Consider the following 139071-nt stretch of genomic DNA (forward strand, 5'->3'; position numbering starts at 1 on the left):
CAGCTGGAAGCTATGGGTTTTGGACCAACTTACAGTTTGCAGAAGGTACAAAATTATAGACAATAACCATTATGGATACCCATGCAGGAAAATTGGCCTTAAAACATATTCAGAGAAGACGCAAAAGTGTTTGCTTGGCATCTGCGGCACTCAGTTCTCTGTTCTCTGAAGAGAAAATGTGTATCTGAAAGGCAGGTGTCCAAGAGGGTGGTTGTTTTCTTTCCTCACTACATAAAATTGCTATATATCTCTTTGGTAAAAATGAGATTTTGAGAGCAGACTTCCATTCATGTGTTGGCCCAAACGTAGCAATCCAGCCTCTCTGTAAGAGTCCAGAGAAAGAGCTCTCTGTTTCTCCTACTGCTATTATCTTCGTGTAGTCAGTTGCCAAAAGCATGAGTGACATATAAAACTGTATGAAATCCAAACATCACCATCTTACATATAAGAAAACAGAGGAAAATGGAGAATCAGACTTCACCTTTCCTTCTCCCCCTCCTAACAAGCCCACAGAAACATCCACACAAACACACACATAGATATATGACACTGAGATACCTGCACACTCATTTGTAATTATATTGCCACCAAGTTTGCGATAAGATTACCAAACAGTAATAAAAATACAAATTAATAATTACAGTAAAACAAGTGCCTCAGTCTAAACCTCTTACAGTAGAGTTCAATGCCAGCTTCATTACCAGGAGAGGTTCAGACTCCCTAGTTACATTAAACTCAATAAAGTACTGTAAAAAGGCTTGGAAAGGCAAAACAGGCTGCTTTGATCATTCTTGTTCCTAAAATAACTGAAAGCAAATACTTCTTTCACTAAACAAAAATTGATCATTTGTTTTCAACCAAGGATCCTGAACACGATCCCTGTAGCGTGGGCCTCGTGGTGTGACAATTAAATGAGTTCATAGTGGGGGCAGAGACACAACTTGTGTTCTGTAAGTAGATAACATTCTCCGATTAGAAAAGGGGAAATCTTGAATCAATGTTTAATGTTTAAGAAGATGCAATTTCTCTTCTTTCTCCTCACAGAAATTCTGGCTAGTCACAAGCATTTTATCAGAGAAATGAAAAACATCATGAATAAAAGGGAATGGGAATTAAATGTATATATATACACACACATATATCAAAATACATGTATATATCACATATATATGAAGATTAGGAAGCATTTTATAGCAGTGTAGACATTTGTACAATGAAGGAGCTCACAGATCTCTGCCACAATCCCACCTTGACCAGTTCTCCAAGAGGAACTCCTTCTTTCTGTGAAAGCTGCCCCTGGGGCAGGCAGGATTAGGCAATTGCTTTCACGGTAGCACACTTAAGACCTACTCACAACCTACAGAGAGAGATCAGCTCTTTTAAAGTCCAGGTCACAACACCAGGGCTGGGATCCCACCACGGATCACCCAAATCAAGAGCACAACCTCAAAAGAAAGCTCTGGGTCCAAGTGGGATATGGTTTGGATATTCCCAACAATGGTTGGGAATACAGAACTAATTCTACACATGAGCTCAGCTTCTTTTGCCTTGCAAACCCCAATCACATCATATCTTTTACTGTCCTCATAAGTGTGTCTGACTCGTCTGTGACGCCTGTGCTTCCGTCTTATATACTGAGACTTCTGGCTTCCCTCTACAAAATAATTAGTTAATAGCTTAAAGCATGGGTTGGAATCAGGCATTCACCTCCCCTCCAACACAGACAGGCACACTCAGTGAACATGTGATTATTTATAATCATATGAAGCAGCGAGTGGTAGAAAACCACTGCAAAGTATCCATTATTGAGGACACTTTTCAGAAGTGGACTATCTGAGAAATCAGGAAAATGGGATTTGAATGCCTGCCTCCCTTTGGGCTCCATACAAGAGACATCCTATCACTCCTTTCTTACTCACTTGGTGAAGCACGCTGACATCCTCTCCTTCATTCATTATTCCTTCCCTAAAGTGTATATGGCTCTTCTTTTAAAAAAAAGTTATCAAAAAGCAGCATCCGTTGGGGGTATGAGCAGAGTTTTATTTTTACTTAAATTATTATTTTTTAATTCATCAAGATGAAAAAAACTACTCTTGGTTGACCCCAAACCAAGTCCTGAAATCTACAAACTGAACAACCAGCAACCGAGCACAGCTCTGGTGTTAACAGTAAATCCTGTCTAAATCCCAGATCAAGTAATTATCTTCCTGCCTAATTTTCCTCTCTAGTTTTAATGGGATACATTAATTTTTACTCCCTCCCTAAGCTCCTGCATGGAGTTGCAGGTTTCTCCTGCACAATCGTGCTCGGTAGCAATACATCTAGTTTTCCAGATAACCTGTGATGTGCTGGATGGGCTGGAAGATCCAGTCACCCCTGGCTGCCCTGCTTTTGCTGAAAGCCACAACTGATGTTCTGGTATCAACTGGAAGACATATCTTGACCAAGAGTATTTTAGCATGTCAGAGAGGGTGTGTGTAACCACTGCTACTGGAGTTTGTGAGGGCTGTTTGAATCTCTAGTCATTTTGGCACCAGGCTAGGCTTTTAAAATAGCAACTTTCAGCCTTTTTGTCAAACTTTACTGGTTATAAATCACTTGGGACCAGATCTTCATATTAGTTTGTACAGTACTTAGCACGATGGGGCACAATCCTGTTCAGCACCTGGGTGCAACGTCCATACCTCTGCAAAGCAATCAAATAGAAATATGAAATAATATAATATGATGTGTCTGAAGAATACTAAGTACTTCCTCCAAGATAATAACCATCTCCAACTCCCAGTTGTACCCAAAGAAGATGAGGACATACAGTACTTTGCCTGTTCGGGCTGCCTGACAGCTACAAAGTTTAAATAATATTAGGCTGCAAGAATTGTTTGCCTGAACTGCAGCACAATGGTCCAGTAGGAACCATATTCCCTGCCACCCAAATTAAACCAAAGTTTCAGAAGCTGAATTCCCCTACATTCTTCTCATCAATAAGAATGGCAGACTGGTGGTTTTCATGAAGGACTGGACCACTGTATGTATGGGATTACAATATCCAATGGAGAACACAGTTAATTTTTAGCAGCCAAAATAAGTCCTGGAGTATATCATAAATACAACCAAAAAATCTTTGTTCTATGGTACCCCTATTCCTCAGTGCTGATACCAAAACCAAATTCAAGGAAAACACAAATCCACTGAACACACAATTTAATATCCGAAGTTGTCGGCCTCCGTGTTGATCCTGTGTAGGTCCTTTGCTAACAAAAGACCAACGAAAAGTCAGTATCAGCTGTGTCTCATGAGGTCTACTGGACATGGTTCTAGTTTTTCTTATTGTTTCTTTGCATATTATGACACTATATTTGAATTGATCCTATTGGCTTTGAAGGACGACTTTGACATGAACCATTCAGAAGATGCAGTCCTTCAAAAACTCACATATATTCTAGATAGTACATGCATTATTGTTTTGTTTAAATAAATCACACTCAAAATGTCTTAATATAATAGTAAGAAGAATTTCTTTAAGGATAAAACAGCTTTTTATGGTCCTACATTATCTTTTCTAAGAGGTTATCAGTTAACCCAAATTCACTAACAATTCTGGAAAATTTATTGCTTTATCGCTTCATAATTTTTTAATTGGTTCATAGATTTTTGTGATTTATGTTACTGATCAGGGAATGGGCAATAGCTACAATACAACAAATCAGAGATATGTAACCCAAGTTACATTTTAACAAAATATATCTTCAGTATAACTTACAGAGAAAAAGTTTTCCGTGGATATTGTCAACAAGAAATGAAGCCATACATATAACCAGGTACAGAGTAACGTGTATCATATATCATGAGAAATTAAATTCTCACCAATAAAATATTATTTCCTAAAGCATTGCTCTTAAAATGTAAGCTACACGACTAAATGTCATAATTACACATATTTAGAAGCAAGAAAGGAAATTCTGCATCTAATTTATCATCTACTTCAATAAAATGATGTCAAAATCAATTCTGCCTTAGCTACTTCTCAGGGTCCATATCCAAGATCTGGATGCCACTTGCAATACTAACCAGTACCTTAAAGCAGAAGGACTCCTTTCCTCTTCTAGTTCATTTCTGGGTCTTTGCCATAGTCTCATTTTTTGCAAGCACATTTTAGAATCACTGAAATTCCATATAGGCAAGGAGACACAGAAAAAAATGAGCTTCAGTTATTTCAGTAAGAGTGTAACAGGTGGGCACTCTGCTTTTGCTTACATGAATGTGTTTAGGTGACTGGAAATGTTATGGGAGTTCTGTACCCAAAAACCGAGTTACGTGCTTACGCAGTGCAGACGCACGGTGCTTGTGAGGACACCCACACAACTGCCCAGTAAACAAAGACAAGCACGTAAACGCTGTGAAATGAAAATGTCAGTATTTTAAGTATACTTTATTCTGGTCTAAACAACTACACAGCTGCAGCACTACGGAGGAACAAGCTCCACGGTGGACTTGGAAATACCTGTACATCAGTTTGACGTGTAGACCCAATGCTCAACTATTCACTTAGGCAAAATATAAACAGTCCTGGGAATTGCGCTTTCTTGAAGGCAGCAGGATAGGACTCTGCTTACTCACACCCCATTTGAGTTCATCTAACTTTACTTACTGCAGCATTTCAAGCATTGTGCTGGTAGAGTTGGAGCACTGCAGCTCTGCTGGTGTGGAGACAGCCGTGTTAATTACAAGTCTTTGATACGTCCTGTGCCGTCATACGGGACGCAGGATGACACAGCCGTGCCCGCACACGGCAGTTCACACAACACGACGTCTATGGGAACAGCTATAGGGTACAAGAAAGAGTTTTCCTAAATATCTCCCAGATGTTATTCAAACCATTTATCCTTTAGATGAACTAAATATATTAGACCTGAAGATAATTCAGTAGTATTTACGAATTTCAACTATTAAATTGAAAAAATGTGACTAACAGGATTAATTGAAACTATACGAGAAAGATAAAACTGATGCAAAACCAGGCTCCAAGAAGCTCCAAACAAACCAGGGTATGTTGAATGATGTTGACTCAAGACAAAGAAACAGACGATGGAAGCACCACATAATTCAGGTAGATGCTGTTACAAATCTATTTTCAAGCCCTTAGAGGTCCTCTGGCCACGATAAAGCCATACAGGCCGAACTCTATATGGACCTGTATCCCACACTGGCCAGGACTGATTTTGCAGACAAATTTCTACGCTGTGAACACCCGAAATTCTGCTGAGAGCTGCTGCTGCCTTCCATAGGGGTATGATCCTGTCATCCAACTCCTGCTATGAAGCAAGGTAGCTCAGAAGACGGAGAGAAAAAAAGCAAATACAATTCCAAACTCAGCAAGAACTGGAAAATTCTGCCTTGCACATGCAAGAAATCACACTCAGCTGGTTGACAGTGCCCTGCACCAAGACAAGGTAGTATCAGGCAGCCACTGCCTCTCAGGGAACACCAAATTTGCTCAGAAGCCTACAACACCCTGTTGGTAAGTTTAAGATCATACTTGCATTTCTTTCCTCCTATTGGCATCAGAGTTTGTGAACAAAAAGACTTTTGGGGTACAACAGTATGGACAAATGTTGACATAAATGAAAAATATTATTGTTTCATCAGGGAGAGATGTTTAACATTAGTTGAGATCTAACCCTACCTGAGTTGATAAGATGAAGGAGGGCTTTTATTTCAATTTTTTTTTTTCCCTAATTGTATCTGCTCCCTTTCCTAAGTGGGATTTTTATTATTTTCTGACCTGCAAAGTCTGTGGCATAGGTAATTTTTTAAAGAAAAACACACCAACACATTTCAGGAGATCCTTTCCAGCTTTTGGACAACCAGAATTGGGAAAATGTAGGGCACCGAAGCTGGAAAAAATGGGGGAGGAAAAACACAGCAGCCAAAATAGAAGTGAGAAATGCAACCAGAACACTGGAAAAGAGAGCAAGGAAGTTTTCTCAGTGAACTTTGATAACTTTAGAAGAAAAAGATCTCAAAAACCACTTTTACTTTCAGAGAGTTCACACCTTCATTTAGATGACCACTGACAAAAGAGCCAGAAGCCTGAGCAAACACCGTTCCCTGCCTCAACTATTTTAAGATCTCTTGACTCAATCCTCTGCTCTAGAAAGCTCAAAAAATTAAAATGAGTTGTTATAGATCAACAGGACAGGATGCAATATTTTATAAGAAATTTCCAGGCAACCTGCCTTGGATCTGATCCAAGCTGAAGCTGTCAGTAACTCATTTTCCTTTCTTAATCTGCACACGCAATAGCAAACACAAAGAAATACATCCTGTTAGTACGCAATGCTCTGTACACACACCCGGACTTTAAAACTCACATATGAGACTGTATTTTAAAATCTGAACTTTCTGGAGGTGTAAATCAGTTAAATTTCAGAAAGAAACACAGGAAACAGTATACTGAGATGGCTGAGAATAACACAGGCTGTAGGCTCCAATGATTCAAAAGGCTCAAGAACTATTAGACAAATGATAATCATAAAATAGAAACACAAATATGAGATGTAAATTAATTTAGCAGATTGCACAGAGGGAGCGCAGACAAGGAACATGTGGACCTGTACAAACCAGAAACCTCTCAGCATCTCTGGTCCTTCAGGCCCACAACAGGACTTTAATGAACTATCAGGAAAAGGCAACATATGGGTTATACAACCTTGAGGCAACATAAGGCATTACGTACGTGACAAACGCCATCACCCGGTGTGATGAGCACTCACAACAAACAAGCAAAAGGGTTAAAAATAACAGCTCCTGAGAGCACACCTGACACGTACACCCATCTTCTGTCCTGCTAGGGAAAACATGCAGACCGAAAAAGGGGGTGTAATCATTTAAGGGGTTAACAGACAGGCTTACATGTGGGGTTTGAGCTTTTAGGAACCAGATCAGCAAACAGAGGACACTGACACATGGTCTGTGAAGATTAATCTTGGGCCAGTGGAGAGTCTCTTCCAAGGGATGATATTTAAAGATAAGGTCGCACTCTGAGCTGCCCTCGCTCTCCGTTAACTGTAAAATCAAGTGCAACATCCCTAAATTAACCACACCCTTGGTGAATTCTCTGCACAGACTGTTTTCCCATAAATTTAGGAACAGTTTAGCTGTGAAGTGATGTTATTCTAGACCTCGATGCCGTTAGCAGACAAGAAATGGGCCAGATATTCTGTGTGAACAACCACTACCCAAGTACCGCAGCAAACTTCACGGAACAACGCGACGTTACGTGCTCAAGTATATGAAGGGGAAACCAGGTATCCAATGCCAAGGGAAACTGGATGAGGGTAAGGAGGACGAGAAGCTCCGTGTGGATGGTGTCACCAGGCAGTTGCACAAATAGCCGGTGCAAAAGGCTGCGATCACACCGCAGTTGTGCGGCCGTCTCTCGTTACAGAATATTGATTTGTGCAGGCGACGCAGCGCACAGGGCTGAACGTTCCGCAGGTCAGATCGCTCTGAAGGGCAGGAGTTCTGCCACGATGTGTCAGCTGAATTCTTGGAGGAACAGAAATCACAGACACACAGAGCCTAGGAGAGCCCTGCCAGGTTTTCAGTTTACCTCCCTGCTGTGCAGAAGGACCCAGACTTACATCCACCCCACAGACGCCTTCTAACGGCACCGGTACCTCCTACAAAGTCCACAAGCTCCTTCACCACCTAATTTCAGTGTTTAAAGGTTCTAGTGCTTTTTTCTACTATATAATTTCTATCTTTTTTTGGTATAAATCAGGACAACTACTTCTGGTCCTCCAGACGTCAATGTGGAAAGCAAACCACCATCATTCCCTTTACAGCCTCATACATTGTGGGGTTTGTCATGTCTCTCCCCTTCTCAGCCTCCTTTTTCCCAGGCTAAACAGTTCCAGCCCCTGCAATTCTTGTACATGGTTTACATTTCCAAAGTCTCTGATTCTCTTTCCTGGAATTAAATTTACCTTAAATCACAATCTCTAGACTCCAGCTGAAGACCCAGTAATGCCACAGAACACTGACTGGTGGGTGAAGCTGGACAGAAGTAGTGGCAGTTTTATGAAACGACACGCACACACAAATGACCAGGGAAAGGATGATAGTAAAAGACTGCTTGGGTTCTTTTTTGCTTGTTTGTTAAGAATCAGACTTTTTGTCTAATTTACTATAAGGGAAAGTGGTTCCTTAAGAAAAATTTCAGTTACCAGTGATGATTAGCTGCAATGTAAGGTTGTTGTCCAAGTATCCTCACGCTTGATTTTACAACGTGTAACCATATACCTGTTCTGTTAAGCTGCTACCTTTACATATTTTTCAGTTTTAAATTTATCCCTTTAAACACGACCAACTGCACGTACCCAAGGAATACGGGAACTATATAAAGATCAGTGACTGGCTTAGCATAAAACCACAAACTTTTCTCCAGCATTTCTGCTTATTAGAGACGGCAGCTTGAAAACCAAGTTGCATTCCTGCTTTAGTGCCCCAGATGGGAATATCTGACCCCTGCAGTCCCACAGATATCCCTCCTCTACTCACCCCTTCCCATCAACTACATTTAAACCTTCAAAAAATACTTAGTATTTAGTGTATAATCTGTTTACCTTCTGTGTCACGCTTTGCCATAATACGGAAGAGTCCACTTATTTCTTCATTACCAGTGGCTCACCCTGGCACCTGGATTCTTCCTACCACATCACTTCTTTTCAGGGACCACAGAAGGGCTTTAAAAGCAACTGCTGATACCAGCTGCTCACCCCACCAGGGTCATTCCCTTTTTTCAGTGAGCTCTTTTCTCCCAGCCACATCAAAGCTAACGTTGGGCCTGCTTGTTACTGATCTTTTCTCAAATTTCTTGACCTGGCTAGAAAGACTGTTTGTGTCTCAGACACTGGAGTGAGCAGATTCCAGGCTCTGAGACTCCTAAAAGCACAGAAACCCTGCAAATACACGTAGCTTCACCTGAACTTCTTGCTTCTGCCTTTCAAGCGTCACGATGTTAAAATCCAGGTGTACAAACACTAATATTAAATCAACAATGCAAATACGCAGACAGAATGAAAACTGAAGCCACAAACTTCCAAAATGATGTAGCACCAAATGAAAACCTCTTGTTTATGCAGCAGAATAAACGTAAATTGACACCTTAACAGTGTAAAATTATTAAAGAGCCCTGCTTTGGCGAGCTTACAACCTAATTGTATATAATACACAAAACTACTGATGGATACTTACAAGAGTACAAGTCAGAAGTTATACACTTACTACAGCTGCTGTGTTTTTGGGGTTTTTTTTTTGCTTTAGGAGAATGTTCAACATCTAAATTACCCTCAATGTGAAAATTGGAATGAGACAGAAAGCTAACAAAAAAAAGTCTGTTCTGGAATAAATAACTTCCAAACTCACACAAAAGAAGTATTATTTCACATGAAAGAAAAAAATGTGAAATTAAGAAAATGTGGATCTAATTCAGGAACACTGACATTTTCCTAGAGATGCAAAAAAAAAAATAAAACAGAATTATGTTAAATCGCCTTTATTTATTACCAAAATACGCATTATGGTCTTACATTTTCTCACATTTGCTTTGGAACTTTTAATTTAAGAACCTCTGCATTAGATCACAGTCGCTGAGTCGATAAACAAAACACATGCCTCTAGGCAGCAACAGAAAATGAAATCTTCGTTTTGGATGTTAAACAATTGAACTTGCAGATCTGCAAAGTTTGGTTTGGGAGTTGTTTGTGGTGGTTTTGGGTTGTGTTTTTTTTTGTTGTTTAAAGCACAGCTCAGCAGGCTTTCACCTGCAAGGCAGTAATAGTACAGTGTCCAACACCTAGGGCTGAATTGGAAGGTGACTTGAATTATTCCGCTGCAGCAGATATATGCCACACAGCCAGGGGAGAGAAGAGCATTGCAAAACATAAAACATTGGATTCTGTTTGTAAAACCATACATTGTCCAGATTCCCTCTTTCCAGGAAACTCTACATGATTCAACACCCTGATAAATGTGTTTTGAAGGAAGCATTGACTCTTCATCCCAAAAGTGAAGGCAGACTTCAGGACATTCACACTGACTTGTCCTGGCAAAGAGAGTTTAATGCCACCAAAAGCTCCTCTGGACCACAGCCATCGCAAAGCATATGGTTCCTTCACAGATTTTGTATATTGGTCTACTGCCGTCATCACCCACCAGATCAAGGCAGCTTTGCTGGCTATTTCTGGGTCGAATACGGCAAGACAAAACATGATCTCTACTTTTATGAAGATGTTGTGTGGCACTGGTTTAATCGACAGGGAATACAAGAAAACACCATGGTAAAACAGACCTTAAGTACTCATAAGAAGCAACCTACTATGACCTGATCAAAATAAGCAAATCTGAGTAAGGCAGATTTTTCTCATTTTGCTGAAGCAAGGACTGCAAAATCACCTTTTATCACATTTGGCCACTAGTTACAAATTCAGCTTTTTCACCCTCTGACATCTAACTTGGCCATCTGGAACAAATTCAGAAGGAAAGAAGAGAGGATGAGAAGGCAAAAAATATGCTTATAATGCAAGTCACCATTGCTTCTACTGAGTGCAATATGCATTTAACAGGAATGGAGGAGAGGATGCACAGCTGCCTCTTGTGTCTGCATCAACACTACGGTTGCCTCCAGTTCTAGTGACTAACAGTACAATCATTTACAACACTTTTTCCCTCACAAAAATAATGAATAGTGTTAATTTATAGCACTCATAGAACACACAACGTCAGCTCTCATAAATATCTCGGATAAGGAGATGTTTTTGCCAGTAAAATTTATATGAGAGGCTGAGATATTGCCTGAGCCAAGTGAGATAGTGGTTTAGCCCATGTTCCCTCCACAGTCTACAGGGAGAGAGAAGATGACAATTGTCAAGAAGACAACTCAGATCCCAGGTGGGTTAAAATGTCCTTGGAAGGTGGATCTCTCTCTGCTGACCAACGCAGCCCTCCAGGACAACAAACTGGGCACCCTACACAAGTGAGGCAACTGAAATGGGATGGATCTGCATTAAACATCTGACACACACCAGAACAACGGTAGAGCTGGAAAAAGAATATAAATTTCACTATTCCCAGCCCAGAGCCCACTTAGCTTTGCAGCCTGCATGTATATAACAAAGTCTTGTTCTGTATGATGCCAGCTCCTATAGTCCTTTTGTGTGCAAAGCATCTCACTGTTCCTCACAGAGGAAACAACGTCTGGCTGGGAAAAGATCACTGCCATAAAAGCAGCCACATTTTTAAATCAAAGCTTGATGATGAAAGTCAGCAAAGTTTAGATAGCAATTTTCTGGCACTTGTTTAACTCTTGGAAAACTCAAAATGTTCTTTCAGTCTGTAGACATAACCCACAACTTTGCACTGCTCCCAGTCAAGTTGCTGTAAAAACTGAGAGGTAGCTGAATGGAACTTGGAGTGAAAAATGTGGCTTTTAGCCCTGTGTTTATTTGAGAATACTTATTCAGCAACTGGAAGGACAAAAATCCTGTAATACCAATGACTTATCAGAAATAAAAGGGAAACACAAATCTCCAATACGTGCTGGATTTCCTGCTGTAAGCTGTAAGGAGCCTACGACTACATGCACTAAGATTTCTGAGCACAGAAAGTTATGATCCTAAATTTAAATGTTGTTATCTAACAAGAAGTTGTCAATTTAAAGAGATTTAGGGCATGAAGAACTCCACTGCATTAATGGGAACTAGCTTTGTCTGGTCCTTCATGAACTCTGTTCTAAAAGTTCCTGCTGAGTTGTTTTTATACTCCCTCCTTTCAACAGACCAGCCCCACAAAGTTAGCATTACCACCACAAAATCCAGCATTTCATACAGCATTTCTGTCAGATTCTTCTCAATGGCACAGAAGTAGTCCACATGCGATCAGACTGAGACTTTTTAATTCTTGACGTTGACGTGCTTAATAAAACATGTCCTTGAAAGTATTTCTTTCTATAAGAAGGATGATGAAAAAAATTATTCCACGACAAATGGAATCATCATGCCTTTATGAACTGGCTACAAGGTGGAGTGAATCAAGATGATATTAATAACAGCCCACAGGTTTAATCTGGCTAAGGATACAATTGCTCTCACTCCCAGAGAAGGAAAGCGGGATGAGGGCAGTATAAATCCCAACACTCAAGTATCTTGCTGCCCAGATATAGCCAGATGTGTGAAGATGACGACAGGGTTAGTCTAGAAGCAAATGTGCAGCCAGGCATCTAGATGGGGGGGTTCCTGCCATTTCCATGTGAATCACAAGCAGGGCTCCCAAACTGGAATCTGGCCTCCATCACAGAGGAGTACGGATCTAACTAGTTCTTTCCATCACTGTGAAAAACATGAATGAATTACAGTAACATTTTATGCTCTTAACTATTCCGTAGATGAATCCAAAATGTATGCAATTACAGATCAAAATATAGTCCCTTATAGCTAACAGAAATCAACTCTGCTAAAATTCAGGGAGGGAGGGACAGAAGACAACCAAAATCACACAAAAACCTGACTTCATTTCTTCTGCACGGTAGTACTATTTTACTTTGAAGTGAAGCTTTCCTCAAGAAGTTCCAGAAACTTGTTATGAGCAGTTGTATTCGAACATATCCTAGTTTGTGAAACTAAAGTATAAATTAAGCAAAACCAACAAATTTACTTGCTTCTCAGATTCGTTCATCCTGTATCGTCTCTAAATGGCATTGTCTGACCAATAATTCTGTAGCTAAAATCCAACATCTGGTTTGATTGAAAATTTTCAGTGTATTTAAATGAAAGATGAGCAGCCAAAAGCCAAAGAGAACAGCCGTTTGTTTGGCGACGCAGCAGCAGCACAATGATCCACACAATGTCTCGCCCCTTATCTACACGGAGCACGTTCAACATCTGCAGGGCACTCCGTTCTCCTTTTCCAGTCTTGCTTTTTCTTTTTTATTTTTTTTTTTTGCTGAGACTGACAGCAAGCATGCCAACTCTGTGAATATTCTTGGGAATGTGGAGCCTTATTTCCCTCCAGAATGAAGTGCAGAAACCAAATCCTTTCACTCCAGGACATCGGGAAAGGGCAATCGCACACTGACACACACACGATCAGAAACAGCAGCAAGCCACATCCGTAAGAAATCAACACTTTCCCTAAGTTGTGGGGGTTTTACTCTCAAGTAAGCTATTTTTTTCCTGACTGAACAGGCCAAGACTTTTAAAAGCAAGATGGCAGATGTTGTATCAAGTAGTAAAGTATAAATTAGGTCCAAAGCTATGTGAAATTTGAAGGCCAGTGCTGGATGTGAGGACTCTTTCAAAGGCAAATTCCCAAAATGCCCTCACTGTTCTTTAGAAAGACCCAAACCCGGTCAATGCCAAAGAAAGGAGTGTTTGGAAACAACTTCAGTGCTAAATATCAAGATATTTTACAACTTGTCTTTACAGGCTGCTGTGTCTCGAGATAGATTTGAGGAGAATATTTTGATCAAATCCAAAATAGCAACACGTAGAGAAGTGCTGAAAGGGAGGGGGATAATCCTGTTCTTAATGCTGCTATTGAAATACATACTTTGCACAGCCCAGGAGAGAGCATCCCACTGAGGTTTCTACGGATGGCATGGGTGGGAAAGACAGTAGATATGAACTGAACTCCCAAATACGTAAGACCAGAAAGGAAAAATAAATCAACGGAAATATGAAACTAGTTAGACACAAAGTGCTGTCAAAAGCATAAAGCAAATAAATGGGAAAAAAAAAAAACAAGGGAAAAATCCCCTCAATCACCCTAATATTCATAGGAGTATTAGGGATTACTTGTAACAACAGCAGATTTTTTTTAAAAACGATAGCGTGTTTCTAGTTACCAGTATGATTTTAATTACATTGAGAAAGTTAAAGTCCATTGCACGGACTAGACAAATTAAATCATTCAAAATAATAATATAGTTGCTGATTGGCTAGCATTTTTAATCCTTCAATTTACATGCTTAAATAAACTTTTAGAAATATCTTTTTAATACTCAAATACATTCGCACTGGCAAATTCAGCACACTGACTGACGTGACAGTTTGAAGGATTTCAAAGAGGGCATTTGGGTCTCTTGAGTTCGTATTTTTGAATTGTCAAAATATGTATCCTCATAAGGCATAGGAAGAAATTAAAGCCTCGATGTACATTAAGACTGAGCCAGGCTGTCTCGAAACAAACAGGAAATCCACCAATTTTTAAGGCCAGAAGGGACCGCTATGATTTCCAGTCTAACTTCCTGCACAAAGGAGCCCGTAAGAGTTCACCCAAAAATTCCTGCAGCAAGTATTTTGAAAATGAATTACAGCTAGACACCCTTAGTGTGAATGGTGCTATGATAAATCACCTGCTTCAGGATTAAACCTAAAAATACAAAAAGGCAGCCTTAATTTTCCGTCTGGGAACAGGTAGAGTATGCAAGCCCCACCAGTATAGCAGGGTGACGTGTTTACAGCACAGCAGGATGAATTACTAAGGGATAGCACTGCTCCATACACATTTCCATCTTTACTACACATAATTGTAAGTAATTACATGAATGAAAATACGATTCATTAAAATATTTCGGTTTTGAAAATTCATTCCTACACTGTCATCTGTTAAAATACAATCTCAAAATCCCATTTATTGTGGGTTTTTTTGTATGAAAATAATTCTGGCAATATGCGTGTGTTTATCATTATTTACACAGTAAATGTTAATTCATAACTAAGACTGAAGGGTTACTCCTACGAGGAAAATAATCCATAGTCACACTGACTATATCCCCATTTCTGTTGTGTAACGTTCACTTTTTGCTCTTTCCCCCATGTTTTGGCATCATCAGACCCATGGATGTATCAGATCCAGGGACACCTGGATAGATGAGCCAAATAAAAACAGGTTCACATGCCATTTATCTATTAGCACATTCTGAAATTTTAAATAGGTGTCATCTTTACAAGGAACTAGAAATAACCTGAGGTCTACAAGTGTTTTCAGAGTTAAGAATTTGCCCTCATATCTTCCTCGATTCTTGTCTGAACACAAATCAAAGCTGCTTCTATACTTGCTGTAAGCACAAACTTTAGGAGAGAAAGGGAAAAAGGTAAGGCTGGTCCATCCTTTCTTAAATCAGCCATAAATACAGTACTTTCATATTGTATTGAAGCATGGAAATCAGTTGGTTAAAATCACATTTAAAAAAAACATGTTCAAATTGCCTTTGAAACACAACTCGTAATTTTTATTTCAAATGAGCCTTGAAACTTTGTTATTTATTTAGGCTGTTACTGATGCCTGATGTTTAACCACCAAACACGTAAAGAACAGACAACAGACTAACCCCAGGATTTTAAAATTCATTAGTGTTTGGAAGAGAGGCTTCTCACAATATCAAATGCCAAGCTTTCCTCTCCGTGTCTGTTCAAGACCTCTGACGGCCGATCTTTACAAAATAAATATTCGAAGCCAAATTTGACAACTTGTCCTAGAACATGGCTTAAAAATACTTTCAAAAATTATTATTGTAAGTGCACAGATTTTTCTAACATTTCCACCACAAAAGAAAAACAATTTCAATCCCCCATTAAAACACTTTTAATTTGAAATTGTCAGCACGAGAAATCAACAACAATCTAACAAAAGGAAGGCGCAAAATGAGATACGAAGCTTCATAGCCCACCTTTCTTCTTGACTGGCATTCTTCTTCCTACTTCTGAATCTGGTGGCAAGCACTTATTTACGGGTATTAACGATGCAAGACTGGAACGCTGCGAGGTCAGGAACTGGCTATCTACTGCAAAACACTTCTACAGTTCAGCTGGGAAACGCAGCTTCGATCCTCACTTCTATCAACACTTGCTGGTTTCTTGTATTGGACTTCCGATGCTTCCCACGAGTAAGAAAAAAAAGGGGAAAAAAAAGAAGCTTTTTGATTTTTTTTAAGAGATGTTTTCAATTTCTTTAAAATATATTTGAATCTATAAAAATACAAGAGAAAATGTTCCTCGGCAATACAAAACCTTATTATAACTCCTCTTCTGGCAGCAAAGGTTGAAAATTAAAAGATTTTATGTCATACAATTAAGGCACGGTCCATCTCTAGGCAGCTGTCTTAATACTCCACCTGTACATGCTCAAAAACATATTATTGGCAGGACAAAAACTCCCAAGTTATCCAAATAAGGAGGAAGACAAAAACAATCCAAAGTGGCTCTTTAAACTTCTTTCACTTCTTGAACGAATTTTGCTAGCTATATATTAGGTGACTACACAGCGGTCTGGAAAGGTCCCTTTTTCCTCACCAGACTCCAAATATCACCCTCCTACCCACAGAAGTCACTGGCCAGTCACTTTCATTTTTATTATCTGCCAGCCACCCAGTCTTACGGTCTTTAATGTCCCTCTGATCCTCCCATGTATTAAAAGAGAGGATTGAAAATGAGGAAAGCAATCCCTTGACCTGGAATTATTAAAGTGACAGTGCTGCTCACTGGGCACTTTGGCAAAGCAGGTTGCTTTCTACTGGAGTCAGTTACTTCATGCCATTTCTTCCCTCGTGAGAGAGGAACAAGGAGAGTTGGGAGAAGAGCTTCACAAAAGGTTCATTTTCAGAGATAATGAAGTATTAACGAAATAAAAAGCAAGCCATGAGATCAGTCCAGAGTTTCCCACTCAGAAGCGCAGCTGGTTGGCTTCAATACGAGCCTCTCTCTCTCCCTTTTTTCTGGAAAAACAAAAAGACAGAAACAGAAACGGGATAGATTTTCCTCATCTAGCTCGTTCAGAAAAAAAGTATGGAAAAGCCGGACAAGCTCCAACCGCTTCCCTTCCCCGCACGAGGACCCGTGATGCACAGGACAGGGCTCTGCTTTGCATCGTCTTCTTTAGGAGACGGAAACTGTTATTTGTGAAGGGGGCGGCTCTGCTTCGCTCTTTAACGTTCACAACTGGCATGTGCCTGTCCCCGCTCCCCCCGGGCGGGGACTCCCCGCTCCCTCCTCGCTTCTCCCGGTCCAAAAGGGACTGTCTGTGGCTTCCTGAGGCGGGACGAGGAAGAGGGGGCGGCTCAGCCAGGGGAGCACCGGGACGGGGTGCAGAGCTGGAGGAGCCGGGCTGGGTGTGAGGAAGAGGAGGATTTCCCGCGGGTTCTGAGGGATGGACACGAGGCAGGAACTGAGGGGGTGAGAGAGGGGATGGAGGTGCGGCGAAGCGAGACGCCGCCGGGGCAGGGGGGAGCTCGATGGGACAGGACGGGGAGCACGAAGGAGAGGGAAGGAGGCGGTGAGGCGGGGGGGAGCGGGTGAGGGGGGTTCGAGCGGGAAGGGGGCGCGGGGCTGAGGGGAGGGGCCGCGCGCAGCGCCCGGTGCGCGGTGCTGCGGCCCGGTAAGGGGGGGGGGGGGGGTCAGCGGGTTACCCCGAGGACTGCGCCTCCCCCCACCGAAGGCTCCTCGCTCCGCCAGGGGGAGTCCCCGCGTCCCGGCCGCCGGCTGCAGGGTCCCCGCTCAGCCCCGTCTCCATGGAGGAGCCGCCGCCGCCGCCGCCATCCGCCGCCCCTTAGCAACGGGCGCCGGGCCGCGCGCTGACCCCCGCCCGCCGGCTGGCGGCCAATCGGGAGGCGCCGTGCTGGGCAGGAGGGGAACGCCCAATCAAAGGTGGCCTCTGAAGCGGCGGGTCATGTGAGCGGGTAAGATGGCGGCGCTCGCGAGGGGAGCGTGAGGCGGGGGGAGCCATGTTGTAGGCCGCGGGGCGTTCTCGGCGGGAGCGGCTCGGTGAGGGCGGGAGCGGGGAGGGGAGGGACGGGGACGGGAGGGACGGCGGGAGCGGGTCAAGGGCGCGCAGGTCGGGGCCGGGCGCTGGCGGGACGGCCGTGAGGGTGAGCGCGGCGCGGGGGCGGCGCCGAGGGGGTTAACGGCGGTGGGTAACGGCTGCTCGCGGCTTTCGGCGGGGTTGAAACCCGGAGCGGTGTGATGGTTTCCGCTCGGAGCAGCCTAGGGGCCCCCAGCGCCTCACAGCAGCGCGCAGGGGGACGGGGAGGGCCGCGTTCGTGTCATGGCCCCTCAGGGCTCCGTGACAGCGTGTCTGCGGTTTACCTGAGGAACAGGTCTGGAGACCCTCTCCCGGACAGGGCAGCGGTAAGAGGTCCCAAGGCCGGCACGAGCCCCGCGGATCCCAGGTGGAGCCCTCCGTGCTTGTCCCTGCTTCCTCCGCTCCTGCATCCCACCACGCCGGAATCGAAGCAAGTGCGATCCTACGGATAGGCCTTAGGACACAGCCTTAAACTATAAACGGAACGTAAGGTAAGTATGACCAGCAAAGTAAGCCTGGGAAACTTTGCTCTGAGGAAAAGCATCTAGAAAAAGCACTGGAATTGCTCAGTACTGGGTTCGATCAAAAGCTGTGGTGGTGGGCTGACCTCAGCTGGCTGCCAGGGGCCCACCAGAGCTGTGCTCTTGCTCCCTGTCCATCAGCAGGACGGGGGGAGAAGATGTGATGAAAAGCTCGTGGGTTGAGATAAGGACAGGGAGATCACTCACCAGTTACTGTTATGGACAAACAGACAAGGCTTTGGGGAAATTAATTTAATTTATTGCCAATTAAACAGACTAAGATAATGATAAATAAGAACAAATCTAAAACCACCTTCCCACTACCTCTCCCTTCTTCCCAGGTTCAACTTCACTCCTGTATTCTCTACCTTCACCCCACCAGTGGCACGGGGAGATGGGGAAGGAGGGTTATGGTCAGTTTATTACGCAGTATCTCTGCTGCTCCTTCCTCCTCATGCTCTTCCCTGCTCCAGCGTGGGGTCTCTCCCACGGGAGACAGTCCTCCACAAACTTCTCCAACATGAGTCTTTCCCATGGGCTGCAGTTCTTCATGAACTGTTCCAGCGTGGGTGCCCCACAGCATCACAAGTCCTGCCAGCAAACCTGCTCCAGCATGGTCTCCTCTCTCCATGGAGTCACAGGTCCTGCCAGGAGCCTGTTCCAGTGTGGGCTTCCCATGGGGTCACAGCCTCTGTTGTGCATATCCACCTGCTCCATCATGGGGTCCTCCTCAGGCTGCAGGTGGATATCTGCTCCACTGTTAACCTTCATGGGCTGCAGAGAGGCAACTTGTATCACCATGGTCTTCTCCACAGGCTGCAGGGGAATCTCTGCTCCAGCACCTGGAGCACCTCCTCCCTTTCCTTTCTTCACTGACCTTGATGTCTGCAGAGCTGTTTCTCTCACATACTGTCTGTTCTGTCAGCTGCTGTTGTGCAGTGTTTTTCCCTGCATTTTAAAATGTTGTCCCAGAGGTGCAACCGGTGTTGCTGATGGGCTCAGCTTTGGGCAGCGGTGCGTCCATCTTGGAGCTGGCTGGAGCTGGCACGGTCGGGCATGGGGGAGGCTTCTGGCATCTTCTTACAGAAGCCACCATGCAGCCCTCCGCTACCAAAACCCTGCCACACAAACCCAGTACAACTGTACGCTGTCTGACTTGATGTATGTTTCTGGCTAAGAGTCCCAATTAAAAAAAAAGTTGTGGAATATAAAAGCAGAGTAGATATCTTTGTGATTGCTTAAAATCTTTACAAAGTGTGAATTTATTTGTTTGGGTTTTTTTTAAGGTTCTGTTTGACAGTTAAGTCAATTTAAACCTGGAGTACTGCCAAAAACCTGTTAGTGACCTCCCTTGTGCTGCACGCATTAGGGATCACTGTGTTAGGTGATCTAGCGGGAAAAAACAAGTACGCTGCCTGTCATTCCTCTGAACAGTTTTCATCTGTGTGTTTCCTGATCCAGGCTGCTGTACGGCCTCAGGGTTGGAAGTGCTCGGGCAGGAGTGTCTGGAGGGTGAGACGGCCCGTTTTCATCGCAGCAAGTAATGAAGTTGGCTTAGAGCGATTGTCAAAGCACAGCTGCGACATCACTAAGGGAAGCAGCAGTTCAGTAGGGTTCATGTAGCCATAAATATCATGGGCTTCTGTGGCTGGATTGTGCCCTTTGCATCTGAAAACTCTGCTGCGACAAACAGGAAATGCGTTTGTGATTGCATAGTGCCAAAAGAGTCTAAATGTTTATGTGATACGTACTGGGGCTGTGTAACTTTGATTACATTTGTTTGTTTGTTCCTTGTGATCCAGGACTTCAAGATGACAGGAAGAGAGTTTCTTGAACTAGATTCTCCACAGCAAAGACTATATTTGGAAAGATTTAAGCAGATGGAAGTCGTAGAAAAGATACTCAATGAGCTTCCTAAAGCAGATCAGTAAGTGCTGGTAAAATAAATGAAAATAAGGACATCAAACATTTCAAGTCTTTTGGAGGCTTTTCTTTTCCCTTACTCTTGTATTGCAAATCTTTCTTGCAGTTCTAAAAGTATTTAATTGTGAAGATGCTTATTACTGTCCAGAACAGAAAACTTATTTTGTGTTTTATAAATATGGTTAGTTCACTGTTATCTCTGGCCCTGCTCACCTGGTTCCTGGCACGCACTTCCCTGTGCTTAAGGTTCTGGGATGGCTCCTCAGCCCTGGCTGGCTCTGGGCATTCATACCATCCTGTGCTAGAGCTAATAAATTTTCTAGGAAACTGAAATGTTGGAGAGCATAAGGCAGGTACTTTTTTGGTTCTGCAGGAGGCATCTTGTGTCCTGCAGGGCTGGCCCGGGGCCAGAACTGAGTGAGCATCCACCTGCTAGTTTCTGCATTTCATTCTGCACTGCTCCCTGTTTCAGGAAGGCGAGACTGAGGTATCCAGGTGGCGGTGGTGGACGAGTCAGCAGGGTTCTGTGCAGCACAAAAACAGCTAAATGCCTTCTGGGCCTCACAAACAACCTTTTTGTGTTTTGTGATACTGCGTTTCCCTGCAAAACCTTACTGAAGCTGAGCTGGTTCTGCAAGGAGCTGTTTGGACGTGTGTATCATCTTGGATAAATTCTGTATAAATAAGAGTAAGCAGAAGCTTCTATTTTATTAGACAAAATTGCTGCCTAAACAAACTGCTGGTGGTAAGACAGGGCCTCCCCACACAGGTGAGAAAGAAAACCAGAAGAGCTGGGGAGCTAAGCGGGAGGCAGATACCTCAGTGGTGAGGTGGTAACGTCTCGATAGAAACTGTGGAACTCAGAGACTGCTGGGCCTGGGAAAGAAACAGCTGCCGGGGGTGTGAGCCTTTATTTGAAACTGCCCTGGCAGGACTTAAAGTTTGTATATCCAGAGGGGAGATCAGTAATGGCTGGAAGGGAAGAGGAAGCTGGTTTGCAGAATCCGTACTCAGGACGTTCTGTGAGTGACATCGGGTATTGGGAGAACAGTGATTTGAAAAGCAAATAGGTCTCTTCCTTTTTAAAATCCCCTAAAAAGAAGCATGGCTCCTAAATAAGGGCAAGAGAGATCTGACCAGTCAAGATCTTGTGCTATATAGCATCAGAGTCGAATTATTAGTAGCTCATTTTCATGTTTGAATAGCTGGTATGTGCCAAGAATGAAAGTATTTTCCTATCCAAAATGAGAAATAGCTGGTGTCATTGATGTCAGATGTTTGAATGTTTTAGGTTTCGCAGAATGAGCACCGACGTCTCTGAAGCCTTTTTTGTATGGTTTGTCAGTGCTTAATGTTACTCTAAGAATTAAAATCTGGAAGAGTTTTAAATAGGTGGATTTCTTAAAATCATGTGTTTTAATTGCTAATTGGCTTGGAGATTGTCACATCTGATAATTTTGCAAATAAACGTGACGTTTGGCCTAGCATAGATTTCGTGACCGGTTAAGCATTTTATGTCCTTGGGGGCTTTAGGGGCAAATCCAACTTATGACACGCTTTAAAAATGCACTTTTAACATAATAATGTCGGTACAGCCTCAGAATCAGAGTCCCTGCCAGTTAATTGCATCGCCTGGCAATAGTTGTCATTTCAGGCGTTTTAGATTTGTGGGAACTTAAAGCAAAGAGTTGTTTCCATTATCCAGCTGTCCGTGCCAGGTGTAACACTGAAGATGATGCACAGCTTCCTCCTGCGGGTCAAACGAAACAGCTCACGAACTGCTCGTCGGGCTGTAAAACTGGCGGGCTCTCCTGTTCCTTCTCTTGCCTCGCCTGCTGTGGTGGAACGCACGGAAACGGGAACGGTTTGTCTAGACAGTAAATGCTGACTGTCTCTGACCAGACTTTGTTCCGTTCTGCCTTCACCATCTTACAGATTGCAACAGGAGCAGCTGCCCTGAACCCTACGCTAAAAACATGCTCCATACCAGAATCCAATCCCTCTGTTATCAGGGAAAAATAGAAGCTCTAGTTCTGTAAACCAGTATGTGACCTTTAACTAGCGTAACCTCCCAGCAAGGTAGGACCTTAAATTTGTGTGTTCCATGCACACAAGGAGGGCTTGGAGCCCTTCAGCCTGCAGAGTCACTACAAACCGTCTGCCAGCAGCTGCTGAGATCCTTACTGCGAGATCCCAGTTGCCATAGTTGTCCCACTTGATCTGTTCTGTGAGCTCTTATGTTGAAACTAAATCTGTGCTTTTGAGTAAGCAGGATAGAAACAAGGCTGATTACAGGACCTAGCTGTGATTTTATATATATTTATATTTTTATATATTTATTTATTTATAGGAAATGTTCTCCTTGGAAACATGCTGATTAGGAGAGCAAATTTCATGAAGTTTCTATTAACCATAAAAAAACCCACAAACAAACAAAAAACACACACACACACAAAAAAAAAACACACACCAATTTGTAGAAAAGGCTTCTCAGCCTTTCTGTCACTTCATTCTGGAGGTGTGTGTAAAAATTTGGGAATAGAGGGATGCTGTTCTGGTTGCTTTTGGAAGTAGTTACTCTCCATTTTGCACCAGTGACATTTACACAACTTACCTCTTATTGCAGGATATTCAGAAGAGAATTGCAGCACTGAATAAATCAAACTTTTTTACAGTTCTCAATTGCTGAAGCGACTTTTGTCTTTCACAGGAACCTTTGTAATCATGGACCGTACTTCCTCGCGGCAAACTCCAGCTTATGCGGCTTAGCAGCAAATAACTTCTTCAGGAACATCCTCCATGTCAGAAGAGCTTTCCTCGTGTCTGCTTTGCCAATGGCTGTTATTCCGTTTATTTCAACAGCAGCAGTTTATGAAGTTTTTGTGCGTGAGCCTTTATTTTCAGGTAAAAAACCTCATTATTCCTTGTTTTCAAAAGGGCTTTGTTTCCTGTCCGCAATGTAACACTAGAGGAGCTTTTCCTCCCTGCACAATAGTGGTGTTGAACGGTTGTGGTCTTGAAACACCTCCGTTTGTAAAGCAGGGTTTGAAAACCAGATTATCTAATGCGTTGAGCAGCTGTGAGTTCTTGAAGTTGAGTGGGAAAGGAGATACGGATGCGTATTTCTGTGTGTTTATTAAAAGAATTCCGTTACGCATCACTGATTTTTAGCATTCTTCACTCAAAGTCATGTCAAAGTGACTGCAACGAAGCAGTTCAGTTTCCCCCATCTGTGGGATTTCATTTGAAGGTCAACTTCAGAGTGATAAATTCTTCATGGGTTGGAGTGCGAGTAGTTTGGTTTGGTTTGTGGGGTTTTGTGGGTTTTTTTGTTTGCAAAATGAAGAGTCCGTCTTCCAAAATTTCTTGCCTCCCTGTAGAACTTGGCCATTTCTGCTGTGCACCTGCGGCCGTGTTGTTGTGCGCTGCTTGTGTTGGAGCTGTGTGAATATTGGCAGAGAAATGTCGTTTGTGTGAATATTGGCAGAGAAATGTCGCTTGTCGTGCAGGTGATCTAAGCTGTGAGCTCTGCGCTGTGGTCAGAGGAGGAATAACGGGGGCTGTGGTGGGTGCTCTCTATCCCATTTTCCTGGCTCTCCCTCTGAACGCAAGCCTCACAGCCAGGTACGTCTTCGTAACCTGCAATGAGTGAAATGTATTTGTTGGTCAAATCTTCAGTTCTCAGTTTAAATTCTGTGGATTTTTACACACCTGTCGTCTCGTAGGCTTCTAGTAAAGGGAAGGGGATTTACATTAAGGTCGTCTAATTACAAGGCAGAGTTCAGAAGTGCTACACTGAGCCTTCACAGCGTAACAGGATCTGTGAAGTGAGACACTGTAAAGCACCTGTGTTTAGCTGCAACCTTACAAGCCACCTGCGATGTGCCTGGGTGTGTGGAATTGTGGCTGCCATCCCACCAAGCAGCAAAGGTGGCTGCCATCCCACCAAGCAGCAAAGGTGGCTGCCATCCCACCAAGCAGCAAAGGTGGCTGCCATCCCACCAAGCAGCAAAGGTGGCTGCCATCCCACCAAGCAGCAAAGGTGGCTGCCATCCCACCAAGCAGCAAAGGTGGCTGCCATCCCACCAAGCAGCAAAGGTGGCTGCCATCCCACCAAGCAGCAAAGGTGGCTGCCATCCCACCAAGCAGCAAAGGTGGCTGCCATCCCACCAAGCAGCAAAGGTGGCTGCCATCCCACCAAGCAGCAAAGGTGGCTGCCATCCCACCAAGCAGCAAAGGTGGCTGCCATCCCACCAAGCAGCAAAGGTGGCTGCTTGGTGCTGTTTGGCCAAGAGACCTCACTGATCCTGGGTTGTGCCTGGCAGCCAAAGTCCCTGGCAGGTGGAATTCTGTGGATTGGGTCAGAGCACAGTGAGGGGATGGTGGGACTTGGTGAGATGCCAGTACGTGGTCAGGATGGTTTATAGCATTTATCCAGAGCTCAGCACCACCAGGTGAATTTGACTTAGGAGAGGAAGGAGAGAATGAATTGCTACCTAAATACTTTTAATGACTTTAACACTGTTTATGTTGTTTAGGTATTCTTCATCTCCCTTGCCAGGGAAAGAAAATCTGTTACGCTACTGGCTCACAACTGCTCAGCCTGTTTTCAGAAAGATGAGTCTGGGTGTACTTATACAGCTTATAACTGGATTATATCTTGCCACTAAACATCACGGAATATATGTCAAAATACTGCAGCAGATGAGCGCTAGCAGAGATCCTGAAGAGTTACAAGGATGAAGTTAAGCAACTTTTCAATTGCCTTGGATAAGTAGCCATAATAAAGAGGGAAAGAAGTTGTTGCTTGCTGTCGTCTTTAACAGAAAAACAAAGTTAAGACTGCATGGGCATTCTTTTCAGTTCAGAACTTAAATGCAAGTTAAGTTTTTCATTATGTCCAGCTTAGTGTACACACCTGAATAACAGCTTTATAGTGACAGGGTTTTTTTCTTTGGAAATGGAGGAAAAAAGAAAGGCATTTCTATTGCCTGCTTAGTGTTTGGCTCTAAGGTGATGCTACATCTTTTAGAAGCTGCATAAATGAGTATTATTGAAAAAGGGGTTTTCTTCATAATACAAATCACAGTGATTTAAAAAAAAAAAAAGAAAAAAGGGGAGTGGTGGAAAACAAGGCAAGTTTTTTTCTAGAGGTTCCTCCAAATCTGAGTATTTTTCTCCCTGAACTTTCCTCCATCCTGCTAGCACAGAATTTCTGTCACAAGATTACCCCATCCAGGCGGTTACAAGGGTCGCTCTATACACTGCAGAGAACACTCAGCACAGAGCAATTGAGCGATGGCTCTGTCAGACTTTCTAGCACAGACACCAAGGGACAAAAAAAAAAAGCCTAGTCCAAACAAACTTTATTTGAACAAACCAGTTTGCCTTGAAACTAGACTTTTCCTAGAGCAAGGAACTGTGTTGAGAGGCCTCAGATGGCTGGTCCTGTTACTGTGGTGCCTCGGTTACCTCTAGTTTTAAGATGAATGGTCCAGAGTAATTAATTTACAGGTCAGGTTTGTCTGCACATTGACAACCGTATGTTCTAGAGCAATGCAAACTGCTCATTTTCCTACTGCATGAGCTAAATTCAGTGTATTCTGCAGTTTGAGAACTAAATAAGGAGTTTTCGTACAGGAGCGATCGTCTCAATCTGATGTATGGTCTGAACTGCAAAACCTGTGCGATACCAATCAGCAATCAGGGACACTTCAATAAAATTCTAGTATCCCCTGAGATGCACAAGGAAATATCTATTAATGAGAATTAAGAATTCAGCATCAAGCCCCTTAATTGGCTTGGTTTAAAACTTATGGTCTCACACTGCTGAAAAATGTATTGGAGGAGTTTCATTGTGTTTATCTACTATTTCCTTACAAATCTGTTGTTACAGCAGGAAAATCATGCACTCTGTTTCTCTCTAACCGGGAGCAGTGGCCTGATTTGTACAGGGAAGCAGCAAAGCCAGAATACCTCCTCAGCAGTTGTGAGGTAAAGTTAGTTTAGTTTTCCTTAATTCCAAGTATTGTACCGTGAGGTGTTCCAATACTGGCTGCATCTGAACAGACATCTGGGCCTTACCTTTGTCACCCCAACTCGAGAGATTCTCACGGAGCAAGTATTTTACAAGAGAGTGAATTACAGTATCTCCAGAAGTCATCAGACTTTAAGAAACAGAACCACTTACCTGTGATGATAAAAACACAAAATAAAGCTATGACTTTGCAATAGTGCCTTCAAGAATGAAAATGAATGGTGCAGTGATTATCGGGAGCATTTAACAAGATATATTATAAGTAGATCCTAGTAGAATCATAGAATGGTTTGGGTTGGGAGGGACCTCAAAGATCATCTAGTTGCAACCCCCCTGCCCTGGGCAGGGAAACCCTCCACTATACCAGGTTGCCCAAAGCCTCATCCAACCTGGCCTTGAACACTTCCAGGGATGGGGCATCTACAACTTCTCTGAGCAACCTGTTCCAGTGCCTCACCACCCTCTGAGTGAAAAATTTCTTCCTTATATATAATCTAAATCTCCCCTCTTTCAGTTTGAATCCATTGCCCCTTGTCCTATCACTACACGGCCTTGCAAAAAGTCCCTCTCCAGCTTTCCTGTAGGCCCCCTTTAAGTACTGGAAGGCTGCTAGATCACCCTAGAGCCTTCTCTTCTCCAGGCTGAACAGCCCCAACTCTCTCAGCCTGTCTTCATAGCAGAGGTGCTCCAGCCCTCGGATCATCTTCGTGGCCTCCTCTAGACCCGCTCCAGCAGCTCCATGTCCTTGTGCTGGGGACTCCAGAGCTGAACACAGTATTTCAGGTGGGAGTACTTTTTAAAGTGTGAGATTCAAAACCATCTTCCATTTCATGTACTATTATAATTTTGGTACCAATTCAAGTGGTAATTATTCTCCGAGTAATCAAAATGCACATTCTGATACTTATGATCTGACTCGGACAAACCGTATTTTTTTAGGTATTAATTTCTTGGGGTGAAAGGTGAGGATTGTATGTAACAAGGAAACAAAAAAAATCACATTCCTTGATGGTTTTTAGTAAGTTGCAAAGACTGATATTTGTTTCCAGCATAACTGATGAATACACAGACTGCAAATGTGCATTTTAAGTGTTCAGCGTTGGTCACGTCAGAGGTCAGCTCTACGCTCCTTAGGCCAAGAGGTTTATAAAAACGGAAACTTTCCAAGTGGACACTGCGTACTTCTCCTAAAACAACTAGGGGAAAGAAAAGAAAAGTTCTCGTAAGCAAGTTAAAGAATAAAGACTGAAACTACTTCAAAATTCAGGACACCAAGATGCCGTCAGTTCTAGCATGTGTGCGTGTGAAGGAAAATTTCCTCATGGAAATCTGGAAGCACTCCTTCCATTCTCCGTTTCACAGGCAGGATATAATGTACTGTGTACAACTCTCCAGGAAGTCAAAGGATGAGCTTTTACTCGTTCGTGGCCTCCTACCAACTGCAACAAACTCCTTGCAAACAAACACTGCCTCCCTGTCCGAAAATCCGAGTCGGAACAGGTTTTGGTCATGCCCGTTCTTCTGCCGTTGCAATAGGAACAGGCCAGTCGCAGACTGCGTCACACAACGGCTTTTACTGCAATCTTGGAAGAACGTGTCTAATACACAACCTGTATCGAGGGACTTCCGGCAACTCCCAGTCTGAAGTAGAATCATAGAATGGTGAGGGTTGGAAGGGACCTCAAAGATCATCTAGTTCCAACCCCCCTGCCATGGGCAGGGAAACCCTCCACCACACCAGGTTGCCCAAAGCCTCATCCAGCCTGGCCTTGAACACTGCCAGGGATGGGGCATCTACTGCCAAAAGAACGCCGGGAGACCGGCTATAGATAAAATCAACAGAAACACTGGAAAAGCACTAATTTAATCTTCTCTATGTACCATTTGTGATGCTGAATCTCAACATTACAAGCTGTTCTGGAGCCCCCTGCAAACGATACCCTCATCTCCCCTGTGCCTGCCCTAGCCCAGCTCCTGGCATCCTCTGGCCAAGGAGCAAAGGCAGAATTCTTTCTCCAGATCTCCATATGCCACTTAAACTGGTTGAAAAACCGTAGAACAAGCTACTGTCCATGTGCAATTTTACACACGGTGTTCTTTAAACGCAGAACCCATTTGAACCTCTCCCATATCCAACATATCCTGCAGACATTTGCAGCCTAATAGCAAATACAACCCTACAAAGAGTATTGTTGGTTCTAGTAGAAAACCTCTTTGACTACAAGCTCTAGAGAACATTAAGTTTTCAAAATCAGTAAATTTACCAAAATCTTTGTGTTTTGCAACAGATCTGAGTTTCACAGGGAAAACTGATTACCGTTTTGACAAGTGGGATGAGAAATCCAATAACCTGGAAGTACCAAGGGATGCCAAGTGTTGAAATATGGTTCCCTACATTTACTTGGCTATTATCTCTCCAGGCAGCTCAAGATTGCAGAAACACCAATTTGTTTTTTTCCTCTCAGATGCTGCTAAGCTCTTCAGAGGAAAGAGGGAAGTTAATTTAGAATGCTGCTAAGAGTCACAGCACCGGAATCAAACTGTAAAGGACTAACAGACAACTGAGCATGAAATTGTTTCTTATTTAAATGCTAAATCGTCTTCAAGTGGCTGTGAGGTGGAGAAATACTAGAAGATGAAGGTAGCGTATCAGTTTCACACTGATGGCACTCGGGCCTGTGGTACGTACAGTTTAACATTCAATGCTCAACAACATATTTTCTACAACTGGAGGCCAAAAAAGGCAGAGCGGGCCAGTGCACTTTTAAATTTTTAAAGCAAAGTTTTTTGTGAAATGTTGCTTTTTATCAAGCTGCAGACTACTTTGACTAGAACACCTGGATGCCAGGGAAGCCAGCACGCTATTTTAAACGGCTCTCTACGAATAAAGCATTTAAGATTAACTGAAATCAGACTACAGCATGTGGCTCACTCTGGAGCTTTAAAACTGTTCTGTCCATCAGCACCTTCAAACCTGTTATGCTCAGTCCAGCATATAGCATGGAAGTAAGAATCTGATGAAAGATCATGGTTTTTACGACGTATTATTAACCACTGGTCAAACTTCAGAACCTAAAAATGGGACAGAAAGGAGGAAGATGCCAATAGACCAGGGAAGCCTTTGTGCAAGTATTCTACTCCTCCATGGTTCGTTGATCAAACATATCCACATTAATAAAATACTAAGAAAGGAAAACAGCTGTAAAATACAAGGAGTGGCGAGTCTCAGAAGTACAGCTGTCTTCGGTTCAAGGAATAAAGCCTTTGGTTTGTCCTCACCATGGAATTACGTGAAAGACAGATGAGTAAGAACATTTCTCCTGCATATCCTGATCCATTCTATCTTGTTCTCCAGCAGATGACCTACACTGACAGCAATAGCATTTCCCCCTGTCTGGTTTCCCATTTTGTGTAACAAAGCACTCAACTAAAGCAAGGCATTAATGAGAAGATACAAAACATTTGAGCCCGTAAACTGAAAGATCGACAAGTCTGATTTTATTATGATATTGTATTCTTTATCTGGATGGCACATATTACAACGAAACATTTACAATATCTTTTCAAGTATTAAGTTATTTCATTTCAAGGCTTCCACTTCAAAAAGCTACATGAATAATACACCATACAGATAGTACAGTCGGTCAGAGTTTCAGGCAACTTCCTCCCCTCTATTTGGTTTAAATATGTTCAGTAGGCACTAGAAATGCCTGCAGCCACTTACGTTCTTGGGACTTGACCTTGTTCTCGTACCGGTATACATCGTTTTGCATGTCAGAAAATCAGCTACTCTCGGACACAGCTCACAGGTAGTTTCGTGACTACAGTGATGTGCAGGTTCACGACAGAGACCAGAACTGAGCCCCTGACCCCTACCATTCAGCAGTGATGCAAAAAGAAAGAATGCATATTCAAGTTAACTTACAAACAACTTCTGCCATTGTAACATCTCGTACTTGCTACATTAGTGTTTCTCTTTTATCAAGCACCTGAAACTTCAAAACAAAGCACGTTCATGAAGTCTGAGCTAGGCAGATAGAGCCTAGGTTGGATCTACTAACTCAATTATTTCCATTTTGCGTATCAGTCAGTACAGGCCTTGATGGTTAACTCTGATTCCTGTGGCACTGGTATAACCCACCAACTACAGCAGGTGACACAATTTAAGACTGAAACTCTTGAGTAGTCCTGTTGATGCCACCCCAGAGGTGTAAGGTAACACATATCCCACTAAGTCTCCTTTGTGCTGGCAGTATACCCTGAACAGATGGAATTCTGCATACAGTGGAGTAAAACCTGTTTGATAGGCTATTGTCTTTTAAAACAAAACATCTTGGATGACAGTAAATGATCCCAGCATTCAACTTTTTTTTTTTTTTTAAACCAAAGACAGCAAAAGCCCTGTTACCTCTTTATTCTCATTTCTTATACTACCTTTTAAAATAAAGCAGGAAATGTGGCCAGCAGCTGGTCCCGTCTCTTCTGCCCCAACACAGCTGAATCCACTTTAGCATAAAGAAAAACAAGGATGCTAAATACACATATACTTTATCACACAGTGATGTTTCACAAAGAAAAATCAAACTCCTTTTATACTGACGAACACTTGATGGGGTCTATCACCAACAAAGCAAGAGACTGGGAGAAAATGCTTTCACCTTCTACTCAGCCTTAAAAACAAAATTTAAGGCTTTTAAGAAACAAGACTTCAGAAGCACTAAATAGAATTTTTAAAAAAGAAGTTTATAAATGAAACCGGTTTAGAAAAGTCTGTTCTTTGTGAAACCTCACTTTACATATTATCATTTTCACAATCCTTCTTCCCCCAACTGACATACGTATTAACAACCTAAACATCATAATACAACTGAAGAAACAACCCACTCATCTTTTGTGATGGGGAGAAACACTGACTAGTACAGAAAAACACACGCTATTGTCTGTCAAACTATTTTTCTTCCTATCTCAGTTAATTATGGAGCATTTTTCAAATCATTAGCCTCAAGATACCTATTTGCTCACCTCCAGACTGTGCTTAATTATATAAAAGTTACAGATTTCTCGATACTGTAAGAGGCTAAATGAAGAACTCTACAGTAAAATTAAGCACATGCATGTAACATGCAATATCTTGAAAATTTAAAGCTACTTTGAAGTAACATAGGAATTTCAGTGTGCATGGGCACAGAGATTTACTTATGGGAAGCTAAAGTAACGAGTTACTTCGATGCACTGCATTCTTCAAACCGCAATTCTCGTTAGAGGTCCATGCAAAAAAAGTGACTCCTCTACACTAGGATTCCACTGTACAGGTATAACCAGTGTTCGGGTTCTGTTTAATCGAGCAAAACTCCACATCACGAATCAGAGCAAGCTAGAGAAGGGCTCTGTAAAGGCACCGTGCATCCCTAACACTAAACTGTATTTTAAACCAACAGGCCACAAATTCTTTTTTTTTTTCTCCATTTAAAAAGCAATTTACTCAGTTTTGGGACAGTCCCCTATGATAAAAGGCTGTAAATGTCACATCCCCCTTATTAGCATATCTTCCCTTTTCAGCTCATCGGATGCTCAGTTTAATGGAAAATTTCTATTTCAAATAGCACAAGCATTTACTTTTTAATTCAAAATGTAGCTCGTGTATCAGCTACTACGTGCATATTCATTTAAAACAGGAAAAGAGGAAAACAGCTAATTAGAATGACGTGACTGTAATTTTAATTATTAGTTATCATCTGGAGCTAGAAACATTTTGGCAGAGTAGGCCAAGGACCAGAGAAATCATTTCCTGAACCAGTCATTACAAGAGACTGGCATAAGCAAAGCAAGCTGTCTGATACCGCATTATGGGAATATATGGATCCTTACCAGGTTGCGAGGTGGAAAACGACTGTTCTTTAACCCCTACACAACGGAGCCTGGCAGGGCAAGCACCTAAAAGAGAAACTGTCAGAGAAGTTTTAATAGTAATGTATAACTGAGATGCAGTACAATTTCATATGCATGCTTTCTTTTGCCGATCGTTACTATTTTCTTAAGTCTGTCCAGTCACGATGTCTTAATGAAGTTTTTGGTTTGTTTTTTCTAAGCAAGCATTTTCGGCTCCTCAGGATAAGCAGGCGAGACATTATCTGACTCAAGCCCGGGTAGTCAGCGTTATCTCTACTGGCAACTGCGAAGTGGAGCCGAGCACACCTTCACGCGTCAGGTCGGCATCATCTTTTCCCCCGAGTGCTGCGAACGGGCTCTGGCGGCACCTCCGCGTGTACGCGCGTGTCAGTTTGCACGACAATCACCGCACGCCAAACAGGCTCAGACCACTGCCGTCCGCACGCCAGATTTACATCACCTTTAACCGAGGCCAACAATCTGGCTCCCAATGTGCCGTTCGAGAGATTTTTTTATTCTTTTTTTTTCCTGTTACCCTGGCCACTTAAGTGCCAGGCTTCCCTCTCTGCATCTCCCCCAACACCACCCCATCGCCACTGTACTTTTTTTTTTTTTTGCCGCCGCCGCACCATCGCCTGCTTCCTCCGCCACGACGCGAGGCCCCTAAGGGCGAGAACCCCACGAGTACTTGCAGCAGGTACTTGACCCTACATTTTGAAGGAGGCCGCCGCCCGCCGAGCACAGATGGAGCAGAACTCCACCGACACCTGATCCCGGTCCACGTGGAGGCAGATCCCGCCGGGGGCCGCCCACTCCTCCTCCGTCTCAGTCCCCACCGCCGCCGCCTCCCGCAGGCCGGGGGGCCGGGAGCTGGGCAGGGCGTAGTCGTGGTCGCTGCTCTCGCCGGTGGGCTGGAGGTGCTGGTGCTGATGGCGGCGGGGGCTGCCCGTGTCCCTGAAGAGGCTGGTGCTGAGCTGCAGCCCGCCGGCGCGGATCCCGGCTAAGCGGCTCAGGAGCTGCCCTAAGGCGCTCTGGTTCGCCAGCACGGCCCGCAGGTAGCTGCTCTCCCGCTCCAGCTCTCGCAGGCGGCGGCTCAGGCCGCGGTTGCGGTCCCGCAGCTGCCGGTTCTCGGCAGCCAGGCCCTGGAGGCGGCTCTCCAGCCCCAGCACGTACTGCTTCTTCTTCAAACGGTTCAGCCGCGCCGCCGCCGCCGCCTTCAGCCGGCTCCCTGCCCCGCCGCTCCTCCGCCCGGGCGCCGCCGGCCTCTGGCCCTGGCCCGGCGGGGGAAGAGGCTCCGGCTCCCGCAGAAGCAGCCGCTCAACTCCGCGTCCAGGTCCCAGTCCGGCCGGGCCGCCTCCAGCAGGTCTCCCAACTCCAGCCCCGGGAACCAGTCCTCTTGCTCCCACACCTCCAGCGGGCCACCGGGCGCCTCCGCTTCCTTCTCCTGCCGCCGCGGCTCCAGGGCGCCCGCCTCCCGCCGCGGCGGCTGCTGTTGTTTGGGCCGCGCGGGGCCCGGATCCCCTTCCCCGCCGCCATCCCGCCCTCTCGGGGCCTGCCCCGCGCCGGAGAGCGGCCAGACGGCGTCCGAGGGGCTCGCTCCGCCGGAGGAGGCCGCCAGCAGCTGGGTGAGGCTGTGGCGCATGGCGGCGGAGCGGGGGGCCCGGCGGGGCGGGACGGAGCCGGAGGGGAGCGGAGCGGAGCGGGGCGAGACGGCAGCGCGGCGCTCCCGCCGCGGGGCCTGTCGGGAAGCGGCGCGCGAGGCGGGAGGGGAGGGGAGGGGGCGCCTCGCGACTGCGCCCGCGCGCGGGAAAGCGGCGGCGGCTGTTGGGCGGGTGACGGGGGATGTGTGTGAGGGGGGGGGGGGGGGGGGGGGGGTGTCTGCGTGAGGGGGGGGTCTGTATGAGGGGGAGGGTCTGTGTGAGGGGGGGGTCTGTATGAGGGGGAGGGTCTGTGTGAGGGGGAAGGGGTTCTGTCACCCTCAGACACTGCCCCGGGGGAGGGAGGCACGATGTCCCCCGGCGGCCACAGTGTTTTGGGGAGGTTTCCTGCCGGAGGGGTGTGGGGCAGTTCTGTCACACATCAAGTGGGTGTCCCCTGCCCGGATTTGGATGATTTACGCACCTGTTTTTAGGCTCTCTTGCAGACTGTCGTGGGTTAGGCCGCTCCGGCAACCAAACCCTACGCAGTCACTCACTCACCCTCCCCCACCCCAGGGATGAGGGAGAGAATTAAAGGAGAAAACGGGAAACCCGTGGGTTGAGATAAGAACAATTTAATACAGATAAGTAATACACAGTGTAGATGCTCACCACCCCCTCTTATCCAAAGCTCATCTCGTCCCAAAGCTGCAATCCTGGATGAATGCGAGGCCCCAAAATAGAGAGAGAGAGAGAAAGCACTCTGAGAGTCCGAAAGTGAGAGTCCCGGAAGGGGACCGGCTGACCCTCACTTTTATACTGGGCATGACACTGCATGATATGGAATACTAATTGGCCAGTTTGGCCCTCAATCCTAAGTCCAAGTACAAATCGTAAGGAGAGTCGCGGACCCCCTGTCCTGGCTGTGCTTCCCCCTTATCCTGTTGTGCTCCTGCCTTATCCTGTTGTGCTCCAGCACACTGAAAAGTCCTTGGCCAACTACAAACATCAGCTTGCTATCAACATTCTTCTCAGAGCGAGCCTCTGAGTAAAACCAAAACACGGAGCTCTTGTAGCTGCTAAAAAGAAGAGCTAAGTCTGTCCCAGCTAAAGCCAGGACACAGTCACCGGAGGGAAACGGGCACTTCTCTCTGCTTATTGACTAATTAGAACAGAGCAGCCACTCAAGGCCTGCTGTGTGCCTTCCTCTCAGACCTGAGAGGCCTGGGTCGGTCATCATTGACACTGCAGGTGCATGTAGGGTGGGCACGTCAGGGGGAAAACGGTGGTTGAAAAGTAAGAGGATGTAGTCCATAAAAGTGGTGTAGAATGACACTGGTAGGAGCCAGGGTTTGTGCAGCAGCTAGTGGGGTGATGTTTGTCACCTGGCTTTGCATGCGTTCAAGGATAGTCCAGAGAAGTTAGAGTCATAGAACCATAGAATGGTTTGGGTTGGAATGAACCTCAAAGATCACCTAGTTCCAACCCCCCTGCCATGGGCAGGGACACCCTCCACTACACCAGGTTGCCCAAAGCCTCATCCAGCCTGGCCTTGAACACTTCCAGGGATGGGGAAGTTCAGAAGACAAGTCTGTTGACCGCTACTACTTACTTAGAAGCCACATCTGAGATTAACTAGTCACAAGCTGGAGGATCTCCAGGCCTTCTGCTTCTGGCCACTTCTGTACACTTCTGAACACTGAGCTCAGTAGATACCAGGTTTGATGTGGTGCTGCTGCTTTGTAGATGCTCAGGACCAAGAGCTACCCGCTAAACTCGCTAAAACATTGAGTTACCCCAAGGTATACCTATGAGGGAAAGAACTTGGAGAGCTGTCTAGGCAGCTGCCTACAGCCCAGGTGAGGGACGCCACTTGGCCCACCATGGGGTTTTTTTGTTGGAGAGTTAAAGAGCAGGAGCTGGAACTCAGCAGCCGAAAACCTACTCCTTGGCTGGGAGAGGGGCATAGAGAGTGGGATACCTCTGTGTCCCACAGTGCTGACAGGAAAGGGAAGGATTTTTGTCAAAAATTGCCAGCATACGCCCTTCCATTTAGTGCATTGCTACTATTTCCTCTGCAGAAAACACCTAAAAAACAGAAAACACTTAAACTGGCAGCACACTTAGAACCTCTGCCTGTTTCAAAGACTATTGAGATCACCCAATAGACCTGACAATTTATTTCGAGCTGAACGGGGATATGAATAATGCCATGACGTTAAACAAGACTAGAATAACTGTAGAAACCCGGAAGACTACTAGACAGCTCTACATAATCATCTGCTTGAGCATCAGGTATTGTATGACATTATTGTTAAGTTGCCAAATCATCACTGTTTATGATGTAGACATTGCAAGGTGGCATTTCTTTCTTGGAGCCTCAGTGTTACCTCTTACGTGCTCAACCTCTGTAAAACTTCAAGGGAAAATCAAACAAAAATGCTAAGGGTTTGAGCTTTGGTCCAGCTTGGAAAACAATGTGCTTTTAGCTGTAAAAAATGAAAATCTGTGATACAGCAGAGGTTAGGACCGGATAAATCAAACTCACATTTTATGTTTTCCACCCTAATCTTTCATGTCACAGGTTTGACTTGTTCAACAGTCCCCGTTCAGATTTAACAGGGAAGAGCTCTTAACTTATGTGAAAGTGTAACGAAACAAAAAGGCTGCAGAACAGTCCTTGGAGGAGGATTTAAGCGGGTAAGTACATTACAGAGAAATCAGAAGATGGTCCCATGGAAAGGAAGGAAACACAGTGATGTGTTACAGTAGAGGCACCTGCTGAGACGAGAACAGAGGAGAAAGCTGCAGTTACACAATGAAATGACGGAGTTTGACGTTCAGCGCTTTTCTTTAGTCTGCAAATCTGCGCTGTGCTTTCTGTAAGCATCAAACTGCAGCAAGAGTTTGTTGTATGCCTGCTTGCTGCTTTCGAGCTGTCGTTGGAGCTCATGGTCCTTCGGATCATTGGCTGCTGCTGCTGCCTCTTCCACGAGGCACTTTTCTGCTCTCTGCCGGGCTTTTTCCACCATCTCCAGCTTCTCCACGAGCTGCTGAATTTCCCGTTGCTTGTCTTGCAGAGCTTTGCCCCTCTCCATGGCCAGGTTCAGTAGCTGCTCTTTCTCCTAGTTCGCCTTCTCCAGCTTGGCCTGCAGCTCCCTGCCCTGAGCCTTCTGCTGACTTTCTGCATGCTCTACCTGAGCAGCCGTGTGTTGGTGCTGCTTCTGTAGGCGTTGCAGCTGTTTTTTCAGTGAATCGACTTCCCGGGCGTCAGCACTTGCTTGCTGGCTCTGAGCTTCTGGCAGCTGCTTTTCTCGCTCCTGGGCTCTGCGGCTGTCATAAGTACGTTTCTCCTGGAAGGAGTCTAACTGCTGCCAGAGCTTCCTGGCCTGGGCAGCGAGCCGGAGCACTTGGGCTTCCTTCTCTCTGCATTCTGGCTGAAGAGCGCTTCGTTCTGCTGCCGCAGGCGCTTATTCTCCTACCACAGCTGCATATGCCATTACCTGTGTTTGTTCTTGAACTGGATCGTTTTTTCATGGTTGTTGGCCAGATCCATGAAGCGCCTCTCCAAGTGCTGAATCCCTTGGGTCTGGGCTGTCACTTTCACAGCATCCTCTGTCCTCAGTTTCTCCAGCTCCATGTTGAGCTGCTCCAGGCTTTGGCAGCGTTTGTGTGCATCGTCTGATTTTTTTCTTCAGTATACAGTAAGGTGATGCTGCTGTTCTAGGCGTGACTGTAGCAGAGCCTTCTCACTCTTCTCTTCAGGGCTCTTGCAGAGTTCCTCCAGGCCTTTTGTCAGATCTTCCATGTCTTTTCCCGGCTCTGGGTCACTTGTGGGGTTGGCCATCCCTGCCTCTCTCTCATCCTGAGCCACGGAGCCCCTGTCTCACACAAAGACGAGACAAAATTCTATAGTGACCACTTCTCTTGGTGACATTCAGCACAATTAAATATTCCCCAACGGTTGTGTTGACTGTGCTAGGCTGGTGGAGTATCTATGGAAGTCCAGAGACACCGGTGTGGTGGGACAGGACCTCCCGAAACCAACGGCAGCCTGCAACTGTGTGGTCCTGCAGCCCTCCTTGCAGCTTCGAGTGATGAGAAGGGTGCCAGGCTCGATGATGCAAAAGCATCATCAAAAGAATGTAGGCCTAGTATTTATGCAAGCCTATTCGTTTGCTGATTAGTAGCTTTGCTAATTATTCCTTCTCAAAGCGCTGTTGTTGCAGCTACAAGAAGTACTATTATATTTAGGGAAAAAGCTTGTAAGTGATAAAGCTGTAAATAATTCCCTGAGCAATCCTTTTCCTCTGCCTTTATTTTCTCCTACAAATTTGGAACTATAAATGCAAGTAAAACGTGGAGGGTTACATCAAACTTCTAATTGATTTCTAACATTTTAATAGTATATTGCTCATTAAAAATAGCTGAGTAGCCTCATCCTGTGCTTAGAGATTTATGAGTAAAATAAAAGATCTAAACAACGCTAATAATTACTGAATGCCCTGTGATACAAAGACTTGGTGCCTGGAGAAGTGGTTCATGATGTGAGTTTTGACACCGATTTGCTGGATTATTTTCAGCGTGTAGTTGTAAAAGCCTGGTTCCTCGTGTGGAAATAAGGGAAATGTTTGTATTACAGTGGCACCAAGTTCACTACTGGTGCCTCCTCATGTGGGATGCTACCCAGACGCGCGAAGGGTCAGCCTAAAACTGATCTGTGAGTTTTCCATTCAGGCGCAGACCTGAAACTACACAGCTCATGAAACAGCGTGCCGAGAATCGGGTGTGATGAATCCCTGGGCTTTGATGGGAGGTGAAGGTAGGACATGGGAAGGAGACAGCTTACAGGAAGGACGAAAAATAACGTACAGCCAAAAGGAATTAACACCGGTGAAGCATGGACAGTTTCAGAGCTGTGACCGTTGGTAGGGACGCTACGGCTGTCTCCACCGTCCTGTGCTCCCCCACCACTGCTGCTACCTTGGATCCTGCCAAAATGTTTGGAAATAATGGAGGAGACGGGGAACGACTGAAAGGTTTAGGCTGTCCAGTGGAAACACAATGAAGAGCAGCGTTGAAGAGGAGAAAAATGTTTTCTTACCAGGTGTTTTCTTTCCTTGACTGTTCGTTACCACTCCTGCTATGGGGTTTCTGCTTCCGAGGAGGTAAGAGGCTGAATCCAGTCACGCCAGAGCTCATGCCTTCAGCTGGGCTGGGTGGAACTGGGCCAGCCCCACGAGAGCTGCCAAAAGAGCTGAGAGTGCTTCTTAGCAAACAAATGCTGCCGACAGTCTCAAAAGCACCCAGATTTGGGAAAAGGAAGAGGATTTCCACAAGTCTGAAGAACTCCTGTCTCTCAGCTCACGCCTTGCACGTGCCAGAGGAGATCACAAGGGTGGACTCCGACCTTCTCAGAACATGCTGAACATCCACGGTAAGTAGAGACACAGCCCTTGCCCTGAACAGCTTGCAACTTTATTCAGCAGTTAATGAAAAATCTGGCAGATATGATAGGGAAGGGAAAAACCAATGTAGCAGGAAGGAAAAAGTCAGGTGCAGGTTGTGCTGACTCCCCTGGAAAAGGACAGGAAGCAAAGAGGAGTGAGTGATGTGGGGAAAGGATATGAAGCAAACAAGGTGAGGATGCAGCACCAGCACCAGGTGAAATCAGATGTGGGTTCTCGGTTTTGCAGGGTGACTTGCAGAAAGGGGAGGGAGGAAAAGGAGCGGGAGGTTTCTGAACACAGACCATAAAAGGGGAGCTGGGACTGTGAAGCACCTGGTTTATAGGAGGTGAAGATGGTGTCATTTAGAACACACACGCACAATCCGAAAATAAACCCATTCCGGGCTAATGCAAAGATGAGCTTGTAAAGTGACGGAGGGGAAGGGAAAAACGTGTTGTTTCCCCTGTGTAGGCAAGGATGGATACACACAGGTATTCCTGGTGTGAGGCTGCTTAGTCGTAACTTGAACTGAAATTAAGAGTGAATTTCTTGAACTGCCCTTGAGTGAGTGACCAACTATGCACCTTTAAAGTCTGGGTCATGGATGACTAAACCTTTTCCTTTTGACTGTAGAGCAGAGAAACTAGTTCCTTGAAACTTTTTGTCCTGATCAACCGCATAAACTTACATTTCTCCGTCAATGTGTTATTGATCTGGAACATACTACTGTAGTTAGGAATGACTATAAATTTGGGGGAAAGCTGTATCTATTGTGTGAACCACATTCAGAGGAATATCAAAAAATACGAATAATTTTTTTTTTAAAAGCACATTTTGCATTCCTGGAGTCCTGCTGGTTTACATGATTAGATGCAGCTATTACCTTCAAGCACCTTTAATAAACCAACACAATATCCTTTAGCAGGAGGCAAGATGTGATGTTTCTACTCTAAAATGAAATCCTACAACATGCATAGCGCAATCAAAGTAGGGTTTTTTTGGTTTGTAATCTTCCCTTCCACTAAAGCTTATCCCACCAGGACAGCTTTGACTTTTCATGTGTATGACAAAAAGTAAACCAGCACAAAGATAAGCGCAGCTGCCAAAGCTCTGTTGAAGATCTTTAACAGAAAGATCTATAGATCTTTATGCAGACTCTATTGCAGACTAACGGCAACAACGATAAATTTAAAACATCCAGCGTTGTTAAGCGCTACTGCACTTTTCAAAGGCGCTGCTGTGACTGCCTCTGCTGACCGTCTGCACTTTTGGAAGCATGAGGAAGACTCACTTTTGTGCATGGTGACACCCATCCTTACCTGTGATCTCCATTTTCTGCACATGCTGACACAAGATATTAAAAACTGGGGAGAAGCACTGAATTTTTGTACTAAAGTGCCTGTTTCTGTAACTTGGCTCAGTTACTTGGTTAATCTAGATGAGTACATAATGCTGCTGTGTCATTAGTTAATCACACTAATTAATTACAGGTGCAGGACATAAGTAAATCTTATGTTCGTGTTCGGGTAGCTTTTCAAAATTTAGACTAAGTTTTGATCTATTTAGTATAGTGGCAAGTGGTGTCTTTTGAGATAATGACAAAATTCCGTGTCTGTCTCCAGGACGGTTCAAGACTCGTGAGACAGAAGATGTTCCACTTGACCAAAAGACAAGGAGATTGACACTGTCACAAACCAAACATTTTATTTTGATGTTGCTCAAGTTTAACTATCGCAATTTTGTACAGTGTAGGACACAGCAGATTACACGACGTTTGCTGCCAATCTCGAGCCTCAATACGCGGTCCCTACAAGCCGAAGTCCTAAAGCTGTTCTGACAGAGCTTCACAGGCAACACAACAACAACAAAACCCTTCATCCTGTGAAATTGTAGGTCGTGTTCGCAGCAACCTATGTTTTCAGGTGAAAAGGAATTCGTGTAGGTGGAGAATTCAAATAAACTAGGTGCCTCTCTGCTTTTCCAGAATCACCACCTTTTTAGGAGTGGCTATTTAAGAATCCAGAAGCAAAGTGGCTGCTGTACTGTTGAAGTACAGACAGGTTATTCCGAGGTGTCACACGCACGCTGTTCCCCAGTCATACAAGAACAATGTTTTGTATGTATTTGGCAAAGCGGAATTGCAGCAGCTACCAACCTCATCCAAAACTGCCGAAGCAGTGAGGTATCCAGAATGACAACTCCATTTGGCATTTGTAAACTCCAGACTGCCTGGTTGATGAGAGAAGTGGGTTCCCCAACAGCTTGAGTAAGACCTTTCCTTTTTTCTGTTCATAGTGTGTAATAAATACCAAGTAGCATTTAAATTTCTATGATTAAATTAAGCAACTGAGTTGGAGCTGAGAAGAGCCCCCTTCTCCTCTCGACTCCGAGGTGCTTTTAGACCTACGCAGTTGGAGCAAATAGATTTGTATTTGTTCTCAAAAATGTGTTCTGTCTGCGTTCTGTTACCTTGTATGCTGAATCGCTAACATGAGACACTGGGTTTTAATGAACATCAAATTCCTATTTAGCTTTAATAGGCTGCTTTTATTAAAAAAAAACAAACAATACAATTTGTATTTTATGCATTTATCTTTCTTTAGTAGCATGCATTTCTAAAAGTTACGAGTTCCAGACCTATTTCTTATGCTGCAAAGCTGTCGACACCAAGACGGCCACAATCCCAGCATTCTCCTAACGGTGGCACTGAAGGACAGATGAATTACTTTTTGCAAAAAAAAAACAAGCTACTGGATACAGGTACAGATGAATGCACTTTACAGAATAAATACCCAACGTGTTTGTCGTCACTAAAATTGGCAGGTTTAGATCCTTTAGAGTAGCAACGGAGTTAAAAAAGTTTGACCTCTACGCCTTCAGCCTTTAAGAGTATAAGGTTTGGATACTAGCGAGACTATTAACACATACATAAGCCAACTTTTTATAATCCTGATTTTTTTATAGTACATTGGAATGAACAGTCCCCTGCACCTTGCAGAATAGGACATCAACAGTACCATGTCATGTAATGCCTCTTTCCTTATAGAAGTGACTTTCATATCCTAGAAATGTACAATTACAGATAAAGGAACTTTCAAAAAAACCAAAAGGAACTTAAAAAAAAAATTAATCCTTCTCATATTCCGTGCTGGAGAGATCTTACATGGCATAATGAAGACACAGACACATGCTAACAAGCATGAACAAAATGCAACCTGTTGCTGTCTTATTAATAACACTTCATGAACAATCCTAGAAGTGTACAGAAAGAGTTGACTCGCTTTTACTTTTTTTTTCTAGTAATTTAGGTTATTTAAGAGATCAGCAACACAAGCATCCAGGTATCACAGCTGCCTCTACCACTGAATTCCATTAAGTGCCTTCTCGAAATTTCCAGTGAGTAGGAAATAAAAGAATCCCTTAAATTTTCATAACAATTTGCAGGCAGAAGTTTAATTTGAAATAGGAAGTGACATTTGGCAGCACAAAACCAGAACAGCAACGGAGCAGAGACTGTCAAAAGACTGACTGTTCCTCTTCCCAGTTTCACCCCTACACCTTTAATGTCATTCCCAAGGTTTCTTTTTGACACTGGCAATTAAAAAGCCACCTCATTTTGTCAGTTTTGCAACCATTAGCATCCTGAGGGGCAGCGTATCTTCTATCCATGTGTTTGGCGAGTTCATCATCTTCTCCCAAAGGGCAGTTTCATCCGAAGTAGAATCCATCCAGTCTACTGTAGTTCCATAGCTTTTGCCTAGAAAAACGTCAGTTTTAAGAGAGATGTCACTTAATACGCTGCGGAGTTGAGAGGCGATCGGATTTGCCTGTCTTCTGAAGCAGTTTCACCTCCTCAGGCAGCCGACCTACTGCTTTGAAGATCCAGTTCTACATTTTCACACTCAAACAATTCTGTCAAATACAACTAACGGCAGCTTCACACGGAAACTGTGTCATCTTTCTCCAGGCTTTTTTCCGTGTTATCCCTAGTCTTTTTGTCACAGTTATAAGAAGAAAGATGTGTGGGTGATTAACATGCAAGATGGGTTACAATAAAACAGGAAACTGATTTTGTACTGAAGTACAACCTTGGGTGCTTTAAAATTCAAATTGAGATTTACTATCCTAATTTGTATTTTAGACTATTCTGGTGAACCATGCCACAATTTGAGAAAAGTAATTTTTTTCTTCTATTTGCTTAAAAAGACTCCAAACATCCTTCCCTCAGAGCGGAGAAGACAATAAACGGAACAAATGTAACGACAGGGAAAACATGCAGTTATTTTATCTGCACATCTTATGTTGCTCTTATGCTAAGAACTTGTTGGCATTTAGAAGTTTTCCTGTCCGATGTCTTCAAACCTTATCATGCATTCCTGACCTGTCCTTTCATCTCCACTCAATACTGTCTTTACACCACATACAAACTTCCCTCCTTTTGGCATGTGTAAGACGTTACCAAGATTTTGGGTGCAGGAATAGAATGTTCTTGTACTTCAAAGAGTAGCAGATAGAACATATGGGCAGACAGGGGTGTATTTCTAAAATTCCTCCTCACTTGTCAGTCATTCTAACCCTCACACCACCACTATTGTTTACATTTCAGGATCCGAAATGTAAATGAGGAATAGGGAAGTTACTCAATGAAACTTGACAGTAAGTAAAGAACTGAAAGGCTGGTCCATGATCTTTGCAAAAAGAGAAGATATGAAAAGGAAGAGGGAAAAAAAGGAAAGCCAGTATTTTGTAAATGAAGGATTAATGTGCTAATTGTCCAGTACCTGTTCCAAGGCCTATCCTGAGACCTCCCAGGAAGTGGTTGGCCAGTTTGTTGTGGTCCCAGACTGTGAGTTCTATGCAGGCTTCTTTCAAATCTTCTGGCCTGAAGCCATCATAAACCATGGTGTGGTTGAATACCGGATTTGTAGTTTTTGCCACTGTTCTTGTTTTCTGGCGGCTTTTCCTGCTGGTATCTGGAAGAACGGTGCTTCAGAAAGAGGAAGCATTGTCAGTTGGCCCTTGCGCAGCACAGCCTGCAAACACTCTGATCAGACAGAACCTACTGATTAACACAGTCCTTTGCGTGTTAGAACGTGACTGAAGATACTTTGGCATCACGGAGATGAAATCAAAGGTCATATTCTCAGCCCCTTCCAAGAAATACTGACAGCATGTATCCACACTTGTGCTTCAGAGGATGGAAGGGATGGATGGGGAAGTCAGATGCGCAAGAGGCACAGGTGTATTTGCTGTATCGTCACTAATGATGCTGAAACCTTTTTGTTGCTGCCAGAGACTTCTCAACCATCTTGTTATTCTTGTCTCTTTAAATTTTTAGTTTGTTTGTGGAAAGGAGGGAGGAAGAAATATAACTGCTTCTCGCTTCTATCTCCTCCCACAATTTGCTAAGTTAAACCATACTCTGGCACAAACTTGCTTTGTTTAAATGCAAATAAAAGCAGGCACAATTTTGACTATCCCTTCCACCAGGCAGCAGAGCAGACAACAATGAAAGAGTAGCGATTACACAGGAAGTTCTCCCAGTATGTTTTACTTGCTGGTATATACTTAGCATCTTGGAGTTGTAAGCCCTGCAGGACAATTTCCATTACAATAAAGGAGAATCAGAAAGTAATTAGGTGGTTTTTAATTTGAATGTATGTAGAAAAAGTGAAGATAAGGTTAGAAAGCACAACAGTAGCATTGTTAGACCGTGAGGTTTGACAACTTCAACCATGGTTCTTACCACTTAATAAAGGAGTTGAGCCTGTTGCCTCTCAGAAGAGGAAGGTCATGACATTCCTTCACCCAGATGTGGACCTCACCAGTAGATAGAGTCTTCTTTCCTGTAAAAATAAAACAAAACATCTGATTAAGCCTTGTAGAGCCATTTTAAAGGTAATTTCTACGATGCAGCAGTTTCTGCCCATTTGCAGAGGTGATATTCGGCCTAGACTCTCATTATCTCACATCTTAATTCAGCATTCCCCTCTGTACCCTTGAAGCTGCAATCTTGATCCCATTGAAGTACTGCAAGATCATGTCACGTCTGTATCCCCACAATGGCTTCTCCTCTGGTACAACTAAACAAACATGTGCTACTTGTCTTCTGTCTCCAAGCCCCCTAGATAAAGAGATCAGCTTGTCTCCAGTCTGTGTGATGGTAGCATTCATTGCTGCTTGAACTTTCAAACAAGCTCCCTGGTGCTCTGAATACATTTGATTCTTGTTGACTGACTCAAGTCAGTCAATTGAAGTTGTGGCTGCCCCATCCCTGGAAGTGTTCAAGGCCAGGTTGGATGAGGCTTTGAGCAACCTGGTGTAGTGGAAGGTGTCCCTGCCATGGCAGGGGGGTTGGAACTAGATGATCTTTGAGGTCCCTTCCAACCCAAACTGTTCCGTGATTCTATGACTGGCTGGATTAAACACCCGACCTGGCTCCACTTTCTGATCAGCTGGTTATCGGTTGCCAGACAAGGTTAAACCAAACAGATCGTACTGCTACAAACTGCTGCATTCTAAATACTTATTGCTGTTTTCTGCTTCTAACATTGCTTGCATTTAGTGTGTTGTCATTGTTTATTTAGTAAATCACAGAACCTGCCTGATACTTTCTAAAATTATTAGTGAGAAAACAGAATTTTGTTACACATACAGACTGCATTACACATCTAAGGTTATAATAATGAGTTAATTTCTTCCGTAGTAACATTAAAACCAAAAGATCCTAAAGTGATCTTTGGATCCTAAACTGAATTCATGGCCAGGGTGACATAATCCTCTAGAAAAAGAAATAAATTCTTTTGCATTAAAACAAGACGTCTGAATTGCTTGAAAAACATTACACAGGGTTATTTTTTTTTTAAAAAAAGGAGAACAAAAATCCCAAAGGCCTGACGAGCCCAAAGAAAGCTGCAGTGCCTACCTCCAACAGGGCGCGGGACATACTGGAGGGCTAGTTTCATCTCCCCTCTGTTTTCTAATTCGAGAGCCATAGCCGAAGTCTGAAATTTAAGGAAAAAAGTGCCACAAATCGCAAACCTTGCAGTTCACACACAGAGTTTACCATGCAAAGTTTTCCGCTGGAACAAGCTTGACTTCTACATGAGGCAAGTTTTTTTTTTTTTTTTCCTTGTTTCCTTGTGCTTCAGTCTTCCCTCAGTTTACAGGCCATGAGAGAGTTTAGGGCAAGTTTGACCACTTGGCAACACCTCAGATATGCAGCTCTTCCACTGAAGTGGAAAACAAGACCCAGGAGAGGCCAAAAGGCTTTGAGGGCGCATCTTTTCCACTGCTGTGCATTTATTTAAAACTAGAACATATGTTCTTTCAATCGCAAACTTTGTGCAACAGAAAGTGCACTGTTAAAAACTCATTTCTGTAGGAATGTCTTCATCTAAAAATTAGCCTCAACAAGAGTTATCTTGCAAAAAGGCACAAGAATACGTCACTTCTTCAGAGAGAGCCACGGACCATCTGTAGGTGGAACGTGGCACCTGTTAACATTTGGTTACATTTATCTACCAAGAGCAGTTTTAAAATCAGTCAAATTAAACTAGTGCTGAAGACTACCATGATATTTCTGTTTTGTTCTACAAATTATAAAACTTTGGATTGAGCTAATTTTGGAATGAACTTATGAAGGAAGTTCAAAAAAAAAAAAAAAAAGATGGGGGGGAAAAAAAAAAAAAAAACAACAACTGAAGAAACCAGAACCTCTGACAGTAGCTTAGCTAAAAGTTTAGATTCTGGCTGAAAACCATTAAGAAACAAGAATAACACAGGCATGGAAGTCATCATTACATCTGATATTCAAACGTAGCTGCACTTTCTCCATATTCTCAGTAGGTTTACTTCACATTTGAGGAACAAGTGTCCTCAGGTATCTGTTGCAGCAACATGATGTAAGTGAAAAATACCTTGAAATTCCTGCTCCTTAGACTATGAGGAAGTTTTTCTTACTCTACTAGCTAGCTACTTACTAGACTAATAGAGACCTCAGAACTGTATGTTCCACTTACCAGTAAAAAGGTATTTATAATCGATACAAAAACCACAGAACACACAAGACTAGGCCTAAATAAATAATGACTTGCCTTTGCACTTACACACAGTGGAAAACACAAAACAGCTAACCCAGCCTTAGTAACCTACCCTTGGCTTGAGTGGAAACCAGTTGATCTGCCTGTTGGATTTATCATTCCAGTCCCAGGTTCCCAAATCCAGCTCCACTTCGCCAAGGAAGCTATTCCTCCCAAAGGTGTCATTGTGCCAGACAGAGATATTAAGGCTTTGGGTTTTTAGGAGACCTTTTTCAATTTTATACTGCCAGAAGGAAGAAATGAGAGAAAAGTTAAACCAAGATGGATTTTCATCAATGCTATGTTTGAAAGTGATAAGGTTGGAGAAAAACATGTCTGGGTTTATACATCTGTAACTGCTCACTTCTTCATTCCAGAACAAAACTCTCCATGTTTTACTTTTTATTTCAAGCATCTTAAGTTCATACTTCTGTTTGTTTGCAAGAGGTATACAGCAATCAGTGTTCTCACTGCTGTCTCTAGAGTACACGGCAGAGTTAACCTATCAATGGAAGGACACAGGTTCTTCAGAGCAATCCATCTCATCCCAACACAGATGTCTCTCCTGATAGCACGTGGACCTGTGCCTCAAAGTGAAGGTTCCTTATACTTCCTGCGTGCTGTATTTCATATCTAGCAATAGTTTGATAAATACCCGCAATATTTCATTATAGACTGGATTCAAAGTTTTCTTTTTCACAGAGGTCTTCCGTTTGCCCAGCTTGTATTTCTCTGGAAGCAGGTAGGTCTTTACATACCTGAAATGTAAACAGGCTGGTAAGAAGAGAAAGGAAACACTCATTCCAACTTCCCCTTTCAAAATACACAAATATTTGTTAATAAAGTAAAAGAAATCCACTGAACTAGCCATTACATTGTTCAGCTTGTTACATTTAAGAAACGGAACAAAAGTAGTGAAGTATAATAATAGGTCCCAAAGTGGGACATTAACCTCCTTCTGCCAGGGGGAAATCTGTTGAAATGTCTCCTCAACACATACAAATACAGAATATTTGACTATAGTAAGCCTAGATATAATTTGTAGGCTTTAATCCCATTGAAAACTTATCACAGCAGGAATTACCATCTGGAAAGTTGAATTTTGAAAGTTGAATTTTGAAAGAGAGTTCCATATTCTTAAAAGTTTGAGCTTCCTGTGTTAATGTACATACCAGTTTATAGTGGTAGTGCCACATTCAGTTCAGAATGGAAAACCATGTAAAGCATGTTCTACCCTCTTCGTTTATTTATTGGGCTGTTTACTCCAACAAGTTATAGAGGTTGGGAAAAAAAGGGTCATTTTTCATTTTCACGTTTGTGATAGTTTGATGTGTGGGGGGGTGTTCTGGTGGCAGGGGAGGGGATTTGCTCCCTGTGCCACCAGATCTGAGTCCCATCCCCCCCGGGGGAGGTTGAGCCAAGGCGGCGCCTCTGCGAATTGCCCTATTTAAGTTGGGACAAAGGGGCGGGAAAGGGGCTTTTGGCTCAGGAGCGAGGAGAGAGCAGGAGGGCGCTGCCCTCGCTCCCGGCTCCCGGCCGGGCGGCTGCCCGGGCCCGGGCCGGCGCCATGTGCTCAAGATGGCACCGGGGGAGCCGCATGGGGGACTCGGTAAGCGCCCCACTCCCGGGGTGCCTGCCGGGCCGAGCTTCCCCAGAGAGGATTAATATCTAAGAGAAGACAACCACAATGACCGGGTCAGCAAAGATGGAGCAGGAGGAGGTGTACTGGAGCTGAGGCTTCCCTTGCAAATCGGTGTGAGATGGCAGGCGGCCCCCCTGCAGCCAGGGTGTACTCGGCGGAGCAGCGACCCACTCGTGGCCTGTGGAGAAACCCACGTCGGGAAGGAGATGCCTGAGCCCAGGAGAGGTCGTGGAGCAGGGGATGCACGACCAGGTACTGTTGATAATGGGGCATGGAATGCACGACGAGGTCGTGGAGGCATCTGGAGACCGTGGGACGACCCACGCCGACGCGAGTGGCAGCAGCTCCCTAAGAGGCCGAGACTGGTAAAGCCCGAACTGGTGCGATCCATGGGGAAGGATTGCAATCCTGCGGGCAGGACTTACTTTGGAAAAGTTTGGGGACTTTTTCTTTGTGAGTAGGGGATCCACCGAAGCAAGGGAAAAAATGGTGTAAAGACTCCTCCTCCTTTAAGAAAGGAGCGGCAGTTAACAACATGGATGAACTGACCTGCACTCCCCCATTCCCTGTCCCCCTGCGCCGCTGGGGGAGAGGTAGAGCCAGGAACGAAAGGAAATAGGGGGTGGGGGGGGGGGTGTTGTTTTAAGATCGGGCCTTGTTTTCTCTTTCTCCTCTCAAGTAACCGGTTTTCTTGTTCCCTTGTGTCTCTTGTAACTGTTAATAAATTATTTCGTTTTAAGAAGTAAGCCTGAGTCATGTTTTGCCCGAGACCATGTTTGGTGGGTGCTCCCTCTCGGTTCTTGTCTCGACCCTCAGTCCAAAAAAAAAAAAAACCACGACAACGTTAAAAGAAATTTTTTTTTCCATTAGGAAATAAATATATTCTCTGTACTTACGGGTCTGAACGCTGCCTCTTAACATCTGCCACTGCCAGGTCTTTGCATTGGCAAATAAAAACGTGGAGCTCATTCAGCTGTTCCACATAATCAATAGCAAACTGAATGTTCCCCTTCACGTCGACGTTGCCAAAGTCTGCGCTGTAGATGCTCATTAGACTTCCGCTCACCTGCGTCACACAAGAAAAGAAAGATTTTCCAGACGTTGCATTTCACCAGATACTTCAAGATTAGGGTAGAAGTTATGCTCAGAATTCACAGGAAAGAAATCAGCTTTATCCTTTCAGATGTCATAACAAAGCGCCACGGACACTATTATTCAAGCTTCTTAGCAAACAGAGAAAGTTATCTGAAAATCAAAGGTGCCAGGGTGAGTTTTCTACAAAAAGATTTGAATGTGTTTATTGCATTGGGATAGAAGAAATAAAATGATAGCATGCTGTAGATCCGGAGATTGCCTGTGATCTGATCCTTGAAATATTACTTATACAGCTCTTCAGCTGATCTTCCTTGCAGGAAGCAGACGCTAAGAGTTAAGGACAACAGGCCGTCCGAAAACACTGACGAGATTAGTGATAAAGTCTATGCTTGAGTTGGATGCCTAAACAAAACATACTGGAAAATTAAACCCTACCCAGGTAGAAAAAGAAGGATTTACAATTTTTTTTTTAAATGTCAGTACCCTTCCTCCAAATTCTCCTTTTTCCAATAAAGCCCGCATAAATTAATGACTTTTGGTCAGCTTGTTCACAGACATAATTACACACCCCACATACCAATACTGCTTCCTTCTTTCACTTATTTCTCCCCCACCTCCCCTTCCCCTTTTTTAAATGTGCTGTGTAAATCAATCCCTTCTTTCAGCTACACATGTAAGCTTCTAGGGTGCAAGCCACCTCTGCGTTCAGTGTTTACAGAGTGTGCTGCAGAACGGAGTCCTGAACAGGCTCCAACATATCACTAGAAAACAAGAAAAGTAAAACATTTATTCTTTTTTTTTTTTTAGGCAATTCCATGCAAGGGTTCACATAACAGAGAGGGAAGGAAGGAGACAGAGATGCCAAGGGAGGAAAGATAAGAGGAATAAGGAGGGAGCTGCAACAACACTGAGGAGATCAGCAAAAGCAAAGTGCCATCAAGACAAGGCTTTGGTTTACATACAGAGGAGAGGGAGGCCATGCCAGAAGAGCCGCTAAGATTGGTTAAAGAGCTGGGACTCTTCTTGATTCTGCCGGGGCAATAACTGCTTTCTGACGCTGTGTCTGTCTCTCTGTCATCACTCTATGGAAACATCACAGAAAGAAAGTCTGGGTAGGTTCTTCATAGTCACAAGGAACATTAAAAACAACAAACAGAATTTTAATGCAGGTTGGGACTCAGAAAAAACCCAAATTTACATCTCTTTTTAGTGCAACATGAGTAATTAATATTTCTTAAATTAGGTCAGGCACTTAAAAAAAAAAAAACATTGAAAGAGAATTTTTCTGATGGAAAGCCTACACTGAAAGTTTTTTAAAGCAGGAATGCAACCAGGATTTTTGTTTAGTTTTAAATCACAAATAGCAACGAAAAAGTACAAAGTTAACTTTATTCGGACAACTGAACTCAACTTCTCTCCTTCCCTCTTTCCTGCACAAACTCATGCAAGCGACAATGCTCAGGTCTCTTCCCCATCCCTTTCTGTTGTATAGCGAAAGCCACCAACTCCGCAGCCTCCATCTTTAAGGCAGTTTGCTGGAAGGTGACACGCATGGTAGAACAGCGCAGGATATTGTGAACAGCTTTTGCAAAAAGCCTTTCCTGCAAGAGGGCGAGCAGGCCCCTGCATCAGGGCACTGCTGTTTTGGTTTGCTTGGTCATTATCAGGTTCAGTGCTTCCAGCCCCATTCTGTCTCCGTGCTACCACCGTGCCAAAGAATCAATCCCGTGCGTGCTTGGGCACCTTCCTAGGCCAGCTGTTACAGAAAGCATCATCCCCCTGCTGTATTCCACCGTGAACAGTTTACAAGGCTTCCCCCCTCCTATATCCAGTTTTGAACCGCTGTCATAGATCTACTGACAGATGCAAGACTAGCAAATAACAATTTCCACACGCATTGAGAAAATGAACATTTATAGAAGTAAATATCTAGCACATTTTGAATTTTCTAAAGTTCCGCTGATCGCAGCTTCTCTGGCTATGTCCACACAGCTAAGTAGAAGCAGGCCAGGGCTGTTCCCCAGTTCAGAGGCCAAAGGCAAGGACTGACTATTGTCCATCCTACCCAGGGCAAGGCTCCTTGAGAGAAAAATTGTTTCAGAGAGCACTACTTGGGACTCTCCAAAACAATTAAGCAGTGTGAATAATCAGTCCTGTTACACGGACTCTTTGAAAAACAGGGAAATCCTAAGCTTGCTGAGGAAGGATATATGGTTTGCCTAAGACCATTTTAGCTGCTGGCCATACAGCAGGCCAGCAGAAGAGATAGAAGACTGAACCCAGTTCTGCTTCCTTTCACCCCTGTCCTTAATTTACTCAGCAGAGCCTTTTCTTTGGATAAGAACAGTCAAAGCTCTTCTTGTGGAGGTTTGTGGAATATCTGGAAGTTCAGAGACAAGGAATTACTAAGCACTGGGCTGACTGCATGCCTCCAGAATGCACTACACGTGTGTTGTGTGTTTGTTTGGGTTTTTTTAAACTTTATTCCAAATGTTAAATAAGGATGTTAGTCTTCACAAGTACAGAATCCTTAGGTTTTTAGGCTGTTGTATCTTCTAAGCAGAAGGAAAAGACACTGGTACTCTACGAGATCGATTTATTTGTATTTCTTCTTTAATTGGAAAGTATGTTATCAGAATTCATTGTTTTTAAAACAATTCCAGAACTGAACTAGCACATAGAATCATAGAATGGCATAAGCTGGAAGGGACCTTAGAGATCATCTAATCCAACCTGCCTGTCATGGGCAGGGATGCCTCTCAACTAGACCAGGCTACTCAAGGCTCCGTCCAACCTGGCCTTGAACATCTCCAGGGAGGGGGCATCCACAACTTCTCTGGGCAATTTATTCCAAAGTCTTACCACCCTCGTACTGAAGAATTTCTTCAGTACGAAGAAATGTAGTGTTAGAAATGAGTAGAAATGAGTGTTAATACCACAATGACTACATTGTGTCTACAATGCTTATTTCTAACCTGTTATTTCTACCAGGCTTATGTTATCCATTAATTAGTTTCGTGCTTTCTATTGGCCAGGTGGTACTTCAGTGATGACAAACTTCAAGGCAGAACCAGCACATACATGCTATCTGTGAGTTTGATAACTCAAGACAGTATTGAGACTAATCACAATTTTAAAGATAAATTTGGGCAGCAGAATAAACAGATTTGGGTGCTGACAATTTCTTAGAATATAAATATGAACCATCCCCAAACCCTTTCTACTGTGACCAGATTGATTACATATAGTCCTCTGGCTTTCAAGTATTTGTCAGATTGTTTCATTCAAAGCCCACATGAGTAAGTTTTTTAATTGGCTGAAGATAAAAAATAATTTAATTGTTCTTAAGATAAGAACAGCCTTCCAGTACTTAAAGGGGGCCTACAGGAAAGCTGGAGAGGGACTTTTTACAAGGGCGTGTAGTGATAGGACAAGGGGCAATGGATTCAAACTGAAAGAGGGGAGATTTCAATTAGGTCTAAGGAAGAAATTTTTCACTCAGAGGGTGGTGAGGCAGTGGAACAGGTTGCCCAGAGAAGTTGTAGATGCCCCGTCCCTGGAAGTGTTCAAGACCAGGTTGGATGAGGCTTTGGGCAACCTGGTGTAGTGAAGGGTGTCCTTGCCCACGGCAGGGGGGCTGGAACTAGATGATCTCTGAGGTCCCTTCCAACCCAAACCATTCCATGATTCTATGATTCTATAAAACAGACGTGTTAGTTTAAGGATAGAGTTTGCCTTTGGGAATAACAACAAGCATTCACTATGCTTCAATTTCCCAGATAAAACATGCTCTGTATATTTAGCTGTACAATAAGAATAAACCTCTAGTTATTGGACTAAAACTTTTGAAAGGTTAATTAGCCACAGGTTGGTTGAGATCATCTCCTGATTGCTACACCACAAGCTCAACTCCATGCCAACGTAAACTCCAGTCCAATAGTAAACTGACTTCGCAGACCCTGGAAAGCACTATTTGACAAACGCGTAATGTCACAGTAATCAGAAGCTTTAGTTAACAATATTCCAGAGATGGAACTTGCCTCTTCCTGTAGGAACGATGGTACTGACTTGCTCATTCCTTTGAGTTTTTCAGGATTGGAAAACAGCTTATCAGGTTGTGAAGGCACTGTGGAAACTGAAGAGCAGCAATTCAAAAGGTTTAAAAAAATAAGTTTCTACATCAAAACAGTGACGTTCCATAACAGGACATGGTGAGAAACAAACAACTTGGGGTGAAGCACATGCACAGGCACAAACAGTTTACAACTTGTACGAGGAGTGTTGGGGGGAATCTTGCATCTGGCTCAGAGCAGCTATCATTGGGAAGGATGATCTACTTTGATATCTCCTATAACACTGACCAAAGGACTTTGTCTGGCAGAAACAGAAACGTTTACATTGCTTGACATGACGTGTAAGCCTGGGTGCTGCAAGCAAATGCTGATCAGAAGTGATGACGAAAACATTTTCAGTTTACCTTCTAGATTTCCTTCCTAGAACAAGGACAAGTGCACTCATGCACTAACCATACCATCAGTGACACTAGAGTCGTCATAAGGTTCTTGGTTAAGAAGTCACCGTAGAAGCCAAACTCTGCTCTTTTATTTACTCAGCCTCATTAATTGCAATAGGAACATTTGTGTAAATCTACCAATTTTTAGACCTGAACAAAGAAGTTTCAATTACTCGTAGTTACTTAGAAGATGCATATCTCATTAATGATGCAGTTTTTTGCAGCCCATCTCTCTGACTTTTGTGTACCTCTACTGAACTTCACTTCCATGTTCTTGCACGGCAGAAAGCTTAATTTCACCGGTTAGCCTTGCAAAAGTCCTGTTTGCAGTAAGCCTTCGATTCTCGGCATCTTCCATGCTCTGACCTCCCCTTGTATTTAATAATCCCCTAAATAATAATTAATTAATTTAATAATTCCCTAAAGCTCTGTCTTTGGACTGGATACACATTGTGAAACGCGCCAATGACAAGTATCATATGGCAGAGAATTATTTGGCAAGAAGCAGCCAGAGGGGCACGTATCTATTGCATAAAATGAAACTCGGCACACGTGAGGGGATGGTTTGCAAGGCGTGAGTGAAGCTGTTGCAAAGCTTTTGCTGTTGAAGCTCCAAAAGTGCTCAACGTAACTGATATTGTCAGTATGCAGTTAGACGCAGTATCCCCACTGAGCAAGTATCTAGTCCAGATGTGTAACTTGTTAGTTGGGAAATAAAAACGGGTTTTTAATGTATTAGTTTAAATATCAGTGGAGAAGTCTCTCCATTGTCTGCTGGAAGAATCCTATTACTCACTTCCTGGTGCGTTTTCACTCCTCTCTTGATGCTGATCAGGTTTCAGACCTGCTCAGTATTGACAACAGTCATTCAGCAGCACAAACAGCTTTGCATTGCTATAAACAGCATCGATATATTTTATATGCTGGAAGTTTTTGACTTCCTCACAACCCAGGTGTTTCTGTGCTTTGCATCACTGTGCTCCTTCGAGGAGCTGGATCATAACAAAGGTAACATCAATGTACAAGCTAAGCAAAGCAAAAAGCTGAATGGTTGAGAACTTGCCACAAAGATGATTAAGGGTGTGAAGCATCTCCCTTATGAGGAAAGGCTGAGGGAGCTGGGTCTCTTTAGCTTGGAGAAGAGGAGACTGAGGGGGGACCTCATTAATGTTTATAAATATGGAAAGGGTGACTGTCATGAGGATGGAGCCAGGCTCTTCTCACCGGCATCCAACGACAGGACAAGGGGAAATGGATTTAAGCTGGAACACAGGAGGTTCCACTTAAACATGAGGAAGAACTTCTTCCCAGTAAGGGTACCAGAACACTGGAACAGGCTGCCCAGAGAGTCTCCTTCTCTGGAGATGTTCAAAACCTGCCTGGACACATTCTTGTGTGATCTGATCTAGGTGGTCCTGCTACAGCAGGGGGATTGGACTAGATGATCCTTTGAGGTCCCTTCCAATCCCTAACATTCTGTGATTCTGTCTGTACAGCTATTAATTTGGCTTTTTGCCATTTTTTCAGAACTTCAGTCTTCATAAATTTAACTCAAAAAACCTCCACCCTTTTCAGATAAGCATCTTCACATTCCATACTGAATGTGTAATGCGGTTTCAGTAGAGGTCTCCATTTGAAAGCAAAGTGAAGTACGGTACTTAAGTCTTGTTGATTTACTGGACACTGCATCCTGCTCTGCTACGAGCATCCTGTTTATTCTACAGGCCACTGACATGCAAAATGCTTTAAAGCACCTAAAACTTGATGAGAAAGGCAACTGTGCACAACTATTTTTTTTAAAGTTTAGTGCCCCAATGCAGTAAATGAAGAACTGTGTACTCTATCCACCGTATTCAATGCCATTTGATGGTTTTCTGTTGTGTTCATCTTGACATGTTCCTGGAGCAAGTTTGCTTTTATTTTGCTTAGATGTGGAATTTCTAAAGGCCCACAGAAAAATTAACAGTAAGGCTTTTGTCATGCACTAACGAATTGATGGTGTGTCAACAGTAGCTGATTTAGCAGTTCCTCTATTGCTTAGATTAATTCCACTTTTCTGGATTGAGAAAGGGATTATAAGAGAGGTTCCTTTTTCAACTGACGTAAAAGGATGCTTTGCATGAGCAAAAGTCACCTTGCATCTTATATCACAACAGATGAACAAACAAATTCAATATCTACTTTGGCCAAGCCTTTCACCTGAGCTAATGTTCAAAGTTCTCAATGCTTTCAGTAAGTGTTCACAGGCTGAATGACCAAAGGCCAAAATAATACACTGGTAGGTGGCACAGAGTTTCTACAGATACAACAGGACATAAGTAAATTCTTTAGGAATAAAACAAAATTCTGCAAAAGCATTTAACTCATGCTGAAATTAATCAAATCTAAAAGTACAATACAATTCTTGGTTTCAAAATTCCTTCACTAGCAAATAGAGACTATTGAAAAAACAATAAGCTTCCATGCAGACACAAAAGATATTTACCATCTTCAGCACTAAGAGCTAATTCTTCCTTTGGATTATTTATTTTTCCTTTATCTGCGTAGGAAAAAAGTAACACACAGTTAGAAGTGTTGCTGTTCAGTATGATAAAAAGGATGGCAGTGGTAACCCCAGAATTAAGGGAAATGAGGACAAAACCCCCAAACAAACCAGCAGAGCCACGGGAATGGTTAAATTCAGGTGATGCTTTCTACTTCAGGCATTGCTTCAAGCCTACATCCCAGCGCAGTCTCACGTTGACCCAGTTGCTACCAGTGTGCTGTTGCAACAATGTTAGTGCACACCTCAAACCTAGGCACTAGTTAGGAGCAAGCAGCAGCATAAGCAGCATTAGAAAAGTAATTTGCCAACAATAGCCAACATCTTTCAAAATCTACACCTCCACGCTTCAGTCTACAAGCACAAGTTTGGTTGATGTCTTCCTCATTGCACAAGAGCACGAAAACACTCAGGGGCAGGGTGAAGGGAGACAGGAACCATAATTTTAAAAAAATAATCTTAGGAGGCTACAGAGGGAAGTCAAGAATGAATTCTAAGTCCAATCTTGTCTCACCGTGTTCTCTTACAGTGAGTTTGGTATGGAGGACACAGGTGAAACTACTCAACTAAGACAATTTTTTCATACTTCCATTGTCTACTAATTTGACCCAAGCGAGCAGCCAGGAGAGAACGGCAGCTGCTGTTCATTAACTGATTTGGATAGTTGCCAATACCTTCCCAACAGAAAAATTCCTAACTATCCCAGAAAGAGTTCATCACTGATTAACGTTTTGTGCGTTTTTGGAAGATGTCTGCTTCATAGACCAGTGTTGTTTCAAAATGAACACAGAGAACTGAAAACTAAACCATATGAGAAAAGAATTCAGTTTGACAGAACAAACTTCATCCTGCTTGTCGGGAAGCAAGGACAAAAACGCTATTTGGCAAAGCTGTATGGAAGAATGGTGTGAACACGTTTAAGCCAAACTGGGGGTCATGGGAGACACACACAAGCTTTGTGCTCACTTGAGGTGGCTGATGGAATGTCTTCCAGGCTTTTGGAAGGCTTTTTCCTATCTGCACTCCTTTTCAAAGCCATCAAAACAGGGTTTAATTCTTCTTCTGAACCTGTTACGAGACAAAACACATGAACACTGCACACACAAACACGCCATTTTAAGCAAGCCTCTAAAAAACCAACCACTGATTTCCCACGAGAATCTATTTTGGCCTTTAGCAAAGATAGTGAATATTCAATGAAAATATAAAATAAATCCAAAGTAAATGTCTAATTTTAAGTGTCCATTTGCTCTCTCCAAAGTCTCTCAGCCATCAGTAGAGAGAGGCAGGCTGGTTGCTTTCCTCTGCATAGGTATCGCAGTCCGTACTGGCTAACGAGTTTAGGGCAAGTATTAATTTTCTTAATTGTCTACAAGCAACATGGGATGCACTCTGACTTTAGCCATTTTGTGACCATCTTGTTATGAACCAGAATTAAAAGGTTAACAGCTTTAGTTTCCCCTTCTGTGTAAATCTGTCCATTATATTTTCTCCCCAGTGAAAGTCACCTTGTTTAGATACTTAACAACCACAAAAAAAAAAAAAACAACCGCAGAGAGATACAGATCCCTGAGATTACGCAGTTGTCTCCAAGGGCAGAATCAGGACAGATCTAGCTCCTTCAGAAACCTGCACGACCCTCTCCCCTTCCTACCTCACCTCCCTTCTCATCAGCCAACCAACCAGGCCTTACAGACAGCAACACTGTAACTACGGGTGAAAATAAATTATGTTTCCTTTTTTCCCCATTTCTCTTGAGTTTTCACTGACTTCCTTTGGAATCTCGAAATAGGTTCAAGAGTAAGTTAGCAGGAATTGGAAACTTCACATGTTTCTCAGATTCTCCAGGTGAAGAAAACATTCCCAGTCTCTCAAGAGCAAATTAAAAAGGTTAAATTATCTCCTCTACTTTCAGCTCTTTGATGACAGCTGACTAGAGCCGCCATCCAACCAAGTAAGGAGAATCCCGGTAAACAGACCACTTCATTTAGGTGGCCACTTCCTGGCGCAACAAGCGGCCACGCCAAATTAAACAGCACAGAGCATGGTACTGGCTTTATCTCCGCCATCCCACTAATAAGTGTTTATCTTTGACTAACTTCTCAAACTAATAAATGAACTCAGTCAGCCACTGATTTTTTTCTTTTTTTTCCCTCTTTTAATCCAGGATATTTAAAAGAAATAGCAGGCTTTCAGAGTTTCAATGTCACCAATTTGAAGGCGATATCACGGTGGGGGAAGAAAAGGGTAAATCCCAGAGACTGATGCCATGGATTCATGCTGCTGAACTCCCTTTACCGGAAAGGCTTACCCAAACATAGTACGCGTTTGTCACACTCTTTCCAGTTAAAGGACTTAATTAGTTCTTCCCATACTTCCCAAGCAAATATCCAAAGCACTCAATTAAGAAATAAGTATCGCACAGGATTTTGGTTAACACCTTTCAAGTTGGCTATCCAAAAAAAATTGTAGCTGTATTCAACAACCCAGCACCATGAATTTTAGAAATCAAGCGGCTCACGAATTGAACTTCCGGTTCCAGAGTAGGAATCAGAGTTTTCATCTGAAAACTTGGATCCCAAGTTTGAGCCTTCCTCTTCATCACTGTCCTGATGCTGAGACCTTAGGCAGAGTTGGGCCCCTTCCAGCTGGGAGGAGTTGCTCTCATCTTTAAGTGGTGTGCTTGCTCTTCTGAATTTCAACCGTGCTTTAAATTCCAAACTATTTTCAGAAGCACCCAAGGATGTGCCTTCATTTCTGCTTCCTTCTTCGTTTAACTTGAATGGCTTGATTGCAATCATACTGGTCTCACCTTCCAAGGGAGAGAGATCAACTAGAGACATGTTTCTCTTTTCTATTTTGTTAATAGCTCCGTTTCTTCTAGGAAGATCAGAAGCTTCAATTTCACTTACTGGAAGATCATTTATTGAAGTTCTGACATTCTGGTCCGGAGCTCCCCCTTTGGTAGCTGTCTTCATCTGTGCATGAGAGCTGCTTAAGGCAGGATATGGCTGTGACATTGTCATGAGCAGAGTCGTCTTCTGTGACGGAAACATACGATCCTTGAACCTTTCTTGTTTATGCAACTTTTCGGATATTGGAGATGAAATTTCAGATGCTTCTCGAAGAAGTTTTTCTAAAGAGCTACCGAATTCACTGAATTTTGCCATATTTGAAACAGAAGTTTTTTCTATTGTTTCTTGTATTTCTTGAGAACAATCTCTCTCTTGTTGATGCGGAGCATGCATACATTGACTACTCTGTAGTGCACCTTGCATTTTCTTATCCGCGTTTTTCAACACAGAAGCTGGTGTTTCAGAGACCTCTTTTGGTGACTTCTGCACGCTAACATCAAATACTCCACATTCAGCCGAGAACAGTGCTGATCTTTCTATGGTCTCATGGATTTCCTGTGAGAACTTCCCATCATGCTGATGGGTCATGCTTTTAGCTTCCATCTCAGCAGTTCTCCGGACTGTGCTGTTGGCACGTTTTGGCTTAGGAGGTGGCATTTCAGAGGCCTCCTTCAGCAGCTTCTCTAAGGCAGAGCTCAGGCCACTGACCTTGGATGGGGCAACAGACTTCTCTATGGTCTCACTGATTTCCTGCAGCAACTCTCCATCATGCTGATGGGTCATGCTTTTAGCTTCCACCTCAGCAGTTCTCCGGACTGTGCTGTCGGCACATTTTGGCTTAGGAGGTGGCATTTCAGAGGCCTCCTTCAGCAGCTTCTCTAAAGCAGAACTCAGACCACTGACCTTGGATGGGGCAACAGACTTCTCTATGGTCTCACTGATTTCCTGCAGCAACTCTCCATCATGCTGAGGGGTCATGCTTTTAGCTTCCACCTCAGCAATTCTCCGGACTGTGCTGTCGGCACGTTTTGGCTTAGGAGGTGGCATTTCAGAGGCCTCCTTCAGCAGCTTCTCTAAAGCAGAACTCAGACCACTGACCTTGGATGGCGCAACAGACTTTTCTATGGTCTCATTGACTTCTTCAGTCTGACCAGTATCTTCTTGGCATGTTGTTTCTACACTATAATTATTTTGTGATATGTTATTTGTGTCATTGGATGTTTTTATTCCCACCATTCTATATTCAGAAGGTTGAGACGCAAAGGTTTCTCTGAGCGGGTTCTGCAAACCATCTTGAGGCCTCTGAGAAACCCCAAGAGTATCCTCCTTGTCTGCTGCCTGATGTTGTAGACAGAAAGGTTCAAATTCCCTAAACAGTTTCCTGAGGCTTTTATTGTTTTCATGGCCATCTGTTGATGGCACATTGACTCTTCCCGTGCTTTTGCTTATTTCTTTTTGATCAACAAGAGAAATGTCGTGGATCTGTTCTACTCTTCTTTCAGAGATCTTACACTGATTTGAGTGAAGAGTTGTCCCTTTTGAAATGCTTTCTTTTAGGTTCAAGCTAGATGACATCTCAGAGGCTTCCTTTTCTAACTTCTTTAGGCCTAATTTAAATCCATCAAGCTCAGCTTTAGGCAGAATCACCTTATCCACAGTCTCTGCAACTTCCTCTTTAGGAAGATTGATATCTAATGGAGTAGTCTTGTTCTCCACTTTTTCTATAGGTAAACATGGCCAATCATCTACTGCTGTCTCCTTTAAAGCATCTTTATCACCAGGCAATTGGAGCAACTGCAAGGAAACATGATGTTCTTCTGATGAGACAATACCTTTTTCTACACATTCTTTAACTTCTTGCTCTGAAAGACCCATCTTTTCCTGAGGTTTTGAAATAGCTGGTTTTCTGTCCAGCTGGATGGAGTCTGTATTTTTCATGTGTGTCACACTGAGACCTTTCAGGGTAGGTGAACCTAGAAGCAGTTCACATACCACAGAATCTGGTTTCTGTTTTTCTTCTCTCTCCCATGTTTGGGTTTGTTGTTGAATTAACTCTTGCTTGCTCACATTATCTCTGCCTTTTTTATCTTCCTTAGGTTTTCTTCTACAGGTTATTGAACTAGTATTGTTTGGCAAAGCAGCATCTCCCCTATCAATGCTACTCTGTAATTTAACTCCAGTATCCCAGAAGTTTCTCAAACTCTGGAACTGTGAAGGATCTGAAATTTGATTCTTAGACTTGTCATTCAGTTTTTCTTTTAAAGACAAAACCTGGAAGCTGGGCTTCTGTTGGGAACAAGCAGCAACTTTTCCTTTAAGTGTTCCTTTCCCGTCTTTGTCTTTGCTTTCCGGGGAAGCTGAAGTGGCACCAACTCTTGGCTGCAAGTTACTGGCTTTTGGCAATTCTGTATATTCATGAACTTCACTATCAGATCGAAGTACTCTTCCTGGCTTTTCAACAGCATGGTCTGGTCCAAACTCAAAAGAGTTTTGATATTTGTTTCTTGAAGGCTGGCTTGCACAACTTAGTTCAGCACTTCTTGGCGTATTCTTGCTTTGATCATCCAGTCCATCAGGAAGGCACACTGCAGTTGGCTGTAATTTGTCTCTGAGACCTTTCAATGCATTGCCACCTGATGCATTACTATTGATATTAACTTCTTTCTTTCCGTGACTGGGGATAGTTTTATCCCTTTCCCAGAATGCTCTGATTTCACTTATTCTTCTTTTTTCTCGTATTGCCTTCTCCAATTCACATTTCTGAGCTGGTAACTTCTGCTCTTGATGTTCCAAGAGATTTGATTTTTGATTTTGTTGTTTTGTTTCTTGACCACGCTCTTTTTCGTCAGCTCCTGTACAGTCAAATTTAGTTAGTGATTTGTCATTTTGCTCCTCATTCTCTTCCCCTTTCTTCATTTTCTTCCTCTCTTTTATCAGTTGTATATCTTGTGAAATAAATGATGCAGATGCAATACTGTTCTGTCGCTTAATCGTTCCAAATGGGAACCCTTCTTTAAGTTCTGTTTTCCCATCCATGCTAGGCCCACTGTGTTCTGCAGGAAGAACTGCTGTTCTGGTTGAGAAGTTCACTTTCTCTTCGGGTTCCCTGCCAAGGGATCTAGCTGATACATGTTTCTCATCTTCAGTACCAGAACTTCTTTTAAACCAATCTAAAACTTTTGATACAGATTCATCGGTCACTTTCATGAGTTCATCAGCATGTTTGTCAGGCTTGGAAGTGGTTTTAGCATCTTGCTCCTCAACAAGATCAGGCTTACCTTGTTGAAGACTTGTAGAATTGGTATTTGACACCTCATGGGCTTCTGTCTCAGCAGAAAGCTGACGTTCATCTACAATGTAAACAAACTTATCAGAGGTAGAAATCAGACACACAACTCTACAAATGTTTGATTTGTCTTGAAAAATTTCTTGGTTTTTTGTTTGTTTTTTGCTTGTTTTTAATTTTTTTAACTGTTAGCGGAGAAAAGAGTTCTCTGTCCTTGTGTTTTTGGAACATACTGTGGGCAATACTGTGACAAATAATTCCTGCACTGAGATAACATTCTGGAAGTTTAGTCATATTACTTTTGGGGGTGCAAGCAGATAAGGTTGGTTATCCCCATTCTAAAGGAAATGGCTACATTGAAAGGGAGACCAGGAGGAGGACAACACAGCATATTTGTGTTTAGTCTCATGAGTAATCCCATGGATTACTACCAAGCAGTACCCCAAAAATTCTTCAGCTCCCATGCAGCTTGATCTACCAGGCCTTATGACAGGAATTTTATCCAAATACCATCACTTCACCTTCATCATCCACAATAAAGGTGCCTATCCAGGCTCTGATCTGATTGTAAATTTCTGAAGAATACCAATAGAAGATCACCTAAAAATATCAACTACATTAGAGCACTAAAATTCAAAAAGTGGCTTAGATTTTAACTCTGCAGTATGTAGCACGACTACTGTTTCTGTTTCCTAGCTGTTATCTCTCAGATACAAGTGATTTGAACACTAATGAATACATGCTATGTGCTATTGCGTTATGTTCTTCACTCCTGCTAGTCTCTTACCAGTAAAGTTTTTGTGTGACTTGGATTCATGGCTCAAGAACCGGTTGGCTTTATTTTCACGTGTCTCATCAACACTCAGTTCATTATTGCTATTTGGCGGGATATTGCTGAGGGTCTTCTGTGGAGTTTCAAGTTTCTTAGGAGCAACTGGCTTTGTCTGCAAGGTTTCATTAACCAGGAAGACTGATCTGTTAGTGCCACGAGGACCAGATGCTAATGTATCATTCTGTAAGCCATCTACTGTTTTTCCTTGTAAAGCTGAAGAAGAGGTTCCCAAAGGCTTTACAGCAGAAATTTGCTTATTCCCAAGTGAATCTGATCTAACAGTATCATTTCCACTACTCTTTATTTCATCAGATTCTAACAAACCAAACTCTCCTTCTTCTCTACTATGGTGTAGCTGTGAGCTTTGCAGAGGTTCTCCTTTACCTGTGCTAGGTGAGAACCTCACTTGCTTTAGTTTTTCCAGTGAAATTTGTGTGGAGTCTTCCACTTCTTCTGTAAGAGAGTTCTTCTCAGCTTCCCTTTCGAAAATAGTTGTGGTAGGAAGACCATTCTTCTTCTGAACATCTAACATCTGACTAACACGAACTTCTGAGTCAGTGGAACTTGAACTTGAACTGCGCTTCAGAATGCCCCTGGGTGGTGTACCAACGCCATTCATCCTCTCGGTCTGCTTGGCTGGTTTTGGAACAAAGTCTTCTCTTTGTGACACAGGATCTGTTGCTTTGTGAATTAATTTTCTAGCTCTTGGGACAGGACGCTTAACTAGTCCTTTCTGTGATTCATCAGTGGGTTCTACAGAAGGCTTCTTATGTTTCTCCGTTTCATCATTTACTAAGTTTTGTTTAGGTTGGCTCTCTTTCGAGGGTGACAAAATTTCTGTAAGACATATATAGAGAACATCATGTAAACTCCTGATTTGTTCACCTGCATAAACAGAGGGGTGTGACACAATGCAGATCTAGAATGCAGTGATTGCATTGGTTTATTAAAAACACCTGAAGTAAAACACAGGACAAAATTCAACATAGGTGTTGATTTCATTTGTATGTAACAGAGTTTTAACAGGTGAAAATCCTGCAGTTTTTTCTTATACTGCAGGAAAGGGAGGATTCAAAACTAAGCAGGGCTGAGAAAACAAAGGGAAAAAATAAAGATCAAAAGAGTTAGGCTTCTTCTGTTGAGCCAATAGCAGCAATGACTGGACGGTCATAAAGACAGCTATACTAAATTTGAGGAAAATTCTCTGTTCTCTTAAGAGCAATTCAAGGCAAACAGCCCTCTCGGAGTGCTTAATGCTGACTAGAACTGTGAGTAAAAGAAAGGAAGCAAAATCCCCTCAGTCTTGTACACAGCCATTTCCTGAGTATATTCATGTGTTTTACATGGGGTTTGAAACAAACTAGTTGATAACTCCAAGTAGTTAAGATAAAACAGGTTTTGATGTCTTACAGAAAAAAGCAATGAAAGTAAAAATTATTTCCATAGAAACCACAAAGAAATTCACAATCATATGCTAAATAAGTATATTTACCCTTATTTGATAGCTGAGGTAGAATGGCTGGTCTGTTTTCTGCTTCCCCACTGTTCAAGTTATCACCTGATGCAGTGGAATTAAATGGATTTCTCCTTTCCTTAAAAAGGAATTAACAATATAATTGCAGTCAAATTGTTGTATCAGTACAGTCTTGACAAAATAAATGAAAGTGCAGTGATTTCCTCTGCCTCACTACCCTGTCAGCAAAGAATCCGAAAGCGTGCCTCTACAATTGGATTCATGACAAAAACCCTAAACGATATGAACCAGGGAACTATCAGAAGTACTGCTGACAGCCTCGTCCTGTTCTTTTTGCAGTCACCAAGACCAGGGATAAGCCACCACTTAAAAGACACTTGAAAACCCCAAGTTGTTGCAGGTCAAATAATTTTACCTTTACTTCTGTGCCTTTAGAGACACTGGAACAGAGCAAGACAATTCTTTTCAGTGGCTGAAGAGACTAGAAACAATGTCAAGCACAGACAGGGACTGATTACAGCTGTAACAGCACTTCAGCACTGAACTTTTAGTGGTTTCCATCATTTCCCTTCAAAACAAAAAAAAAAATACTTTTTTCCAACTTATTATCTTTCTTCCTCAGATCTTTAATTATATTTAGCACTGAAGCAAAGAAACACACAAAATGTAGAGGATAACTTCTGCTATATTCAATACCAACCATACCTTCACTGGTGAGATTGCTGCCTTCATAGGCTTTTGCTCTGGTTTGTCTAACAAAGAGGTTATTGGTTTAGAACTGCAAAGAAAAAGCACACAACAACTTCAGCAAACAGGACGCTACTTTAAGCCTTTTTCAAAAAGCAAAACAGAGATTCGTTAACACATACTCGAATATAACTTCCTGGCACCTAAAGTTTTCCATTTAGCCTGTTCTGCTCAGATTTAGAAGCAAACACTCTCCTTTCCATAGGAAGGTCATAGTCCTGCTGCTTTGTTTCCTTGCAAAAATTTCCTTGCTTGTCAGAGAATTCAATGCAACTTCTACTTGGCATGACAGAAAACATATTTTTGATGTCTTTTAGATTTTTGAGCAAGTTTTATGTAAATATAGCTACTCTCCAAACAATCAGTGTTGCTGTCTCCACCCTTGTCCTACATTTATACTTCTAGGACTGAAATCGAAGTGGAGGAACGTGCCAAAATCTGATTTAAAAAAAAAAAAGATTTTTGCAAAGTGTCCAAGTCAGAAAAATCAGAGGAATCCCATCACCACTATAGCAAAGATGTAATATGTCACAGACAACACCACATCCCCTCAGAGGTACAGCTTATAAGTTATTCTTTGAATTAAGATCTATAAAAATCTGTACTTTGATAGTACAAGTGGAGTAAAACTTTACTTGGGATCCTGACTAAGCATAACCCAAGTAAGGAGAAATTAGAACAGCCAGAAGCGACAGCTTCTACATTATATCAAGAAATACTTCATCTATCTGCAGAATGATGCAAGGGTTTTTTTTCCAAAACAAACTCAAATTATAAAAATCTGATTATCTAAACATCTCAGATACTAAAAGAAGTATTGATTTTTGAAGATGAAAGTTAGATCTGGATTTAAATATGGGCTGAGAGAGTTAGGGCTGGTCAGCCTGGAGAAGAGAAGGCTCCAGGGAGAATTTCTAGCAGCCTTCTAGTACTTAAAGGGGGCCTACAGGAAAGCACTTCCAGGTCTTTTTACAAGGGCATGTAGAGACAGGACAAGAGGCAATGGCTTTAAACTGAAAGAGGGGAGATTTCAATTAGATCTGAGGAAGACATTCTTCATTCTGAGGACGGTGAGGCACTGGAACAGGTTGCCCAGAGAGGTTGTGGATGCCCCATCCCTGGAAGTGTTCAAGGCCAGGTTGGATGAGGCTTTGGGCAACCTGATGTAGTGGAGGGTGTCCCTGTCCATGGCAGGGCATTGGAACCAGATGATCTTTAAGGTCGCTTCCAACCCAAACCATTCTACAATTCATGTAACAACCACATACAGCACCTTAACTTTATATAGAAAATGCTGGCATTAACTAACTTACATGCTTATGATTTTGGGGGTGGGGGAAACAGTACAAGGCAGGAAAAATTGTACATTGTCCAGGTATGAAACATGACCTCAGGCTAGGAAGAAAAGCAACTCCTGCAGTTTCTTGCAATATAGATGTATAAGGAGATTCTGATACTGAGTATTTCTTTGGTCAGTGATCTTTGGTATGGGTGAAAAGACTTTCAGATAGTGACTGGCAAGTAGTAGATCCACAAGACAATGTTTTTGAGGGCAGATGTGGTATCTTAGGACAAGAAAACAGCCCACAGCTTTCATCAAGGTCCAGATTCAAACAGGAGCTGCCTCCTCAAAAAGATCTCTCTGAGGTAGCTGACAAAACACTGCCTTGCTGAAGAGAGAAAACTTTCCCATCTTCTCCAGGTTTCCGTATAGTTAAACTCAAAAGTTTAGAAAAAAAAAAAGTCTGGCAGCCACCCTTGAAAGGCTACTGGCCTCTGGACTGCTAAGTGTGTCTGAGAAGTGACATTTCTCCCATTTTAGAAATGGAAAAACATCATTACAGAGAAGATAAGATGACACAGTAATGAGCAGCCTGAACATAAGGCTTGGAAAAATATTCCAGTTGTAGTGTGAGCTATAAAATCCTCTATCTCCTCCTTGCTCTTTTGGTTCAACACTGCCGTTAAGAAACACCATCATGCATAGTGATACAAACTTAAGGTACGTGCTGATCTTGTAATGGAAACATTTTTTTCTCATGGGTGAAAAAAATAAACTGTTCTTATATTTCATCACTGACTGCAGCAGCAGCCTCTTGTATGCACACACCTGGTATAACATTATTATTGTTCTTTTCACCCTACACTGATCCTAGTAAGAAAAAAAAAATTCTAGTTCTCAAAGAGCTCAATATTGCAACTTCAAATTTGTTTTAAAAAATATCATTCCACATTACAGTTTGTAACCTTAGTTCTAATACTTAAAAAAAAAAAAAATTTGAAAATAGATATATTTAAAGAATCTTCATTCTGCTGAACTGGAGTTTATGTTCTTGCTTTTGTAAGCACCTGAGTTTGCCTTTTTGTTTTTATGAGACGTTCAAGGCCAGGTTGGACGAGGCCCTGAGCAACCTGATCTAGTTGGAGATATCCCTGTTCCTTGCAGGGGGGTTGGACTAGATGACCTTTGAAGGTCCCTTCCAGCCCTAACCATTCTATGATTCTATGAGCACCCGTGTGCTCCTTCACTTTGTGTCTCATCTACACCATCTACTATCCAACAGGACAAACATGATTTTCTTAATTTTTTTTTTTTTTTAAAGGTCTAGGTCATGAATGCTTCAACCCTTCCCTCATTTCAAACAAGGAAAATACTGTTACATACCCTGGGTAGCAAGAAAACTGATAAGACATTCTTCTGTTTGCAGTTTTTATAGACGGGGGAGGTAAATTTTTAGGTCTCATTCAACATACACGCATACAATTCCACAATATTTTAATGCAATGCTATTTCAGACTTAATATAGAATAATTAACTTTAATTTGGCATTACATACTGAAAATCCTGCTCTAAAGAAAACATAAGGTAGAGGGGAAAAAAAAAACCACACCCAGGATCCTACAACTAAGTTTCACAACAAAAGATCTGAAAATATGAGTTTACCCTCAAGCCATACAGATAGGCAAACGGAACAAAGAGTTCCCAGATTTGCTGCATTCACAACGCTAATCTAAGAGAAGGTATGAAGCCAAACTGATTAATGCATCCAGCTTAAAAAAATCCTGCACTGGAATTCAGCAAAGCAAAGTGCCAAGAACCACAATGAAGGCCCAAACTCCACACAGACTGGACGGCACTGGACAGGAATCAAGGGGCAACAAGGTGGAGGCAGGAGCAGCACTGGAGAAAGGGGTTTTAGATTTGCAGGCATTGTCAATATGGTCTACCCAGAAATATTCAAACAAATAAGCTTTCCTGGGCTCATCCTAAAGGATAGAGAATCTGGTGTGAGTAAAGCTATTATGATTTACCTGTACTCAACAAAAATGTCCTTATCTAGATATCCCAGCACCCCTATTATTCCAGAAAAGTTACATGGATTATAAGAACTGGGGCTTTTGTGCAAATTTTCACCTTGCAGAACTCTAGGACCCACACTTGTCACCTGTTCAATGTAGGCTAAGGATATTTCCTAGCCTAGTGAAGACAAAAGCCTACAAATATTAATTTGAAAGAGAAAGCCCTTTAACATTGCCCTCTTTTGAGATCCAGTACATAGACAGATGCTATCACTGAGCAGAGGTAATATTGACAGTCTGAGTCACTCTGTGAAAACTGGTTCTGTGCAAAGTCACACCTTCAAAGACACCTGACACACCTGGCCTGTAAAGGCTACGGTATGCCAGAAAAGGATCTCATGATATAACACCCAAGAAAAAAATGTTTCGTAGCTTCTTTGCTGAATGGAATATTTGGGGTGTGGGGACAAACATCACTATGCTAATTTTAAGGATATAGTTGCACCCTGACTCAACAGCAGTTGAACCAGCCCCAGGGCTGCATTTGACCCTCAGCAGTTTGCAAACAGATCACAGAATCATAGAATGGTTTGGGTTGGAAGGGACCTCAAAGATCATCTAGTTCCAACCCCCCTGCCATGGGCAGGGAAACCCTCCACTACACCAGGTTGCCCAAAGCCTCATCCAGCCTGGCCTTGAACACTTCCAGGGATGGGGCATCTACAACTTCTCTGGGCAACCTGTTCCACTGCCTCACCACCCTCTGAGTGAAAAATTTCTTCCTTATATCCAATCTAAATCTCCCCTCTTTCAGTTTAAATCCATTGCCCCTTGTCCTATCACTACACGCCCTTGTAAAAAGTCCCTCTCCAGCTTTCCTGTAGGCCCCTTTAGGTACTGGAAGGCTGCTATAAGATCACCCCAGAGCCTTCTCTTCTCCAGGCTGAACAGCCCCAACTCTCTCAGCCTGTCTTCATAGCAGAGGTGCTCCAGCCCTCGGATCATCTTCGTGGCCCTCCTCTGGACCTGCTCCAGCACCTCCATGTCCTTCTTGTGCTGGGGACTCCAGAGCTGAACGCAGCATTCCAGGTGGGGTCTCACGAGAGCAGAGTAGAGGGGCAGAATCACCTCCCTCGACCTGCTGGCCACACTTCTTTTGATGCAGCCCAGGACACGGTTGGCTTTCTGGGCTGCCAGCGCACATTGCCAGCTCCGGTTGAGCTTCTCATCCACCAACTCTCCCAAGTCCTTTTCCTCAGGGCTGCTCTCAATCCATTCTCTGCCCAGCCTGGACTTGTGCTTGGGATTGCCCCGACCCACGTGCAGGACCTTGCACTTGGCCTTGTTGAACTTCATGAGGTTCTCACAGGCCCACCTCTCCAGCCTGTCAAGGTCCCTCTGGATGGCATCCCTTCCCTCCAGCATGTTCACAACACCACACAGCTGGTCATCAACAAACTTGCTAAGAGTGCACTCGATCCCACCGTCCATGTCACCAACAAAGATGTTAAATAGCACTGGTCCCTGTACTGACCCCTGAGGAACACCACTCGTCACTGGCCTCCACTTGGACATTGAATCGTTGACCACAACTCTTTGAGATCTACCAGAACAGAACTTTCTTCACATTCAGTAAGAGTTGTTTTGGTTCAAGAATAGAATTCAGAACAAAAAAGTTGCAAGTAATTTGTTAACCACATATCTTCTGGCCCCAGTCCTCAGGTTAGCAGTTGTTCAGTTTATGCAAAGCCTACAAGCCAGTGCTGGACTGAAGCCTACTCTTAGAGGAAGAAGGTGATAAAAAAGGTGGTAAAAAAATCTAAACCCCAAAGCTCCCACAAACCTATTCTTAAAGTAGCACTTTTAAATGTTCCAAGCGCCTAAACCACATGTAGCATAGAATCATGGAATGGTTAGGGTTGGAAGGGACATCAAAGATCATCTAGTTCCAACCCCCTGCCGTGGGCAGGGACACCCTCCACTACACCAGGTTGCCCAAAGCCTCATCAACCTGGCCTTGAACACCTCCAGGGACGGGGCAGCCACAACTTCTCTGGGCAACCTGTTTCAATATTTCACCACCCTCAATGTAAAAAAATTTCTTCCTTGGATCTAATTGAAATCTCCCCTCTTTCAGTTTAAAGCCATTGCCCCTTGTCCTATCACTACACGCCCTTGTAAAAAGTCCCTCTCGACCTTTCTTCTAGGTCCCCTTTAGGCACTGGAAGACTGCTAGAAGGTCACTCCAGAGTCTTCTCTTCTCCAGGCTGAACAGCCCAAACTCTCTCAGCCTGTCTCAATAGCAGAGGTGCTCCAGCCCTCAGATCATCTTTGTGGCCCTTCTCTGGACTCGCTCCAGCAGCGCCATGTCCTTCTTGTGTTGGGGACTCCAGAGCTGAACGCAGTATTCCAGGTGGGGTCTCACAAGAGCAGAGTAGAGGGGCAGAATGACCTCCCTCGACCTGCTGGCCACGCTTCTTTTGATACAGCCCAGGACACGGTTGGCTTTCTGGGCTGCCAGCGCACATTGACAGCATTTGGGCACTAGAAGCTGTTAACTCGCTTTTCGCCGTCCCAAGCTCCAGAACAATACTCTGCTTCATCCTCCTATTTGTCCAGACTATTGCACTGCAGCACAAAGAGTCATCAGAAATTAATTCCTTGCGGCTCTGCTACCCTATCAACCAAATTAAATGTTTGTAGTGTCTAGGCTTTCCCTTCCAACCCCAACTGGTAGGGTTATTGTTTTCCCAGCATTGTTTCCTCTGAATTCCTGATCAGTTTCTGCCACTACAGACAGGCCCACAGACATGTCAGACAAGTTTCTTTCAAAGTCCAGTGTCAAGAGAACAGAAAAGAGGAGTATTTTAATAACATACAGGAAAGCTTAAGAGGGACTTTTTGCAAGGGTATATAGTGATAAGACCAGGGACAATGGCTTTAAACTGAAAGAGGGCAGATTTAGATTAGATCTAAGGAAGAAATTTTTCACTCAGAGGGTGGTGAGGCAGTGGAACAGGTTGCCCAGAGAAGTTGTGGATGCCCCATCCCTGGAAGTGTTCAAGGTCAGGTTGGATGAGGCTTTGAGCAACCTGTCAGGGGGTTGGAACTAGATGATCTTTAAGGTCCATTCCAACCCAAACCATTCTATGATTCCATGATATGGCGCCTCCTGTGATTTCCCACATGCAATGTGGTGTGTATTCATTTCAGGCATAGTGAAATAATCATAGAATGGCATAGGCTGGAAGGGACCTTAGAGATCATCTAATCCAACCTCCCTGTCATGGGCAGGGACGCCTCTCAACTAGATCAGGCTACTCAAGGCTCTGTCCAACCTGGCCTTGAACACCTCCAGGGAGGGGGCATCCACAACCTCTCTGGGAAATTTATTCCAAAGTCTTATCACCCTCGCACTGAAGAATTTCTTCCTAAATCTTTTCTCCTTCAACTTAAACCCATCTCCCCTTGTCCTATCAGTGAACACTCTTGTAAAAAGTCCCTCCCCAGCCTTCCTGTAGGTTCCCTTCAGGTTTTGGAAGGCAGCTATTAGGTCCCCCTGAAGTCTTCTCTTTTCAAGGCTGAACAATCCCAGCTTCCACAACCTGTCCTCGTAGCAGAGGTGCTCCAGCCACTGGATCATCATTGTGGCCCATTAATAAGCCCATTCTGAAATCGTAAGCAATGAATTGCACATAGTCCCGCCACGTTCACTTGCTTCAGCTTTTCACATTTTAGAAGCCAATCATCTGAGACATCTAACCAATATTTATGTAAAGCAAATGCAAGTCAGTGTCCAGCCCACATATTATAGAATCCAAGTGTCTTATAAATCCTAGTCTGTGTGAGCTTGCTTTAACAGGAAGATCTTGAACTATCAGAGAGAATGTAAGCACACATGAACAAGGCATATAGACTGATTAATTTCTGGCACATTTTGGAGTAAAGGCCAGGAGAAGGTCCTGGACAATAATCATGAAGCTTCGCATGGGTATGACCTGAAATAAGTCACCAAATCACCTCAAGTTAAAGACCACAATCAGGTCAGTCATATTCCAAACACACTGTCTACATGTTCTTAAACATTGTTACGTTACATATTTTTGAAGAGGCTGCCCTGGCAGTTTATGAAATGTATTACTCCAGCAACCACACACGGTTTGTGGAGTTGTTATGGTGAGAATGACATTATAAGGCTGTGCTTCTTCTAATGTATCATCATCTTTTCCTGATGCGCAAGATGACATGTGAAATATTTTAAGAGATATGTTAAACATCAGCATGTCTTGTGCTACCCATAAAGAAATAACTCCATAACAACCTCCTGAAGGTAAAAGCCACCTGTAAAAAGACTACTTTCAGTAACAACTAACTCTGTCACCATTATCAGCCAACTAGTGGCAGGAGGGGAGGGAAGATAAGCTCTTTCTTGTTGTAAGCAACCTTTATCCTCCTTATTGCGCAACTTCATTTTTCAGGAAGTCTGTAACAATGCAGTTTATTTGAGCTTTTCCAGCACAATTTCACATGCAGATAGCCCTCTGAGTTCATTGATAACGATACATAAAGGATAATAACGACCATTAACGTTAAGACTTACACCAACCTTTGGTGCCATTCATCGTGAGCGTGCGTGCATGCCCAGTTTGCAGACCACAAAAGTTTAAGATGGAAATGCATAGAAAGAGACAAGCCCTGCTGCAAAGAAAACACAGGTGACAGATAGAGAAGGACTTAAAAGACAGACAAGAAAATGAAACGTTACAGAGCTGATCAGTGACACAACCAGAAGTAAAACAGTGAACCTAAGGAGTAACTCTGGCTCGTACCTCACCCTGTTCCCTGATAGCACAAACAATAGCCATCTGTGTTACACTCTGGTTCTTGTTTCCTCAACGATGTTGAGGAATCTGGCTATTTAAAGACAACTCATTTCCACCTGTTGTCACCTTAGCTAGGAGATCAGCGCTTTCCTCTTCAAATGCAGGTTTTTTTGAAAGCTCTTCACTCAGCCAACAAATTACTACATGTAGGTGTTTTAAAGATAAGATTTCTCTGTCAGAAATATATTCGAGATATTTCAGAGTGAAGTGGAGCTGTTTGGGATGTTTACAGACTTGAGGTAGAGTTATTGAATATAAAATCCTCCACAGTTCAGAAGCTATTTCTTATCCAGCTTTCATGCAACAACAATAGCCATTCAGGCATATCCAAGCTGATCGTCTTGCCCTACTCTGAATGGGAGCCTCTCTCTTCCAAAAAGACATTTATTTTTCGTGGTAGAATCATATTTCTTTTCTGTAAGTACCCAAAGACTCTGGTTCTTTCCACCTCAAATACATTTAATCTCTTTAAAAAAAAAAAAAAAAAAGGTGTCTCAGACATCAAACTGTGCACCGAAAAATCTGGAAAATTCTAAAAATCAATTTCTCAATCTCTGATTCTTCCTATGATCCAAGTTTAAAATTCAGGCTGAATCAATAGTCTGATCTCATTGAGTGACTGAATGAAAAGATGCAGAGATTATTGTCTCCGTATTAGTAACTGCCAGTGGTTCTAACCAGAAAACACTGGTCTCACTTCTGGCAGCCAGACTAAATTGTGACATGAGAACATGTGTGGGACCATTCTATACATCATTGGCAACTTTTTCCTTGTCGAGGTAAGCCAAAGATTGTTCTACATTGAACGCAGAACAATTAACAACGCGTGATTATGATTTGTCACTCTATCGCATGCACGGATTCCTTGGGTGATTCTGAGGGAACATTCGATGACCTCTGAAATAAGAGGCAAGTACAATATTTTGGATGGAACTTACAGCTCACAAATTCACCAGTCCCGATATATACATGCTAAGTGAGATTAAACAGGCAGTTTACCTCGGACTAGACTTCAGTTCTTCTTCTTCTTCTTGATGTTCCACAATGCCATGTAGTTCTGGTGGCACAAAGGCTTCTTTATTAACATTGCTCACCCAGCTGTTCTTTGCTTTGTTTGATTTGTTATGACTCACTTCAGCTAAAACATGAAATGAGAATATTGTTGTCTCCCATATGTTCATACAGGATTTCTTAAGGAGCGAAATACAAGTACTTGCATTCAGTCCTATAGTTATTTGGAAAGCCCACTGTTCTTGAATCTACCAGAAGTATATCTGGTACCTTCTGAAGAATATTTTTTTTGTAATGCTACTAGAAATGTCACATACTGCCCTGAATACTTCACTCTACTACTTAAGGTACATTTGCTTTAGACCTTAAAGTGATCCTAAATGGAGAAGTTTTCTACAACAACCCTGGTAAAGACTGATCCTGTAGTTCTTGCAGCTAGATAAACATCGAAAATTCAACCTCAGTGTCCTGAGGAAACAAAAACAATTAAACCACAGGAAACTGAAAACATGCTGAAGTTTCATAGATTTCATAGATTTCTAGGTTGGAAAAGACCTTAGAGATCATCGAGTCCAACCATCCCTAATCCCCATTAAACCATATCCTCAAGTTATCAAGTTAAGTTAAGTTCAGTTAATCAAGTCCATTATTCCCTTCCTACAGCAGTAAACTGGAAGTTGGTCATAACTCTCATTTAAGCAGGTGGATAAGCCTTTATGGATAGAATTACCACAAGAATTTAAGAAAGTAAATATAAAAAAAAAACAAGCCAAACAAAAGCCCCACCTCAGTCAGCGAATGCAAATACATTTGCATTTCTTTTTGGGGTGGGACAGAAACTTATTCTAATAACCCCTTTCAGAGTCAACACATTAGCTCACATTATTTCCTTTACTGCTTTTTGCACTTCTCCAACAGTTTAGAAATGAAGAACTTTAGTGTGAAAAAATAAGCAAGATTTTTATTCTCGCTTTTGCTATCCGTAACTGCAAGCACAAATATCTTGACATCAGTCATTGAAACCAAGTGATTGCACATAGTTCTGAATGTAGCAGTGTGTCCCTTAATTAGGGGTAATTAACCTTCCTCTAAGATAACATAGCTTTAAGTATTTTCTTTTAAGCTATAAGTTACTGTAAAATTTAGCTAGAATTTTACAGCTCATTTTCATAACCTTCAAGTCCAAAAACAGCCAAACCCACAACATACCTGTGATTTTTAGCATTCTTTTCTATTTCAGGCCTTTTCTTTTAACTTAAAAACCCCAAACCATCACACAGTAACCTCAGACTGACTAAACTGCCATGATCCAAACCCATCTCCGGGAATACAGGAACTGAGAAGTTATAACATTGTAGGATTAGACATAGGAAAACAAGGTTAAGTTGTAGCTACAAAACCTGTAGAAAGTAGCAAGCTATAGTCCATCCACACTGTTGACAGAAGTACCTTACTTCCTTCACTAGCACACTACCCCTTAACAGAACTTCAAAAAAATAAAGATTGCAAATTTCAGTGCAATCTGGTGAGAACAGTAAGAGTCTTGCCCTTCTAAGCCAAAAGGATTTAGTAGAACTAGAGTAGGCTAAGAGGGGATGGTTGTCAGTTTCTCTAAGAAAAACAACACTTTCTGTACAAAGAATGACAAAATAAACCAGAACTCTTAGATTACAAAGTCAGATGCTGAGAGATTTATAGCAGAAGTCTATAAAATCCTGTATGTTATATATGTTTTTGTGAATATAGATGGACTGTTCTCTTTCTCTCCCAGGGATAATGTTAATGGTGGTCATTTCAAAAACAGAAAAGGAAATAGTCATTTCTTACGTGGAAAACCTTCATTTTAAAATGCCTCAAGACAGGACATGGTGAATGTTAAAGAGGCATGGCTTTAAAGAACTTCTTGAACAAATTAACATGGTAAAAATAATCCAGAAATAGCTCCTCTATTTAAAAAAAGTCTGAGGTGCAACTGGCTGCAGGCTGGTCCTGACCTTGGATCCTACACTTGCTGCCAGGCAAGGTGCTGGGGAGACCAGCTTTTGGTCTGGTCCAGCCGAGCAGCTTTTATGTTCTCTTTTGTTTTGTTTCTCTCCAAACAAAACACTATTTACTTCCAATGTTAAAACACAACACATGATCTTCCCACATTCTGATTTTTTTTAAATAAGAGTTTCAGAATATAATATTTACTATCAAGCAAGCCCAAGCTTGTTAACATTACTCAATTTACACACAATATACTACTACCTATCTGTACTACTAAATTAATGTCTGCAACTGCTACCTGGCACATTAACACAGTTGGCTTTAACAAACCTTCTAACTGATCATTTGAAGGCACCCACCATGATGTGGGGGGTGGTGGGTGCAGATAAAGTTTATGTGGACACAGGGTGCCAGTTCTGGCTGCCAGAGCTCCCAGCACACGTATTTCAGAAGTTATGACCACTAAATCGAGCTCATGGTGCCTACCATTTAGCCTCAGAGGTCTCAAACTGAGCACCCAAAAATCCTGGAAATCCATACTAAAGAGCAATTTCCTCAATCTCTGATTCTTTGCACGTCCCAGGGTAGCTTACAGGGCCTCAAAAACGGAGATGAGAATGCGGTCCGGGAGTGCAGAGGGCTTTCAGTCCTACACATAAACACAAGCCAGTCCCTCTTGTTACTAGTCCTCACACAGAATTCTCCCTTTAATACTTAGCATTGGGGGAGACAAAAACTTACACTGTAAACTACGTGGGAAATCTCTCTTTTGCATCATTTTCTGCTTGTAGAGATACCAATATTATTCTCGTATTTCAGACAACAGTGTTTAAAGTTAGTTAAGTAAGAGCCAGCCTTTCCAAATAAAATACAAGCTAAATGCTTACCAAGAGTGGCAGGCTTCCGTCGTATGGAAGCTCTAATAATATCTGTTCCATGTATCTTATCTCTGTGCCTCTTTGACTTTGCTTCGTAAAACCACTGCCCGCTCATGTTCTTCAGCTGAACGTCGTCTTTGACTTTTTCTGGTAAATGCCTGGTGAAGGGAAAAAAAAAAAAAGAATAAATGAGAGAGATACACACACAGAGTCTACTTACCTGTGTGAACAGAATAAAAGTCAGATTTTTAATTTTGCTTGGTTGGGGTTTTTCAGGTTTTTGTTTGTTTGGGTTTTTTTTTTTTGTTTATTTGTTTTTGAAGAGGGTGTTGCTTGGGTTTTTTGGAGGGGAGGTTGTTGTTTGGGGTTTTTTGTTGGGTTTTCTTGTTGGGTTGGTTTTTTTGTTTGTTTTTGTTGTTGTGTGGTTTTTTGTTTGTTTGTTTTAAACACTGTCAGCATGCTATTTCCATCTTTTGACCTGTTACTCTTCCATTTAATTATGAAGGAGGACGATGAGCTGGAGAGGGAAGAGCCTCAGCCCTGCTACCCTCAAAGCATCAGTTGAAGTAACTCTTCAAAAAATACATGCTTTGCTATGATAAACTCTCAAGCAGACACAGCCCTGGAGAAGTCTCCAGCAACTGCACATCTTGACTGCTTGCCTCCAAAGGCCACTTTTCCAAGGTTAAAACAGAGATAAGCTAGCAGGGCAGCGTAAGAAATCTGTGCCAAAATCAAGTCTGTGACTGTTCCAGGGCTCAGAAGATGCCTTTTCGGGCTGTTTATATGGCACTACTTTACACATGCATGCCAGAAGTGCACTGGAAAAACGATGTCATTTTTTCCATAGGTTACACAAAAAATCCTTGTATGAATACAATGAGTTACAAAGGAAGACAGAATCACATGGAACAAACACCAACAAAATAAGTTTGTGCAGCTTATTAATCCACATGTACTCATCACATGAACTACAGCCATTTTAAATAGTGTGAAGCAAATGTTTAATAATTTTATTTCAGGCTTCAGGGTCACCCTGCTTTTATGAAGCATAAGGAGCTGCTGTGTGCAAGCTGAGAGGTTCTTTTCTTTCCTCATTGAGCATATAACACATTAGACATATGCTTATACATGGCCTGAAGACTAACCTGCAGACCAGGAAAGTTACCACAAAGATTTAGAGAGTATATAATCAAAAAAAGTCACGTCAAGCTTCATCTGCCTTCTCCATTTGTGTCCTTTCCTTCAACAAACAAAGCTGATAACACAGCCCAAGTGAGAAATCAAACCAAATCAAGTTACTCAGGTTTTAAGGCTAACCACAGTCCACATTGCTGTGAGATGGTACTATCTTCCACAGGACTGATGGCCAAGCATAGAACGGTTTGAGTTGGAGGGGACCTTTAAAGATCATCTAGTCCAACCTCAAGGAGGTTCATGCTAGTTTTATATTGCTCATGAGTTCAGAAGGAACTTCGAGTGCAACCAAGTAGCTATGATGACAATCCTTTTATTATAGGTTGCAGATTTGTGTGTCAAGCACAGACAACCATTCACAGCAGAGAAAGGACACTGAGCCAGTCCCAACCTCCACACTAAAATAGGCCATTCTCCCCCATCACTCAATTTCTCCTTCATCCTTGGATGTCCGGAAATGAAAAGGCTTATTTGAATGCATCAGAAATACTAGAATTTGAATACCTAAACTTCTTTTTGAAAGTACTGTCAACAGTCTGTACCTCCTAGGTGTGTAAACAACTTCTCTGTCTCAAATCAGCTTCATGCAGTTGGAGCTGCCAGGAGTTGAGGTGACCACTGGCAATTTTAATGCCACAATTCAGCAGTCTATGGCGTTGCTGGGCTATTTCAAATTTGGCCCTTCCTCTTGCTTAGAACTCCGTGCTCCTCTTAGAGGCAAAATATGCCCTTCTCATATGCTGCAGCTCATCTAAGCTGGAGCAGCAACACAGCAGTAGCTTCTCTCTGTCCTCAAGCAAATATATTACTCAGGTGTGAGCCAGCTCCTCATTGCTCAGCCAGTTCATGAACAGAGCCAGCAGGAATAGTGGAAATATGGCACGCAAGAACTTTTTTTTTTTAACCACAGATCATTGCTTCTCCCTTTCACCTTCTCTCCCATGTGTTATTTGTCTTCTCAGAACAGATGCTCCTTAGGGCTAGGGACTGGCTTGTCAGCTATTTGTACAGTCTGCAGGGCAGCAGAGCTCTGACCCCAGCTAGAGCTCCAGGGCAGTATGACAACATGTGCCAAGGGAGGTTCTCTAGCGAGAAGGTACTGAGTCACAGGACAAGTATTCAATGCCCTCACCCTGTTTGATTCAACCCTTTTATCCCCGACACTGCTCACGCCTTTCCCCTTTATATTCAACCACTGAAACCAGTGTGTGGAAGGAGACCTTCACAAGTCAGCTCAGACCCATACATCACTGCGGAAGTGGACAGAATCCCAGGCCCCTCAGCTGTGTCTGCCCACTTACCTGCTTGTTGGACTCAGATCTGAGACTGATTGGCATCACGTAAGCTGGACAGAGACAGAAGCATGGATTTGTCACAGCTCCAGACTCTCATTAAATGTCACCCATGGCCAACACAGCTGTCATTTGGGCTGAAAGTGAATGACAGGCACCTCGCTCCCACCTCTGCAAGTTACTGTATCTTAACTCCAACAGGCCTTCTGGACTTTGGGAGATAATTGTGCTTGCTAACGAAGGTATAAACGTGCTCTCAGTTTACTTAGTACTTCCTTTACAAATGACCTGTTTGGCTGATAGGGCCTGTATGGTAAGAAGTGACAAAAGCTCACAGCACCTGACTTATAATCTACTTCTTTTGCCTTCTCACCTTGACAGCACTTGACCTTTGTTAGCTTGGCTTACTCATCTCTTCAAGAGCAGTATTGAGCGTCTCAGTCCCATCTTTTGAGGAACTAAGAGCAACACAAATATTAGAACTATTCCCAAGCATTTCTCAGACACAAACGAAGCAGATTTCCATTATCAGAAAGACAATTAGTTCTATGTCTTGGTAGGGAAAAAGAGCTTTTGAGAAGCCTGTTGTGATAGTTTGATGTGTGTGGGGGGTGTTCTGGTGGCAGGGGAGGGGATTTGCTCCCTGTGCCACCAGATCTGAGTCCCATCCCCCCCCGGGGGAGGTTGAGCCAAATCGGCGCCTCTGCGAATGGCCCTATTTAAGTTGGGACAAAGGGGCGGGAAAGGGCTTTTTGCTCAGGAGCGAGGAGAGAGCAGGAGGGCGCTGCCCTCGCTCCCGGCTCCCGGCCGGGCGGCTGCCCGGGCCCGGGCCGGCGCCATGTGCTCAAGATGGCGCTGGGGGAGCCGCATGGGGGGCTCGGTAAGCGCCCCACTCCCAGGGTGCCCACCGGGCCAAGATCCCCCAGAGAGGATTAAGAGCTAAGAGAAGACAACCACAACGACCAGGTCAGTCAAGATGGAGCAGGAGGAGGTGTACTGGAGCTGAGGTTTCCCTTGCAAATCGGTGTGAGATGGCAGGCGGCCCCCCTGCAGCCAGGGTGTACTCGGCAGAGCAGAGACCCACTCGTGGCCTGTGGAGAAACCCACGTCGGGGAAGAGATGCCTGAGCCCAGGAGAGTCGTGGAGCAGGGGATGCGTGACCAGGTACTGTTGATAATGGGGCATGGAATGCACGACGAGGTCGTGGAGGCATCTGGAATCCGTGGGACGGCCCACGCTGACGCGAGTGGCAGCAGCTCCCTAAGAGGCCGAGACTGGTAAAGCCCGAACTGGTACAATCCATGGGGAAGGATTGCAATCCTGCAGGCAGGACTCACGTTGGAAAAGTTTGGGGACTTTTTTTCTTCATGAGTAGGGGATCCACCGAAGCAAGGGAAAAATGGTGTAAAGACTCCTCCTCCTTTAAGAAAGGAATGGCAGTTAACAACATGGATGAACTGACCTGCACTCCCCATTCCCTGTCCCCCTGCGCCGCCGGGGGGAGGTTGAGCCAGGAACGAAAGGAAACGGGATGGGGAGGTGTCGTTTTAAGATCTGGCCTTGTTTTCTCTTTTTCTCCTCTCAAGTAACCGGTTTCGTTCCCTTATGTCTCCTGTTAAGTAACTGTTAACAAATTGTTTTGTTTTATGAAGAAAGCCTGAGTCATGTTTTGCCCGGGACCATGGTTGGTGGGTGCTCCCTCTCGGTTCTTGTCTCGACCCTCAGTCCAAAAAAACCACGACACCTGTGTTCACCAAGACATGAGAGAGTTGTTGCAAAAACAGCTGCTGAGGTTACAAACGGGAATTTTCACACTGCTATGTGAGTTCTCAGGCTCTGTTATGAGCAGAACTTTGCAATAATATCAAACTACTTGCACAGTGTGGGCCTGCTTGACTGCTAGGCATTAGGTTTAAATTGTGGTTTACCTTGAAAGGAACTGTGGAGAAATCAGACTACAGCCGTGGTTTTCCACTGCTACGTACACCTCCCAGCACACCACAACAGGGTTAGAAGCCAACAGTTGATTCTATGCCAGCTCCCCAGTCAACAGAAGGGCCAACCAAGTTGCCATTATGTTATTTTCCTCTTGGTGACTAAGGAACTAGCAGGCATCCAGATTAAGATTCAGATTGCAGGCTCGGTTGCCAAGTTTGCAATTAGGAGAAGATGCAATCACAGCTTTACATATGATGTAAGCATGTATTCTGCGGTCCTTCAGGGGTCTGTTAACATGCCAGTTAACCTATGCTGCAGTTTTCAGAGTAAAATAGCCTAAAGTTATAATAAAACCAGTGCCTGTTTCTTCTATAGGAGCATTAAACTCGAGAAAATTACGGTATATAGTTACTAAAATGCTCTTTTAAAATAACCCTGAATTCTCCCATTACTTCATACGATTTTTCCACCATACCTAAGTGAAACATTTTTGATGGCGAGACAACAAATTTTTCATCCCACCAGGGCATTAAGTACATGCAGAATTACAACGGGCACACAAAGCGACTGTCTGGCACTCTGCAGGCAAACAGAAAAAACAGAAAGCCTACAAATGTATTAATAGGGTTGTTTCTCCCCATCTCCAGAACATCCGATAGTGGGCTAAATCATATGGTACCATTGTAAGGCAGGAAATCTGCTCTGATATCATCAGTCCCTGCCGACCTTCCTATCAGCAAATTCAGAATGGTTTATCTTCTGCTTTGTAGGTTGGTGTCATAGCTCATTATTGCATGTTAAGGCAAAGTGATAATGACTTCTGTTTCTTTTTTTGAAACAACAGTATCTAGCAACACACTCCTGTATCTAAAACCGTTCAGCTACACCTCCTCGGTGTCTCCTAATTCCTTCCTCGGTATCCCTCTTATTCACAGTGCAGATTACAAACCACCACAGAATTTGCAAGATGTGACAATTGACATATTAATAACTTCTTTTATTGCCTTATTCCTCAACCAACAGCTTAAACTGAGCTTTTTGGATAGGGGAGTCTCTGTGGTGCCAGCACATTCTGAGACTTCTTGTGACAAGCTAAGCATTTAAACCAGGGTCTACGTTTGGCTCAAAGAGACAGATTCATTAGTGTCTCACACCCCCTGTTCTGAACATATGAAAAAAGCATCCCAGTGACTGGAGGCAAAATAAAGGCTTTTTAAAGCCTGATACCACCACATTATCTACAAATTCACCTCCAAAACCTCCCTCCTGCAGATGAAATACCAAATGAGTGGAGAAGGTGGAAGAAGAGAGAACGGAGGAATTTATCCTCAATTCTATGTGCAGCAAGTATAACTTGCACATAACAAGCATAAACTCTAGACCAACAAAAAAAATCACAGAGGACTTGGGTTCTGGGTCACCTTTCAAACACAGACAAGATAAACTTTTTGTAGTATCACTGATGCAAGAACAGAGGTAAAAGGGTATTAGACCAGACATTATAAGAGTCAGACTTGCTGATAAGGTTTTTTTTCTTCTTTGAGAGTGGGAAACAGCCATAAAAGGTTTACAAGGCAAAACAAGTAATTGTTTAAACATTCCACTTTGCATGAGCGTGCCTCTTTATTCTGCACATATCTAGATAAGGTGTAGGAAAAAAGCCTCTTCTGGCATTTGTTAAGGAGCTACACCCAAAACATTTGTAATGGGCAGTCCTGAGTTGGGAATATGGATTATTCCTTTTGCATGGCAGCTGCACACATATGACTTTCAAAAAAAAAAAAAATCAGCTATTATTTGATTAGTTTAAGCAATAAAGTAGTATAATTTTAAACTGGTTGAGGGCAATACTGAGAAGAATAAAGCAAACCAATGGGGTGATGCAACCTTTCCCATCCTTGTCATCATGATACTTCATCAGCAACACCTCTAATTCTTGCTGTTGGGGTTCTTTGGATAGCAAGGTTTTGGGTGGGTAGAAGCAGGGGGAGACATGAGAAAAAGGCAGTCTAGTTCTGTTTGTAGTCATGCATGTTCTTCCATTTTATGACTATTCAGAAGTCTGGCTGTGTTAGATGTACTAACCATACCCTGATTAATCTCAGCTAGCATCTTGCTTTTGGATTCTTGGAGAACTAACTAGGCTTTAGTCAGCACAAGCCTTGAGGACTAACAAGCCAAACCAACATTTATTCTGAAGTCAGAAGGGAAGACAAATACATCCAGGCTTGGAGCATTAGAAGGAATGAGTTACATGCTTGTGTAGGTGTGAGAGAAGTCAACTGATTCTGAAGAGGAAGAAGTGAAAGCAGGCAGCTCTGTTGCCCATTGAGAGATTCCACCAGAATCTGGAACCAAAACTATGGTCCAAACTTCTGTGCTGAGCAAGTGTCTATGAAACACACTGACCTGACTAACCCCGCTATACATCATAAAAGATGGCCGCACGTGGGGCATCAGACTGGCATGTTGTCCCCATATTTCGTTTAAACCATACATACATTCTGCACTGAAGACTGAGTCCTTCCTTTTTATATGCTTTTCTACTCTATCACCTGCAGTTAGCACTCAGACTTATTCTCCTATTGGTAGTCGCCCTGCCAAGTTTGAAGTAAGCTTCATTTTACAAGTAATATGTTATAAATAACATAATTAGATACTCCCTAGGCAGACACACAGAATATGTAAATTTTTTTAGGCATTTCTTACTATACAGAAGCTAAATCTTGTTCCATTCAGGAAATCAAGACTGCTGAGGTTACAGAGTACAGGAGGTAGGAGTCTTCCAAGGTCTGTCAGCCCTCAGTTTCTATTAGCTGCCACTGGTTTCGTTTCTGTAACAGCCTTCCACTGTTCAGTTTGTCTGTTTGTTTTAAAGGATTCGCAGAGAGGCTCCTCCCTCTTCATCCACAACCCAAGTAAACCTGCCATGGGGAAAAAAGACACCAAACACACCACACAACCTTTTACCACGAAGGAAAAGCTGCCCTGTGACAGTACATCTTTGGTATCAGAGTCAGCCTGGACAGCAGTACCGGATGACCTGAATAATCTGGAGAAGAGAGGTTGCTGGAAAGTATGTAATTAGCTCAGAGGCTCTGCTCAAACACAGTGTTCTCAGTACTTTACAGGCTTTAAAAGTAGGCTTACAAAGCATAAAGACAGCCCTGACCAAGTGACACCCCAAAGGACACATTCAAGCAGCTGTAAGCGAGCAGAAGAGTCTGCATCATGACTTTCTTCATACAGCCAGCAAGAGCATCTCCGGGAGATTGACGCTGTGCTAAAGAACGGGTTGTATTTTAGGATTTCAGGTGAGCTACAAATTAAGACTAATCTACTCTGAAGACAAAGGCTTCAGTTTGGCACTCAGTAACACACCACAGTCCCAGGCACAAATATATGATAGAGAGATCTTACCAAGACAGTTATTGTGCTGTAGGGAAAACAGTACTTCTTGAGGGCGTACTCAATTTAGAGGTTAAAATGCCTTATTAGTATCCACTTTTTCCCTTAAGCACACTCTTCTACCACACAAATTAAGCTCCGTCTACCCTGCTTCACTAGCTGTTCAAAAAAAGCATCAACCAATCAAATAACCCACCTGCTACTAGTAGACAAGGTAGCAATCGATACTGGGAAGAAAAGATACCAGCCCAGTTCCCGGTATAGTCCAATGCCATGTCTGTTACCAAGACTAGTAAGTAGGGTCTCTTCCTTAAACTCAGTTATCTCACCAAATTAAGATGAAAATGGTCCTGCTTTTCTTACCAGCTCTTCACAAGCTGGACTGAGACCACGGTTACTCTTCGGTCTGATGCACTTGGCAGAAACCACAGAAGATGCAGAAAAGCTTTCAGGAGGATATATACCCCCTTATTTTTCTGTCTGTCCAAATTGAGACTTAGGTAAAAAAGCAGTTTGCTCAGAATAGGGTGGGGGTTTGTTGTTTTGTGGGTTTTTTTTTTTTAAATATATCTCTGGAGAGCAACAACCAACCTCCCCACCAAACCCACAGTCATTCTTCTGTCAGTTTGCTTTGCTAAAAAGGATAAATAATGGCATGCACCTTTTGCTAGGGAAGAATATTGCTCTATTTCCTGAGCAGCAACTGTATTTGGAAAGTCACATTTGGTGCTAAGCAACGTCCTTAAGGAGGAATTAATCCAGAAGACATGAGCCTATCCTTTTCCACCCGGATAGGTGCGCATTACAGCCCAAAGAGGAACATTCTCATCTGGGTATATTTAAGTATTCAGATACCTGAGAAATCAGCAACTGTGAGAGCCACTTGAGACTTTGTTTATTGCAAAATGTCTCAGAAGTCCTGTTCCATTAACATCTTAAACCAAGCATTAAAAAAAAAAGCCATTTTTAAACTGCTAAAGCTAAAAAAGTTAAAAAAAAATAGACCACATTTCATTTATTTCAAAAAAGGTTGTTGCTGAATTGACATGCTGGATCCCCTCCACCTTTGGCAATGGAAAATGCCTCTGAGCTGCTTTCATCTCATGCAACTGCTACATAAAACCAAGCGAAGGCAGGGAGGTATGGGCAGCAGGCAGGCAAAGTCTTATCCCCAAGCTCCTTTGGAGGAGTGCTCCAGGTTGCTCACAGTGTGATGGAGCTCCTTCTCTTTCAGCAGATCTGCCCAGCTAGGAAGAAATCAGTCAACTAAGGGCACAAGGAAAAAACTTACATGGCGCCCCTGCTTTGTCTGAAGGCGATCTCCAAGAACACGCTCTCACATATACACTCTGGCCATCAGCACGTTATATTTAATAACGAGTAAGCCCGTTAAAAGTTAATCAAGCCCTTGCTACAACCACTAGACACAGGTATATGATTTCAGAACTAGTTACAGAAATAACATGGGTTTCAGTTCATAACAACTAATTTCCATTTCTCCCATAACATGTCTGAGCAGTGTGTGAGAGCAGATCTGTTTGACAAGAGCAGATACTAAGATCTCTCTGTTTGAATTTTCAGTGAAAGAGTTCAAGTCACCTAATTCTTACTATCTTGCAATAAATCAACCTACAGAGATTTTTTTTTATCCCTGAGAGTAGCATTAATTTCACATTAAAAAGCTTTGCTCACATTGTAAGCAAGCTCCGTGTTGACACAGATGTATGACCTAAAAATATAAGAATATGCTGCAAAGCAAGTTTGTGGGTTTTTTTTGTGTGTGTGTTTTTAAAATCAGCTCCACAAGAACTGTAGGCTTTATTTTCTTATTAGTCACACTTGCTTATTACTAGACTAATTTGAATCCACCAAGGCTTAAGGATAACATCAGTACTTTGAGAAGAACAGAATCATGTTGCTAGAGGGAACACTCTGCCAGGATCTTAACATAACCTTAGCTTTAAATTTAGAGAATGTTATTGTGGCAGTCCCAATCCAGAGCCTAAGCAGGTTTTCAAAAAAAAAATTCAGTGTGGATCAGAAGGGATGATGGCCAGCCTAAGGGACCTTGATCAGACACACAAAGTGCCATTCTGCTAACTGGTCAGGACAGCCACACTTCTTCCACAGGTTATTTTTCCATTCCTTTACAGGTGCCCAAACTCTCATCACTAAACAGCGCAAACACTATATATAAGGAGTATATCGGAAAAAGAGAAAATTGGTAAAATGAACATTTTTGCAGAGATTTAGCTTTAAAAGAGAGTCCCTAGGTATTGTATGGCTGAGAGTGTGTGATACTTCAAAATTTGGAAGTTATAATTGGACACTACAAAGCTGCCACAATCATTTGAATGGATACTGAGAACACACCTGAAACGTTTCTAGAACATTTGGAAGAAATACCTTGGAGGCAGAGTAAGAAAAATGGGTAATTCTTTCCAGAAACGAGAAGGTTGGTTTTGACAGCACCTCTAAGACAGCATCTCTAAACTCAGTCAACGCTTTAAACTTGAACTGGCACCCATGCTCAAAACCATCTCCACCAAAAACCTTGCCTCTGCTAAGAGCACCCTCAAAACCGTTACATCGAACAGAGAAGTATTTTGTGAAGATTTTAAGAACGTATTCTAGTGACAGTCATTCAATGCCATTTTTGCACACTACGGTGGCAAGTCTGGTTTCCCCAATGCCAATATTCATCTCATCGCAATAACTTAAATATATCCCATCCCAAGAAAGAAAAAACACCACCAAAAAAAGCCTGCCTTCTGACAGTCTACAATATAAAGAAAATTGCCTTGAAAAGCGACTGAAGAGCATATCTGTTAAAGCTGACCAGAATAAAAAAAAAACATTTACACTAGAGTTTCGACATCCACGCACTCCCATTGAACACTATGGGAAAGGTCAAATGTATGTAGCACTCAGCAGAATCAGACCCCTCAAGTTTTGGTTTTGTTGTTTTTTGTGTTTTTTTGTGGGTTTTTTTTTTTTTTTTTGCAATGCCACTCCAACGTATGTATTAAAGGGGTTTGGCATGCTGCGGTCACCACCCACCATACAAAGAGCCCCACATCAGAATTTCCCTATCACTGTCCTCCTTCAGTTTACACAACGAGCACACAACCCTAAGCACAGCCCACACCAGCACTGCCAGGAGGTTCTGGTGGGAAGGGCCCAGAGCCACAGCAGGAACCCTGTCACAAAGGCAACCACAACAGCTTTCTGCCTCAGACACGCTGGTGCCGGGGGCAAGCCGCTCTGCCACAGGAGAGTCACCCAGCCACAATCCAGAACTCCAGATGTATTTCTATTCCACATCACTGTCTCCAGAAAGGGCCTGAAACTGTGTTAATTCTGAACTACACAACTGTAAAAAAAGTTAGGGGATATGCTGAAGCTATTGCCAGGAAATTCAGTTATGTGCTTCGCCCATTCATTTGTTAATATCCAAAACCCAGTTGGAGCAGGGTCAGATTATTCTGATTATTCCTGGACAGGAATAAGGACAACAGGAAAAAAAAAACAACTAAGTCAGCAATACGATGAAAACCAGCTTCTAGTCTTGACAAGCTGTCTCTCAGCTCTTCCATTTTAGGCCCGTTTTGCCCTTCTCAGCAACACTGCCATTCAGGGGCTGGCAGCACCTCCTGGGGTAATGAAGCAAAGAGGCATTTTCTTGCCCTAGGAATAAACAAGGATGCAATGTCTCTTGATTTCCTTGCATCACACCCTCTTGTCATCTGAGATTTCTGCATCACCCTTTTGCCCATAAGAAGAAAATGTCAATATCTCCCTTCCTTTGGGACAGACCTCAGCAGAGGTCAAAGAGGAGCTGTTCCAAAACCAATGCTGTTCCTAAAACTATCAGCCTGACTCAGACCAACACAAGAGGAGCCACAGGACAGGGCAAACACCTAGCACAGCACTCAACAAACCAAGAACTAGAGCAGACTGCCTGCATCAGCCAGTCCAATCAGCACAGGTTTACTGCAGACAAGCAATACTGGGAGCTGTTCACCAGTGTGACTTGTAAAATTCCACTAGGAAGTTGCTCAAAGAGGATTTTGTCATGTTACCAGTTTGTCCATGCTCCAGGAACGTGGACAACACCCTTCAAACCTCAGAATTTTTTCTAGAAGGAAAAAAAAATCACATTAAAAGACTTCCATTATATACACATACAGACAACACTTTGTTATGGCGTGACGTTTGTATGATGACATTCGATCCCGGCTCTTGGAATCTTCCAGGTGTGCAAGGCTGTAAAATTCAAACTAGAATATGGCACCTCCTTGGCTGGAGATATATTAAACCACTATCTGAATTATATAAAATAAGAAAGCAAGCTCCATGTGCCACTCTATGCAGAAAAATCCGCTTCATATGTAAGCTTCCAGCTTTTCAGAAGTTATAATATCCAGAAACCAGAAGAGACATTTTATTGTAGAAACAAACATGCTGATTACAGGCTGCTACAACCTGCAGTCCCTTGCATTTTCCACCACACCCTCCTGACCTAGAATTACAAACAGCAAAAGTAAAGTTATACAGACAAAAATACTTGTCGACAGCCCTTTCAGACCGCTACTGAGAGTGGCTTTTTTGATTTTCTGTTCCAGGAAGAGTTCCTTTCCTCAGATACTGTTCTCAAATTCACATCTACAATTACTTTCCCTGAGCACTTTCAGACCTGGCACTGATCTACCATTCCAAGACTAAAGACAGTGTTTTTCCACCTACAGTAAAGAAAAGAAAATGCCCATTCTGTTACAACAAAGTCAATTTTCTGCTCTTTGAGGCAGAAGACAAAACTATGTGGTGAAAACATCTCATCAGGATTCATTAAGATAGTGGGAAAAAAAAAATGGGAACATTGCCTCTAATGATTTTACCTTCAGTCTTCAGTGAAGCAAATGCCTTGAGAGAAGCCTTTTTAATCAGGAGAAGCTACTGGTTTGCCCTTTATTGCTCTTACACTGAAAGGAGTAAGAGGAATGACTCAACAACACACTGACCACATGCTAACCAAAGGACCTCAAGGCTGCACAAGCACACTCAGCAAAATGAACGCTGCTTTTTGGGCAAGTGGCAGGCTGCTGTTTCATCTGCAGGTTCGGGTATATGCCTACACAGAGGGCATTTGTCAAAAAATATTTCTCAGTAGAAGTATCACAGATGCATCATGGTTAGAATAACTTCAAAAGATTTAAACAGGAAATACGCTTCTTCACGAGGAACATCACAACGAGAAAGAATCCTAGTGAAGATTACTGAATCAGTGAAAGAAAATCCTGCTGTAGCAGAGACCTGTAAACATCTATTTGTGTTAGAGCACTTTGACCTTTCAGCATCCAAGGCTCCATTTCCTATTATTCAGCCACTTGTCATTTTGTGTACCCTGTAACGGATACTTTCCTTCACACTGAAAAAAAACAAAAAGGCTGACTACTAAAATCCTCATTCTTGACCAGGTAGCTACTGATATTAGCTGAAACCACTATTCAACTGCCATTTATACCCATGTAGATGACTCTGAAAGTCATCTGGGCAATGCTGTTCTCCATGCATGCACTTCTATTCCTGGAAGTTACCCTAATAGTAGCTCTAGGAAAACCTCTCAGCACACAGAACACTCTAGAATAACAATACATTGCTCCACCTGTGACACCATGAAGAAAACAGGGAGCCATTTTCTGATTTAGCCACAGATTGCAAGGACTTCTTTTGGCAATGGAGCATAGTATCGGTACCTTCCCTGGGCTGCAGCTCCAATGCTCCACATACTTCAGGTATAACTTCCTTGTTCAGGCATGTTGCTGACTGCATCCATAACTGACTCTTTTATTTGTTTAGGGCACTAGTGCTCTTTTTGAATCAAATCCACCCACTTGTTACACATCAGTTCAGTTTGCAGAGGTTTTGATACTTGCAAATTTAACCCTTCTCTGAAGAAACCAAGCCAGACACGTATCAAGCCAGAGGCATACCGGGTGTACTTGGCTCCTTAGGGAATTTCATAGAATTTCTAGGTTGGAAAAGACCTTAGAGATCATCCAGTCCGATCGTCCCTAATCCCCCATTAAACCATATCCCTAAGCAGTTCATCCACCCTATTCTTAAACACATTGAGGGATGGGGACTCAACCACCTCCCTGGGCAGCCTATTCCAGTGGCTGACAACCCTTTCAGAGAAGAAATTCTTTCTAACATCCAACCTGAATCTCCCCTGACTAAGCTTATACCCATTTCCTCTTGTTCTATCACCCATCACTAATGTAAAGAGCCCTTCCCCCATCTCCCCACCATCCCTTCTCAAGTATTTATAGGCCGTAATCAGGTCTCCCCTCAGCCTCCTCTTCTCCAGGCTAAACAGCCCCAACTCCCTCAGCCGCTCCCCATAAGTTTTATTTTCCAGCCCCTTGACCAGTTTAGTCGCCCTTCTCTGGACCCGCTCCAGGAGCTCAATATCTCTCTGTAAGGGTCCAAATCAACAGTTAGTCTTTTGGCCAGTAATCAATCATTTGTGTGGTTGAGCCATTTCATCGAGAGACTATGCTAAATCTAGTCAGAGTAAAAAAATAAATCTCTAAACTACATATACTGCGGAATATGGGGCCCTCAGCAACAACTGTTTTTATCTACTCCCATGCTCAAATAATTCAGCACATGAACTGTGTATGTCTTCCCAGGACAACCCAGAGAACTGGATCCCTTACCTGACTCTCTCTTCTTCAGCTCTTTTAAGCTCTGCATCTCGTTGCAGCACCTTCATTATTGCCTCTTGTTCCTCCTCTGTTAGGAAGCTTAGGTCAATCATCTTGTTGCGTGTGTAGGGGCTGTTAAAGTGTTCAGGCAGATCTTAAAACCTGCTGAGGAGGACAGTCTTGTAGTCTGCTTTAAAGGTACAGAAGAGAAGTCTTTTTCAGCAGACACTGATAAAGCTGGACCAGGTTACAGTCAGTGGTTTAAATAGCCCCAAATGTTACTTTCTTGCATGCTTCCCTAGAGGAGAGACTTTCAGGAAAGCGTTGCATTCCTGCTTGCCATCATAATGATGTCTTCTCAGCTTGTCCTCTCAGCTCTGCTTCCAGGAGTAACAGTTCATTGACCCAACATATCCAGTGTTTAAGAACAAACAAAACATCCCCTAAAAAAGAGACAAGGAAGAACAAGTTGTAATATCAGGGATCAGGGAAGTAGAGTCTGCATGCATTTTTAATTAAATGAAACAAGTTTTTCAGTGTGATTAAACTACTTTCTGAAGTTCAAATGGTCACTTCAAGTCAAACCTGTCTCACAAGCCTCTTAAATAAGGTGGCCATGAAAATATATTCCTTTCCAATACGACAACTCACACCCTAAAACAGAAGCAAGTGTCATTCAAATGATGCATTTTAAAATAAGTGCATTTTAAGTTGTCCTTAAGTCAGCAGAACAATTTATTTAAAGTAAAAAAAAAAAGTAGTCACAAGTATCAACATTCTATTCAAGAGCACACAAGAGATCTGTGTCTGTCAAACAGACAGACAAGAGCCAGATTGTCTCGGAAGAAAAATCCACTGCCGCCTGTAGCCCTGATTCACAGCAAAGCAGTGGACAGAATGAGGCAGCCCAACACACATCCATGGCATTCACGTTCCACTAGCACCAACTTGGGTCACATTCATGAACTCTCTTTACAAGGACTGGAAGTTGGATTTTGTTTATTTAAAGAAAGATTGCCTGAACTCCAGGAACAGAAGACTTAAAGGAAAACACCCAACCATTTGGGCTAAAACTCACGAGCTTGCCATGCTAGTTTACTGATTAGCACAGTTGTAGGACATCATTTTTGGCATGTCACCAACCAAACAGAACAAAAGAACCATCCCATTAGGACAAGCCATTGAACTTTTAGACCCTACTCCACTCCTACCAAACTATGTGCCGTGCCCTCCACACCTGTCTTCCCGCTCCAAGTCTTCAAAGACTCCTTTCCTCTCTCAGGAGATCAGAAAGGCAGCCATCATCACAAGCCCTGGAGGAAAACCCCCAAGGAAGTCATCAGAACCTTGCCAAATGTAACATGTTGCAGCAGTGAGATGGGAGGAGGCTGGGAATGTGTTAAAGGAATTTGTATGCTCCAGTTCAAGATTTCGGAAGCATGTTCTCAAATTGGTGCAATGCCTCTTTCTGCAGGATTTTGTCTTCTATTTGTAACAAAAATGTGTGTTCCTTATAGAAAGCTTCTCACATGCTACTCAGACTAAAATTAACAGGTTTAAGAGATTATTTCCTCAGAATCCTCTCAAATAGGAACTTTATAACAGGCTTTTGACCAAAATACTCTTTCCCCCAAAACACATAACGCCGGTCTCTGAAAAGTCAGGTACCATGTTTGCAAAGTCAAGCTTCTTACAGCAAACTTTTTAAAGTTTCTAGAAGCTGCTGGATGGAGTCAGAACTGCTATGGTGTTCTGATTAGTTACCTTGAGGTCCAGAGGAAGGGAATCATTTGAGTCATCTCCCTTTGTACCAGCCCCTGCTTTCAGAAGGAAGGCCAGGGTACCTATGGTCACCATAGGCTGCAATACAATTCGATTTACAAGATATAAATGTAACTTTACTCTCAACATTTTACCACTAACAGTGTATAATTATGTCAGGAAGATGATCTCATGTAAGCCCAATCGCTGTCCTACAGAACATATGGAATGAATGTGAAATAATTTCTACATAGCCATCTTAAGTATGTGAAATTAGAAGTCATGCAGTAACATGAACCTCAATGCTTTACCCAAACCAAACTGCATTTACTAGCAGTAACTTAAAATACTTTCTTGCTTATGGTTAACAGGCCATGGTTCCAGAGGACAAGGCAATCCCAACTGTCAAAGGCAAAATCTCTTCTTCAAAAAAACCTCAGAGGAATAAGCAGGGAGTCAGCTGTATCTGGAGTGCAGTCTCTTAGTGGCTCAGGGTGACAGCACCATGGATGTAATGAAGCCAGAGAAAAAGAACTAAATAGCTTGAATTTAATGTAAGCCTCAGAAGCACCCCTAGAGACAAACCTGGTGAGAGACAGAGAGAAGGAGATGTTACTGGACAGGTCTCTTTATTAGGCACCTACCACCAAAACCCATTAGGTCTGTGTGTGCCTGCCTTCAGGCCTTGCAGCCCGACCCTGCCATCTGGCAGACAGGCTGCTGACACCAAATTGGTCCAATGAGCACCAAAATCATGCAACGAGTCGTTACACAAGCTCCCCTGGCCCCAGCGTTCAACCAGGAGATTAAAACAAGACATTGGCACTGGAACTACGCAAAGGGGAACTTCATCTAAAGACAACAGCATTTGTTACAGATGTGGAAGGCAGCTGCAGCCAGGTTAATGACATCCCCCCAACAACCCTCTGCATGTGGTTATGTTTTGCTGCCTATTTACCTTCTCCATGATTCTCATTGTGATTTTGTTCCATGAGGTTGATATAACAGTATCTCAAACAGCCTGCCATCTGAAACTTTACTTGTATTTAGAAAAAGTCGGTTTTATAATTAGGCAGAAGTAAAAAGCACTTGCTATAGAGCTACCAACAAGCCTAACAATCCTAAACTTGTTGAGGAGCTACAACAGCACTCGTTCAGCTTATGATCAGGTATAGGTATCTGTTTGACTACTGTGTGGAAACTTTTCACATCATCTGATACACCAGTCGGCACCCGCAGCGCTAACCCAAAGCCCTGGATCCTGACTAGATGGCATGTGCACAGCTGCCAACAGGCACAGAAGCTTATGATGCCACCATGAAATCTGGACAGCTCTTAACTGGAATAGTCGAGGATTTTTGCATGTAAGTCAGGCAAGTTTCTTGCCTCAGGTCAATCAAGTCTTAAGAAAGTTGTTGCAGGAATGATACCTTACTACGTCTTTGTGTTTAAAGAAGGCTGAGGGAAGAATATTGTCTATTAGATTCATTTAAAAATCTAAAAGAAATAGTTGGATGGCGTTTACAAAACAAGCTGCAGGCTTCATCAATGTCTCACAGTATGCAAATGAATAAAACTAGTGGAAGTAGGACTTCAGTCCTCCCCAAACAAACACCAGTTCGCCAGGGCTGAGCATCCACACAGGCTGTGGGAGCTCCCAGCAGGCTGCACTGCTCCTAAACTTCCCAGGTACCAGTATTCTGTAGAGCAGCTCCTGCAACTAAGGCTTCACTCCCACTTTGTGGGATATCACCTGTCCTGGCAGGCTCTTAACCATCTTTTTTCCCCAGTAGGTACCATATAACATGGTCCCACAGTTCACAAAGCTGTGTTTTGCTAAGTTTAACATACTGTGTCTGGATTAACCGCAGCACATTCTCCTTCCAGCTCTTCAGAGGAGAATCCTACATGTATTCTGTTCTACTGATCCACTTGCACACATTCCTTACTCAGATTTACATGGTATCCTATGAGTTGGTTTTGCTCCCACCCTAGCTCATGATTCAGAGTTTCCCCAGCCCTAAGTAGTGCAGCTGAGACCCTTTGGGTTCCTTCACAGAGCTAACATGATGCTTCAGTTAAGGCTTGTCTGAATACCTGAAAAACTGGCCCCTGATCTCACTAGATAAGCAGTTGAAAAAAAAACTAGCAATAATCAGTTGTGGTCTGGGGTTTTTTCTTCCTTTAATGTATATCATCCATAGAGTGCAAACTGGATCACATTTCACTATGATAACAAGTCTTTAGTCACTGAAACCATGCCAGCCACAAAATGAAACTAGAGCAGTTCTGAGTCTCTGCATAAATAAGAAGAAAACTTCTGTGTGGGGTGTACTTGGCCAACCTCACGAGATCAACCGATACAAGTTACTGCAAGGCTGGCTTTCTGCAGAAGATTGTAAGCACTGATTCCAAGCACAGACGGTAAAAACTGCTGCTTTAGAGTATAGGACCTGGTGTAAGACCTAAGGCTAATAAAACAAATTTAAAATGTTTAAAAAAAATAAATAAAACCCAATGCCTTCCTCTGTCTCAAGCCACCCACTACCATCACTCCAAGTGCAATTCTTTTGTCTCTTTTTTGACAATTTCTTCTCTTAAAAGCCCCTAGACATGCTAAAAAGAACTGAGAGGTCTCAGCAGTTTGATGCCACTGCAAGTTCAATGAGAAGTCTTCCTTTGCCAGGAACGTTTTCAGACCTAAGTTTCAAATAAGACTGAAAGGTCCATATCAGACCGATTAAATGAGAAATCAACAGGAACACCACATTGACTGATTTCTGGAGAACAGCTGTCATGTGCTGTAGACTGACATTCACGAGTCCTGCAATATTTGGCATGATTTTTTTTCTTAAACCTTCAACTCAAATGAAACCACACAAATATCTTCCCTTTCATAAAAGATATCTAATACGTGTAATAAACAGGAATCAGAAATTATGTTTTAGGTAACTCATGCATGAAAGCTGCTACGCTTTGGCAATAAAACAAACAGAAAGAAGACCCAAAATGTAGTTTTCCCACACACACTCTTAAGGTGCTCACAATTTCCAAATGCTTTAGGCCTGGCACTTATCCAAAAATTTTATCTTATAAAATTTCTCGAAACCTCTCAGGCAGTCTATACACCTCAATTCCTTTAAGTAAGACTTTGCATTTTTCTAGAACACAAGTCATAACAGAAAGACAACCTTGTCCACAAACTTGTTTACCTTACAGAGAGCTGTTGGCCGCCCCGCTGCTGCTTTCTCCCAAGTACAAAAGGAAATGTTAATTTGAATACTGCATTCCGAACATTATGAGATATCGCATTAAGAGGTACCACAATCATAGTTTAGATTTAAAGTTTTTACTCAGTGTATACCTATGGGATGCAATGAGGGAGAGGCAAGGAAGAGGTTGGAGTAGTTTGCCATGGCTGACATTAAGTTCACCAACAGAATCAGAAAACAAAGAGCAAAACCCCATAGTCAGCTGTTCCATCCAAATCAACAAGACTCCTTTTTGCATGCAGAAACCTCATAATGTCCTAAATTTACATTGCAAAATTACTGTTCGGGTGCTTCTTGTACAGTCAGCCTAAGCTGCTAGAGCTTTGCTCTGGGGAATGTGTCTTACAGTCGATGTCTCCTAACAAAGGGAAGAAGGTGACAGCCAGCCCCACAATTTTGGCTGCTTTCACCTCCTATTTGTGCCAACTCCTTCAGTTGAACAAACAATTACCCTGCAGGCCTGGCTGATCAGTGATTCTGTATGCACCTTCACCCCAGAAAACATTCAGTTACAAGTAACCTATTGGCTCTTAGAGAGAGTTATGTTTTATGCATTTGAAAGCTACACATTTTCCTAATTTTATTTCTTTAGTGCTACAACATATCAGCACTAGCAATAAGGATGATTTGGAAGTCCAGACACAAGGCAACAGGAAGCTGAGGAAGACAGATAAATAAAATTGTGCAATGTAACAATTCACATCTGCAGAGAAACTCATTCTCAGAAGAGAAGTAACTAAGTTTGGCCTACACTCATGCTCAGAAAATAATAAACCTTTATTTTGAAGCAAGGCAGCCAAGAAGAACATTAGGAGCAACATGAGCTTTGCAGAATTGGGCCCTACCATGCTGAGAGGTCACGTTCGGCACTAACAGCACCTCTGACTACCAGGCCTGTAAGCTACAGCTTCACAACAAAAACAAACAAATCATCACACCCTCCTGAATGAATTTTATTCTCCACTAACATTTATGCAGTACAGTCATGGGTAATCCAGCACCATCCTAGGCTTAGAGAATGTAATTTTTCTATAAATACATGAAGCAAATCCCACGAAGGAAGAACAGCTAATTAAGCTAAATGCCAGTGTTGGCACATGCACAAATGGTTTAAAACAGTCATGAAGACATTTGTGCAGAAGATCAGGAGACGAGAGATTTCCGTTTGAGTAGTGGAGAAGGAAAAGATATTAACTTCCCAGAGAGATTTAAGTCATAACTCAAGAGACTTTTAAACATAATTGGGCAACCTGGTGTAGTGGAGGGTGTCCCTGCCCATGGCAGGGGGGTTGGAACTAGATGATCTTTGAGGTCCCTTCCAACCCAAACCATTCTATGATTCTATAATTGCCTGCAACGTTAAGGACTGAACTCAAACCAAACACAAAAAGGCCTGTTGTCATTTGGATTCTTGTAGGGGCAGAAGTGAAGAGATCACCCAGTCAGATATGCATATCTGTAGCCAATCCATATGCTCTTTCAAGAGGTTTTATCAGAGCATTTTCAAAATGATAACAGTTAAGCACACACAGCATATCGTATTTCCAACAGCACCAGAGATTAACTTGGAGAAGGGCACTTGCCAACGTGTATGTTTAGTCAGTGGGAGGCAGAGTTCTTATCTAGCTAGCTGGGAAGTGGAGAGTGTTGGTGGAACAGAGACCTTCGCAGAAGAGAGGGATATCTACAATAAGGCAACACTGAAGTTGTTCTTACAAACACAGCAATGCTTCATTTTATTCTAGTAACACACTCACATGTTCTCCTGTACAATACTCATTACGATACAATTAAGGGAAGAAGTCTACTTATCTGCAATTATAGGACCAGACAACTGCTCAAAACAGCCACAACGGGCAAAAAAATTAAAAATACGACACACAACAAGCCTTGCTCATGCCTTCCTTGACAGTACCAAGATGATCCCTGCTGTTTTTAACCTGCAAAATAGTTGTGATCTTAAAATATTCTTACTGACAGCCTTATATAATGATCTCCAGCCAGCTGAAAGAGGAAGAAATATAGCTGAAGTAATGCAAGCACTTGAGAAAAATTCCACTTTTGTCCAGGAATATCTGCTTTGCTGGTCCATACAGCTCTGCCTGTGATTCACTCCCATTTGGTAAGCCAAGACCTTCATCACTTTGAAGACTATGCAGGCAATTGTTCTGTTTTACACAAAATTTACTCTGAACAAAGAAGCAAAACATTAATAACAGAAAGAAGATAAAAGTTAACAACTGAAAATTTGAAGAGAAAAAATATAATTTGCTTTTGTTGTGGCCTAATGCCTCTAACCACATACAGCAGAATGCCATTTCTTTCATAGGGCTTGGATATTGGCAGCAGTGCCAAAGAATGCCAATCTCTGTACCTATTATGGTATGCAATCTTTAGGCCAGTGGCTTCAAGAGGATGTGGTCTCTGGAATAAGAGGTTCGTAAATTAAAGAGAAGCCTCAGAGAAACAGACCTAAATTTTTCTTTTCCCTGTGACCGCTGTTTGTCAGACTATCTACAGACGCCATGCCATTTATTTCACATTGCCCTAAGTATAAAACTACTCAAAAAAAAAAAAAAGTCAAAGTTAGAGAGATCCCACCAAGTTAACATCAGCATATGTCACTAGAAATTCTGAAGTTCAAATCTAGTTGTATTTCCTTGCACATCATACGATTGCACTTCGTTGTGGTTTAATTCATAGAATCATAGAGTGGTTAGGGTTGGAAGGGACCTCAGAGATCATCTAGTTCCAACCCCCCTGCCATGGGCAGGGAAACCCTCCACTACACCAGGTTGCCCAAAGCCTCATCCAACACAACATTGAACACTTCCAGGGATGGGGCATCTACAACTTCTCTGGGCAATCTGTTCCAGTGGCTCACCACCCTCTGAGTGAAAAATTTCTTCCTTATATCTTATCTAAATCTCCCCTCTTTCAGTTTAAAGCCATTGCCCCTTGTCCTATCACTACACGCCCTTGTAAAAAGTCCCTCTCCAGCTTTCCTGTAGGCGCCCTTTAGGTACTGGAAAGCTGCAATAAGATCACCCCAGAGCCTTCTCTTCTCCAGGCTGAACAGCCTCATCTCTCTCAGCCTGTCTTCACAGCAGAGGTGCTCCAGCCCTCGGATCACCTTCATGGCCCTCGTCTGGACTCGTTCCAGCAGCTCCATGTCCTTCTTGTGTTGGGGACTCCAGAGTTGAATGCAGTATTCCAAGTGGGGTCTTACGAGAGCAGAGTAGAGAGGCAGAATCACCTCCCCCGACCTGCTGCCCACGCTGCTCTGGATGCAGCCCAGGATATGGTTGGCTTTCTGGGCTGCCAGAGCACATTGCCAGCTCATGATGAGCTTCTAATTCTAGTAGGCACATTGAATTAATAGTAGTTTGTTTGCAAGAACTTCATTCTTCTAGTTGCTGATTCTTTTCATCAACAGTTACAACAATACAAAGAATATTTTCTCAGGTAAAGGACTTTTAATATAAGAATGAAGGTGGCTCGATCCTCTAGATCTCTGAAGGCAGGCAACTGTCTATTGCGTAACAATTATTCTCATCTCCCTTTACAGAGGGACTAGGCTCCCTCCAAAAGCAGAAGTATGGGCTCAGAAAACTCAAACTCAAACTCCCCTTCTCACCTTCTCATTCTCCATGTCAGCATGGGCATTAGACTCACACAGGATCCAGCTTAAGCGAGTGCTTTTATGTCTTGTTTGAAAGCACTAAAACGTTTAAGAGAGATTGGATGAAAACCTGTTACTTGGTGGGAAGTTATCTCCTGACCATCCATACGCTCATCTGACACATTTCTGAATTTAATGGCTAGCTCTGAATGTTTTCTTAAAAAATTACTAGACAGATTCAAATCCTAGCAAGGAGGTTCCACGAGAAACAGCTAAAAGATTGCTCTCTCTCCCGTAACCTGAAACTCCTAATGCGAATAATTTATTAATTCCTTATGAAGATTTTGTTAAGACACCAATAGCTTACTTTCATTTTACAGGAAAGAAGTGCTCACTCTCTTCTTCTGGAGACTTGCCATCTTAAATGTACAGATTCAGTACAGAAGATAAAAGTGAGAAAAGGCCAACAGCACCTCCCTTCCCTTCTCACAAACTTTTATTGCAAAGTGGAAAACATGCCTGCTCTTCCTCTCACCCCCAGTGTCCCATAAAGAACACTTGCATATAACCAGGAGCTGCTGAAATCCTTTCCTTCTCATCCTTTGCCCCACTTTTCCAAAAAAATATACCCATTCTAGTTGAGGTTCAGCGCTCCCTGAGCTAGGCCAACGCACATTGTTTCTTGATGCAAGTCAAACAAAAATATCTCAGGTACTAGGAAGTCCTAGTGGACTGGAACAGGTTGCCCAGAGAAGCTGTGGATGCCCCATCCCTGGAAGTGTTCAAGGCCAGGCTGGATGAGGCTTTGGGCAACCTGGTGTAGTGAAGGGTGTCCCTGCCCGTGGCAGGGGGGTTGGAACTAGATGATCTTTGAGGTCCCTTCCAACCGAAACTGTTCTGTGATTCTATGAAGTCCTTTAAAAAAAAAAAGATTCAAACCAAAAACTACTAAAAAAGGCTGAAGTGGCAGAATTCCCCACAGCAGATTGTGCTGTGAGTATACTCTCTCATTCAGCTTCACTTAGATGCTTGTACATATAAGAATCTGAAAGGAACTTTCCCCCAAAAAATAATGGAATAACAAGGAGTCTCTGCCTGATTTCTACTTTTTCCTGTGCTACTGGAATTTCAAAAAGTCAGCTAACCCTATATTCCTCTCCTCTCTGCTTCCTTGCTCTCCTACTATTTAGCAAGTGCTTAGGTACTTTTTAACTCAGATCCATTCTGCCAATTGTACCACTCAGGAATGGAACTGTGCAAAACAGCGTGACTAATTGGCAAGTATTTCCTATCAGTGGCTACTGGGAAGTGACACACTTCCTGCATCTTGGTCAGATAATCTTGTCTACATGAAAGCAAAGAACTGAGCTGCAGCTCACACAGCCACGGTGCAGTTCTGACTCTTCGCTAACGCAGGCTTTCTAACAAAAGTACTTTACACAAGGGCCAGCAGCACTGATGTAAAGAAATTCGTGTTACAAACAGCAGAGAGGGCTTTGTGCTCAAACACTTGCTTAGACTAATGCTCACTGCTGAGCTGACAGTAAGACATTCTGTGGAGCAGCTTCAGCCTTGGACACTCATTGGAAGACTCTTTAAGTATACAGTATCTGAAGAGACTTTGAAAAAGGTTCACTTCAAAGCCTATCCTCATGACTTCTCTGATGATTTTTATCCCACTGTTATGGGAATCCATTAGTCAGCTTCTGTTGCGTCCCTGCAAGTTGAAGAGTCTCCGCTCCCACCCCTCGTTTGAGTGGAGGTGATGAGCTAGTTGAGCAAGGACAGCGACTATCACTGACAAATTTCCCCCACTCTGTTTGTAAAATTAGCAACCCGTGGGTTAATAGGTTGCCCCTTTTGCGTATCACTTTGATCTGCTCTAAAGCACTGGCACAACCAACTGCTCAGGTCACTGGTGGCAGCACTTTTCCTCTGCAGGAGGGTGCACAATACAGCTTTGTGGCACAGGTTGAGCACAAAACTGCCAAATGAAGAGGGAGGCCACTGATCTCAGCTTCACCCCAGCACCTGAGATCAGCAGAACACTGATGGAGTGCCTTTTGCATTCCCAAATGCAACTAACTGTATAAACAAGTAACTGTGGGAAACAAAACCATCCCTTACTCACCTAAAGCACTCCATCTAATGCGTCACGGCAGCCCCTCCACTTTTCAGCCACCAGCGTTATTATTCTAACTGCAGCTCTGTTTAACTGACTACTAATGTGCACAAAGAGCCAGAGAGCAAAACGAGCCCTTTGGCTGCCCCTTCTCACGAGGTGACTGACTAACCACTGACCTCTGACACTGACTCATGATAGTTTTCAAGGTTAAGACTACCCACCTAATAATTGATTTAATTTGAAGGCTACTAAGAAAGCTTGCAGCAATTAATCTGGTCCTTGCTACGATAACTGAGGCACACACCTACCTGAAAACAGGGCCTCGCACAGAATCCAATTACCAGCAGAAATCAGGTGCCAGAGGAAAAAGAATGTTCTTTGGGAGTCCTGCAGTCACAGAAACAAGTAAGCTAAAGAGGGAGGTGTAGAAAAAACACTTTGGAGAAGTTTTCAGAGAAGTCGAAAATCCCATCCCTGGAAGTGTTCAAGGCCAGGTTACATGAGGCTTTGGGCAACCTGGTGTAGTGGAGGATTTCTCTGCCCATGGCAGGGGGGTTGGAACTAGATGATCTTTAAGGTCCCTTCCAACCCTAACCATTCTATGACTCTATGAAAACCAAAAGTGGTTAGAAAAAGCTAGCCTATAGACTGGAAATAGACTGGTCAGAATGAGGTCTCATCTCAGTCACCAAAATTAACTTAATCCTGAAATAAAAACTTCATTGCAAAGGTGATTGTTGGTTTTACAATAGATAATTAGAAAAAAAAAAAGACAGACATACAAAACACCCCTCCAACTTACTCTGCAGAGAGAGACTTCCTCTATTGAGAGGAAAATCCCTCATCTTCTTGTGCATAACAATGTTTTAATGGATAGCACAATAATATGAATATTCCACCTGCCAGCGGGTCCAGTCTGGCTAGGTTGAAACCAGCAAGTAGCAACGTCAGTCCTCCTTAATAGTGATATTAAATTGCAAGAATAACAGGAAGCCTATCAGCCATGAAAACTTCACTCACAAGATTGTTTGCACTGCTGGGCTGGGCTGTATCATGCAAAACCCAGTCTCTTCCCAGACTGGTACACTAAATGCTTATGGCCAGATCCAAACAGAGCACTCGGGGACCGAAAAGCAAAGTGCACTACGATGCAAGGAGCCTAAAAGGGCACAGTGAGGACTAAACCCAGTTGCTACACAAGAGAAGTGCAGAGCAGGGAACAGTTTCTGTATCAACCCGCAGTTGCACTGGATGAGGTCAAATCACATTGCATGAATGGGATTTGGAACTAGGTGATCTTTGAGGTCCTTTCCAACTCAAACCATTCTATGATCCTATGATTTGCCCTACAAATGCTGCTGAATAGAATCATAGAACAGTTTGGGTTGGAAGGGACCTCAAAGATCATCTAGTTCCAACCCCCTGGCCATGGGCAGGGAAACCCTCCACTACACCAGGTTGCCCAAAGCCTCATCCAGCCTGGCCTTGAACACTTCCAGGGATGGGGCATCTACAACTTCTCTGGGCAACCTGTTCCACTGCCTCACCACCCTCTGAGTGAAAAATTTTTTCCTTACATCTAATCTAAATATCTAATAGCACAGGGATCGGAAAGAGGAAGCGGAAGATTGTGGCTGAAATTGTTTCTCGGACACAGGTAGTAGGTTGAGAGTTTGCGAGGCTGCCCCTGAACAGGTATTTAGCTTTGCAGGAGTGGCTCATTCTTTAAGAGCATAGCTATACAAGGTGTTAGCTCTTGCCCAATGGCTACAGCATACACCCAGGAAGCAGCCAAAACCACCGAATTCAAGAGGATTCAAGCTCACACTCCCTTGTTTGCCAAAACATATGGCAGTCTGCGAAGGTTTCGCTTGGTAGTGCAGCCCTAGGAACAGCTGAAGGTCGACCAAGGATTAAACCACCCATCTCACAGAAGGACGATTACTTTGAAGCGATGGTGCAGCCTTGCAAGCAGAAACAAGAACCCAGGTCTACTTTCTCTCAGTCAGGCCATCACATCACACATCAAGCTCTCCTGACTTCCCTCCTCGTCCAGCCAGCCCTGCATTCCTGCCTACACAGCAGTGCAGCTCTAGTAGAGCAGAGGGAACAGGAGAGTAACCCGGAGGTATTAGTTTTTAATCCAGGCCTCTTAACCTCTAGACAAGCACTTTAATCATTCTGAAATAAGGCAAATTTCATGACATTTCCACTAACATAAATTATCCCAGGCTTGAAAAAACAAACAAAACCAACCCACAACTCAAACAGCTACATAATCATCCAATACTCAAGTGGAATTTAGGCAACCTGCAAATTCAACATGGTCAAAACAAGGAGCATAACAGTTTTGTGTGGGCAGGACCAGAACAGAAGGTCAAAGGCTCACTACTTCAGGTTGTTTGATCGATTCCTGCCTAGGGCTTCGACACATACCTTTTGTTTAAGGTGCCCAAAGTGCAATGACACAGGATTTTTGGATCTGACTCTTAGTTCTTCATAAATTATGTTCTACTTTTAATGCTATTTTTGAAGAACATAAGCCATTTAAATTCAGTAGAGAGCAAAAGCATAGGGGAGATTTTAAGATCTAAAAAGCTGATGGTCTAAAACCGTTTTTAACCCAGGAGTTCTTGAATACACTGATCTACTTCTGGAGCCCTAGTTACACGGCTGAGATTACATAGTCTAACTGTAGTCCCTTCAGCCTGTACAGAAGTAAAACTCTGTCAATTTATTAGTCAGAATCAGACTGTTGTAACACCGGGCAGGCAATTTCACATGGAATTTACCAATACTCAGCTTGATCCTTTTGTAGAACAAAAGCATCTGGTAATGAGTCTAGGATATTGTTCTGCTAGTTACTCTGCGAATAAGAATCTCCTTGGTTCTTACCTTTATTTTTAGTTATCTACACACATATTTAGAGAGAGAGACAGAAATGTATAATTTCCTGGGAGAGCAAAACAAAAGAAAAATCTACTTTTAGAAGATTTGTACTACAGAGGAAAAGGAGTATAGCAAGATGGAGGAAGAAAACTGTCAAGTTGTTCATTAATTTGGTGTACATGCACAGGATGCTGAACAGGATTCACATAAAAAATAGTCTGGTATTATCATCCAGATAACGAGCTATAAGATAAGACGAGGGGAGAAGTATTCCTTTCCTTCTCTTCACTCGTACATTTTCTCTCTTCCTGTTGTCGCTTTCAGTGCGATGCACAAAGCCAAGTCACACATCGTAAGGAAACTTTATCCCACCAAGTAAGAATCTAGCACAGCCAGTTGCTGTTCCCAGGTGAATTGCAATGACTCCCTATCACGAGCATGAAGCACAACTAAGTCTGCTGAAATCAGCTGTCACTTGCTTTATGCCCAAATAAGCTAAACATTTTGAGACCACTAATACAGGAAATGCAACACTGCTGGCCTGACATACCATGAAGCATAAGTGTTCTGCCACTGGAAGACCAAACTAAAGAGCCTCCTTAAATTGACTTATGAGCAACCTAAATAAGATGACTTTAAATGCAACAGGTGATGGACTTTGAGCACCAGCAGGTGACCTACTGCTTTTAGCAGTTACCTGTTAGTCACCCATCCTGGATGAAGAGCGCTTGCTGTGCAGAGAAACAATTTGTTGGTTTCACCAACAATACGGTGCAAAACAAGTCGCTATTGAATGAAGACTAACTTCCGAAGGACACAACCATCGCTTTTAATCAAAGGAAAATAAAAATAAACATTTTTTCCTACTGAGAGGCTCTGAATTACTTTTAAGTTTCCCTGCAAATAATGTTTTCTCAGTAGGTGTTTGTTTGAAGTCTGTGCTATTCACCACTGGGCAAGCTGATTCCTTTCTGTCACGAGCACAGGAAACGCAATACAGGGTAGAAAACAAGTCATTCCCTCGACTTCAGGCCATCTTTAGCTTCCTGGCTAAGCCTTTTTTCTAGATGCAACAGTTAAAATCTTATCTTCTGCACAAGCACCAAACATTTTCTCCAAGTACTAAATTGGAGCAGTATTTCCACCTGGGAATCTGGCAAGTGTCTCCTGCAGAATAATGGGAGTTTACTCCAGAGAACATCTCTCTCCACAGTCCCTATCCAGTGCTTAGAGAAAAGACAAATTCACCTTTCAATCATTCATTTTGGGGGGCAATGGAGTATTGCTTACTCTGCCTTTTGTCAGCATGGGTAAACAAGAACATGAAAACTTATGTCACTGAATTTTAAAAGTCTGACAGTCAAACTGATAATACATTATTCTGGGCTGCAAGAGATGCTGAAAGGAAATTTTTTTAATGTCAGACAGGTCCAGTGACAGCTTCAGAAAATTCAAGAACGTGCCTTGCAACCAAAGCAGAGGCCAGGTGCACCATAAGGTAGAAGCAGACTAAGACAGATGCTTAATATTTCCTTGCCTTAAAACCAGACACAAGCACACTAACATGGTAATTGGTAACAGTGTGTAAGCATTTCCTACTATTCTGTCACTACTACTAGTAGTATTTTATAACATACATAAATATATAAATGACATGTGAGTGCAAATGGATAGAGCCTTGCACTAAACTTTCCCAAAGAGTGCACAGGAAAACATGTGCAAATAGTAAAATCATAGAATGGTTTGAGTTGTAATGAGCTTAAAGATCATCTAGTTTCATCTAGTTTTAGAAGATCATCTAGTTTCATGTGGGGCATCCACAACTTCTCTGGGCAACCTGTTCCAGTGCCTCACCACCCTCTGAGTGAAAAATTTCTTCCTTAGATCTAAAAAAAATCCCCCCTCTTTCAGTTTAAAGCCATTGCCCCATGTCCTATCGCTACACGCCCTTGTAAAAAGTCCCTCTCCAGCTTTCCTGTAGGCCCCCTTTAAGTACTGGAAGGCTGCTAGAAGGTCTCCCCAGAGCCTTCTCTTCTGCAGGCTGAACAGTCCCAACTGTCTCAGCCTTTCTTCATAGCAGAGGTTCTCCAGCCCTCGGATCACCTTTGTGGCCTCCTCTGAACCCGCTCCAGCAGCTCCATGTCCATCTTGTGCTGGGGACTCCACAGCTGAACACAATATTCCAAGTGGGGTCTCACGAGAGCAGAGTAGTGGAGCAGAATCACCTCCCTCGACCTGCTGGCCACGCTGCTTTGGATGCAGCCCAGGATACGGTTGGCTTTCTGGGCTGCAAGCGCACATTGCCGGCTCATGTTGAGCTCATCAACCAACACTCCCAAGGCCTTCTCCTCAGGGCTGCCCTCTTAGGCATAAGAAAGACGCCTAGCAAAACTAAGTCTTATTCCCAAAAATCATGTGAACTATGTCAAAAGCAGATGAGATCATCCCTCTTTCTTCCAGGGAGGCAGCAAGGTGCATGAAATGCCACCAATAAGCAAAGAAAGATGGTAATTTATGAAAATCATGAAAGGCTCACTTTTATTTTAGCTTGTCTTGCCAAGGAGCTCTCTAGCACTTTTCCTTGACCTCAGCAACTGAGACCATCAAGAACTGTGGTCATGAGAGCTATGGGCATCGGGCTCCATGTCATTGCATACTCACAGGTTTACTACCACTTACAGATGTGATTATTATGGTCTGTTTAGAAAGTGTAGTGATAATGACTGATGGTAATTAAGAACTAATGACTGGAAATTGTATTGTTGATACATATCACTTTACTAAAGTGGTTTGATTCATCAGTCTTTTAAGCACTCCATCACAGAGATGTCCAATTCTCTGATATATGTAAACACATAAATATTTTGTTGCAACACTCCGATTGCTCCTTTTATGAAAGAAAAACAAATTTCTTTTCAGAGTACCCTGTCAAGCATGCTTAAATCCCCTCCCCTTAGACTTTTGAGAAAGTTCAGAAATACTCATTTTGCCACTCGACAATCTGTCCCCAGATTTAAGCAACCTTTATCCCAACAGCAATCTTATAAACAGACCCTTCTGCTCACACAGGAAAGACACAACCGAGTGCATTGGACTTTAGGGCCAGGTCCAATTCTGCAAGTCGTTCCAGAGACAGCGTGGAAGACGCCATCAATGTAGTGGTTTGAAATGAAAGTGCTCACTATTTCCATAAGGGTCCTTAACATCTCTCAACTGAGACCTAAGCACCCTCCTCAAATAAAGGGTCATTTTTACCAAAGCCGGCCCCTGCAGAACCGAGGTGCAAGTAAGTTGGGACAGTTCCTCGGCTCTCACCCCCCCAGGCAGGACCTCCCTGTGGCACAGCAGCTTCACACCGGCTCTCGAGATGGGTTCTGCGGAAAGTCTCTGACAACCTCCGGCTCTAACAACCGGGGGTGGGCCGGGGAGACACCGTGAGACCCCCCCATCCTCAGGCGAAAGGGCCCTGCGAGCCGACCGTGGCAAGAACACTCGACCGCGGGGCAGCCCGGCGTGAAGCCAGGGCTCCTCCGCTGCCACCAGACTCATCCTCACGCTGTCCCAGCGCTGCGGGCACGGGCGGTTCACACGCTTTTTTTTAAAAAAATCTCTAAGTCACTCCATTAGCAAGACACCCCCCCGAAACCCCTCCGGACAGCCTCACCCCTCCCGCCGCCCGCTCCGCGGCTCCCCCAGCCCTGCCGTCCGGTCACAAACCGCGCCAGTTACCTCGTCCCGGCCAGCGGCCACCGCCCCTCGCTGCCTCCCCGCTCGTCTGAGGGGAAGGGAGGGCGGCGCGGGCACCGCCAGCCCAATGGCGGCGCCGCGCCCCTCAGAGCGGGGCGGCTCCCCGCGCCCCGGGCCCGCCCCCCGCCGTCACCTGTGGCACCGAGAGGGACCGGGGCGGAGCGGTGAGGCTCGGCCCTCGGTGCAGGAGCCGTCGGGGGCGAATCTGAGCGGGCGTTTCTGAGGCAGGAGCTGGTGGAGGCGGGCTCCCTCCGCAGCAGAAAGTGGCTGTTTGACGTAAAGTCCCCGCGGGGAATATCAGCTTGACTTGAGCAGCTGCCTGAGGTAAAATGCTCAGTATTTCACTTCACCTGGTGACAGGCAGCCGAAGAGGTACGAACATACAGCCCTGTTGGCAGTGAAGATACAGGCAGTGATAACAGACGTTCATCTCTTTGTCCGGGAAGCCTCTGTAAATGCTTTTCTGCTTAATTAGTGGCACAAAAAAAAACTCAAAAAAAACAACAGATGCCACTATTTCATCGGATGTTTCAGCAGCATCTTCCCCTGGAAGCACGTCTCACAGCAGCCAAGGCACCGAGGAAGAAATTTTTCACTCAGAGGGTGGTGAGGCAGTGGAACAGGTTGCCCAGAGATGTTGTGGCTGCCCCATCCCTGGAAGTGTTCAAGGCCAGGTTGGATGAGGCTTTGGGCAACCTGGTGTAGTGGAAGGTGTCCCTGTCCATGGCAGGGGGATTGGAACTAGATGATCCAACTGGATGATTTCAGGTTCCTTCCAACCCGAACCATTCCATGATTCTGTGATTTCTGAAGTCCGAGTTCCTCCGGGACCAGGGTGACAGCACTGACCCTGTCATGCGGAGAGCTGCCATGGTGTATTTTCCTGTTGTGCATGTTCTTCTTGCGGTGCTTGCTTTATATTTTAATCCTGTTTTGGGGCAGCTGGAGGATTTAAGTCTCTGGAGCGCCCAGGAGTGGGACCTGCTCTACCCTGTGGGCACCCCATGAGTCACTTGCTCCAGTCTCACTTGCAGGAGCCCAGTTTTAAATAACTTCCCCATTGTGTCCCTAGCATGAGTCCATTCATTCCCCAAATCCTAGATCATTAGCACGAGCTTCCTGCTAACCATAAATTCTTATGTTTCACCTCCTACTCAAACTTGGATATGGTGAAACAGTGTAATGCTTTTTAAAGAAAATTTAGTATACATGGCATTGGTTTAAAGGTTTGATAAATCACGTCTCTTCAATTTCATGTATTTTGTATGTGGCTCTTCCTTCCTGACGGAAAAATAGGTACTAGAGCTTTACGAACTATCCAGTAAAATTCTGGCTTAATAAACCTTTAATAAGTCTTACATTCAGTTCACAAGGATCAAAGTGGATTGGAGACCTTATGAAAGCTTAAAACTCGATTTCTCCCTGCAATAATTTTCACTCAAGCATCTCTCACCCACATATCCTGTTTATTCATCCTAACGCAGCATACTAAGATGTACCTACTCAACCCCACACTAAGCTCCTGATCTCTGCAGATCAAGAAACGTGGTTTGGTACGTTAATTACAAGTGAGAGACCTTTTAGCTCCCTTGGTACATGGAACATATTTTTCTACTGTGTTAAATATCTCTTTTTTTTCCCCTTCTCACAGCAGTCCCGGAGAAGAAGACAGGCAGGGGTGAAACTGAGCTTTTTCAGACCGGACACTGTCCCAGTGGCAGCTGTGGGTACGCCTGGCCTCTGCCGGAGGGAGCTGGAACTGACGGGTCTGGTGTAGCCACAGCCCAAACGGATTCCCTCTTTAATCATAGAATCATAGAATCATAGAATCATAGAATGGTTAGGGCTGGAAGGGACCTTCAAAGGTCATCTAGTCCAACCCCCCTGCAACAAACAGGGATATCTCCAACTAGATCAGGTTGCTCAGGGCCTCGTCCAACCTGGCCTTGAATGTCTCCAAGGATGGAGCATCCACCACCTCTCTGGGCAACCTGTTCCAGTGTTCTACCACTCTCATGGTAAAAAATTTTTTCCTAATATCCAACCTGAATCTACCTCCCTCTATTTTAAAACCATTACCCCTTGTCCTATCACAACAGGCCCTCCTGAACAGCCTCTCCCCATCTTTCTTGTAGGCCCCCTTGAGGTACTGGAAGACCGCTATCAGGTCACCCCGGAGCCTCCTCTTCTCCAGGCTGAACAGCCCCAACTCTTTCAGCCTGTCCTCATAGGAAAGGTGCTCCAGCCCTCTTATCATCTTCATGGCCCTCCTCTGGACTTAAATCCTCCAAAGTCCTTAATCACGGACTTTGGACCCAAGTTTAGGGAAAAGCAGCTCCTTGCTGTTAGGTAGCTCAAGGTGGCAAAGGCCTCCAGCGTGGTGACAAGTGACAGCTGAGAAATGGTGTATGGGGTGTGTGTTGTGTCTGTTAAAATACTTATGTGCTTTCTCCTACTCCCATTTGGTTTAGTGATTTGTTCTTGAAATGGATTCAGATGAAATCTGTGGGATTGTATGTGCAGGGGCTGTCCCAGGTCAGAGCAGTTGCCAGTTCCTAGATTGGATGTTCGCCATACTAAAATACCTGAATGACATGCACGGCAAGGACCCCCAGACTGAATCCTCAGTAACTTCAGATAGAAAGCGTCTGCAACCAGTATACGGCCAGTCCCACAGTTACTCTACACTGGTGTAGTAGATCCGAAGAATCTGGGGTTTTGTGTAAGTGTGGAGTGGTTGTTTTTCACATGAATTGAGCCTGAACACTCTCAAGGTGGCCCCAAGAGGACCAAAGGTAGTGATGGAAGGATGAACTCTACCAACCCTTCTCTTAGTCTTCCCCATGCGTAGGCACAGAGTTGTTAAGCTCTCAGAACAATGAAAGGATATAAGCATGGTTTTGATTGCAGTGCAACGCTAAGTGTTGTGACAGCTTTGGGGAAAAAAAAGCCTTCGGGTATCTTTGTGTAGTGATATTCCTTTCAGCTTCAGAAAGTGGTTCACTTTTCTTCCTTCACCTCTTCTTTCAACACATCTTTCTCTCTAGCTGATATCCAAAGCAGAAAAGCAGTCATCTCATCTTCTCCCATTAAAGGAAAAATAAATGAGTGCTTCATTGTGGTCAGAACAGCAGGTATTAGTTGAAGAGATAGTCTCATCCAGAGAAGCAAATCCACCTGATACTGCTTTCCTTCCTCCAGCTTCATCCAGACAGCACCTAAGAGTCTTTTGAACACTCATCTGCTCCCTGATGTGAACTAACAGGAATCATAGCTAACTCAGATGCCACTGATTTCATTGCTATAGTGATATTTCTCTTTGACCACATCACCCCTTGCTTTGTGTCCTTCAGTTGAATCCTGGGCCCCAAGGTCTTTTTTTTTCCTTTAAAACCTTCTACGCTCTTAAGTTTGCGCACACAAAGGCAGGCAGAGGGCTGGTGGAGGAGCCTGAGAAATACTCTGCCTGACTGCCCCCAAGCTCATTGCCGGAGCTATCAGCCCATCAAAGGTCCATCTTCATTCACATGAAGGAGCAGAGAGGCATGAGACATTTTAATAAAAGTAATAATAATAAATAATAATATTATATGAGTATACATATAATAATACATACAAACGGGTGTTGCACAGTGTAATCGCTCACCACTCAGTGACCAACGCCTGGCCCATCCTGGCAAACAATTTCAAAACAGATAAGTCCCGACACCTCAATCCTGGACTAGTGAGAGTCCTGAAAAGAGAGCAAGGGAGAGATAGAACTCCAAGAGTCCAAGACAGCACTCGGAAGAGCAAGAGCTTCTTCTCAGTCAACTCTCATCTCAGTGCTGGCCATGATGTTGCACGATATGGAATATTCCATTGGCCAATTTGGCCCTCAATCCCAAGTCTAAGTTTAAATCATAAGGGGAGTTGTGGACCCTCTGTCCCGGCCATGCTCCCCCCCAGCCTGTTGTGTTCCTGCACACTGGCAAGGACATGGCAAACTGAAAAGTCCTTGATGTCTCAGCACCAACTATAAATGTCAGTGCGCTATCAACATCCTTCTCACAACAAATCTCATGGTAAATCCAAAACACAGAGCTCTTCCAACTGCTAAAAAGTAAACCTAACTCTGTCCCTGTCAAAATCAGGACACCCAGTCAAGGAGACAATGTAAAAGAGGGGAGACAATTTTAACCTACATATCCTCAGAAGATCATATCCTGCTCTGTCGGCTGGAACACCTGCCTGTATACATGACCTTGAAACTCTTCTTTGTGAAGAAGGAGGTCCATCATAGCCACCACAGTCCTGATGATGGCCTGGTTGAGCTGCAGACAGGGAAGGGAAAAGTTTGTTCCAACTGAACCTCAGTGAATTCAGCATCCCCCAGCCACAAGCTGTCTCTTCCCAAAAAGAATTATTTCCCTTTTTCTTCTGAAGGAAAAGGGCTTGCTCAAGATGATAGGGAGTATTTCCCTTCTTTAGTTCCCACGACTCTTCTGACTGAAAGGCCACTGGGATTCACCTGGTTCTCAGCAGAAAATCTTCCAGGCCCAGCTCATGGGAGAGGTGGGAAGGTGGAATCTACACATGCGGCATTTCCATGCTCTTTAGCAGCACCTTCCAGCTGCAGACGTTTTCATAGACAAGCTGCTTCCTCCCAAAGCACCTCTGACCTGCCACCATTACACAGAAAGGCAGGTGAACTCCAGCATCACAGCTACTGCTGAAGGGTCAGCAGAAGCAGCAGCTCTCACTTCTTCCCAGTCCAGCCAGTTTCTGACCACATTTCTGACCACATAGCAGAACAAATGGTAAATCTTGTCACAGAACTCATCTTCCTCCATTTGAAGGAAGGAACATTTTTCCCAGCCTTGGAAGTCAAGATTTGTACCTTCTGATCATCTTTCCAGAACTGTATCAAAAGAAGGGAGCGGTTGAAGGTCCCTGTGTAAAGTATGTACCAGTGAGTGCATCTTGCACTACCAGCCAGGTCTGTCTCAAATGGCAGTTCCATGCTCATCAGCATGTAATTCTGAGCCAGCTTGGGATTCAGGGACACGTGTGAGGTGTTTAAAACCCCTTCTTTGAAATTGTAGACTACTTCTCTCCTCTGTCTTCTCTCCCTGGTTCTTTTTAGGTAATGCCTCTATACGTATATAGTTCTATATATGTATATGCTATATGTGTTGCTTATATTGTATATATTGGCTCCTGATGGTTATTAAAAGACATATATCACACCCATTTTCAAGGGCAAGAAGAAGAATCTAGGGACCTAGAGAGGAGTCAGCCTAATCTCAGGCTCCAGGAAGATTATGGAGCCGATCTTCCTGGCACTCCTGCTCAAGCTTGTTAAACAGAGGGTCAAAGAAGAGGTGAAAACACTGCTTGACCCTGGCACAACACTGTTAACCTGCAAAACAGGGACTCAAACTTATCATAATATTTTCTCTTTCTGGATGTAAGACAGGACTTTCTAAAAGATGTAAGTATCATCTGCCCGTGCAAACAGAAGAAGGCAAAGGTTGCCCACAGTCAAGTTTAAGCACTTTTTGGCATAGCGGGATTTAAATATGTCTGAGCTAAAGATCTTGTGCTACAAAGATAAAGGCTATGTTTATTTTTGCCAGCTGACTTAGGGCACTGTTCCTTCTTCTTCCTGCCTTCTGTTCAATGCCTGGCTTATACGTCAGCTGGCTACTGTGTCCTAACAGCATCATTCAATCCACGATATAGGAGAAGGAAATTAAAAGTCACTAGCTTTTATGATTTGGCTGGGGGTTTTTTGTTTCTTTTTTTTTTTTTCTTTTTCATCTGAACAGTTACATGGGGCCACTGAATGGACACAAACAACATAGAATCATAGAATCATAGAATGGTTAGGGTTGGAAGGGACCATAAACATCTTCCTACTGTCTTTGGTATAGATTCGTTGCAAATGATGAGCTCTGCCTATAAGACTAATAGTTTAGTTCTTGCTTTAAGGCATATGCCCTACCGAGAGAGACTGCGGTACTGCGTCGAACAGGACTTGTCACAGGACAACGTAAGCTCCCACAGGACTGGCCCAAAACTCTGAGCGAAGTAGGTAAACATGAATTCCACCCAAGAATGAGGACAAAGACATTTGTTATAGTGATTCACAGTTTATTTCTGTGGTAGAACATGGCTCCTAGGTTTATGTGGCTCAAGCACTGATGTCCTATGAAGGAGGATGACATACAGAGCCCATCCAAAACCAATGGAGGTCCGCTGGCCAGCGAGAGAGAAGCAGACGTAGTTCAGGATCAGCCTCCAGCTCTGCTTTCCTTCTTCTCATGCCCTGTCCGCTCTGCTGGGGCACGGCTTTTGGCATGGCACTTGTGCCTGCGGCAAGGGGGCTTACAGGCAGTAGCGCATGGCTGCCTGTTACCAGGGTGTAGGAGCTTGGTCCATCCCAGTGCCTTGGACAGCTTCGGGAGCTTGTTCCCGGAAAAGCAGCTCTGCAGTCGTGGTTGACTCAGCTCACATCCAGTGTGGAACTGCAGCTACCACTGCAGGGCTTGGAAACGCTCTTTTTCTTGAAGATAGCTGCAATTTTACTTCATAATTTTAAGCCTGTCGCCATAGGTATCCATGTGGGTGAAACTAAGGCCATTCCATGCCCGTGGCCACACAGACATCCCTCTCAGGACCTAAATTACCCCCGTGCCGTCGTTAATGTTTGCTTTCCTCGTTTCCTAAGGTGCCAGTGCAGGAATCCCAAAACAAATAACACCGTCACCCTTTCTACAGGAGCGCCTGGGAAGCGTTTCGCCTCACGCCCCGCAGCAGCGGCTCCCTCCCAGCTCGGGCGCCCGCCCGCTGAGGGGCGGCGCGGCGCCTTTCGCGGGCTTTGCCCCGGCGGCAGCTGCCGCTCTCCGCCGCCAGGGGGCGCCGCCGCCTCGCGGGACGCTCGGTGGGGGAAGGGCGGGGCTCCCGTTGCCATGGCGACCGGCGGCCGGCGGCGTCGCGGTGGCGCCGCGGCGGGCCCGGACCGACCGCCGGCCGCAGCCGGGAGCGGCGGGGCCGGGAGCGGCGGGGGCTGCGGAAGGGCCGCGGAGTGAAAACAGCGCGTGGGTGCAGCGGGGATGCGGGTGGTGGCTGGGTGCCGGGGGCGGGGCGGCTGTGGGGACCGTTTAGGCCCTGGGGGCGCGGGTGCCCGAGGCCGTGAGGGGGACTTAGACGTGGGTGGCGGCAGGGTGAGGGGAGATACTTCAAAGCTGGGCCGTGTGGGGCGCTCTGGTGGGTGCTCAGAGGTGGTGAGAGACAGCATGGGGGGACTTCAGCACAGAGCGACTACCGGTGGGGTCTGGGGGCTGTGGACTCCACCGAGAGAGATGGTCCTGCTTCAGGAGGAGCGGCTGAGGGAGCTGGAACTGTTTAGTCTGGAGAAGAGGAGGCTCAGCGGGGACCTTATCGCTCTCTACAGTTACCTGAAAGGAAGTTGTAGGGAGATGGGGGTCAGTCTCTTCTCCCACATTATGAATGACAGGACAAGAGGGAATGGCCTTAAGTTGCACCAGGGGAAATTTAGGTTACATAACAGGAAAAATTTCTTTACAGAGAGGGTTGTGAAGTACTGGAACAGGCTGCCAAGGGAGGTGGTGGAGTTCCCATCCCTGGAGGAGTTTAAAAACCGTGTGGATTTGGTGTTGAGGATCATGGTTTAGGGACCCTGACAGTGCAGGGTGAACGGCTGGACTCGATGATCTTGAGGGTCTCTTCCAACCAGACGATTCTATGATTCTATGATTCATCCACTGAGGTGCCTGGTGATGAAAGATGTAGCAGGGAATACGTGCAAGGGATACGCAGGAAGGTTGGGCAGGAAGGAGTTGAGGTCAGAAGGAATTGTTAGCCTGCTTTGGAGGCTGGGAAGGGGTTCCAGTGTGGCTGCACTGAGGTAGTTGTTGATGGGGACTGAGGGAGCAGAGGCTACTGGTAGCACACTGCTTGAGATACAGGGGTAGCAGTGTGGGTGCAAGTGCTGGTGTGGGTGGTGCTGACCGTAGTGACTGAGGTTACGTGAGCGGTGAGCCACTGTGTAGGCGATCCCTGCCGTGAATGTCTGGAAAGTCACAGCACTTGAGTTGCAGTAGATGGGATCTGCTTGCTTCTCTAAGGACATAACGGCAGTGTAGTTATGGATTGAGAAAGTGCTGGTAGCGATAGTGGGGGCCTGTCAAGAGTTATGCCTCATTGTTTATTTGTTTGGGAGAAGATATAAGTCTTGCCCTCTTCAAGTGTTTTCCTACTGGTTTAAAATCTGCAATCAGTTCTCAGTTCCCCTAAATATGTTTCCTTCTAAATTATGTGTATGTATCTGGTTGGCAAAATCCAGCAAATCTGTTATTGTAGTGTGGGTTTACCACCTTGTTGTACAGCTTGGAGGCTTTCTTGTTACTCCCAGGGGAGGAAGTATTTCATAAATGTATCACTAGAGCTCACTTGGGGCTGGAGTTCCAAAAAAAAAAAAACCCTCGAAATCTTTTCAAAGCATTGCTGCTCAAAATGTTTCAGTTTGCATCCAGTTTTAAGCGGGGGATTTGATTATCCTTTTAGTGGAAGGGATAGAAATAACAATTAAAAAGAAAGTTCAGAGTTGCTGCAGTGATCTTCCATTTCTGAGGAATATCAGTAAAATAAATGCTCAAATGAAAGTGAAATCAAAACCACTCCAGTTAATTCTGCACTGAAGAAGGATGACGGGTTCTTTTTTATACTTAAAAATGTATCCTGTATTTATGTATTTGGGTGGGAAATTTTGCAGGGATCTAGGGAGGCTAAGTACCTAACTTGCTGTCTCATTGAGATTTTTTTCTTAATTCCCTTGGCCTTTTTAAAAAATCTCAATCTTGCAGCAGTCATGTGTTTGGGATTTTTAAAAGTTTCATGAAAAATATCGTACTGATAAACTAAAGCTCGACTTGAATTGGTATCTGCAAAGGCTGTGTGTGAATATTAAGGTCTTAATACGGCTTCAGACTCAAGTGAATGCTCAGGTATGAAAGGATTCTTTCTTGGATGGTAAATGTCCGTAAGGGTTACTGGAGTCAGGTGGTGATACTGTGACACTGGCATGATTGTACTGAAGTTTCACAGCAGAAATATTTTACTAAAGTGTAGCAAGCACTAAAACTTTGCTCTGAGACACTTCAGAAGTTCAAAATATTGCTGGTGGGAGTCAGAATTTTCCAAGTGTTTGTAAATTGAATTAGCTGTGTCTACAACATAAATAATCAGTTGGTGTGAAGACTGTGATTGGCAGATCTAGAAAATCATCCTATGAGTGTGAATTTCTTTCCAGCAGCAGAACAGAAAAAATCTGCACAAGCAGATTTCCAACAGAACAGAAGTAAAATTCTTCTGGATAGAACATTACGGAAAAGATATTCCAAGGTCTGAGGAGCTGCACAGGGACACAGACTCCAAGGTATGTGTACGCTTTCTTTCACTGACCTCGCAGAGCTGCCGCACGGTGCGCATTCCTTTTACCTGCCTTTCTGAAACACGCCACGCGCTGCCTGCCCTCAGCACCCTCCCTTACTCCATCGGCAGGAGTCACCTGCTCACTTAGGGTACAAAGTTATTTTTTGTACAGAAAGCTGACCTTGCCTTGCTTCAGGGCGTGCTGAATGCAGCCAGAAGGCATGCGCCGGTGTATGGATTAGAGTGAATCCGTCGATGGTTGCTTTAACTTCTTACCCTTCATTTTTATATTAACTTGGCAGGCTTGCTGCGTGGCTTTCCACTTTTTTTTTTTCTTTTCCGTTTCCTTGTGCTCATTTTAGTAGGAAAAGTATCTGGCCTGCTGTATGGAGTCACAGAAAAAGCTGGTATCAGTTTTAGCTATTAGAATGATAATTCTTAGAATTCACTACTTAAATTCAGGAAAACAGTTGAGTATGAAAACAGGTTAAATATGATATTTCTACTCGTTCAGCAATAAAACTTCATATGTTATATGAACTAACCCGGTTTTGGCATTTGGTTTTGTGACCATTAAAAGCGAGGGATCTTCATAAGTGCCCTTTTCTTGTGACTTTTTTATTTCGTATAACATATACTACCAGTTCCATTACAGAACTACTCATTGTCCGTTGAATTTTGGGGTTGGTGGTTGTGACAACACACCCAGGGAATACTACTAACATGCATATTCCTTCAGAGAGGGGTTTTGTTCCGGCTCTGACAATGACAACTGATACCAGAGTTGCAGTGAAAGGCAAATATTCATAGTGCTAGGAGAACAGAAGGAGAGGGAAAGAGATGCATATTAACAAGCGGACTCGATAAAAGAAGCCTGATAAAGAAACAGAGACAAAGGACTGGAAAAGCAACAAATGCTTGTTTGATTTGCAAGAATGTGAAACACAGCCAGCAGAAAGGGATGGAATAAGTAGCTAGTGAGAGAGGCCACTGTTCACAAATGTATCTTTACTCATGACAACATTTTAGGATGTCCCAAAACCATGGGCCTAAGTGACACCCTGGGCAAGATTATTGTTTTTTTTAAAAAAAACCCTTGCTTTATTTCAGAACTGTTAGGAACTTGTAACGAGTGACAAAGGCTGGTGACAGCATGACATTTTGTAAATTATTAATTTCTCTCTCTTTTTTTATTTGTTTATTTTTCCTTCTTTTCTGCTGGCCTTTTCCTCCCTTTAGATCTATCTTCTAGCACAAGTACAATAAAAAGCATGGAAGAGAAGAAGGAAGAGGAGAAACCAGAAGAGCAACTTACAGAACCTGAATCAGCTTTCCCAGAAGCCTTACTAGAATTTCAGTAGGTTTAATATCTTTAACTTTTCACTCATATAGAATATGTGAATGGATAAAGCAGCCAACAAAGACAACTTACTCAATTCTGGAGCGAGTCCAGAGAAGGGCGACTAAACTGGTCAAGGGGCTGGAAAATAAAACTTATGAGGAACGGCTGAGGGAGTTGGGGCTGTTCAGCCTGGAGAAGAGGAGGCTGAGGGGAGACCTGATTACAGCCTACAAATACTTGAGAAAAGATGGTGGGGAGGTGGGGGAAGGGCTCTTTACATTAGTGATTGGTGACAGAACAAGAGGAAATGGGTACAAGCTTAGTCAGGGGAGATTCAGGTTGGATGTTAGGAAGTATTTCTTCTCTGAAAGGGTTGTCAGCCACTGGAATAGGCTGCCCAGGGAAGTTGTTGAGTCCCCATCCCTGGATGTGTTTAAGAATAGGGTGGATGATCTACCTAGGGATATGGTTTAATGGGGATTAGGGACGGTTGGACTCGATGATCTCTGAGGTCTTTTCCAACCTAGAAATCTATGAATCTATGAATCTATGTTTTTCAGGATTCCTTGGTGTTCACAGAGGTATGTAGTCACCAGTCAGAACCTCAAGACCTACAGTTTGCTCCCTTGGTGCAGCTGAGAAAACAAAACACAAAAGAAAGTGTTTTGTTTTGAAAATAATGGAGGGATAACTTAAAAGTCTCTTAAAATCAAGCAGAGAAAAATAAGAGCTAAGAGGGCAATAGCTGAAGTAGTTACAAAATAGTCCAATTTATTCCATCTCCAGTCTCTTGAGGAGGTGAATGAAAGGAGAAAAATTAAGCTCTGTGACTTTTATCAAAGAAACAGAAATCGAGACGGAAAAACCTCGACAGCATCCAGTATTCAACAGTTAGCAGCATTTAGGGAGCAAGGAGCAGTGCCTTGCTGTAGAAATGAAAAGCGGGGTAAGCAAACCGAAGAGCAACCACATACAGTTCTAGTGACATCTGAAGGAGTTTACAGGGTTTATGTGGGATTTTCTGTTTCATTTTACAATAAACGTAGTACAAGTTTCCATAGAGAAACAGGCCAGATTTAGCTGAATCATATCACAATTAAATACAATCCAAAAAGTCAACACACCAACCCATCTATTTTGCTAAGAGATAAGCAAACTGTATTACTAGGCTGAGGAAGAAAACAAAACAAAACAAAACCAAGAACAAAAAAACAAACCAAAACAAAACAAAAACCCAAAAAACGAAAAACACTTTCTGGTAAAATATTGTTATGCATACTCAGATATCCAAGCAAATGACTCGCTTATCTGAAGAGCCTTCCACTGAAATGTGTGCTTTACTGACACAGGGCATTTATTTTCTCCAGAAACAGTAGGGGAAAAAGGGAAGAAAAGTATTTTTCTTTCTGTCTTTATCTTTCTCCTTCTCTCCTTTCTCTCCCTCTTGCTCTCTCTTTCCCTCTCTCTCCTCACCCCTGTAATCTATAACTTCTCTGTACCACTTGATTGAACAAAGCAGCACAATCATACATGTTAATCTGTCACATTCCACTTCAGCATTTGTCAAGCATGTAGTGTTTATTTAATTCTTTTATTTATTCCTACTTTTTCTTCTGTACATTGAAGAACAGTTCCTGTTCATAGCCGGTTTGCTATTTTACATTTTCAGTACAGTTTTGTGGTTCAGGATTGGTTAGGAGCAACAATCCCATAAATTACTTGCTTGCCCCAGTAACATCCTGTAGATGACTGATAAAACTGTCATGGTACTGGAGAGGAATGTTGTTTCTAGAGGATGAAATCATCCAGATGAAACCTAGTATGCAGAGCTGAGAAAAATAGTATCAAAGGAATCACCAATTTAGCTATTTTGTAACTTCTTGAATCTGACAAATACCATAGAAAAATAATCTAAAGAGGAGAGTTCTGATATACCTCTGGTGGTGAGGTACTGGAACAGGTTGCCCAGAGAAGTTGTGGATGCCCCATCCCTGGAGGTGTTCAAGGCCAGGTTGGATGAGGCTTTGGGCAACCTGGTGTAGTGGAGGGTTTCCCTGCCCATGGCAGTGGGGTTGGAACTAGATGATCTTTGAGGTCGCTTCCAACTCAAACCATTCTATGATTCTATGATATGTAGCAGGCAACATAACAAATTTTACTCATATAAATTTTTGACGTTAACAAAGTGACAGATACAGATTACCGCTTCATGGAAAATCTTGAAGTAGCAGAAATTAAGATCACCATCAGTATTCAAAATACAGAAATGGTTTGAAATGGCAGGTGATTTAGGAGGTCACAGCATGTGGCCAAGCTGTCACCTCTGTCTAATAAGTGAGATATTTTTGCTATAGCTGTCACCACCGTACCACTATATCTCTGTTCCAGCCTCTCTAATATCCTTGTACTTAACAGAAAATCTGAAAAATACCTTGGAGCGTGCTGACACCAGAGGGCGCAAACCTGGTAACTGTCAATTTACACGAGTGAGTAATCTAAACTTAGCCAGGAAAAAAAGAATCTTCTTTTAAAACAACTTAATACAGTAGGGAGAGGCGAAAAACCCACCCAAAACAACAACCCAACGAACAATAGCTGTTGAAACAGTAAAAGCTATTGTAATCATTGTGATACTTGCCTTTATTGCGCTGTATGGTAAATGAATTCCAGAAAGAGAGGAAGATTACAGAGAACTTTGTGAACAGACACCATTTGCAACCCAGTGTTTCTCATTTTAGAAGGGAGAACACCCGAAAAATATGCTTATTTTACAGCTGTGGCAAAAAGGACAACAAGTAATCCATGAAATTGGTGAAAGCAGTGAGCTAGTTCTTTGCCAAAAATGCAGAACCATACTTGAAGGAAATTGCTCAGGCTGCAGTCCCTATTCCCTTAGTGCTTCCCAAAGGCTGACAAGTTCTTGGTGTGCAAATGCAGTTTATGAAGCTCAACAAACCACATTTTCAGAAGAATTGAATTCTTCTTAGTTCTCCAGTTTGGGATTCGTCTGACTTATGTCTGAGTGAGTTGCATAGGCTTCCTCTGTAGTGAGTGGTGAGTAATAAATATTTCTGGAGCACAAATAATCTTGTACTAAAAGAGAGCTGTGCAGTAGGTCAGCTAAGCCACGGCCAGAAAGGAATAAACCAGCTCAATCCTCTCTAGTGGCTACAAAGGAACAGTGTAATCAGGGTGTCAGTTTCTCAGTAGGAATATGAGATCCAAATTTTTATGAAGGTTCAGATTTTTGTAAGGGTATGTAGTGATAGGACAAGGGGCAATGGATTTAAACTGAAAGAGGGGAGATTTTGATTAGATATAAGGAAGAAATTTTTCACTCAGAGGGTGGTGAGGCACTGGAACAGGTTGCCCAGAGAAGTTGTGGCTGCCCCATTCCTGGAAGTGTTCAAGGCCAGGTTGGATGAGGCTTTGGGCAACCTGGTGTTGTGGAGCGTGTCCCTGCCCATGGCAGAGGGGTTGGAACTAGATGATCTTTGAGGTCCCTTCCAACCCTAACCATTCTATGATTCTATGTATATGGGAAATATTTGGTTTTATGTGTAGTAAGTGGACAGTGGTATCTACCCAAATTAATCTAGCACTGTGATCCCCCCAAAAAAACAAAACAACCCACAACAAAAAAAAACCCAAACCAAACACAATTAAGTAGCATTTACATCTAATCTAGCTTAAACAACATTCCTCTCTTCAGTTTTTGTAAGAACTTCTTTTCCTCTACTCTTTCTCCACAGAATTGAGACAAAAGAAGCAGCAATTGACCAAGTTTTGTTTGATCTGAAACAAGTGGAAAAAAAGAACAGAGACTATCGTGAAAGAGTAAGTGACCGTGCCTCGTTCTCCCAACACATTTCATATGTGCTATTTTAACTCACAGATTCAATTTTATTCTTTCAATCCAAATACTACCTTTACTATAACTACTCATTGCAGTTGAGTTTCTTACAGTCAAGGAAACTAGAGTTAGTGAGTCACCAAGTGCCCAAAAGTTATTGCCTGAACTAAATGTGACATAAAGTGTCCTAAATATAACTATGCAACAAACTTGCTGCAGGAATAGCATACTGCAGAATTTGACACAGCAGTAAGGTAAAGGGAATTCAGTGAAGGTGTTCTCCAATGCACATCAGGTCCTCAGGAACCACCTGAGTATCTAACCTCGCTCTGCCCCAGACACAGGACAGCAAACCCCCTCTCAGCAGGTAACTTCGCTGCGTTCAGATGTGCCTTTTTAAACAACCCTGCGAATATTCCTCGAGGAAATCAAGAATGCGCTTTCAGCGCACCAAGAATAAACGATTTTACCTTCGTTCTTGTCAGTAGTATTAGCAGATCTAACCAAGAGACTCACGGGCCTTCTTTGATTCACTTCTGAGGTAATGGAATTGCACAGGTATCCATGAGAGTTTCGTTATTCCGGCAAACTTCGTTACAATGGAAAGTTAATAAAGAAGAAAGAGCGTCACATGATTGTCTAGGTGCAATTTTTAGCACTGCTGGATGAAGAATCACTTTCCTGTGAATTAAGAGTTATTTTGAGTAGCCTTTAGAAACAAAGTTATGTAACTACTGATCACAGCTGCGTGATGCTTTCAAGAACCATGCATAAAGAATGCATATGGCATCTGGTGACTGAGATGGCAGTGAACTTTGGAAGTGGATATATATACAGTCGCCTAACGGAATCATAGAATCATAGAATGGTTAGAGTTGGTGAATTCAATGAATTCAAATCCCTGAAAAATCCTTGAACTGGATCATGTGGTTAAACGATGTTGCAGCCTGCACTTGCTATGGCAGTGAAACAATGTCTCTCTGTCCTTCCCATGCCTGATCCTTGTGCTGTTTTTGTAAGTATCCATCTGTTTAGCTTTCCTTGGTGTTTCTTTCAGTCTTGAAGTCTGGATTGTGTTTCATTGGTGGCCTTAACTATCAGTGGAAGCGGCATTTGGCTTTTCTCTCTGCAGACATCTGAAGTCTCTCATGATTATTCCCCCAATTTGCTGCTAGGTCATACTCTCTCAAGGACTCCTTCGTATTTTAGCCTGTGCAAGGTACTTCAGGGCATGCTTGAAGTGCTATTTGTTTAATTCACCCATGTTTTGACTGTTCTTTGAGCTCCTTTCTTTATTTTCTGCTTAATGTTTCTGAGTGGTTTAAAGTTAATTCTTTTAGAAGCAGGGAATGTTTGAGACTCTCTACTGCACGGTTACTGTTTCAGTTTGGCTGGTATGGTTATTTGCTCCTTTATGCTATCCTTTGGGAGCAAATGTTACACCATCAGCAATTTCAAATAATTTGAGTGTCACTGAAAAGGGTCATGGCAAGGGGATATAACCACAGTTGTGGAGTCAGTAGGTGTAAGAAGTTCCAATTCCAGTTCTGACAAGACTCTACTGTGATTATGTACAAGTGACCTGATTGTCTGTCATTGCTACAGGAAGGTGGTAAATTGTCATGAAGAATGTTGAAGTGAATTACTCCTACCAATAAATATTTTTATTATTAAATCGACTCACAAGGAACTTTCTTTCCAGGCAATGAAGGACTATTCATGTCCTGCTCCAACTAGAGCACAGCAGTCATTTGACTCTCATTCCCTTGTAATGGTCTTGAAGTCACTGAGAATTTTATTTATTAAATAAAATAAAAGTTACTGAGAAACTTCTGAGACTTGCAGACTCTCTCTTCCACTCCATCCTTTTTGAATATGGAGAACAGGTGTTTAGCTGAGTGTTTTTGCAGTGCATCTTGGCACTAGGTCAGATTTTACTTTTCTTCATTGCTTAGGTTTGTGACTTTGAGAACTAATTTGAAAATGTTTTAATACATCCCTTTTCCTCTGTTCTTTCATAGAATGACCTTCTGAAGGAAGAACAGCAGGCACACGTCAGGTACATACTAGGACAAATAGAAGACGAGGAGAAAGAACAAGATGAAAAAGAGGTTGTAACTAGGGATGATGTGGAAGAGTCACTGAAAGAATTATGGCAGTATGTTAAGGACAAAGAACAACTTCTGAAAGGTATGTTGTGAGTTGTGGAAGTGTGATTTGCAGTTTATAAAGTTAGGATTAAGTAATTTTTATTTTTTTTTTCATTTTAAATGAAGGTTTTAAAGATTCAACTTCCTTGTTATATAAAAAGCATAAAGCTTTTCATCCCCAAACTTAAGCTCTCTAAATGTGGTACGAGATTGTGGAAGGCTTATAAGTACATCTGTTAGTTAAGTTGAGTTAAAATTCAAAAGAATTGAGTCTTTTATAGAAACAGATCCTGTATATTAGACTCTGTTTTGTTCCTTCCATGTCATGTATATTACTGTGCAAGAGCAGAGGCGTCATATTTTCCATTAAGTTGAAACTCATGGAAGCCCTATGCACTGGCTCCAAGGAAAGATAAAAAAAAATTATTCATGGCAGCAAAAATGAGCAGTTTTGATTGCTGAAAGTTCTGGCTGCCATCCCTGTGATTCCCAGCGGGAGTGAAGTCACATGTGTCTTTGGTTACAGCACTGCAGTGAGAACTGCTGTCTCTCCTTGGCAGAATAAGATCGAGCTGTTTTCAACAGTGATAGTGGCCCTTGACAGTATGTAAGGCCATAGTGTCATAATGTATTGTCGTGTAGAAGAATCAGCCTTCTTTGTGCAATCCCAGTGAAAGTGCCTTCATTAAAGAATTTGATGAAGTCATAGGAATTATGAACTATCGGTTCAAGAAATTGGTAATGAACTTGTCTTCTGACGTTCTTACTTTAATAGATCTGCACTCCCAGATTGAAGAAACTGACCAAAGACTTTCAGTAAAGCAGAGTGAGAGGGATTACTGGTTGGAGTACATAAATGTAATTAGTAAAACAGAGGCCAACAAGATTATGAATCTGGAAAAAGACATCAAGGAAGTCAAAGATAATCTTCAGAGGGCTACAGGTCAGTTTACAGCTAAAGTAATGCAAGTCTTGCAAGCTCTTTCTGCATTACTTCTGGGAATTAAATTATAAATTTAATTTCATGTCAAGTTATAGTAACTTATGTCAGCTTTTGCAAGACAGTGCACCTAAACTAGACCGCATAATCCTATAAAGTGGAAGAACTCTCTCTCTAATTCCATGAAAGTCCCGTGATTAAAAATTTCATGAAGTTGCAGAAATTATGAGCACTTAAAGAAACTGATAACCTTGTTTTCTGGTGATTTTATTGTAAAATATGCAACCTGTCTGTAAAAAAATGTTGTTGTGAAGGACAGCGGTATTCTAAAAATAAGCCTACATGTATTTAGGTCGCCTACACACAGGTCTCCCTTAGCAGTCATACTGGAAAATGGTGACTCCTCTCTTGGTGCTCCTCATCATGCTTCAAGTGCTTCACATGTTGAAAACTCCCTTGACAGGAAAGTAGTATGAGCTCATTCTTGCAACACAAAAGTGTTTTGAGTTGATCATAGTGGTTTAAATGCAGAAGTAGAGGGAGCTGTTTAGCTAGTGGCCTGAGCTTTGCCTCCCAGTTGCATAGTCTCGTGTGTGAGGCCCTGCAAAATTGCCAGTACAGACATACACAAATACTGGGAACCGTTTCAATACTGACACAACAGTGGAATTAATTTGAGAGCTTATGTATTCTGGTGCTGAATGCTTTACAAAGATTTCTTTACTACTGCATTATTTTTAAATCATTTAAATATTTTGCTGTTACACAACCCATGCTTCTAACAGGAGAAGGATGTCCTGGTTTTCTTCCTTTATGCCCTTTTCAGTATGCATGGCCGCAGCCAAGCAGCTGGTAGTGACAGGCAGTGACACTGCTCTAAGGGTCTCTGTATATTCTGTGCCAACCATTACCAGGCATCAACTACTGTGGATAAGAGCCAGCTAGCTATCTTTTTGTTTCTTGAAACATATTTTATCACAATTAAGATCTTCACTGTGTTTTCTGCAGCGCCAGGTAGCTTGTCAGATATCCATCTCTGTGTTCAGCAGAGGTTAGTATTCTTCGTTACGCATTTCCCGTGTTCTTAGGCAGTTTAAAACTTTGCTATACAGCTGCTGCTATATGAAGTGAAAAAGAGAATGGGCTTTTATATAGAAGGCCAGAATGAGCCAGTAGGAGCGTTCAGCCTGACCTCCTGCATGTCACAGGGTACAGAGCCAAAAATTTGTAGTCAAATGGAAGTGTATTTATAGAAAGACTGTAACAGAGGTACCTATAGCAGTTACCTAATTAGCATACTGCAAAATGATGCTGCCAGTACTGGATGTTAGCATACTCTTTTATTCAGCTTCCTAAAACTGAACTTATGAAGTGGCTGGGGAGTACAGTCTTCTATCCTACCAAAAAAAAAAAATCTAACAAGTTTCCAGAGTGATGCAGCAGCAAATTGGGCTTGTTCACTCCTCGAGTGTGTAACAGGCTTAGGGAATAAGCACAGGTGAAGAGGTTTCTGTCTCTGTAGGTACCACTGAAGGGCTTGATGCTGGCACAGCTCATGTGGTCTGGAGATGACATTTTAAACAAAATTGCTGAAGGGGAGAGGAAGAAAAAAAGCCATACACTTATGTGAGGTGTGGGGAAAACTGTTTAGCAGTGAGAGAGTTATGGAAAATAGCCCTCTTAGAAACAGTAAGTATGTCTGAACAGTTCCTCCTTGTCTTCATTCTCCCAGTACAACTCAGGTTGTTTATCTGTTTGAAAGAATGAAAAGAAGAATCATCATTATAGAATTATAGAATACCAGGTTGGAAAGGACCTCAAGGATCATCTGGTTCAACCTTTCTTCAACCAACAAAATGGCCCAGCACCCTGCCCAGCTGAATCTTAAAAGTGTCCAATGCTGAGGAATCCGCTTCCCTGGGGAGATTATTCCAATGGCTGATTGTTCTTACTGTGAAAAATTTCCCATGTGATTCCTTGTGAAAAGGGAGTTTCCATCTTCTTTGCAGCCACCCTTTAGATAGTGGGACATGGTGATAAGGTCTCCCCTAAACCTTCTTTACTCAAGGCTGAATAAATCCAGTTCTCTCAGCCTTTCCTCATATGGCAGCCTTCCCAGTCCTTTGATCATCTGTGGGGCCCTTCTCTGGACCATCTTGAGCCTGTCCTCCTCTTTTTTGTATAGCAGGGACCAAAACTGAACACAGTCCTGACAAGGACTGAATAGAGTAGGGTAATGACTTCTTTATCTCTGCTGGTGATGCCCTTGTTGATGCCACCCAGCATCCTGTTGGCTTTCTTTGCCACAGCAGCACACTGTTCAGTCCTCTTGAGCTTGTTGTCCACCAGGACCCCCAGGTCTCTTTCCACAGAGCTGTTGCCCAGCCAGGTAGATCGCAGCCTGGGCTGCACTCCTGGATTGTGTTTCCCAGGTGCAAGACCTTATACTTGTCCTTGCTGAACTTAATAAGGTTCTTGCTAACCCACTCCTTTTGGAGGCAATCGCCGTATTCTCCATTTTGTCCTGTTGCTGAATTAGAAACCCCTGGAAGGCTTAGATATGTCAGAAGATTGTTTAGGCTCTGTAGAATAACTGTCTGAAACAACGCCGTGTGTGTAAGATGATCCAATATACTTCTCTAGGTAAAAAATAAGTTTTCTAAGCAAACCTCTCACGTGACTCCAGGAGCTCTGCTATTCACAGAGATAAAATTTAGTGTTAAAATACCAATATTTTAGCAGACAGTTGCTCACCTCGGTGCTCAATGAGCAGTGAATTGCTCAGCTGTTGTAGTTGCCAACAGAAATGCGTAAGCCACTTCAGATTTCTAGTTTGGTAGTTAACATTTCTGTCCTTTGGGTTTAAGAGAACAAGTTCTATGGAGAAGGAGGTTTGAATCCTTTTCTGAGGAGCATCTATGCATGTGATGCTGGCTGCTAAGTTCCAGCTTAGGAACAACATGCCAATTTTCTTTTTGTTGTCAGGATAAATTGAAGTCAAATGATGATTTCTGATTTTCTTTTTGTTTTGTTTTGTTTTGTTTTGAAGAACATTATAGAAATGCTTTGAAAGCAGTGAAAGAAGAAAATGACAGACTGATTGAGACGCACATCAAGTTAAGTAAGGAACAGGCTCCTGAGGTATTCCTTCTTCCTTTTTTAAAAGTGCTAACTGCGTCATAGTTAGGATTCATGTACTCTGCATTAATAATTATTGTAACTTGAATTAAGACTTAGACCTTTTCTAATAAATTGACAGTAAAACAAATTGTAAATCTTCTTACTAAACATGGCATTGGTTATTGTTATAGACACGTACTTTTTTTTTTTTTTTACATCAGACTAACAATGAGTAGATGTGAAGGCATTTTGCAAACGAGGTATGGAAAACTGGGGCACCATGCACTGATATGACTTGTCCAAGAACGTGTCACTTTTGCTGTGACCTCAATTTTGATGTTTGCACAGACTTCAAAAAACAGTATCACACTAAGAGGTTGTCTGCATGGAAATATTCATCAATTTGAAAAAAAAAAAAGAAAAAAGGTGGTTTTGTACTTTTAAATTACAACATTTTTAGAATGCCAAAATAGCACAGTCTACAGTAAAACACAGGCTTATTGAAACACAGATTTTTGGTCATATCTGCCAGCTCTGATTTGCAAACGTGATTTACAAAGTATTTATGATGACGACTTCTTACACTCATGAAATGCAAAGCGTACGTCTGTACGAATCACCAGTTGGGCCCAATAGGTATTTAAATTCACTGACTTCAGTGCTGGAATATTCAGTCGTGTGAGAACATAATCCAAAGGAGTGTGTTTATGGTGATCTGCAAATGCTGCCTCCCTCCCAGTTGTTGCTTTCCACTTCCCACTATACTTGTAGCCTTGGTTCATTAGCATAGACCTCTACAGGTTTAAGTCACTTGCCACAGATCAGTACTGCCTCATTTGTGATTTTGCTTGGGTTTTTTAACACCTAAAGGTTTGATTTCCTGAAAACAGGAAGGTTTGAGCAGTAGTGGGAATATAGCAGAACTTGTCAGGCAAAAAGGAAATGTCTTATTTTAACATGGGGAATTATAAAATATTGGTAAACTGCTTGACATGTAAACTGCACTCGGCAGCATGATGGAGAAAAAACAGCTGGCCTTGTGGACTAAAACCCTTGTAATCCCTCAGGGGATGCTACAGTCTGTTGTGTGGATGTTTCTTAATTATTTCCTGCTAAACACCAGAAGGTTCTTTATAGTATGCAGCACTGTCAAAGTCCTGCTTTCAGAAGAGACCATCTTAAATTGTGTTTTCTCAGAATGCTGTAAGATACTTAGACAAAAACTGTCGCAGAGAAATTGAAGAGGACGAATGGCTAAAAGAAGAGGTAAGAGGATCACTTTGTGTACAGTTTATCGTGGTAGTTCAGGTTTGAAACACCATGGCCTACAGTCATAACTGCTTCCAGTGACGGGCCTCTGTAGATTTTCACAGGAAAAGGAGAGCAATTTTCCTGCAATTAATCTGCAATCCTGAGTAGCAAACAGCGTATGTGGTGAATAAAGTTAAAAGGTGAACATCTAGTTTCATAAATGAAGGACCCCTTTTCCTGCCCAAGCAGTTATAGGATGGACTACAACGTTCTGTACAACAAAGTATTTATATCTATGGAGGCTGGGATACTACATAGGGTAAAGGCTCAATCATGTAAGTATCTGAAAGGTACTTTTGAATTGCATTAAAGTTCTAGTGTTGCTTTATTGGAAGAAAATAGGAATGGATGTTGGAAACATTTTTGGAGAAAGGGTTTGAGACAGCTTTAAATGGGAGATAATAAAGCCCTAGAGATTAGTACACTGAAGAAAGGAAAATAAAAATCTTATATAGTTGTAATTGATTGCTTGATAGCTTTTATACTGTCCTTTAATTTAGAGCTATGTATTAGACAGTTGTAATTTTTCTGGTCAATAAAAAACTTTTTGTGAGCCAAATACAGGAAACTGATCGCTCCATGGTGAAAGTTTGATTGTATTTGTTCCAATCAATACAGGTTCTTTGTTGTGATGAAATCTAAGCAAGAGATTTTGGAGAGAGGAAAAACCCTTTCCCACCTTTACAACCTCACAGTTTAAGAACTTAGCAAAACTTTTTGGGAAATTAATAAATGAACTTATTCTTTTTCGGTGCCACATCAACAAACCTGGCAGAGGTTTCTCCATTTTAATTACCAGTTTAAGATACTTGCCAGTATGCAGGAATACGGCTTTCCTTCTTCCCCTTAATGAGCTCTGAGAATAAAATTTTAACTTTCCAGGGAGGGTGTCCAAACCACAGCTTCTGAGGCAATGAAGTAGGGGTCAATAGGAAAGAATGTTTTAATCTGTACAAGCAAACAGGAGCTCCAATCTATACATCCTGTCACTGAATGAGCATGAATTCCCTTCCCAATTCCCTGTCTCACCGAACACTTAACAAATTTCACACACATTAGGCAGTGTCAATAAGGGAGATCCACTTTGGAGTACTCTTACGTCCTGACAGGCCCTCACCTCAGAGTTGAGGGATTTGGACTTCTTTCCTCTCAACTAGAAGTTTCTTAGGTTATGAATTAGTGCTTTGAATTATTGAGGAAAACAAAACTATTATCACTGACTTCTCCAGTCCTCTGAATTCACCCATTCATTTTCTCTGCTTTTCTTACACAGATGAAATATTTTCTTTCAGGCTGATGTTTATATATAGCTGACAGGCTCTTCCAGTACTTTCTTTTGGGGAGATAAATAAAAAATTTCAGTTTTGTCCTGGTTCAAATTTTATAATTTTTCTCATTTTGGCCACTGAACTGAAAAATGACTTACCAAACCAGTCCTAAACTATTTACCTCCAAATTTGAACAGATTTGGCTTCTTCAGTCACATTTTTCCATGGTTACTGTGTCGCACTAAGATGGTGCAAAGCTGCATCGCCTCGTCGAGCCAAGCCACATCCTGTTACTGGTTAATGTCCTGTCATTTTCACCTTTTTTAATCCCTGAGAGAAACGAGAACTAGTTTTTAACTGCAAATTTGGATGATTGTAGCTGGGTTAATGTCACTTTGGTGCGAACAGATGCATTCAGTTCACTAGGTACTGTTTTTAAACATGTACGTATGGCCAAGATGTCTGGGAAGGTATCCATCCCATAGTACTTCCCAGTGAAGGGGTAGGAACTTGCTCGTACTTCAGGAAAAGTGAGAATGATTGTGGGAACTGAATAACTGGTATCCTTTGGTTAATATAACTTCATCGCGATGCGGGATGATTCCCAGTCCAAAAGAAAGTAGAGCCTGGGCTGTAGCCAATGTCAGCAAACTGGGACTGAAAGCTTCACTAATTCTGGGTGAGAAGGTTTTGGGGATAGGCAGGAATTAGAACAGCACCACTTGCTGAGCAAGAGCCTGAACTTCACTCTGCAAAGAAGGTTTTTCTCTTGGAAGCTCTGGTGTGAAAGCAAAATAGGAAAATTCCAGAGCTTCTGTCTGTCGGACTGTTTGCCTACATGAGAAGGTTTTGCTACCAGGGTTGCATAGCCCAAAGGTGTGGCTGTGACTGAGAGAGTTGTGCCAGTAAAGGGTTCCAATAAAGGTGGGAAAGAACCAGAGAAGTCTTCCCTTTGCCTGAAAATGTGTCACATGTTTCTCCACCCAATGTGCAGTCTTGCTGATACAGCTGCGTTCTTTCTAGGTATGTGCTATTAAGAGAGTTACTATGAAAGCTTCCCAAAAATGAGTATAGTCTTTTGAAGAAAGATGATCTTTTTTTTTTTTTTTTTTGATTGTCAAAAGGTTAAGATATACCAAAAGGAAATAAGTGATTTGAAAGCCTCTATTCAGCTCCTGGAAGAAGAAAATACCAGTTTAGTGAAAAAACTGATTGATAGCAGACTTCAGATTCTGAGAGAACGCAGGTAAAATGATGCCTTTACAGATTCAAAAGTGATTATTTTTTTAAAAAGACAATGCCACCTTCTGAGTCTAGAGCTGTTTGGGCTCTCCCACAACAAAGCCAAGGTAGTTTCCTAGTTGAGAGGAGGCAGGATTTGACTGAGTATATGTGAGACTTCTATCTCCGAAGGATGACAGTGACATTGTAACCTCCTAAATACCAAAATTCAGGGAAGAAATTGGGTTCTTTAATAATCTATGAAGACCTAGTGACACTCATTTTCTTTTAGTGGGGATACCACTGGGGCTTGGAAATAGTTTCCTTCTGTTGTAATTTTCTCAGACTTGACTTCTTAGACCAAGTGCTGAGTAGTAGATTTTTCCTTTACTGTTGACAAAATGTTTAAGGATGTGAAGATTAATATGCAAATATATGGGGTTTTGCAATCTCAAGTGAAACTGATGACCTTACTGAGTAAGGAAGAGGCCTTGGGATAGGTCTGTCTGTAGAGATGACTGTAGTATTAGTTTATTTTATACTGAAATTATTTAACTTGTTCCCTAGAGAAAGATTAATTTAGCTGCAAAATGTCGACACTAATGGTATCAAAAGTACAATGTAACAATAGGGATGATCTGTCTTCATTTTCCAGTTCCAGCTCAGTGATTTTGGCCATATTGCATAAAAAAATTCCAAGTCTTAAGAAATGACCATTTTTCTCTCCTTTCCAAACTTTGGACTGCTTTTAAGTAGGAGCTGCCAGTTGTGGTTTGAGTCTTGGACCGGTTGGAGCCTATAACATTTGTTTTCTTTTAGTCTCATGAACACAGTCGAACTTAGGCACGAAGAATAAAAAAGAGCAGCTTATGAGCCACTAAGCTACCTGGCTGCCTCCGTTACATTTTTAAACCATTGCGCTATTCTGCATTTATGGTTAAGCAGCAAATGCCTTTCAGAAAGGATGTCCTTCTCCCCACCCCAAAAGATTGCTCAGGACCATTTAGAGAGGAAATTCAGACCTCTAATATGAGTTTAACTTTATCTTTTTAATTTCATAGGCATTTGTGTCTTACCCAGGCAGCTGGCTTGCAAGATGAATTTGCTAAGGATGAAATGAAAGAAGCAAAGTGTAGAGAGCATGCAGGTAACACACATGCCAGCAGCTTATAAGAACTGTGAAGTTACTGAACATTTACATACTTTTTATTTCTGAAATTTTTATCAAACTGCCTGTCTGACATGGTGAACACTTGATTTCCCAGTTGGTTGCAGCCACCACAGCAATGATAGACTCATGTTAAGAAGGCAAAACTACAATCTACCTGTAATATGGTTTTAAAATAGAATCATAGAATCATAGAATGGTTAGAGCTGGAAGGGACCTTCAAAGGTCATCTAGTCCAACCCCCCTGCAAGGAACAGGGATATCTCTAACTAGATCAGGTTGCTCAGGGCTTCGTCCAACCTGGCCTTGAATGTCTCCAGGGATGGAGCATCCACCACCTCTCTGGGCAACCTGTTCCAGTGTTCTACCACTCTCATGGTAAAAAATTTTTTCCTAATATCCAATCTGAATCTACCTCCCTCTATTTTAAAACCATTACCCCTTGTCCTATCACAACAGGCCCTCCTGAACAGCCTCTCCCCATCTTTCCTGTAGGCCCCCTTGAGGTACTGGAAGACCGCTATAAGGTCACCCCGGAGCCTCCTCTTCTCCAGGCTGAACAGCCCCAACTCTTTCAGCCTGTCCTCATAGGAAAGGTGCTCCAGCCCTCTTATCATCTTCGTGGCCCTCCTCTGGACCCTCTCCAACTGGTCCATGTCCTTCTTATGTTGGGGGCTCCAGAACTGGACGCAGTACTCCAGGTGAGGTCTCACGAGGGCAGAGTAGAGGGGGAGAATCACCTCTCTCGACCTGCTGGCCACGCTCCTCTTGATGCAGCCCAGGATGCGGTTGGCCTTCTGGGCCGCAAGAGCACATTGCTGGCTCATATTGAGCTTCTCGTCCACCAGTACTCCCAAGTCCTTCTCCTCAGGGCTGCTCTTGATCCATTCTCCGCCCAGTCTGTATTTGTGCCTGGGATTGCCATGACCCAGATGTAGGACCTTGCACTTGGCCTGGTTGAACTTTATGAGGTTGGCACGGGCCCACCTCTCCAGCCTGTCGAATAGAAATAGAAGTTGATGTTTAGATTGTTGAATGGAATAACTTGTATAGAGCTAGCCTGGAATGTGGTTAGCAGGATTGTCCATCTTTTATGAAGATATGATTAATATCTTAATCAGTTCTTTACTGATCCATATCATCATAACTTCATTATATCTTGTCCCTGAGAGGACATTCTTGAACTCTACGCTCACTTTCACTTGAAGTGTATATGCACTTTACAGTCATTCAGCTCACAGAGATACTCTGGAGTTAAATTATAAATGATTCTCTAGCAAATGCAGATGAAGCTACATGGAGCTCAGCCTGAACTGAAAATCTTGGGAAGCGGTACTGAATTTTGGGCTGAATCTCCATCTATTCTGGTAGGTGTGCCCAGGAAAAGGATATACCATTAGGCAAGAAGGACCATGTGAGCATGCTTACCTGTTTAGGGTGGCTTCTATGGATTCCTTAGTAACACATTTTATTTCATGTCTTTGTGCGAGTAGAAGAAAGAGGGGGGAAACAAAGGACAAAATTAAATTAAAGATGGAAGTTGCAAAAATTGAAGCCATACAGTTACAGATATGTGAACAAGTCTATTGAAGTTCTGGTCAGTTCCAGCCATAGGTGGGCCTTTCTGGAACTATCAGGCCCCAGCAAACATGTGGAACAAGACTTCTGACTTGGATATATGTTTACTTTGAACAGTTCAGCTCTATTAACTTTGCTAGGCCATTACAATTGTTACTGGGAGGAGTAGGTTTCGTTCCAATCAGCTGCGGTCAAGTCACTGTCCCAGGCAAACACATAACTTGGCAGTCCATGTCCAGAATTGTCTGTCATCCTGAAAATCAGTCAACTGCAAATATGAGCTCTTCATGGGAGTTTTAAGTGGACGAGCTGTTTTTCAGGAACTTGTATATACGTACATACAGAGATACATACATGGATATAGAAACAGTTTATACTTGTTTCTGCTGCCTTTCCTGTTTTTTAACTATTCAGGGCCATATAGGGTTTAAGTTGAACTGATAGAAGCTCATTTTTCCCCCTGCTCCATCCTACAGACCCATTACTTCTAAATTCCAATCAATTGGAATAAATGAATAAACATAGAAAAATCAGTGAGCAAAATCAACATTTGACTTGAATTGCCAATTAAAAATCCTACCAAGCTGTTCTTTACATTGCACTGGCCAAGTCACATTAAAGATTGCAGGCAGTACTCGTACCAAGTACTAATTATTTTGTATACTAAAGCTTAACAATTACATACACATCATTGTTCTTTTGTTTAAAAAGCAAAGACAGATGGAGATGAAAGCCTCAGAAGTGCCAGAGTCCCCTGTCAGAAAAAAAAAGCCTTTCCAAAGATTCAGTCTAAAGCAGAGAATGAGAAGCCCCAAGACAGCGATGAGGAGCTGTGGGAAAATTTCACTCCAACTCTTGATAGCTTGTTGTCCGAAGATGAAAAAGATTTCCAGGTATGAGATGAAGTAATCGGGTCTTTCACTGACACAAACATATTTCAGTGCGGAGCATGAGCTACTGCCAGGAGCGTTCTGTTCCCAGCGTTGCTACAGCAGAAAAAACTCCAATGTCTTTTACCTAGTGTACAACTCAGATGCTTAATCGTAGGCATCTAGCACTATCTGAGATGGTGAGGACACTCTCTGTTCTTCAGACGCTGGGCCAAAAGGGCATAGGTTCTGTGCCATACAGGCCAGCCTCACGTGGATGTTCTGAATGCCTTAGGGCAGCTCTGATAGCACCAGACACATTGTTCTGGTGACTGAATGGTGTCCAAGGAATCAGCATAAGTGAGCGCCAGGATGCAGTTTCCCCTAGAAAGACTTCTGAATGTCACCTAG

The 139071-nt window shown here is 43.0% G+C and overlaps 4 protein-coding genes across 9 annotated transcripts in view; 2 read left to right on the plus strand and 2 right to left on the minus strand.

Moving 5' to 3' along the window:
• Positions 1-17717: 17717 nt before the first annotated feature.
• Positions 17718-25103, plus strand: LOC104384229 (transmembrane protein 126A). Of its 3 annotated transcripts, XM_086614566.1 has the most exons (7): positions 17764-17819; positions 18152-18347; positions 19839-19917; positions 20180-20304; positions 23011-23204; positions 23810-23924; positions 24839-25103. In XM_086614566.1, the coding sequence occupies exons 4-7, from the start codon at positions 20189-20191 to the stop codon at positions 25041-25043; spliced, it is 630 nt and encodes a 209-aa protein (XP_086470692.1). In that variant the 5' UTR covers positions 17764-17819; positions 18152-18347; positions 19839-19917; positions 20180-20188; the 3' UTR covers positions 25044-25103. The 3 variants fall into 3 exon arrangements, with proteins under 3 accessions (XP_086470683.1, XP_086470692.1, XP_086470676.1); XM_086614557.1 differs by lacking the exons at positions 17764-17819; positions 19839-19917 and adding an exon at positions 17718-17734; XM_086614550.1 differs by lacking the exon at positions 19839-19917.
• A 5404-nt stretch (positions 25104-30507) lies between these two features.
• Positions 30508-33868, minus strand: CREBZF (CREB/ATF bZIP transcription factor). The gene is given in 4 exon segments (XM_086614577.1): positions 30508-30842; positions 32206-32283; positions 32938-33526; positions 33529-33868. Coding segments are annotated over 3 exon segments (978 nt in total). The 3' UTR covers positions 30508-30842; positions 32206-32234.
• Positions 33869-42924: 9056 nt separating this feature from the next.
• SYTL2 (synaptotagmin like 2) lies at positions 42925-93099 on the minus strand. Of its 4 annotated transcripts, XM_086614588.1 has the most exons (18): positions 92999-93099; positions 78451-78599; positions 75563-75701; positions 66339-66411; positions 65652-65751; positions 64115-64996; positions 59708-63391; positions 58153-58254; positions 57130-57183; positions 54172-54266; positions 51094-51213; positions 49933-50102; positions 48050-48152; positions 47468-47638; positions 46239-46317; positions 45060-45159; positions 44095-44300; positions 42925-43070 (listed from the first exon to the last, which is right to left on the minus strand). In XM_086614588.1, the coding sequence occupies exons 1-18, from the start codon at positions 93097-93099 to the stop codon at positions 42925-42927; spliced, it is 6474 nt and encodes a 2157-aa protein (XP_086470714.1). The 4 variants fall into 4 exon arrangements, with proteins under 4 accessions (XP_086470714.1, XP_086470740.1, XP_086470732.1 ...); XM_086614614.1 differs by lacking the exons at positions 51094-51213; positions 57130-57183; positions 58153-58254; ... (5 more) ...; positions 78451-78599; positions 92999-93099 and having other exon boundaries at positions 49933-49983; positions 54176-54222; XM_086614606.1 differs by lacking the exons at positions 47468-47638; positions 57130-57183; positions 58153-58254; ... (5 more) ...; positions 78451-78599; positions 92999-93099 and having other exon boundaries at positions 54172-54222.
• A 28012-nt stretch (positions 93100-121111) lies between these two features.
• The window catches only part of CCDC83 (coiled-coil domain containing 83), a 19545-nt gene continuing 1585 nt past the window's right edge, over positions 121112-139071 (plus strand). The window contains exons 1-9 of the mRNA XM_086616354.1: positions 121112-121197; positions 124935-125019; positions 127057-127225; positions 127961-128128; positions 131175-131266; positions 132443-132511; positions 134949-135070; positions 136107-136192; positions 138503-138684. Coding sequence (XP_086472480.1) covers positions 121112-121197; positions 124935-125019; positions 127057-127225; positions 127961-128128; positions 131175-131266; positions 132443-132511; positions 134949-135070; positions 136107-136192; positions 138503-138684 — 1059 coding nt within the window. The remainder of the gene's footprint in view (positions 121198-124934; positions 125020-127056; positions 127226-127960; positions 128129-131174; positions 131267-132442; positions 132512-134948; positions 135071-136106; positions 136193-138502; positions 138685-139071) is intronic.

This window comes from Tauraco erythrolophus, chromosome 1 (genome assembly GCF_009769465.1).
Source record: "Tauraco erythrolophus isolate bTauEry1 chromosome 1, bTauEry1.pri, whole genome shotgun sequence".
NCBI classification, from domain to species: domain Eukaryota; kingdom Metazoa; phylum Chordata; class Aves; order Musophagiformes; family Musophagidae; genus Tauraco; species Tauraco erythrolophus.

Excerpts from the sequence above, each read along its gene's own strand:
- LOC104384229 (XM_086614557.1), top strand. The coding sequence starts at position 20,189 with ATGACAGGAAGAGAGTTTCTTGAACTAGATTCTCCACAGCAAAGACTA. Across the intron at positions 20,305-23,010 it reads GAGCTTCCTAAAGCAGATCA|GAACCTTTGTAATCATGGAC; the intron begins GTAAGTGCTGGT and ends TGTCTTTCACAG. Across the intron at positions 23,925-24,838 it reads AACGCAAGCCTCACAGCCAG|GTATTCTTCATCTCCCTTGC; the intron begins GTACGTCTTCGT and ends TATGTTGTTTAG.
- SYTL2 (XM_086614588.1), bottom strand. The coding sequence starts at position 93,099 with ATGATTGACCTAAGCTTCCTAACAGAGGAGGAACAAGAGGCAATAATG. Across the intron at positions 75,702-78,450 it reads ACGGAAGCCTGCCACTCTTG|CTGAAGTGAGTCATAACAAA; the intron begins GTAAGCATTTAG and ends TTCATGTTTTAG. Across the intron at positions 50,103-51,093 it reads GCATGGCCTCCCTCTCCTCT|GTGAGCGGAAGTCTAATGAG; the intron begins GTATGTAAACCA and ends TGTGTGACGCAG.